This window comes from Petromyzon marinus, chromosome 26, assembly GCF_048934315.1.
Source record: "Petromyzon marinus isolate PM22_M1 ecotype Great Lakes invasive population chromosome 26, UKy_Petmar_22M1.pri1.0, whole genome shotgun sequence".
Lineage (NCBI taxonomy): Eukaryota > Metazoa > Chordata > Hyperoartia > Petromyzontiformes > Petromyzontidae > Petromyzon > Petromyzon marinus.
Window position 1 is genome coordinate 7,774,859 of NC_133692.1, and position 144,179 is coordinate 7,919,037.

General features: G+C 47.8%; 3 protein-coding genes across 10 annotated transcripts in view; 2 read left to right on the top strand and 1 right to left on the bottom strand.

Annotated features, from left to right (window-relative positions):
* Positions 1-58,318: 58,318 nt before the first annotated feature.
* LOC116946231 (complement C1q tumor necrosis factor-related protein 1-like) lies at positions 58,319-114,275 on the bottom strand. 3 transcript variants are annotated; one of them, XM_076069905.1, is made up of 4 exons: positions 103,635-104,164; positions 90,412-90,551; positions 74,317-74,614; positions 58,319-70,818 (listed from the first exon to the last, which is right to left on the bottom strand). In XM_076069905.1, the coding sequence occupies exons 2-4, from the start codon at positions 90,502-90,504 to the stop codon at positions 70,271-70,273; spliced, it is 939 nt and encodes a 312-aa protein (XP_075926020.1). In that variant the 5' UTR covers positions 90,505-90,551; positions 103,635-104,164; the 3' UTR covers positions 58,319-70,270. The 3 variants fall into 3 exon arrangements, with proteins under 3 accessions (XP_075926020.1, XP_075926021.1, XP_032817128.2); XM_076069906.1 differs by lacking the exons at positions 90,412-90,551; positions 103,635-104,164 and adding an exon at positions 113,542-114,275; XM_032961237.2 differs by lacking the exon at positions 90,412-90,551 and having other exon boundaries at positions 103,635-104,153.
* An 8,877-nt stretch (positions 114,276-123,152) lies between these two features.
* On the top strand, positions 123,153-132,907 carry LOC116946232 (G-protein coupled receptor 146-like). 5 transcript variants are annotated; one of them, XM_032961238.2, is made up of 2 exons: positions 123,153-123,842; positions 130,541-132,907. In XM_032961238.2, exons 1-2 carry the CDS (start codon positions 123,839-123,841, stop codon positions 131,737-131,739), a joined length of 1,203 nt encoding a protein of 400 aa, XP_032817129.1. In that variant the 5' UTR covers positions 123,153-123,838; the 3' UTR covers positions 131,740-132,907. The 5 variants fall into 5 exon arrangements, with proteins under 5 accessions (XP_032817129.1, XP_032817131.1, XP_032817130.1 ...); XM_032961240.2 differs by having other exon boundaries at positions 123,153-123,748; XM_032961239.2 differs by having other exon boundaries at positions 123,154-123,754.
* A 7,612-nt stretch (positions 132,908-140,519) lies between these two features.
* LOC116946233 (uncharacterized) overlaps positions 140,520-144,179 on the top strand; it is a 9,007-nt gene continuing 5,347 nt past the window's right edge. Inside the window, exon 1 of one of the 2 annotated variants that reach the window (XM_032961241.2) lies at positions 140,520-142,213. The gene's annotated coding sequence lies outside the window, so the exon portion shown is untranslated. The remainder of the gene's footprint in view (positions 142,214-144,179) is intronic. The other variant, XM_032961242.2, reaches the window with a different exon arrangement.

A 144,179-nucleotide genomic window follows, 5' to 3' on the forward strand; every position in this document is an offset into this window, starting at 1 on the left:
AATAGAATCGGAGACATCTGGGTTGGCAAGTCCAGAGCGCTGCTGACCGTTAACACCGAGATCCTCACGGACAAATCTTTGAAGATTTTGGCATGCGGTTCCAGGAGTCGACACCGCTATCGTCCGGGGTTTTAAATCCAGCCGCCCGTGACGAAACGACACGTGGGTTTATCTCGCGTCTCAATGCGAGCGCGTCTAGTTGGCGTTATCCTGCCGGGTTGACAGAGGCGGGGACGTTTCGAAAAAAAAACGTTTCACTGCCGCGCCGGAAGAACGAGCCAGCGACCTTTTGGTTACTATAAATCGTGCCTGACACGAAAACAAAAAACCCCAACACCATTCATCCGTTTGGACACAGCGCACGCGCTGTGCATTTGCCCTCCCAAAAGAATCGTTGGACCTCATAGGGTGCTCTCGTCTCGTTAAATAAAGGCCTCTGAATTATTACTGTTGCCGACTGGGCCGAGATCATCAACCCCTGTACACTGTGAGAACTGAGTAATGACATTCATTTCCCAGGCACTCGCCGCTGGAAGGAGAAGGTCGGGGAGGTAGGGGGGTTATGTGGGGGGGGGGGGGGGGTGCTTGCCCCCACATTGCAGGGTCATGTGACTCACAGGGTCACACATTGTGGAACCATTAGTCCTTTGTGAACCTTGCTGTTGCTAGCCGCTGCTAGAGTAAAACATTTTTCTCTTCCCCCACTCCTCCCATTTTTCCGGAGACAGAAAAAGTTTCCTACCTAATGAAGAAAGGGACGCACCGAGCGCGACAGAGGCATGCAATCGGATGTTTCAAAATGTCACCTTTCTAATCCGTTTGCCTCTCCAATGTGAACTTTGCGGACGCTTACACGTTGCAGCGCGCACAGCCACTATAAGTATTGGGGGGGTGTCCAGACCCACTCCATCCCCCCCACCACAGCAAACATTTGTAAACACGGTTAAAATAGACGCCCCAACATTTTGTACCAGTGCAGTCTGCCCACTCGCACTCGCACGGCCAACACCGCTGGTGTTGGCCGTGGGTGGGAATCAAACTCAGGTGGTCAGTATATGTATGTTTGCTGAAGCTATTTTGCACCGGAAGTAGCCACCGCGCTAATCGGAAGTGCGGGGTGGGAGAACAAACTGAACACAAAAAAGCTGTTCTAAAGAAATGAGTTCATTAATCCTGATTTAAAAGTGCACAACTCCAGTGGCTTCCTAATATCAGAAGGAAGTGCGTTCCAGACGGCCGCAAAAGCGCATCTGAAAGCACGCGGTGCAGTGACCGTCTTTGTTAGATGCCTAGCCAAAGAGCGGCTGCGAGGATGACGGGAGTGTGCCAACCACTCGTGCAAACAAACCCTTAAATGATCATCAAATCAAATAAACAATAGATAGACTTGTCTGCGTCTCATCAGAATGGTATAGACCATCATCGAATGCCGCTGGACTGCGTGGCGTTCAGGCGAAAGCCCATTGATTGACAACGCCATGGGTGGCCCAGTTCACACTGAGTGGGGTAGAGGCAATTGCGGAGCCAGGATTTTTAGGTAGAGGGGGCAACCCCTCCAGCAATGAAAAATGATAGGAGTTGTTCTGCGTGTGTGGGGCGATGGCGCAGCCATCGATCGAGGGTCGAATTCGAACCGCGTTGTGTGATCGGCATCGCGCCCGCTGAAGTTATGCCTTCAGGGAAGTCGTGGACTCTGTATACGCAACTGCGCACGATTCTGTGAGTCACTTATAACTGCTTTCCGTTACTTATTGCCAATTATGGACTCAGACTATTGTCCTATCATCCCATTGAGTCCCTGGCACGTCATAATATGCGACACAGTGGCAGTGGGGGTCGCAAAATGCCGATTTATTACTAATAAACCCTAATGATGCGATCGAAATTAGGGATTTCAATCGAATCATTGGGGGGACACGTGCCACCCCCCCCCCCACCCACTGGCTCCGGCTCTGCCAGTGGGTAGAGGGACACTCCAGTTCTGCTTGGGTTTGGCAGTTAATATTAGCTTCACGAACAAATATATTGAAATCATTGCGTTTTTTTTATTTTTCTGAGACGAACAAGTCAAATTAAATAAATATAACACTTTATATATATTTTTGACATATTTCACTAGTTTCATAATTGTTATGTGTGTATCATAGCAAATAAATACATACATGTGTACGCATATGTGTATCACGGTTGTCATACACAGGACCAGAAGTCCAAGACGCCATACGGCCAGCAACAAACAGCACTACTAGATGTAAACCAGATTAATGACGCACTTTTTTATCCTCTATTTAAAAGGAAAAGTTGCATTCGTCCTGGAATCCTATAATACATTTATCTAACTTAAATAACAATATGTACATGTTCGGGGTGCGACCTACTTCCCGGAGCGAAACAAACAGTAATGTAGAAAAACAAAGGTAAGTAACATGCTGAGTTCATACTTTCTAAAATCAAACATCGGTGCTATGGAAGCTTGGCGATATAGACGATGGGAGGGAATTCCATCGTGGAGCAGTGCGGAGGAGAGAAACAGAGAGATGGAGGTGGCGTGGTTTCGCCTGGATCAACACACCGTGGATGAATCTGATCGAAGTTCGAGGGAATGGTAACAAAACCCTGTAGCGATATGAGAGTGAAAAGGAGGTGATTGACGGCTGTCGAGCGAATGACCGGAGCGAACTCGCGAGTGCTTGGAACATCGTTCAAACTGACTGTTTTTTGCGCGATTTTCCTTTCATATCAAAGTATGGTCAGCTTGTAAAATGGGTGCTCCAACTCCGCTGCGCGCGCCGAACGAAACTGTTTGCCTCGCGGACGTTCTATGCTCCACGTGAGATCGTCCCAAGAAGCCCTTACGTGGAGGTGGCTCCTTAGCTGGACGCGCGCGTTCGCACGCGTGACTCTCCACGTGGGCGATGCTGACGCCCGTGAGCTCGCAGCGACTGCTACGCGCGACGCTCAATCATCGCGTGGGTTTCCAATTTCCCCCGGGGTAATGCCGATGCACGCCTACGCCCACGACCGCCACCGCCACCATCCATCGGCAAACGCGTCGCCGCTTCTCTCCAACCGACTCGACCGCTGCTGCCTACGTACGCGACGCCCCGACGCAGGCGGTTGCCCTCGAGAAGCGGTCAAGTGGCTGGCTTCTCTCGTCGCCGGTATAAAACAAATAAATGTCTATTATTATTATTATAAATGTTTTGTTTTAATGGCTGTCACCTCTTCCACTGCCTCGGAGCATCGTGCTTTGCTGTCGCTCAGTGTTGTTGGAGTGGTTGTGAGTTGACGGAAGACCTGGGGGGGGGGGGTTGGGGGGGTGAGGGATGGGGGAGTTGGGGGGGCACACGGTGATGTTGGTGCCGTTGGTGGTGGTGATGGAGTTGGCTGGCTTGGGGGCGGGCGTTAGGAATGGGGGGCAGTGGAGAAGAGGATGATATCGGGGGGGGGGGGTGATGAAAAGCAGAGCTTTACTCAAGCTCGCCGTTCGAATGGGAAATTTAAGGGAGACGCATCGAGCCGCTTGAGAGCACGCGGGCTCGCTCCGTCTCGTTTGTTTAGTCGGCGTTCGATTCGGGGAATTTGGTGAATTTCTCTCACAGGCACTCTGAGCGCGGAGAGTGGATGGAGAGTGGGGGGGGGGGAGACGTGTGGCCCTGGTGGATCAGGGGGTTAATAGCTGTGGCGGAGTCCGGGTCCGAATCCGCGTTTCAACCGCCGGTGAGTGAACAGGATTCTCTCGTGCAGCGAGTCGATGGTCTGATTTTGAAACAGGTGGCCAGCCTGCTCAGAGGTCAGAGCGCCGAGCTGGCACAGCCGAGACCCTGGGTTGGCATCCGTGCAGCTCCCACACCACCCACCATCAAATATTTCCCCCACTCAAGAAAAAGTAATGATCTATTTCATATCGTACCGCCGTTCGTGCAAATTGCATCCCACAATCGCGGAGTCGTAACCACGGACGGACAGGCTGGAAGGCAGTCAGGCGGTGAGCCGGCGCAAAACAATTGCTCTGCGGTTATCTGTTAATTAAGATAATTTCAGTCAATTCGTGAGTGTTTACACATGTGGCAGGAAACCGGAGCGGCCGGCGAAAACAAACGCATACCGACGGGGGAGCACTCGATTCCACGCAGATTGGACTGATGACGTCAAGTCCACGACTTTGCTGAACTGCATTCCGCTCGCGAGCCAGGGTATGGCACCTTGGCACACGCGGGAAGGGAGTTTCACAACATTTGTGCCATCCGGCAACCCTCGCCCACTGCTGCCTCCACAGTGCTGGGGGGTTACAGGCGAGCGCCACCACCGCCCTCTCCGTAGCCCGGCAGCTGGGCCCCCTCCTGCACGTGTGGGTTGCCGGTGCAATTGCACCGCCTGCACACGACATCTACGCCGCTGGTCCGGACAAGAGATTGTAAGAAGAAGAAGAAGAAAGCTGGAATTGTAAAGGCATCTCTGCGCTTGCCACTGTTTCGCATGCGGCTCTGTGACAAATCATCTCTCGGCGCCGTTGCCCAGCACAGGGTAGTGCACTGCTCGCTGCGAGCCGTGTCGTTCGTCTCGTGGAACACGACACCGCCGGTGCAATCGGAGTCGGGACAACAAAGCGAGGAGGAACAGAGACGCGGGGAGAAATCATCCGCTGCTGGAAGCCAATCTGTCCACCTCCTCAGCCCGCTCGGCCCTCCCATCTCCCCACAGAACCGCGTGAAACAAGAGGAAGCATTTGCAATTATAGAGCTAAGTGGCTTCCCCTCGAATCAAGTGCGTCTCCTTCTCGGCATCCAACGGACTGTCTGAGCACGACCGCTGTTTTAATTGGCTTCCGTGCTGGGATAATCTTTTCGAATCGTAAATAAATGATGAAACAAAAAAGAGCGATTAAATGTGATACTTTAGGGAGGGTGGGGGTTATTATTATTATTACACACGATTCATCGCTTGAACGATGTGAGTGTGAATGCGTTCATGACATTTCTCCGTCTCTCTGATAGCTCGTGGAATCTTCAACATAAACATAAAAATAAATTTTAAATTTGTGTTGCGGTTATGTTACGGTGTATAACTTTAAATGCGTGTGACTTTAAACCATTTTGTTATTGAAATATGTATTAATTTCATTCGTCTTTGTATTATTCTTTATTTTGTCTTGGCTTAACGCCACTTTCGTGTATTTTATTTGATTTAATTTTGTGTTAGTTACACTCGAATATAATATACCCGAATTGCACTTGGGGAAAATAAATAGATGGATTATTAAATAAATAAATGAATAACCAAATAAATAAAGGCATCACCATGAACGGAGATAGGATTAATCATCTCAGATCTCCCCGATGACGGAGTCAACGCTCAACCAATGTTAATAAACTCCAGCAAGTTATTGAATAACTCGACATAGAATGCTGCCAGGTCATGCTCAAGATCAACGGGAAGCAAATCCAATCGTCACGACAAACAACAGGTTCACGGCACCTCACCTTCGTCAAAAAACACTGTGGACTTAACAGCAGCACATATATTACAGGTGACATTTTATTAGGAAGCTACTGGAGCCATGCACTTCTAAATCTAGATTGAAAACGCATTTCTTTAGAACTGCTTGTTTTGCCTTGAGTTTGTTGTCCTTCCCTCCCGCAAATCCGAATAGCACGGTTGGATACGTACGGTGGTGAAAGAAGTTTAACATACATCCATACATTTCGGGCCATGGTGTTTCTTCATAGCAAATGCAACATATGCTCTGAAAAATTGACAATTCCCAAAATACTCTATGGTTCTTTCGGTAAAGTCACGTAGGTGTAGGTAAAATAAAAATAATAATAATAATATTTGTTTTTCTACCTACGTGACTTTACCGAAAGAACCAAAGAGTATGGTTTCCTGCAGTCACAAAAGCTTCAAATCAAAATTCCCAAAATGTTGCCGATTGTTTTTTTTTCCCTTTCAAGGCCAGAGTGTTTTTGACACGGAACATGTTGCGTTGTTGTTGTTGTTAGCTGTGCTTGTGCACCACTGCCCAAGCAGCAGCAGCATCATCGCAAAATTGATTTTGTTGAAAAATTGTAATAACAGCTCCCCGATATTGTTTTGGGATTGTGCCTTTGCGCTCATGTTAGTTGGTGAAGTAGCTCCAAGCACGTGGAGCGAAACGTCGGACGTCGTGCCGACCGGCCAGCAGCACGACCAGCGAACGCACATCGGAGAGCCTCACGGCACAACCGCGGCAATCTACGTGGCAAAAAAAGAGTAAATCATTGTTGGGGGAGCCAAATCGTAATTATTGAAGGCGGACCAGGATCCACATGGGGAAACAGCGGCGAGTAAGAGCCGTGTGCATCGCTCGAAGAATAAGGATTTGAATCAGTGCGCATTACCTGTTACCTGCCATGGCATGGATTGTAACCTTGGACACTGTAAAAAAAAACATTGTAACAAAAATCATGCAATTGTGCAACAAAGGATCAGGAGATGCATTGCTCGGACCGACACTGACAGACAGAAAGAGGAGCACGTGGATACAAATGAAATATAAAAATGAGTGGAAAACCCCAAGGTGTTAAAGAAAAAAAAAGAGTGAACGGGAAAGAATGACCGCCAACGGACAAAACGAGTGGCAGAATGGCAGCCATAAGGGGTTGTGGCCACGGCATAGGTGGAGCGATTGAATCAGCTCGTTCGCAGGAGGAGCGAGATGGGCTTGTGGTACTGTTGTGATGGTGTGTGGAGAAGCCATCATCCAGCAGTAGATTCGCAAAGGGCCGTACAAATATTATAACTTTTATATTTGTCCTCTCTGCATGTTCACGTTGAGTCTCGGTATTGAGCGCGCGTTGGACGGCTGTGTACAGAAGAGAGAACGTGTCTTGACCGGCTGATAATGATGCATCAATGGACACACGCACGCGTGCACTTGTGAGCTTTGTTTTCCCGGCCACCTCGGCCACCCACCGTGCTCCAAATTGTATATTTCCCAGCAGACTCCAAGATAACATCCTAGCTGTGACATGCGTAAGGAATGTTCGGATTTCCCGACGTACCTTTAACCGTGCGGCCAAATGTAGGCGGCCGTCTCTGACGGTGTGTAACGAGCTAGACGGGAGGTCTGCCCTTAGCCGCCGGTGAAATTAACACTTTCGCTCGTACGCGAGACTCGTCACTTAGTGAGCTGATGATCACAAAGGAAATTCTACTTTGGGGGGGGGGGGACTGTTCACAAAATTCATCCGGAGATAGATTTTGTGTGTGCTATTTTAACGAATGACTCTAAAAGTATTAGGGACAATTTATTTTGAGTTTAAGAGCACACACGCGCGGTGGTTCCTACAGATTAGATCCCTTCCTCTTCAACCGAGATGCGTGGAGGTAAGTGTGCGGGTACGATAAGAAAGATCAGAGTGGTTTGAAGTGAGAACCAGTGTTGAGCAGGGATGGTTTTTGTTGTTGTTGTATGTTGTCCCAACTTTGTTCAGTAATGTCACTTGAATACGTGTTCACTAGTACCATGGACAGCGTAGGAACCGAGAGAACTGGAATGTACGTATGATGCCAATATAACACCACGTTGGCGTTTGCGGTCGTAGTGTATAGCTCTTTATGCGCAACGAAATGCTCCGGCTGTCCGATGTCATTTACCAGCCCTGGCGCGTGTCATTCTGCGCGATGTCCGACTCGTCCACTGCGCGTGCTGCGAGATCCCCAGTTCAGTTGCTGAAGAAGCTGCCGTCACGCGGAGAGAAATGTCGGGCACGGTGCCGAACACGAAACGCGGCAGCACAACCCGACGAAGCCCCGACGGATAGCTACGATGCAAATTCGTCAGCTAGGACATTGGCTGGGGAGACTCTGCAGCACTTGCCAGATGTAGGCACCGGTGTTGGAGCCCCGTGGCCCCGAAGCGGTTAAGCACATGCCGTCGGCAGCATAAACAGGTATTAGTAATTCATGAAGCCAAATGCCGAGCAATTAATCAACCATGGCAAACCTCGGCAGTGAGCGGCGTGGGTGGGTGGGGGGGGAGGTGGTGCAGAGGTTTGGTATGGACGGCGTGTCCTGGTAATAGTGATAGTGGCGGCGGTGGGGCGGATTAGCGGGTCCACCCGGAAGGTCACGAGGGACCACGGGGGGGGGGGGGTCACATGGTTCGGGATATCCCCCTGGCCCGAAGGTGGCTGTGACATGCGGTGTCGCCTTCACTTTGGCCAGACCGCTCCGACTGGCAGCGCCGCGCCACGATTTGAGCAATCGCACCGCCGGTGTATTTAAATTTGTTGCGTTGCAAATGAACGAGGATTTAAATACGAAGGTCGCTGCATCGGCGATCCCCTGGGGTACTTGCCGGCGATGGGATTCTCCTCGGCGGTGACGTGGCGATGAACGCTGCGTGATCCCTGGCGCAAGCGCTTAAGAAAGTGCGTACAATTCCCTCCCCTTCTTCATCACTCGATACCTAGGCCTCTTCCAGAAACGTGGGCCGTGGTGCAGTCGCGCCGCCAGCACGCCCGCTAGCTGCGCGGCTGACTCTCGGTTGACTTCCCGTGGCAATCGCAGGGTTCTGCGCCAGTCGCGTCCCTCTGCCCGTTGATCGTCGCGTCTCTCGGTGTCTCCGCCCCAGACGTGTTTCTTTTTTTAAAACCGTTGGCATCGCGATTGCTGCGGATCGTTCCAACCAGGGAGACGAGCGCGGCTTCGTGCTGGTATGATCTGGGAGACCTGAACTAAACATTGCTCATCACATCACCTTGTCAACTAATTGCTCGAGATGAAAAAGCCAGAATAGAATATTGTCAGAAAGGTCCTCACAGCCTGGTGATTCTCTCACTACCTCGCCACACCCATTGTTTGGCGATTATGAAGACGCGGGCAACGTTTTTTTCGTGTCTATAGTCGCCGTGCATTCAAGGGACATTTGGCAACACTCGTGAATAATGTCGCCCCATAAGTTGCTTCCAGCCGATGGGCGCGCGAACACATTTCATTCAGAGTCTCTGAGCGCTCCTTTCCCAGCGGAACAAATTGCCGATCGTATTGAAACAAACGCCGCTCATCATCCCACGCGGCAGATTTCTTTTTAATTCAATCTTTTTTTCCCGCATTATTAAACAAGAGCCGAATACAGAACACGGCTGACGACGGGGAAGGAGAATACAAACACTTCGTGCGCGAAAAACCCAGGGCCAGGTTTCTTCTAGGTCGGGGCTGGGGAAAATTTACTGTGCTCACTGCCCCGACCACGTCGCGAGCAATGATTGGGAGCGTGGCGGGTTTTTTTTTCATGGGAGTGGAAGATGATCAGAATCAGAATATTAATTTATTCTGGACGAATCCGATGAGCTATAAAGCTCTTTTTCACAGATGTCCAGTACGGGCGGGTCAGAACATTACAACAACAAACAATACAAACACATGATAAAAGTGCAAAGTATGGGAACGGTAAACAATTCATCTTGAAAAATACAAATAAAACACAAATAATTACCAGGGAAAGCCCTCTGAGCCATGAACTAACTTATTTTTTCAGAAGCGACCTGGCCACAAATGATCGTTCAACAGAGTGGCTTATCACTTGTCAATTTATTGCAGCGAAATAATCGAAATGAATGATGAAATGATCGGGGGGGAGGGGGGAGATGATGGGAGGAGGGAGGGGGTAGAGATAATGTACAGTGAGGGAAAAAAGTATTTGATCCCCTGCTGATTTTGTACGTTTGCCCACTGACAAATAAATGATCAGTCTATAATTTTAATGGTAGGTTTATTTGAACAGTGAGAGACAGAATATAAAAAAAAACATCCAGAAAAACGATTGTCAAAAATGTTATAAATTGATTGGCATTTTAATTAGGGAAATAAGTATTTGACCCCATCTCAATCAGAAAGATTTCTGGCTCCCAGGTGTCTTTTATACAGGTAATGAGCTGAGATTAGGAGCACACTCTTAAAGGGAGTGCTCCTAATCTCAGCTTGTTACCAGTATAAAAGACACCTGTCCACAGAAGCAATCAATCAATCAATCATATTCCAAACTCTCCACCATGGCCAAAACCAAAGAGCTCTCCAAGGATGTCAGGGACAAGATTGTAGACCTACACAAGGCTGGAATGGGCTACAAGACCATTGCCAAGGAGCTTGGTGAGAAGATGACAACAGTTGATGCGATTATTCGCAAATGGAAGAAACACAAAAGAACTGTCAATCTCCCTCGGCCTGGGGCTCCATGCAAGATCTCACCTCGTGGAGTTGCAATGATCATGAGAATGGTGAGGAATCAGCCCAGAATACACGGGGGGATCTTGTCAATGAACTCAAGGCAGCTGGGATCATAGTCACCAAGAAAACAATTGGTAACACACTACGCCGTAAAGGACTGAAATCATGCAGCGCCTGCAAGGTCCCCCTGCTCAAGAAAGCACATATACCTGCCCGTCTGAGGTTTGCCAATGAACATCTGAATGATTCAGAGGACAACTGGGTGAAAGTTTTGTGGTCAGATGAGACCAAAATGGAGCTCTTTGGAATCAACTCAACTCGCCGTGTTTGGAGGAGGAGGAATGCTGCCTATGACCCCAAGAACACCATCCCCACCGTCAAACATGGAGGTGGAAACATTATGCTTTGGGGGTGTTTTTCTGCTAAGGGGACAGGACAACTTCACCGCATCCAAGGGACGATGGACGGGGCCATGTACCGTCATATCTTGGGTGAGAACCTCCTTCCCTCAGCCAGGGCATTGAAAATGGGTCGTGGATGGGTATTCCAGCATGACAATGATCCAAAACACACGGCCAAGGCAACAAAGGAGTGGCTCAAGAAGAAGCACATTAAGGTCCTGGAGTGGCCTAGCCAGTCTCCAAACCTTAATCCCAGAGAAAATATGTGGAGGGAGTTGAAGGTTCGAGTTGCAACACGTCAGCCTCGAAACCTTAATGACTTGGAGAAGATTTGCAAAGAGGAGTGGGACAAAATCCCTCCTGAGATGTGTGCAAACCTGGTGGCCAACTACAAGAAACGTCTGACCTCTGTGATTGCCAACAAGGGTTTTTCCACCAAGTACTAAGTCATGCTTTGCAGAGGGGTCAAATACTTATTTCCCTCATTAAAATGCAAATCAATTCATAAAATGTTTGACATTCGTTTTTCTGGATTTTTGTTGTTGTTATTCTGTCTCTCGCCGTTCAAATAAACCTACCATTAAAATTATAGACTGATCATTTCTTTGTCAGTGGGCAAACGTACAAAATCAGCAGGGGATCATATACTTTTTTCCCTCACTGTACCCATCCCAAGCGGAAGTCAAATGGCCACGGTGGCACGGAAAACATCGTGAGCTCGAGCACGTGAACACGCATAATCTGCAGTCTCCAGGGTGTGCAATTCAATTTCGACTCGACGTGCTTCATTCCGTCAGCTCGACGAGAACTCGCTGCAAAAACAAATATATGCGTCTGAAAGTAGGGGGGGCTTGGAGGTCTGACACCCATAGTTTTTTTAAAAACCCGCACTGACGAGCGTGGTGAAGTATGGTCAACAAACAACATCCCCGTGATGGACACGGTGTAGGGAAGATATTCATCCAGTAGTGAATTGATGAGCAGCTGTACATTCTTTATTATTCTATATAGGGTTTCCCCCCCCCCCCCCCGTATACCGTCACAGAGTCTATACATTATCTCGACTGTAGATAGATCCGACACACACCACAGTTGCTGCTGATGATGATGATTAACGGATGCTACTTGTTTTTGACGCTCTCTAAGCACAGTATTTGACTCGCGCATTACTCGCCCTCCCATCGATCGCCTCCTCCACCAAACCCGCACTGACCAGCATGGGGTCATGTATGGTCAAACAATATCCCTCTGAGGGACACGGTGTCGGGCAGACATCCATCAATCACTTAGCCATAGTTTTGTTTGATGCCTTGTGTCAGTAATCTTCATTGCAAGGCCCGTGGGTCAGTGGTGACCCCTGGTGGCCTTTAGTGCGGCCTCTGACGTGCGACTCCCCGGCAAATAACCAAAAGGAAAACACCCCCCCCCCCCCCCATGATCATCGGGCTGCTGTCAAACCCTCCAATGGTTTCGAATGGTGTGACGGCACTCACACTGATGATGTATTCTCGGTGAAAGTGCCCCCCCCCTGAAAATTTGTGAAAAACACTGCCTTATGTGGGTTTTTTCTCGAACAAATACATTTTTTTTAGAAATGTACGATTGTTGATTTCTGGCACATGCCGACCTACACGTGAGAATTCCGTCACTCAGTCTCAATGTCCCGCCCGTGGCAGACGGGATTACTCTCAGGGTGGCATTACAGTTGATGCTGGGTCATTTCTGCACGGCCACGAACATCTTCGCTCGCATAGGAGGCACGTGAAATCGAATCCGAATTGCCGGTCACGCGATATTGCGAATTGTAAATGTTGTACGCCGCCCCCTTCTGTTAACGGCAATTACCGTCTCACATGAATACGTATTAAATTACAAACACTAACCCTTCCACACAGCGCGATGCCAAATTTGCATTTACAGACTTCCGTCCGACCATGTCCGCGTGTCTGGTCAACAGCAATTCTCTTATAAGAAAAGGTGTTACCCTTTCTGGCAATAAAACAGTTTGTGGCAAGGTGTTAAAACACCAAACATAAACCTTTTGCAAGGAATCGTATCTGCATTGACCACACTTCATACTTGTGGTGAACATGCAAACAAAAAACATCCTCTGACAGTATGTGCATTTACATTATGAGACCTCCTTTGCCAGTAACAAGATATAGTAATAGGTTTTACCATTTTAACTGGCACAAAAACTGACACCTTTATTCAAGGCATCATGTTTGCAATAACCATAACACAAGCAGTCAAAATGCAAACAAAAGAGACAACTGATAATAATAATATGCACTGTCCTTGAATTTAATTGGTCCAAAAAAGCTGTCTCGGGTGTGGACCAATCAAATTCAAGGACAGTGCCAATATTATTATCAGAGTTGTCTCTTTTGTTTGCATTTTGACTGCTTATGTTGTGGTTATTGCAAACATGATGCTTTGAATAAAGGTGTCAGTTTTTCTGCCAGTTAAAAGGGTAAAACCTATAACTATAGTATGTGCATTGTCTTTGAAACGGATTAGTCCACACCAGAGACAGCTTTCTTTAGTCTCCATGACGGAGGTCCCATGATGTAGCTGCCCACCCTGAGCTCTCAATGTCCTGATAGTGGCATCGTCTTTGTGCTGTGTACGTCTTTTGGCGTCCTCTGGTCTAACGCTGTTTGAGACGAGGCTCTCAAGAAAGCTGTCTCTGGTGTGGACCAATCAGTTTCAAAGACAATGCATATGCTGTCAGAGCATGTTTTTTTGTTTGCATGTTCAACACAAGTATATGTGGTTAATGCGGATATGATTCCTTGCAAAAGGATTCTGTTTGGTGTTTTAACATCTAAACACAACTGTTTTATTGCCATAAAGGGTCAAACCTATTCTTATATAACACGTAGGCTTTCGCGACCAATATCATCCATAATACAGTTTTTTTGGGTCAGATTGCATTAATGTGTCGTTAAACCCGCCACCACCCGACACAGCCAATTAGGAAGGGTTGTCACGTAAACAAAACATGCCGATTCGTCACTAACGAAACAAGTGGACTTCTCCACAAATCTGGCTGCCGCCTGATGATGTTAGTTGTAGTAACTGGCGAAACGTCGTACTCAGATTGTAAATGTTGTGGCTTGGCTCTCCAACACACCGGTGTGCTGTACTAGTGACGAATTGGCCACGTTCTGTTTATGTAACAACCCTTACTAGTTGGCTGTGTCGGGTGGTGGCGGGTTTAACGACACATTTATATATTTACGCGATCTGACCCAAAACAAAACGTGTGTTACGGACCGATTCTAATATTTTTTACATTGGCAAGGGAGGTCCCAGGAAGCAATTCTCTTGTTCGCGTCTTCCACTCCTCTCTGCTCCACCACCCTTGGTCAGCGCCGTCTCTTCGGGAGCTTCCTTCCCCCCCCCCCCTCTCTCTCTCGCTTCTTGTTCAGTCTGCGCTGTGTGTGTGGTGTGTAACTTCGCCACTCTTCGTGCCAATTGGCGAGGGGTTTGGTTGATCGCACGAATGTCGCGCAACTCCCTGCCCGTGAGCGTCAACGAGCCGCCGTGTACCCCGGCTCGCCAGGAGAAGGCGGTACGGCAAGTGGGCTAATCGGCATCCGTTTACACCTGTACGGGCCCACACTGGAGCGATGGGGTGAGCAAACCTAGTTGCATGCGAACGGAATCCCTTATATGCGGACGTCATCGCACCTATTTGCGTGCAGTAGCGCAATATGTTGATACAATACAGTCGAGATCCTTTACTATTGCCGTTGAAATATAGGCTACGACAAAAAAAGTTAATCTATTCGTTAAAGATCTCGTTCCCCACGCCCCTCAAACCCTGTGCGCTCATGCTCAGTTGGTACGATCCAGATCGAGCTGGGGGAGGTGGGTGAGTGGGGGGGGAGGCGGGGGCATTTTTGAGTCCCGCCAGCAATACTCTCCAATTGCCAGCCACGCATACACACGCACGGCGTATATCACGACACACAAATCGTATCTACAGAGGGAAACAGTGAGTGTGCCCCGCTTAGTTGAGACGCTGTGTAATAGCTGGTGGCCGCCACCTTGTTTGTAGGACTATAGCAGCAGCACAATTAATTGGTAAGGAGACACACACACACATATATATATGTCATGTTTGTTTTTCGTTTCTTCCACGCGCTCACGTTCAAGAGCGGCTATTCTCAAAAAACAATGATGCCAACATATTCTTGGTTCTTTCGGCAAAGTCACGTAGAAGGGAAACAATAATGTGGGTTTCACACCTAACGATGATGATTGCTTGTCTTGCAGTCGAAACGTCGTGATAATTTAATTGTTTTATATATTTTTATTATTTTATTGTTTTATATTTATATTATTTTATTGCTTCCCTTCTACGTGGTGACTTTACCGAAAGAACCAATAATATGAATCCCTGCAGTCACGAAAGCTTTAAATTAAAATGATGCCAAAGTTAACGACGCTGCGCAGGACGCATCTGGCCCGCTCCTGACACCGGTGTCTCACTCGGAGGCGGTGGGGGATGCTCAGAGAGGACCGTGCCAACCTCACAGCCGGTCCACACCTGTTGCCGAGCGGTTGCGCAATGAGTTCGCCGAGCGCTGCAAACAAAAAACAAACTCGACCCTCTCGTCAACATCACCGCGTTTGCCCTTGGGAGGAAAAAACATATTCATACGAGGCGACGTTTCGGGTGAATGGCCCGTCTTCATAGCACATGGACAGGCCAGAGAGACAGAGTGGGTAGCAAGAGATGGAGACTGCCCTTTCCACCGCGAGGACAAAGTGGCTGAAGCAGATCGATGCTTGAGAGTAGAGACCATCTCTGCTGTAAGCAAACAGTTGCGCAACTCGCCGCCAACATGGGTGAGCTCGCGTCCACATCGAAGGGATTCAGTTGCATGCAACGAAGTTGCGTACCCCATCTCGCAAGTGTGGGCTCGGCTAAAGAGGGCATTTTTATATGACGATCATCATCATCGTCATGAGCAGCAGCATTAGTCGTGATCGATCGACTGCCTGATGAACGACTCCCCAATCCGATCTTGCGATGTAATAATCCGACCCACCACTTGCACACGAGCTGATTTCGTTGCTCCAGCTCGTTCCTCCCTCGTTATTCCTGACCATCGCGCCTTCTAACCGTGACGGATTCCTGCCGATGCCCACGCTTTTTTATTTCCGAGTGTGAACGATGTCATTAACCTGTTTTTGTTTTTCTGGGGAGCGGTGGCACACCTGTTAGCGTGCTGCACTACGAACCCGGCGTCCCAAGTTCGATTCATGGACACGGCCAAAACCAGTGACGATTATTTGAACCGATCCAGGGCCTCCGCTAGGTCGACTCAGCCTCAAATGAGTACCTGGTGTGATGCGTAAACATCACCACATGGGAGACAAAGATGGTCGGGCGTGGTGCTGGCCACCCACCCACTCGTGTACCGTGCCGGTCTTCATAGCTGCAACTTGCTCACAGCACTTGCGCCGACAGTCTGTGAAGGCTATACGGGGGATCTTTGTCTTTGTTTTCTGCACGCAATTTCAACTAACCACGCGAATTAAAAAGTCGAACTCCTCTCATCAGCGCTGACATAAGGATCGTTATTCGCAGACCGCGTTATGTTGCGTCTGTTGGAGAGACATCACTGGAAAATGATTACAAGCGCAACACAGCACGTGTCTCTCGGGCAGCTATTGAAGGTTGACCGGATCAGAATGAAAATATAAATAGGTATTTTCTTCTATGTTATGAAGAAGCATCATTGCACGAAACGTCGTCTATTATATCCGTAACCCCATTTAAAGACCACCGCTATTGACGGACGTGCTGAGTTATATACAGAGGTGAGTGAGAGCATGTTGGAGTTCTTTTGGGGGAATTCAATTTTATATAAAAAAGGCAAGATGCCCCCATGTACCTCGAGAAAAGAGCTCTCCATCACAAACAGGCATTCTGGGTGGTTGGGGAACATGCAAATACTGCGGTCGCAGAAGCACATTCTTGGTGAGATGTTTTACTGCCCTGGTGGTTGGGAGAGATGGCACAGGTGGAAAATTATTGCACAGTGACAAAGGGAAATTAGTGAAGGCTGCCCAGGATCAACATGAACATACTGAATAAGGCGAGCAAGAGCAGGTTGGAATTCTCACGAACAAAAATAAATTGAATTTGATCATGAAAGGCAAATGTGCTTGGCAGTGTTATATATGTGCATGCTGTCTGCTATGACGTATCGATAATAATAATAAACATACGTGGGTAACGACAAAGGCTGAAATGTGGACAGAGAAGCATGCTGGGGATTAAAATTGAGACGGAGGAACGCGCGCTCCAGAAAATAAGAGCACATCACAGGAGTCGCTTTCGCTATCAAGGGAAGGCAGCGGCACTTAGGCAGCAGGGACGATGGCCGATGGACGATGCTGGTGACTGCACGGCAGTCAAGAAGAGCGAATAGAGCAGAGAGGATGACAACTGCACGGACGGAGCTGATCAGATCAGCTCGAGAGCAAGAGTGATATGGGCTATGGTATGGCGATAACATGAGGAGGCCCTTCGTTGAACAGTGGGTTGATCAGGGGCGGCCCTAGACTCACTGCCAGGAACCGGCGTCCTTGGCGAACCACGCTATCGGCGCCTCCGCCCACACAGCACAAGGACAGATCTAGGCTGAGGTTTTTGGTAAAAGGAAACATTTTGCCCCGATTTTCCGTTTAATGTTTTTTTCAGCGTATTTCTCCTTCAACAGAGACACAATTACATGTTGACTTTATTATTCGGTTTGTTCGTCCGTCCGTGTATACAACCAATAAATTCTCAGAAATGTTGAGAAATTACTTATATTTCGGATTTAAAGCTTTCGTGACTGCAGGGATTCATCTTCTTGGTTCTTTCGGTAAAGTCACGTAGAAGGGAAATAATAAAATAATAATTTTTTTGCATCATTTCGTGGTGCTAACGTTAAAAAACCGCCACTTTTTTCTAATTTTCTTGCTGTGGTTTTCACACCTGATGATGATTGCTTGTGTTGCAGTCGTCGTGAGAATTTTATAGTTTTATATTTTTATTATTTTATTGTTTCCATTCTACGTGACTTTACCGAAAGAACCAAGAATATGAATCTCTGCAGTCACGAAAGCTTTAAAACAAAAATATAATTGATTATGTTTTAAAAATAAATCATAATTTATTATGTTTTATATACTTATAATTCGTATTCCCCTTGTAAGCGCCCGGGAATTTAAATATCGGCATCTTCGTCATTTGTATTGTATTATTCGTTGTTTTGTGTTTGCATTTGTTGTTGTGTGTTTGTATTTGTCGTTGTGTGTTTGTATTTGTCGTTGTGTGTTTGTATTTGTCGTTGTGTGTTTGTAATTGTTGTTGTGTGTTTGTAATTGTTGTTGTGTATTTGTAATTGTTGTTGTGTGTTTGTATTTGTTGTTGTGTGTTTGTATTTGTTGTTGTGTGTTTGTATTTGTTGTTGTGTGTTTGTATTTGTTGTTGTGGATTTGTATTTGTTGTTGTGTGTTTGTAATTGTTGTTGTGTGTTTGTATTTGTTGTTGTGTGTTTGAATTTGTTGTTGTGTGTTTGTATTTGTCGTTGTGTGTTTGTAGTTGTCGTTGTGTGTTTGTAATTGTTGTTGTGTGTTTGTATTTGTCGTTGTGTGTTTGTAATTGTCGTTGTGTGTTTGTAATTGTTGTTGTGTGTTTGTAATTGTTGTTGTGTATTTGTATTTGTTGTTGTGTGTTTGTAATTGTTGTTGTGTGTTTGTATTTGTCGTTGTGTGTTTGTAATTGTTGTTGTGTGTTTGTATTTGTCGTTGTGTGTTTGTAATTGTCGTTGTGTGTTTGTAATTGTTGTTGTGTATTTGTATTTGTTGTTGTGTGTTTGTAATTGTTGTTGTGTGTTTGTATTTGTTGTTGTGTGTTTGAATTTGTTGTTGTGTGTTTGTATTTGTCGTTGTGTGTTTGTATTTGTCGTTGTGTGTTTGTAATTGTTGTTGTGTGTTTGTATTTGTCGTTGTGTGTTTGTAATTGTCGTTGTGTGTTTGTAATTGTTGTTGTGTGTTTGTAATTGTTGTTGTGTATTTGTATTTGTTGTTGTGTGTTTGTAATTGTTGTTGTGTGTTTGTATTTGTCGTTGTGTGTTTGTAATTGTTGTTGTGTGTTTGTATTTGTCGTTGTGTGTTTGTAATTGTCGTTGTGTGTTTGTAATTGTTGTTGTGTATTTGTATTTGTTGTTGTGTGTTTGTATTTATTTCCTTGAATTTGGCGCCCCACTTCACTTGGCGCCCAAGGCCACCGCCGAGTTCGCCGACTTGAACGGAGCCACCCCTGGGACTGATTGATCACTGCTGATGGTTTTGAGGACTATGATGGTGGTGACAGTGGGTAAATCGTAAACAGCAGTAATTTTAATGAAACCGTTGACATTTATAATGTTTATTTTAAAAGTATTGTGAGTAACTTTAAACATTTAAAAATGTCATTATGATCATTGTAATCCTACTTAATGTCTCGGGCAACCTTGCATACTTGTTTTACATTCGTATGTATGACGGCAATTTTAAATGACCTTGGAACAGATGTGCTTCAATTATGCGTATTATTAAAATTATCTTTTGTTTTTACCTACAATGGAGCCGGTAATGGCGAAACAACTCAATGCTGAAAAATGACACCACCAATTATTCAATTGGCATACACTGCACGTTGCAATCACCGACCTCTCCTGCGACAACTTGGCAAGCACCCTCCTGAAGCACAGTTACGAGACTGAATGAGTCTGTACTGGGTAAACAGATGTGATAAATACGACGGTAACAATGCTAATAATGCAGCCCTGCACTCGCTTGCTCAGGCCGTTAATGGCGAAAGGGCCTTCACTAGATGAAGCTCTAGATAGATCCTCTAGAGGGTATTTGGCATACTCTTCCACGCTGGCGGCCGGACGTCTTGGAAGAGGTGGCAGTAACCACACTTTAGCCCACCACACGCGACCTGCCAGTCGACTGTTCTTATGTCTATGTATGATTCTGGGTGAACAGAGAAGTGCTGGGGGGGAGGGGGGGGAAGAGAGATTTAAAAAACTCGGACCGTTGTTTCAACTTCCGTGACGGGATATCAATCGAATCGGTGACCTCTGGATTGCAAGTCCGGAGTGTTCAACCTTTGCACCGCGACAGCGGTTTGTTGTCCTTCCCCGCACCTCCGATTAGCACGGTTGGCTACGTACGGTGCGAAAGAAGTTCAACGTACATACATACATGTACTCCACTGCATGTATAAGACGCTCATGTGTGAATGCACATATACGTTTTTCATGGAAGGATATTAAAAGAGTCACATTAGTCACGCAGACTTTATATTAATCCCAAATGTTAGGTTTTATGCTGTAATCATATCATAGGGTAATTCGTTTTTAATGGTGTGTTTAGATCATTTACGTGCCTGATACTAAATGTGAAATGATTAATTATTGCTCACATTTCTATTTAAAACTCTCTTTGATCAACTTTAGGAAAATGTTCCAGTATATTCAGGGACCCCCAACGTCGTCATCAGCCAAGTTCATTCCGCTGCTGGATGAGGGTCTCCCACACCACGACGCCACGTCTCTCACGATCCTAACGATGTAAAGATCCACCCAGCAACCCGCACGTGATCTGTGTTCGTCGCTCCATCTCCTCAGAGGACGTCCTACCGGACGTATTCCACTGGCTGCTACACCGTTATTATTTTTGATAATTTGCCTTCATCCAATGTCCTGCCTAGGGCCGCTCTTTTTCTTAACAATTTGACTGACGGCATTAGCCTGCGTGTGTCCACGTTGTCCTCTCGATGTGATTCCCATCATACACCTCTCCGTGTCTCTTTGCGTAGTTGTCAGTTTCTGTTCTACGTTGTTCGTTATTGAGAGTGGACACCGCAGTACAAAGTGCCACCTCCATCTGCGAGCCGGTCCAATATCTCGCAACATCTCGAGTCAACGAAAAATGAAGATTGTTTTCCAGTTCTAACGCAATGTCAGTGGGACGTGTGGAAAGTATTGTTTTTTCATGAATTCGTTTCAGAAATTATACACTGACGTTTGCTGTGTCTGGCTCTGTAAACCGTTTGGCTTTTGCGGCGCGCATCTGCGTGCCTGTATATTGGGCCAGGTGCTATTAGCGGGCAACTATGATGGCCTGCGACAGTGTTTGCTCCAACTCTCTCTTAAAGGCAACACGGGGCATCTATGTCTCTGTATAAGTGGGAATGGTATCAAGGTTAGTCACGCTCTGATCTTGGGATCCAGTGACTGCAGCCGTACCTAACTAACATCGTTGGCGATTATCTCGATCGATGTGTGTTCCGCATCATGCTACGGACCTGGCGTCCTGAGTTCAATTCCCGTTTACGATAAATAACAGTGGCAAATAGCTGAACCAATCACGGGCCTCGCCTAGGTCGACTCAGCCGTAAATTATTTTCAAGCGGATTGTGTAAACGTCAGCACTTGGGTGACACAGAGGCAGTGAGGCGTAGAGTGCTGGCAAGACCACCCCCTCGTGTACCGTACCAACTGAATTCGTAGGTGCTTAATAACAGCACAACGGTCTCGCAAGGGTATGGGGAGGTAGTGGGTGGGTGGGGGGTGACCTTTGTCTTCATAGTCTACATGTCCGAACCAGTTTTCTCTCGTACATTAATAACACCTCCGAAGAGAACGGCATTATTTGCGACACGCTCGTGTTCAATTTGCCGTGGCATGACCAAACTTTATTCTCCCTGTAACGCGCATCACCTCTCGCGTGCGGAAAAAAAACTAAAGTTTGCCTCATTGCCACCGGGGTTATTGACGGATCACTCCGGTCCTGCACGATTCCTTTCGTTAACGCACGCCTGTGTCTCTGCGACACGCGCGTGCGTATCTGTACGTATGAATGTTGAGCCTCTTTCGCGCCGAACGTAGGCAACGACCGTGCTAAAATAGACGCCCCAACATTTTGCACCAGTGCAAGTCGGCGTATGTATGCTCAAGTTATTTTGCACCGGAAGTAGCCAGCGCGCTAATCGGAAGTGCGGGGTGGGACAACAAACTGAACACAAAAAAGCTGTTCTAAAGAAATGAGTTCATTAATCCTGATTTAAAAGTACACAGCTCCCAGTGGCTTCCGAATATCGGAAGGAAGAGCGTTCCAGACGGCCGTAGAAGCGCATCTGCAGTGACCGTCTTTGTTTGATGGCTGGCCAAAAGCCTCTGCGAGGATGACCGGGATTCACGTGATAGTTTATGCCCCTTAACGATATCAGCGAGGTGTTATGGCTCATTCTGTGGCAAGCACCTTGTGTGTAATGAGTGCGACGATATCTGCCACACAGCCGCGAGTCAATCTTCGCACATCATCATCATCAGGACCATCACCGTTATACAATGTGCCCAAAGCCATTTGTTACAGCTCCTTCTTTCAGTCGCTCAGCTGGGTGATGAGAGCCTCTCCGTGCGGTGCGGCTTCGTGGGGGTTATTTCACCACTGGGTGTGCGTCGGTGAACGCGAGGGGCGTATCGACGCGGTGGCGTAGAGGCATAGTCCAACAATGGATTTTTAATTTTTCCTTGGGGAGGGGAGGGTTGGCGGATCACACACGGATGTTGTGAAACTCCCCTCCCGTGGAGTCCCTTCTGCCAGCAGTGTTGGAAGAAAGCAATTGCAGGGATGCACTTTAACCCGCTTGCTTCCATGGGGCCACGTCTCAGATGGACGATTCAATTGGCAGTCTGTCAAAAGCGCATCGCTCGGAGCTCACAGTAATTAGAGGGTTGCCGTGACCTTGCCCACTGCGGGCGCTGCAAGCAGCCGTGAAAATAAACACAAACGCAGAGCCTGCCTCTATTTCGTGAAGGATTTACCGTCACCCGACGAGGTTAATAACTTTGCATAAATCAGGACCACGGCTGGTCAATGCAATCTCTACCCTCCGCATGGCGTATATTTACTAATATGTTTATTTAATATACGTGCATATGTGTGGCATGTGTGCGCACGTGTGCGTCTGCGCGCACACATGTGTGTGTGTATGGGAGGAGGATTGGGGCAGTGGTTAGTGCACTGTTCTACCAACCAGGCGAGCCATAGTTCAATTCCCGCTCATGACCAATAACAGTACTGAATATTTGAACCAGTTCTGGGCCTCGCCTACGTCGACTCAGCCTTAAATGAGTACCTTTTTGTGTTAAAACATGAGTAGTGGGTCGTGGGGTTACATAGATGACCAGGTCTGTTGCTGACCACATCACCCCCATGTGCACCATACCGGTCCTTAACAATACGTTTTCCCAACCGTAAAGTTGCTATACGGAGTAGCTTTGTCTTTGCTGTGTGTGTCACATGGTGTACCAATTATGGGGATACCACGCGCATATTATTTGCTAATATTTTGTATGCGCCAATATGCACGAATCACTCAGGGTTTATTTTGTTTTCGGCTAATGAATGCATTGGCTTTATGATCATAATCGTGCTCAAAGGTCAAGGTCATAGCCAGAGGAGCATTGCGTGACGATGCGTGGAAATTCCACATTCCCTTGTTTACGTCTCTTTCTAATGTCAACCACTTGCTTTTTTTCAACTAAGGGGTGCCACCTGATCATGTGCAGATAGGGCCATTGCTTGAAATGTCACCTGTTTTATATATGTGTGTGTGTGTATGTTCAGGCCACATGGTTACTGATGAATGTGTTGATATATTATTTTTAAACGAGCAAAGTTAATTTTACTAAATTCATAATGATGATGATGATGATGATCAGCTGAGCACCATGATGATTGCATCAATAACGATGATAATCATGAACGTGACAATTGAATTGCTGAACATGATGATCACATGATCATGGCGATGATGATGATGATGATAACAATACATTGATCGTGATGATCGTCAGTTAATTGCTATGACAGTGACATAATTTTATCACAACGATGATGATCGAGATGATGATCAAAATCAATTCATCACCATGAGGCCGAAATCATTGATGACATTGATTTTGACCATGACGATCTTAACGATGATGATCAGTCGGTTGCGGTGATGAGTAAATCATGAAGATGATGCTAACGATGACAATGGTGACGGTGAGTAGTCCGCTGTGGTGATGAGTGGACCACAATGACGGCATCCAACAACCCAACGCACCACACAAGAACCATAATCCCCGTCCATTGGCAGAGAGGGCCCTCTCAAGGTCACCGCTTCATTCGCTGGTGACGGAAAGTGTCTGATGAAGTCCGCACACGCTCGGTGGCACACGGCTAAGCGCCACTCAACGCGGGGGCTCGCCAAACGATTTAACCCACGGACAGCACCTGCTCAGGTTGGCATCGAAGACGCTGACGTGATGACGCACCGAAGCAAATACTCTCCGCGAAGCGACAGACAGAAACACCGCAGCTCCCACGCTACCTCGACCCGCGGATCGTGCGGATCCATTCGAGCGAACAGCAATCCCAGCCGTGGCGAGCGAGGCTGGTGAGGAGGGGGCTGTATTAGCGCTGCATCCGTGGGCACCCCAATTCTAGATTATTTTCACCACTGCAGAGGTGGGAATGTCGGGTAAATTGCCTTTGGAATAGAGAAACAATCGCTGCTGCCCGCCCGCTCGCCCATTCACTCGCGAGCTCGCGGTGCTCATACACACATCCATCGTCAACAACGCGCGGGTGTTGTTGCTGTTGTTGCTGCTGTTGTTGTTGCATTCGCAAATTGATGACGCTCTGCCCATCCTTCTCATAGCTCTCTCAAGCCACTGGCTGTCTTGGCTTGTTGATGGGGTGTTTTCCCTCCAGCTGCAGCAGAGCAGAGGGTCTCAGAAGATGAGCTAGCTTCCCAGTGAGGAATTGACCTTCAAGGAGCTGTTAGGGAATGTATCAAGATTAGAGCGCGTGGAGGGAAAGGCTCTCATCTGAATTCCACAGATTGATCCACAAATGGGACACGCGCATCCATAAGGAAAGAGATAATGTGCAGAAATTGCATGTTTGCTTTGCGAAGCTGGTGAATTCGCATGTTTATATGTGTGTGTGTATGTGGGGAGCAGTGGCGTGGCGGTTAGCGGGCTGCACTATGAACCCAGCGAGTTCAATTCCCGCTCACGGCCAACGCTAGCGACAATTATTTGAACCAGTTCTAGGTCTCCCCTACGTCGACTCGGCCTCAAATGAGTGCCTGGTACGATGTATAAACATCGCCTCTAGGAAGACAAAGACGGGTGGCCGTGGTGCTAGCCGCTCACGCGCTCGTGTATAATTCCGGCCTTAATAGGCGCTCGCGAACAGCCCTTTCCCTATCAGTCTGCCAAAGGCTATATGGGGGGGGGGGGGGGGGGGTATTTGTCTTTGTGTTGTAGCATGGGGAGCTGTTGACTTAGCCTTAAATTGGTCCCTGGTGTGGTTTGAAAACATCAGCAGAGATCTTGGCGACATCCATACCTTGTGGGATGTGCCCAAGAAGAATGGATGTGGACAAATCTAAAGATCCCACGTATGGTCGAAACACACTGTAGGAGCAAGTGCTGTTCGTGAGCACCTATGGAGGCCAGAACGGCACACGCGGGAGTGGGTGGCCAGCACAACGCCCGGCCGCCTTTATCTCCCCCAGTGGCGATGTTTACACACCGCTCCAGGTACTCATTTGAGGCTGAGTCGACCTCGGGGAGGCCCAGGACCGGTTGAGATAATCGTCACTGGTGTTGGCCGTGAGCGCGTGGAAAATCCAACTCCGGTCGCCATGGGGGTTGCAGCACAACGCGCTAACCGCACACAGAGAGGAATACACAAAAAGACAGGCACAGAGAGAGACAGAGAGAGAGACAGAGAGAGATATGGACATGGAGACGTAGTTATTTTGGGATGCTCCTGAAGAAGTTGAAAACTTGTGCACCTCGTGCTTAGACATGCACACACACACACAAGTGTGTACACACTTGTGTGTGTACACACGTGGTGTGCATGCACTCCTGATTACTCTGCACCTCCGATTCCCGACACCTCCGATAAGCACGGTTGGCTCCGTACGGTTCGAACGAAGTTCAGCATACATACAAATGTATGATAGCCGAGATAAATTTACGCAAATTTAAATGTATTTGTGCTATAAAGAAGGGACATTGGCCAACATTTCGCGAATTAAATATGTATACTCTTTAGGTCTTTCGGTCATATATATTCATCTTAAGGTCGCAGTGTTATTGACACGGAACGTGTTGAGCCCTTTTCGTTATCTCTGCCAACGCAGTAGCAGCAGCAGCATCACCAATTCATCCGTTCAATGTAAATCGAGATCCGAACCTGGCCTTGTCTCGCCCAAGGTTGACTCAGCCCAAAATTAGTTGTCGGTGTTTCGTGTCTTAATTGGTTCAGGATAAATGTTTCCACCAAGTGGTCTGCTGGTACGAGCGCCGCATGACTGCACCACCACGCATGCTCCCGACGCACATGTTATATTTCTATTGCCGAACACCCCCACTACAACTGCTTTCGCTGACAAAAGACTTGGTTGAATCAAAATGTCACCACATGCATAGTGCATGTGATTTATACGCAGCCAAAGATAAAGGTCCCCCGCGTTGCCTTGTAGACTCAGGGGACAGGTGCTGTTAGTGAGCACCTATTAAGGCACACAATAGGGGTATAGTGTGGCTAGTTCTACCTGGCTGTGTTTTAGCCGCCCGGCGCTGTCTACTCATTGTTGTGAGTGTCGCTACTGAGCCCTCCTGTGTTGCTGGAGGACAATCACCTTCAACTGCCCACTGTCGCGTTTTTTATAAAATAAAAAAAATACAAAGATCCTCCGTGGAGCTCGCATCGGCTGCTGGGGCAAGTGCAGTTTACGAGCACCGATGAAGGCCGAAATCGAGGGAAATTGTACGGCCAGCTCCACGCCCGACCACCGAAGTCTCCCCAGTGCCGGTATGAACACACAGCACCTGGTCCTGTGTGTACTTGCTCACTCGTCATTAATGTTCACCGGAAATGAAAACTCAACTCGCCGGGTTGATAGCACCGTTTCACTCACCACTACGCCAACGCTCCCCAAGATATAATAGGCACAAGGCAAAGATCGCCCGTATAGCCATAACAACCTTTTGGGGCAAGGGCTTTTTTTTGCGAGCACCGACCGAAAGCCGGCACGGCATATGATGGTGTTGATGGCCAGCACCATGCCAGGGGGCATTTGTCTCGCTACTGGCGATGTTTACTACACACCGCACCAGGTACTCACTTGAGGCTGAGTAGACCTCAAGGAGCCCCAGAACTGGTTCAGGTAATCATCACTGGTGTTGGTGACCGTAAGCAGGAATCGAACTTGGATCGAGCGGTTCATAACGTAGCGCGCTGACCGCCACGCTACCGCTCCCCACACACACACACGCGGACAAGCGCGCGCACACACACAGACACACACACACGCACATAGAAAACAATAAATATATTAAAGCTTCAATTTATAAAATATTAGCTGGTGCTGAGGCAGTGTGGGGATGTCATGGTGTTGACGGGAGTGCCAGGGGCCGCTCTGGTCAATGAATGCATTTTAAAGGCCACGTCAGACGGCAACGGCGGTTTCCCGAAGGACCGCCTCCTCCCCACGCTCCCCGTTCCCCCAGCTCCCCGGTCCCCCAGCTCCCCACGACCGCCGTCGAACACCATCTCCCCGCCTTATTAATGCGCTTGTCTCTGAATTGACAGCGCCGACGTCGTGGCAATTCCGTCCGTTTATGTTTTCCCTTTGCCTCGGGCCCGATTCATCTGCCGTGGTCTTCAGTGTCTCCCATTTTTTCTCGAATTCGCGTCGCATAATTGCATCGCGGTAATAATAATATGACGGTCAGAACGTGCACGCCTTGGTCAATCCACTTGCTCGATGAAGGACTTCTCAAGCCGCGAGTCACGGGGGTTTGTTTGGCCATGCTTCAACACGCTGGTCAGTGTTGGTTGGTGTAACGGGGGTGGTGGGGGGTGGGAGATCAAAGGACCGGATCGGATACCTCTCGCACGGACTCAAACGCAGGTGCCTAGGGTTCATAGCCCAGTGCGCTAACCACTGTGCCACCGCTCCTGCAAAACAAGTTCTGTTTAGCGATCACCAATTAAGTCCTGCGCGGAGAACAAAAGTGTGGCGGCGGTTTGACCGCCTTTGTCTCCCCAGTGCTGTTAGCGAGCACCTATTAAGGTTGACATGGCTACACGAGTGGATCGTGTGGCCAGCATGTTACCTGGCTGTCATCGTCTGTGCCCACGGTTTACACACCGCACCAGGTACACTCTGTTGAGGCTGAGCGTTCCTAGAAGAGGCTTGAGACGAGGTCAAATATTCACCCGTAAAAATGTTGAGCTGTGGCTGGGAATTGGGACTGAGGTTGCCAGGTTCGTAACATAGTCACACAAGACAAATTTCCCCCCATACAGCCTTAACACAATATCGGGGCAAATGCTGTTCGCCAGCACCTAGAACGGGCGTCACAACAGACGAGGAGGGTTGTGTGGCACCACGGTGGCGAGATGTTAGCTACCTGACGCCTGTACATTTGAAGTTTGCATGTTCCCGCCCCCCGTGGTCGCGTAGATTTTTCTCTGATTTCCCCGGGTTTTTCCCTCCACATTCAGCAATATGCGTTTAGAGTAGTTGGCTCCTATGAATTTCAACAAGATAAGCCACGTCGTTGGAGCTATCATTGTGGCCAGGTCGCTTCTGAAAAAGAGCCATATAGCTCAGTGGGCCTTACGTGGTACAATACAAATAGGTGAGTTCTATAGCTTGGTGGCCGGAACCACACCTAGCCGCCTCTGTCTCCCTATTGGCGATGTTTACATACCAGGTACTCGATCCAGGGGAGGGCCCAGGACCGGTTCTGGTGTTGGTCGTGAAACGGGAATAGAACTCAGGTGGCCGGGTTCGGAGAGCAGCGCGCTAACCACTGCACCGCCGCTCCTCGCGCAGTACACACACACACGCGCGCGCACATGTTTGCTAACACACATATTTGCATACACACACACACAGCACACAACCCGAACCCTGCGCATTGGAGAGAGCACACATTTCCATTCATAGGCATGCACTGCTACGCGACGCAATGTCACACTGAAATTCTTACCGTGTCTTAATCAGTCGACACGCCATAAATATGTATGAAAGCCTCGCCGATCGTGTACGCAATTCAATCCGAGAAACTATCGTTCGTTTTTGGTGTCGTTTTTTTGCAGCCTGCTTTTGAACGGATTTGCCTACAAATAACCATCACAGCCGCCGCGTACCACGCACATCTGCAGCTCTGTTGCCAATCCAACTGCTGGAGGAGTCGCTCCCCGCATCGCCCCGGTGGGTTTATTTGGACCATACTTCATATAAGTGTGGGCATAGAAGTGCAGTACAACAATGCATTTTGCGGCACTGACCACTCTGCAGCCCTGCAGAAGCCTTTAGCACCTGTTTCACTTATTGTTGTCAACCACTGGCCAGGCTCATCCCTGCTTAGCTTCCAGATCGGACACATTTCGGCTCATTTAATCACGAGCTATATCAGATCATTTGAAGAGAATTTGCGTAAATAAAAACATCCCATCGGCTCTGTATTATGAGCCTCATGAATCAATATGATTGGATATTAATATGAAAATCGAAACATTTACAATAACTTACACTCATTTATCAATTCACTGCTCAATCAAGGCCTCCCCACCGCGTTTCAATCATGGGGGTTGTTTGACCATACTTCACCACGCTGGTGAAGGGGGAGACCCAGGACCGATTCAAATATCGTTCGCCACTGATGTTAGGCATGGACAGGAATATACCTCAATTTAGCTGTCACAGATGCACTAGGCTGCATTATTATAGGTATAAATGTCATCTACAACTATAATTAATTCTTAGTTCAGTTATTGATGTTGTTATTGATGTTTTGCATATTCGTATATTCTTATTTTCAAGCGCACATTTAAATCCTGCACCGTCATTCCCACCCCCTTCTTCAATCTCGCATGCATGAAGCATCTGGGGAATGCAGCCACGTGTATATCCTTAATGAACCATGATTGCTTAACATTAACACACTTTAAGATGACATTTCTCACAGAAATAGAATAAAAAAGTGAGATTCTAAATTGCGGCCACGTCTTAATATCATGAAGGTAAAGGTGCAGCACTGCATTCACTGCTCCACGCCACTGCTGACCAGAAGTGCCCTCAGCTTCAGAGGCCCTCTAAGAGGGCCCATAAGTTGGCCTACTTCTCCACGCTGACCGAATTATCATGGACAGAAGCGGGAGTGCCCCATCGCCACACGTGAACTGCCGATCGACAAGGCGATATTACCGCACGCTATTAATGACCCCAACGCATTCTGTGGATCGGCCGAGCGCGGCGGCAGCATCACCACGGTGCTGGGTGGCCGGGCGTCCGTGTGAGTGACGGGAAGGTTGTTCGGCAATGAACAACCCCTCCCTAACCGCACGCCGCGTTTACCCGACACGCACATCAACGTCGCAAAGCATTTGGGAGGGTGCCACGACTCTGCAATCGCGGTCACTGCGGGATGATTAATTACAAATCTAAACACTCGCCACCGTTCGCCGTCAGCAACTGCCTCACCACCTTACAACGGAACAAAACAAAACGTGTATATGGAAAGTGTCATGGGGGGGGGGGGGGGCAATGGGTCGAAATGTTAAGGAAGGGGGTCATTTCCTGAAATGCCAAGAGGGTCCATTGCCTGGAAACTTCAAAGAAGACCCTTTGCATGAGACATTAAACGAAAGCTGTCGCCTCGCGTGTCAAAGGGAAGGCGTATTGCCCCAGATGTCAAAGAAGGTATATTGCCTTAAACGTCAAAGGAAGCCCATTTCCTGAAAAAGGCAAAGGGCCATTGCCCTAAATATCAAAGAAAGGCTATGTTGCCTGAAACGTCACACAAATATTCCTTGGCTGAACCTTCAGCCAACTACCGTATTCTGCAGATTGTAAGAAACCATTCCCCCACCACCCCCCCCCCCGTATTTTAAAGGAAACGTTGGTGCTACGTCGTATAATCCGGGTAGTTGTGCGCGTATGTGTGGCAAAATTTATATCATTTAATTGACACCGGCCTCAAGTTTGGGATGCGTCTTACTTTCCAAAGCGTCTTATAATCCGGAGGATACGATATGTCGTTGAATTATGAAGAACCACTGCATGTAGTTAAACCCGAAAAATACATCAGAGAGCCATTTACACAACCACAAAAAAAACAATGCAGTCGAGTTTTTACCGCATACAACGGAAACCCAAACACACTCGAACATCAACTCTGTTTTGAAATAAAATAAATATATTCAGCACATTATGTACTATGAAGATGGGCCATTGCCCGAAAATTCGCCTGTTACGTAATTGTGTTAGACATTAATTATGCGGGTGCATCACTGTCAAATGCAGTGAACCTACAGTGAGGGAAAAAAGTATTTGATTCCCTGCTGATTTTGTACGTTTGACCACTGACAAAGAAATGATCAGTCTATAATTTTAATGGTAGGTTTATTTGAACAGTGAGAGACAGAATAACAACAACAAAATCCAGAAAAACGCATGTCAAAAATGTTATAAATGTATTTGCATTTTAATGAGGGAAATAAGTATTAGACCCCCTCTCAATCAGAAAGATTTCTGCCTCCCAGGTGTCTTTTATACAGGTAACGAGCTGAGATTAGGAGCACACTCTTAAAGGGAGTGCTCCTAATCTCAGCTTGTTACCTGTATAAAAGACACCTGTCCACAGAAGCAATCAATCAATCAGATTCCAAACTCTCCACCATGGCAAAGACCAAAGCGCTCTCCAAGGATGTCAGGGACAAGATTGTAGACCTACACAAGGCTGGAATGGGCTACAAGACCATTGCCAAGCAGCTTGGTGAGAAGGTGACAACAGTCAGTGCGATTATTCGCAAATTGAAGAAACACTAAAGAACTGTCAATCTCCCTCGGCCTGGGGCACCATGCAAGATCTCACCTCGTGGAGTTTCAATGATCATGAGAACGGTGAGGAATCAGCCCAGAACTACACAGGAGGATCTTGTCAATGATCTCAAGGCAGCTGGGACCAGTCACCAAGAAAACAATTGGTAACACACTATGCCGTAAAGGACTGAAATCATGCAGCGCCCGCAAGGTCCCCCTGCTCAAGAAAGCACATATACATGCCCATCTGAAGTTTGCCAATGAACATCTGAATGATTCAGAGGACAACTGGGTGAAAGTGTTGTGGTCAAATGAGACCAAAATGGAGCTCTTTGGCATCAACTCAACTCGCCGTGTTAGAGGAGAAGGAATGCTGCCTATGACCCCAAGAACACCATCCCCACCGTCAAACATGGAGGTGGAAACTTTATGCTTTGGAGGTGTTTTTCTGCTTAGGGGACAGGACAACTTCACCGCATCAAAGGGACGATGGACGGGGCTATGTACCGTCAAATCTTGCGTGAGAACCTCCTTCCCTCAGCCAGGGCATTGAAAATGAATCGTGGATGGATATTCCAGCATGACAATGACCCAAAACACACGGCCAAGGCAACAAAGGAGTGGCTCAAGAAGATGCACATTAAGTTCCTGGAGTGGCCTAGCCAGTCTCCAGATCTTAATCACATAGAAAATATGTGAAGGGAGCTGAAGGTTCGAGTTGCAAAACATCAGCCTCGAAACCTTAATGACTTGGAGAAGATCTGCAAAGAGGAGTGGGACAAAATCCCTCCTGAGATGTGTGCAAACATGGTGGCCAACTACAAGAAACGTCTGACCTCTGTAATTGCCCACAAGGGTTTTGCCACCAAGTACTAAGTCATGTTTTGCAGAGGGGTCAAATACTTATTTCCCTCATTAAAATGCAAATAAATTTATAACATTTTTGACATGCGTTTTTCTGGATTTTGTTGTTGTTATTCTGTCTCTCACTGTTCAAATAAACCTACCATTAAAATGATAGACTGATCATTTCTTTGTCCGTGGGCAAACGTACAAAATCATCAGGGGATAAAATACTTTTTTCCCTTACTGTACACATTTTTGTCATCGTTTAATTACGTACATTAGGCAACGTCCCAGTCAAATAAGTGCCGTTACGTAAGTTTCCCCTACCGCGGTGATAGATCGCTAAGGCTTTCTAATCACACTCCCAAGGTCGGGGCCCATTTCCTCTCTCAGATCTCTTCCCCAGGCCACGCGCACCCAAATGTTGGGTCTCGTTGTCCCCTTGAGCCGAAGTCGAACCAAGGTTGCCCCTTCGATTCCTGACCCCCTCCCCCCCCCAAAAAAAAACCGCAACTCTCTCGCTTTTGGTCAAACAATGCACGGACGCTGCCCGGTCAGGAAATCATAAAAATGCTTTCTGCGCTTAAGCAGTGGGTGAATGAAAGGACAGATGGCATCAGTCAGGGTAAATTAAGGTTACAACCCAGGATGTGTTAAAGGCTTCCGTTTTATTGTAGCCCAGGGTGAGATTCAATGCACAAAAGCGCAGTGCGGAAAGCGAGCGAGAGATTAGGTTGGGGTGGTTCAGGATGCCAGTGGGTTTATAAGCTATTGCCTGTGTTTTTTTTTTTCCCGCGTCCTCTACTTTACAAGGCAGCTAAAGTGCACACGCTTTGAACGCGCACACCGCGTGTGAAAAGACAACACTGTGCGCCTCGGGAAACATCGTGCACTCTCAACAATTCGTGGGCGGATTATGCGGGTTCAGAAATTAATCGCCTTCAGTGAAACGTCGGACGTCGTGCGGAACAACACACGGTAATAACCAGAAAATACCATCAGCGAGCGGCGATATGACACAATACGCAGTGGTGCTGCTGCTGCTGAAGATGATGATGATGATGTTTTACGTTTTCATCAAATAGCCGGCCTGTGGCTCTAATCTGATTATATAACCCGGACTGATATAATCCCTTGCACTCTGCAACGCCAAATAGACAGTAGTGGTGATCACTGCGAGAATAGCTTTGTTATAATTATCTGTGGCTCTGCGTGGCATAGCCCAAAGGTGCCAGGCAGAGGAACGCGCTTACCCGCAGACGCTCAACACTCATCAGCCATCGGCGTCGGTGCAAAATATCAACGGATTTCTACGCGGCGTTTCCAGCCATTGCGTTTGCGCGCACTCTTTTATTTGTTTCTTCTTGACCTTGTGAAGCGCGAGATATTTGAATCGCAGCCGCGATACTACACGGGCCGAAGTCGTTCGCTCCTGCGACGTAGGAGTAGCAAAACACATCTCCACGAACGCTCTCTCTTGAAGCCCTCTCGTCGTGGGCGATCAGACCTCGACATTGGCGTTTAGCTCCCGAACTTATCGCCGCTGCTGCCGTCGCTCGCGAGGCTCGAGTGCAATCGCAGCCACGTAACGTAACATGTACACATATGTGCATTCCAAAGGCAAAGGCGCAGCTCTGCAATAGCTTGCTCACACCACTGCTTTGCTTCTCATTGTTAAGTGTGAGCTGCTTTTATTATTTGTATCGTGCAATTCAAGTTTCAAATCATTATTATCTTCATACTAATTGGCCCTTCCCCCCCCCCACCCACTCACCATCTTAAAATTATGTAGCTTTGCATGCACCTCCCCAGATTTATACAGCGTGTTGAGATGCAGTCGCATGTATTCGCTACATGAACCGAAATTGCAGTTGCAGTAATACAGCATAGAATTACATTTCTCGCGGAAATTAAGCAAAGCAAGAGTCTACGTGAGTAATATTCACATCCCGAAGGTGCAATAATTGCTTGCTGGCGACCACTGCTGTCAGAAGGTCCTCCATTAGAGGGGGAGGATAAATTCTGTTTTGGTCTACTCTTCCAACCTGGCAAGATGTGTTGGACCACGTGATAGAGTACCCACACTTTACCCCATCACACGCAACCTGCCGATTTGACTATCTGTGGTGAACTAATTTTAACTGCTGTGTGGACAGAGGCGGGGCAGGGGGTGGGGTGGATTTAAAAAAAAACTCTACCACGATTTGGTCAAATATTCCAAGAGAGGACAACAGAGCTTGGGGAATATTTTGCGCCGGTTCTGGCTGACTTCCTGCTTGTCTGTGGCTGCCTCCGTGTACGTTGCAAATTCGAAATAAATGTTGAAATGAATCACGTGGCCATATAACAATACATCATTATTATACCGCAGTATTTCCATTCACGTTTCAACTGCCATGCCAGAAGATTGATTCAAACCGGCGACCTTTGGATAGCAGGTCCAGTGTACTGCTAACCATTACACCACCGTGGCAGCTTGCCTTGTGCATAATATACGCGGTGTTAATTAACGTCTCTGAGCTTTGAATAACAGCAGTTACTTTACGCTCCGGCTCACTGAATGCACTGGCGTGTCGGTTTATCACGGTTAAGGGCACAAGCGGCAGGATTAGCGAATGAGCGCAATGCCTTTGAGGTGACGCGTTGCTCGAAGCCAGAAAGAGAGAGAGAGAGTGAGAGTGCCCGCTTCGCTTTGAAAAGATCGTAAAACGTGCGCGTGTCGAGTTGATCGCCAATGCTTTTAGTGTCGCGCGTGCTCCTTGGCCCAATTGGCTTTCTCGAGTGACTTCGTCCAATGAGCCGTGGTTGGTCGATAACACCTCGGGGAAAAAAGAAAAAAAACCGTTACGAGTTATCATCCAGCATGGTGGACCGTGGCCACCACGTGCAGTGTCCACAATGGGTGCAAAGCGTAAAGTGTATACCATAGTTACATACACAGTTATTATGGTTTGATAGCTATATATATAAAAGGGAAATTTGTGAATGTGTCTGTTCAAAATGTTTAGCGTACTTCCCGACATGCAACAAACTTCAAATTTGCCATGTGGGTACTTTCCAGACTGTACACCATGCAATAAATATAAAAATAGACTTTGTATATTTTTTTTGGGGGGGGGGCGGGGGGGCGCAATAATGCATATAGTATTCACGGCAAGTGAGCTGTGACGTCACATCTCTCATGTGACCCGTGTGCGGAAGCGTAACGGAGTGTGCCTGCTTATGTCACTCCCCCCCACCAACCCTCCGGCGGGTAAAGTGAAATACAAATGTGTTGCTGGTCTAAGGCGTTCTTTACCCCAGACACCGAATACTATTTGGACCCGACCCTCAGCTACCCTATGGACTCTCTCACTCGTCTGCCCGGAGCGGGGGTTCAGCCAACACCGCTTCACGACGAGGAGAGAAAGAGAGAGGCCCTCTCCACCGATCCATACCCTGGCTCACCACTACGACCACGCCCCCGTCACGTGGTCCCCCTTAGGCGGCTCCTCCCCCCAGGTCGGCTCCGCCCATGTTCCCGAAAGTGCTCTCATGAAAGCCCCTCGCGTGACCCGTGACGTTACGTCATCCTTGACTGTCAATCCGCCCGCACCTCCTTCTGCTCGCCCCCTCATTGGTTGCTCACAATACTCCTCTACACATAGGTTTAAATTCGGACATTGAATTCAGATCGCAAAGGAAGCGTTTTTGTTGTCACAGATGAATTGTCACAGATGGCTTCAGGGCAAATTCACATACACAGACAAAGATTCCCCGTGTGGCCTTTATAGCCTCTTGGGTTAAGTGTTGTTTGTAATGTAAAGCCCTTAGTCCATCCACGGCTGAATGAAGACCTTCACACGCCCTGTCGGACATTTGGGATTCTTGACCATACTTTACCACGTTGGTCAGTGCAGGGTGATGAAGGGGGTGGCCGATGGACGGGTGCGGATATCAGTCGCTACTGATTTTAGCCGAAGTATGGAATACAACTGTGGCCAACTTAGTTTATAGAGCAGAGTGATAACCACTGTGCCACCGTTCCTTCTGTAAGTGCTGTTCAGCGAGCACCAATTCAGAATCTTTATTTATCCTCAAGGAATCCGATGAGCTATGAAGCTATTTTCACAAATGTCCAGTAGGGGCGGGGTCAGCAAGTTACAGCAACAAACAATACAAACACATCATAGGAGTGCAAAATAAAGAAAAGGTAAACAAGCCACGAATGTAAATATATATAAAAAAATAAAATATATGAGTACAAATTGCATAAGTACTTTTTGCTGATTTTTTCCAATACTAAGTGAGCAGGGCAACAAAAACAACAACAGTCCCAGAACACACAGTCCCTCAATAAAATGGCAAGTTAAAATTGAACGATCGATACATGGCGGAGATCAAAGTTAAAAATCACATGAGTGGTTGTATGCAGCACAAAAACGGATGGTTGGTTGGTGGTGGTGTGACCGCTTTGGTCTCCCCCAGTGCTGCTGTTGACACATCGCACCAGGTACAGGTAGTCCCCGACTTACGATATTTCGATCTTACGATGGCGATATGACAAAATTGTAAAATATTTTTTTTTTATTTCGCGCGGGATGCAAACGCTGCAGCGTACGAGGTACGATACTGTACTTTATTATCGCCATCCTCCTTTTCCGACAACTATGTTAATGTAGCCATCAACAACCTAACATCGTTCAAGTATGCAGACGACGGACAGAATCTTGGTGAGTCCAGTAGATTATGATACGTTACGATACGTTCAATGCATGTATGATACGTAGCTTTAGCGATTTCATTATAGGGTTACCACGATACGATACATACGTTCAATGCATGTTAAAAGTTTTTTTTTTTAGCAGATAGGATTGTTTCCTGAAAAAAAACTTTCTATGAAATTGCAGTTCGTATGGGTAGGCTAAGAATTTACCTTGTTTTTTTTACTTTAAATATTACTGTGCAATACAGTATTGTAATTAATACATACAGTATATAGTCTATACAGTACGGTATTGTAAATTGCTGTGTTTTGCTAAAGTATCACCATTCTTTAAGACTCCTGGGTAGGCTAGGCCATCTTCGACTTACAATATTTTCGACTTACGATGGGGTCGTCGTAACGTATCTCCATCGTAAGTCGGGGACTACCTGCACTCATTTAACGCTGAGTCGACCTCGATCTGTGAGCACCAGCTCAACGGTGTTGGCCGTAGCGGAAATAAAATTAAGGTCACCGGAGTTCATAGCGCCGTGCGTTAACCCATACACGGATATATGCACGCAACACCCACACAAAGACAAATGTCCCCCGTATAGCCTTAAATAACGCGATCTAACCCAAAAACCTGTATTATGAATAATATTGGTCGCGAAAGCCTACGTGTTAAACTTAAAAAAAAAACTGTTGGGGCAAGTGCCGTTAGTGCGCCTCTACGGAGGACGGCACGGCACAAGAAGTGGTGGGTGGACAGCACCACGCCCGGCCGCCTTTGTCTCCCCAGTGGCGATGTTTACACACCGCACCAGGTACTCATTTGAGGCTGAGTCGACCTAGTGGAGGTCCGGGACCGGTACAGATAATCGTCAGTGGTGTTGGCCGTGAGCGAGACACGAACTATGGTCGCCTCAACACACACATTGAGACACACACACTGATACACACACACATACATACGTGCGCGCTCGAAATCATTCGCGTCTGCTTTGCAAGTCATATGAAATTAAGACTTAATAAGAGCCATAATAAGCGAGGCTTTGAAAAAAACATTTGGGGAGCAGCTATTAGCATATTTTAATGAGATCCTGGGACAAAAAATTCCTTTAAAAATTCCAGCCCAGCATGTGGCCACCTTAGTTCAATTATGCAAGCACAAGGAGTGAGCGAGCAGATAGAATAACCAGAGATAACATAACCAGGGACGTGAAGAAGACACTTTACTTGTACCTGTGGGAAACAGTAAAGAAAGTAGGTTTCTAATAGATCTGTGTTGATATACGTTATTACGCATTTATCCCTGGATTTTGTCTGGGTTGTCCAAATAATTTCCACATGTACAGTGAGGAAAAAAGTATTTGATCCCCTGCTGATTTTGTACGTTTGCTCACTGACAAATAAATGATCAGTCTATAATTTTAAAGGTAGGTTTATTTGAACAGTAAGAGACAGAATAACAACAACAAAAAATCCAGAAAAACGAATGTCAAAAATTTTATAAATTGATTTGCATTTTAAATGAGGGAAATGAGTATTTGACCCCTCTGCAAAACATGACTTAGTACTTGGTGGCAAAACCCTTGTTGGCAATCACAGAGGTCAGACGTTTCTTGTAGTTGGCCACCAGGTTTGCACACATCTCAGGAGGGATTTTGTCCCACTCCTCTTTGCAGATCTTCTCCAAGTCATTAAGGTTTCGAGGCTGACGTTTGGCAACTCGAACCTTCAGCTCCCTTCACAGATTTGCTATGGAATTAAGGTCTGGAGACTGGCTAGGCCACTCCAGGACCTTAATGTGCTTCTTCTTGAGTCACTCCTTTGTTGCCTTGGCCGTGTGTTTTGGGTCATTGCCATGCTGGAATACCCATCCACGACCCATTTTCAATGCGCTGGCTGAGAGAAGGAGGTTCTCACCAAAGATTTGACGGTACATGGCCCCGTCCATCGTCCCTTTGATGCGGTGAAGTTGTCCTGTCCCTTTAGCAGAAAAACACCCCCAAAGCATAATGTTTCCACCTCCATGTTTGACGGTGGGGATGGTGTTCTTGGGGCCATAGGCAGCATTTCTCCTCCTCCAAACACGGCGAGTTGAGTTGATGCCAAAGAGCTCCATTTTGGTCTCATCTGACCACAACACTTTCACCCAGTTGTCCTCTGAATCATTCAGATGTTCATTGGCAAACTTCAGACGGGCATGTATATGTGCTTTCTTGAGCAGGGGGACCTTGCGGGCGCTGCAGGATTTCAGTCCTTCATGGCGTAGTGTGTTACCAATGATTTTCTTAGTGACTACGGTCCCAGCTGCCATGAGATCATTGACAAGATCCTCCCGTGTAGTTCTGGGCTGATTCCTCACCGTTCTCATGATCATTGCAACTCCACGAGGTGAGATCTTGCATAGAGCCCCAGACCGAGGGAGATTGACAGTTATTTTGTGTTTCTTCCATTTGCGAATAACCGCACCAACTGTTGTCACCTTCTCACCAAGCTGCTTGGCAATGGTCTTGTAGCCCATTCCAGCCTTGTGTAGGTCTACAATCTTGTCCCTGACATCCTTGGAGAGCTCTTTGGTCTTGGCCATGGTGGAGAGTTTGGAATCTGATTAATTGATTGCTTCTGTGGACGGGTATCTTTTATACAAGTAACAAGCTGAGATTAGGAGCACTCCCTTTAAGAGTGTGCTCCTAATCTCAGCTCGTTACCTGTATAAAAGACACCTCGGAGCCAGAAATCTTTCTGATTGAGAGGGGGTCAAATACTTATTTCCCTCATTAAAATGCAAATCAATTTATAATATTTTTGACATGCGTTTTCTGGATTTTGTTTATGTTATTCTGTCTCTGACTGTTAAAATAAACCTACCATTAAAATTATAAAGTGATCATTTTTTCGTCAGTGGGCAAACGTACTAAATCAGCAGGGGATCAAATACTTTTTTCCCTCACTGTAAACAAGAAAGCCACCATTCTATTCTTGCAGATGGCAATATGTTTAGGAGCTAGAAGCCAATGTCGATGTCTGCTGGCCACGAGAGGGCTTCAGGAGTGTACGTTCGTGTGGTTTTGATATTCCCCCATTGAAGGAGCGCACACTGCAGTGCATTACGATGTGGTCCATAGTTTTCTGTCTCATGGCCACAGTCGCACCACCACTGTGGCCATGTCTCTTTCATTTCCCATTCACGAAGGAGAGGTGCGCATCGGCCTGTTAACGTTCTATTGCGGTTTGCAGGAGGCGCGATGTTTGGGTCCCGAATGAGGTGTTTATTATTAAACCCCTGGACAGGAAATGGCAGTACGCCTACAGCGAATGGGTTGTGAACATATAGTTGCGGACACATTGAGTGTCACCCATTCCCTGTGCGTATGCAAGGGCATGCTCTCGGTATCATACTTTCGTCGCACATGAAGCCAACATTCATGGATGGAATTTCCCAAATGCAGGACTTTCATGAACGAGAATCACGTGACGCTTGAGGATTCATGGGTAAACAGTTGAATAATAAAATTTTGATTTAAAGCTTTCCTAACTGCAGGGATTCATATTCTTGGTTCTTTCGGTAAAGTTACGTAGAAGGGAAACAATAAAATAATAAAAATATAAAACAATAAAATTCTCACGACGTTTCGACTGCAACACAAAAAATCAACATCAGGTGTGAAAACCACAGCAAGAAAATTATAAAAAAGTGGCGGTTTTTCTTTACGTTAGCACCACAGATAGCGATTTGACAGTTTGTTCAGATGGACAAGTCCATCTATGTTCGGAAAAGAGGAGGGGGGAGACGAAAAATAATGGATGCGGTCTGAAATCCACTTTAAGCGTGATCAATCATATTCTTAGCTCTTTCGGTAAAGTCACGTTGAAGGGAAACAATAAAATAATAAAATATATATAAATCAATTAAGACCCGAAATGGTTGATCAAATCCTTCCAATGATTGCTAAGCCAGAATCAAGAGGTTATTTGCAAGCCATCTGGCTACCATGAGAGATTCGTTCATTAGGCTATCCACATATACAAACACAGAGACAATTTCAACCGAGAAGATGGATTCTGGCTTAGCAATCATGATTGCTTGTGTTGCAGTCGAAACGTCGTGAGAATTTTATTGTTTTATATTTTTATTATATTGTTTGCTTTCTACGCGACTTTACCGAAAGAACCAATAATATTTGAATACTTAATTAAACACTGGGCTATTATTATCTTGGGACCCTCAACATTGCATGTCTCTTCTGTCATACAACATTCCTTCATCCTCAAGTGTGATGGTGGAAGCCTAATATCATGAGCCATGCCCAATCCACTTCTAGATGCAGGTATTCAAATTATCACCATCCCACTCAATCTCTTTCGGAATTGACAAATCTAGCAAATCGCTTGATGGAGATGGTTGTAATCACTAGCGAAACGGCGTACTCAAATTGTAAATGTTGTGGGTTTACTAGCCATCGCACCGATGTGCTGAAGTAATAGCTAATTGACACGTTTTATTCACGTGACACAGCTTAACAATTGGCTATGTCGGGTGGTGGTGGGTTAACGACACATTTATATTGACGCGATCTAACCCAAAAACCTTTGTGATTAATATCATTGGTCGCGAAAGCACACGTGTTATATATCACGCCCACTATTATTCTCATTATTATTTTCACAGTCATTACCATGTCCCAGCTTGCATTTGGTTCCAATACCTGATATGACACACGGATCGGACACATGGACACTGGCAAACAAAAATGAAACACAGGCAGAAAAGTGTGCGTAGAGGCACGGAGAGGAATTACACTGAGGAACGAAAACAGGAACACGTGGGTCCTATCGCCGACTCGTCTGAAGCACTTGAACTCTGCTGTGCATTCGTCCAACAACAGTTAGGCAAGGGGCACTGGTCCGTTCACCCTTTATAAATGGCATTGCGCACAGCATTGTGCACCAGGCTATGCCGTGTCGAAGTAAAGCTTAGCGAGGTCAGCCTCATCAATTCACGTCGCGTTTGCAGCTCGTGGGAGCGCGATCCGAGCCTGCCAACTCTCGGGGTCTCCAGACGCTGGAGGGGAGGGGGTGTGGAGGGGGTGGTCAGCGGCTGCGACGCTTGCCTGCACTCGCTGTTCATCACGGTCGAAGTCATTAAGTGCAATCCCCTCCGCTCGTGGCACGATCGGCTTCCAGATGGCTCGTGGCCAGCACGACACACAGACGGCGTGACGGACACACACACACACGGCGTGACGGACACACACACACGGCGTGACGGACACACACACACACGGCGTGATGGACACACACACGGCGTGACGGACACACACACACACACCGTGACGGACACACACACACACACCGTGACGGACACACACACACACGGCGTGACACACACACACGGCGTGACGGACACACACACACACACGGCGTGACACACACACACACGGCGTGACGGACACACACACACACACACGGCGTGACACACACACACACGGCGTGACGGACACACACACACACACGCGCGCACATGAGGACAAAGTGCACCCGAGAGGGTGGCCGAGGTCGGCAGATCGGCCCTAAAATATTACGGCCGGGCAATGTCCCATGACAGGTGTCGTCGATGGGAAGGGAGGGAAGGGAGCGAAGTCGCAGTGGAGGATTTAATTGTTGCGTCGGGTTTCTGTCGCGGTTGCTGCTCTGTCGCTCTCCTCGATGCCTATTCGGGGGGGGGGGGGGGGGGGCTTACCCCGAAGCCGCCCGCACGTGGCGTGAAACCGAAGCTCGTCGGAGTGCAGCAAGACATCTTTGTTGAATTTGTTTTGGCAAGGGGCGGTGAGAAACAGGAACGGATCGAATTATGGAATCTTAGCTAAGGGGCCGTCCATAAATGATGTCACGCACCTAGGGGGGGGGGAGGAGGGTCAGACATTTGTGACGATGGGTGACGAGGGGGGGGGGGGTTAGAAATGTGACGTCACATCAAAATGCGCAACTTTAAATGAATATAGACAACACATTCTACTTAATTAAATAGACTTTAAAAAAAAAATTCTCCTACAACATCAGAGTGCAGCGGCACATTAAATACGCACTGCAATGACAATAGTTTAAAGCGATTTGGAGCATGTTTTTTTTTTGGGGGGGGGGGGAGGCAGAGCTTTGTGACGTCATTTTTGAGGGGGGGTCTGACTTTTTGTGACACCGTATGACGAGGGGGGGGGTCAAAAATCGTACAAAATCGAGTGACGTCATTTATGGACGGCCCCTAACACGATATTTCCCCAGATGTCCTTCATTATGCACAGTATTACCTAAATCTACTGAAATCTCAGGTTCTCTCACATTGTCTTCATCACAACCAATGGCTAATAAACGACAGAATAAGGTAAGAGACATTTCTGGCCTGTGTACAACAGCGGACACATGCTTAAGGGGGTGCTTGAAGACACGGTGAGCTACCTGCAATTATTTTAATTAAACACGGTGGGGAAGGGGGAGGGGGGTGGGGGAGAAAGTGAGGTTGTGATGGGTGGGACACGTGCGCGCGGAGAGGGGCAGCCCAGCGAGGCCCGAGCGAGTCGGACACCGGAGTGGCAGCTAGCGGTCTGGAGATCACGGGGAAGAGCTGAAGCCAGGCGATGGTGGTGTGGCGGTGGTGATTACTATGAGGACTAGTCCTTTGAGATCTGATGTCAACTTCACAACAATTACTATCGATTCGAGCTGTGACACAGCAGTGGTCGTGAGGTGCGGTGGCTTCAACAGCGTGAGGCCACGGCCACGACCTTCTGACCGCGATTTCGAGAGTTTTTGTTCTTACCAGACCAGGGTGGCGGTGTTGATCGCTATCGGTGTGTTGGTGGCTATGGCGGCTCGAGTGCTTGATGTTGGTGTTTGCTGTGGTAGTGATGGGAGGGGTTGTTGGAATAGGAGCGGTGGCGGTGATCATGGTGATGATGGAGGTGGTGGCGGCGGCAACAGTGGTGGTGGTGATGGGGGTTGTGGTGGTGATGGCGAGCGGTGGCGCAGTGGTTAGCGCGCCGCGCTCGGAACCCAGCGACCCGAGTTCGATTCTTGCTCACGGCCAACACCATTGACGATTATCTGAACCGGTCCTGGGCATCCCCTAGGTTGACTTAGCCTCAAATGAGTACCTGATGCGGTGTGTAAACATCGCCACTGGGGAGAAAACGGCGGCCGGGCGTGGTGCTGGCCACCCACCCCCTCCTGTGCCATGCGGGCCTTCATAGGTGCTCGCCAACAGCACTTGCCCCAGCAGTCTGTTCAGGCTATACGGTGGATATTTGTGTTTGGTGGTGATGGTGGTGGCAGGTGCCTGCGAGCCTCGTCAACCGAGGTCCCCAACCACCACTCGCCGCGGGTGGTGGACGCGCCGCCCTGAGTGAAGTCCGCGGGGCGAGGGAGCGAGCGAGCGGGTGGAGAAGAGGGGCGATCGATCGAGCGAGCCGGCGAGCGGGTGGGAGAGCGTGCGTGGATGTGTTCAAGTGATGGAGCCATCTGTCACTGGCGCAAGCATGCGAGAGACGCGCTCCCGGGTCCCTTGAATCACGCGATGCCCGTTCGCCGCCCCATCCTCAAGGAACGACAATGGAGCAGCCAGGATTGAGTTTGTCAAAGTTATGCATTTTGCAGCGTCGCCCCGGTGTAACGTTAATTGGCTAATGTGTTGTTTTTTTATTTTCCAAAATGTGTTTTCCCAGTGTTTACATGTGTTTGCAAACATGGACTGTGAAAGTGTTATCCCCATTTAATGTTTATATTGGATGATTCATTTGGCATTGTTTCCGAATACGTAGACATGTTATGCAAGGGTGCGCTGTGGATATTTTGATTGGACGTTAATTGGCTCGTGTATTTTTAGTTTCCCAGTATTTTAAATGTATCTGCAAGCACACGTGATATAATTTTGCTCTATTTGACGTTAATTAACGAATTAGTCGTACGTTTTTCTACCTCTCTTTTTATTCGTGTTTTGCAAGCATGCGCCACGTGAGCACGAGCCTTCATGAACAAGGTGGGCCGATTTGTGACCTAGTATCAAATGCGGTAATGGGCAAGCATGCGATGCAGTCATTACGGGACACATTACAACATTGTATGACAAGCGCTGGATGGTTAACTACTGTGATGATGACTATAGCGGTAGTGATGATGGTGGAGGAGGTATTGATTACCATGATACTGATGATGAACTTTGTTCACGGAAGTAGTGATCGTCGTGTGCATGGCTGATGTCGATGCAGAGCAACAACTAGAATCCCACATCCAGGTGCTAAAGCCGTGATGTCTCCTTCGTAATTGTGAGTCGTGAATTGCGTCGTCACGCGTTGTGCGGTCTGTTCTGGATGACCACAGTCGCATACTGGAGAGTTTTTACTTGTCAATGTGTCCATCAGGTGTCCGCATCTGCAATGGTTTTTTGAGGATGCAGTTTGGGGTGGGCCACGAGCTTCGTGGATGATCACAACCCAGGAATCCTCTGCGTTGGGTCTTTCACGAGGTGTTTTGGTTGACCTCCATTCACCTTTAAATTTTGATTTAAAGCTTTCGTGACTGCAGTAATTCATATTCTTAGTTTTTTCGGTAAAGTCACGTTGTTGTTTCTCTTCAACGTGACTTTACCGAAAAAACTAAGAATCTCCATTCACCTTTTCAAGCTTCGTCGGGGTTGAACTCGAATTGTTGAAGGTGAAGCGCACGAGTCTAAGGGGGCTTGCGTCACTTCAAGCGATGACAAAGGGACGTCATTGAGGTCCTGATGAATGGGACGACGCCTGTTGCAGTAGTGACAATAACTATGAACACATTCCTGAGTTGATGATGTTGATGATGATGATGATAATGCTCATCATAGTGATGGCCACGGTGATGAGTGCATTATTTATATAGCATTGATTGATGAGAGTACTCACAATGCAGATGTGGCCTTTAATCCATCCTGTGAGAATCCACAGCAAGATTATCGCCCTAAATACTTGCGCGGAGTATCTAATTTAGCCAATGTTGCAGGTACCAAAAACACTTTTCTCTTCGAAGAGAAAAAAACCCAGAAACAATCCGAAAATCAACAACCACAGAATGTTTGTTCATCATCATTTACATCACCATTTGCCCGTTCTACCACCTCGTTAGCAACAAATCAAGTTCGTCACTACTGTACTTCCTCGCTCAATCTCAGTCCCGCCCCGTCCAAATCCCTTTCCCCGCTCGCCTGGCGTTCAGTAATCTTTGCATGTTTGTTGAACGTAGTCAATCGTGGTAATCGGAGGGCCCGGCGAAGGACAAGAGAACTAAACAACAAAAAGCAGTTCTGAAGACATGAGTTTTCAATCGAGATTATTTAAATGTGCATAGCTCCGGTTGCTTCCTAATGCTGGAAGGAAGGGCGTTCCGGACGGCCGCAGAAGCGCATCGGAAAGCGCGCTAGTGCTTTTAGCGAGCACCTATGATGGCCGACAGGGGTGGATAGTGCCACGCCCGACCGCCTTTGTCTCCCTTAGTGACGATATTTACACACCGCACCCTACTCTTGCTTCCTTTCGTGCGTGTCACATCCGTCAGTACACGGACCTGCTCAGACTCATTTTCGTCACGTGTCCAAACTGCGGCACCGAGCCTATGAGCAGTGTGTATAATAATAATATAATGTGTTCTTTAAACAATGATGCTAATTATTATTATAGGTACTGCATTTGGCAGTGGTGAACAAGCGTAGCTAACACAGCCACTCAACATATTCATCAATAACGCTGCCCAAAAGGAAACATTTGTTTTTCTAATTTGTGTTTTATTATAATATTCATGTGCTATGCAGAAGGGCCATTGCCAAAAGTCACCAACTATGTATATTTGTTATGTATTATATATGTTTATATATATTATTCATATGTGATTTTATATATTATAGATGTTTTCCTTCAAGGCCACACAGAGTCACTGACAATTGTATTATTGAGTTTTCACAATCGCAGTTTGCACATATATCGCAGTTTGCCTGCGTTCTACCGATAGTACGAATGTAGTTGTCATTAGTATTATCGGTTTTTACTGTTTTTCTATATAACGTTATTCGTGCTAGAGTTTTTTTGTTGTTGATTTATGACATCTTTTGATAGGGAAGGTGTCTTATAACGGAAATACCATTATCATTTTCTCACAATGTTAATATAATTTAGCTAACCTGGCGAGCCCAGGTGGAACCACGGGGTACACGCATCATCAATTATTCCAAACGAAAACGTCGCATATCGTGGAGGAAGGAAGTGGGGGGGGGGGGCGGCGGAAAGATAAAAAAAACTCTGCTGGTCCAGCAACGTGCTTAACTTGCGATCACAGAGCGTTGCGTTTAATTGAATGAACCCCGAGCATTGGACCCAAGTAACCATTGAAATTACTTCATTTCCCACGGCTCTTTCAAGCAAGCGCGGGTCTCGCACACACACACGCACACGCGCACAGCGCACGCGTGGCATGAATACGCACGCGGCTCGTAAACTCCTTAACTCGCGAAAAAAATGTTTAATCTGGCAAAGCGATAATTATTCGCGTTAAACCAACCCACTGCTGTCAGTTGCCCTTCCTTTAGTGAAGACCTTCAATCAGCCACTGCTATCGCATTAACGTGTCGGAATCTCATCAATATTTTCGATCTCATTAACGTGTGCGTGTGTGTGTGTGTTCCTAAATGGGAAGCGGTAGTGTAGTGGTCAGCGCACTGCACTACGAACCTCGCCGCGATCCCGGATCAATTTCCTCTCAAGGCCAATAACAGTGGCGAAGATTAATTGAACCGGACCTGGGCCCTACCCTAGGTCGACTCAGTTGTAAATGAGTATCTGCTGTTGTGTGTAAACATCAGCACCGTGGAGACAAAGGCGGCCGGGCGTGGTGCTGGCCACTCAACCTCCTCGTTTGCCATGCCGAATTTCGCAAGGTACTCGCTAACAGTGCTTGCCCCAATAGGCTGTTAAAGGCTACACGGGAGATCTTTCTCTTTGCTTTGCCGTTGCGTTCCAAGCTCCTGAAGATGGAGGAATCATATTCCGTGGTATATTACAGTGCCTATTCTTCACGCTTCAACTGCATATATCTCAAAGTAAACCAATTGAATGTTACCGTTTTGACGAATTGTATCGCGTTTATGGCCCGTAGATTAAATCTGAACGCATTGTATATTTATATATGTGTTTAAATCACGTTTGCTGAGCGCGGGCACAATGGCCCAAAGCGTCACACGGACAGCGACAAACAGCAGGATATAAAGTGTAACATTCTAATCTTGCGCATGGCAACATCTTCAGGAGCCAGATGCCAATGTCGAGGTCTGTTTTCCACTAGAGGGCTTCAGCAGAGAGTTTGAGTTGCTCTTACCTGTACCTCCATTGAAGGAGCGAAAACGACAGTGGTGAGGTCTTGATTGACGGGTAGGTGGTTGGGGCGAGGCCCTAAAGAAGGATGTCTCTGGTGTGGACCAATCAGTTTCAAAGACGATGTATATATTATCAGAGCATGTTTTATTTGCATGTTCACCACAAGTATGTGTGGTCAATGGAGACATAATTCCTTGCAAAAAGTTTATATTCTGTGTTTTAACATGTTAACACCTCTTGTATTGCCAGACAGGGTAAAACCTATTATTATTTTTTTCATATTTTTAAACTGGCAAAAAAGGTCAAATTTTGTAGGTGGTTGTCGTTGCCAAGAAAACGTGTAAGCTCCCGTGCAGCTTGTACGTGTCTATGTAGAACTTATTTCGCACCGTACGTAGCCACCCGTGCAATGCGGAGTTTGTATGTCTCTGTGGATATTTCGTGGCAGAATGCTCGCTCGGGAATTGGCGTCGGTTTCAGACTTCCCGTTATGATGCGTATTGCATTAATTAATTTTGCATCCAGCTATGTTGTGTGTACGAGCTCCCGGGCCAGGCTGGAGATCGGTGACTCTGCCAGTGGATTGATCAGTGAGAGGACGGTAGTTCTCAGCGCATCGGCTGAGATGCCCCAAGTCGTCCCTGCGAGTTTCTATTGCAGGGCGATTCTTGATTGGGTAGGTGTAATATATCAGAGTTGATAGGTTATCTTTAGGATATTGACCCAGCTATGCGTGCGCGTGGGTTTTCTCTGAGCAATGTGGTCTCCTTCCACATGCAGAATTTTCAGCCATTCATCTATCCACTGCCGGATGAAGGTAATTCCAAAGCGCATTTAGTTATGACCGTCGTTTGGCCATACGTCACCGCGCTGGTCAGTGTGGGTTGATGAAGAGAGGAGCTGAGCGTGCATCGGGTCAGGTATCACTCTCCGCAGATGTTAGCTATGGCCCTGAATCCAACTCTGGGTTTCCTTGGTTCAAAGAGCAGCGCGCTCAGCAAGACGCCACCGCTCCCACGACACCACGCAAAATGCGCTCCCGTACCGTCTCAAGAATATTAGCAACCGCAACTAAGGCTCCAACTTCTTAATTCCACCTCCACATTTCCCTAGAGGGACATTTCCTGCATCCATCTCAGCGTTCTCATCTCAAGCCCGATATCAGCGGAGCATGGCATCGAGAAATTATCAAGAGAGAGCGCCAGTTGGGAGTGTACGAGTTTATTCTCACACGAATATTCAATCCTGGTATTACAGGTAGTCCCCGACTTACGATGGTCCGACTTACGATACTTTCGACTTACGATGGGGTCGTCGTAACGCATCTCCATCGTAAGTCGGGGACTACCTGGTATTTCCCGCTTGTGACCAAAATCACCGTGAACGCATCCGACCTCGTTAGAACTCGGATCCCAAGCAGGGCTGAGCCTGAAAAAGAGCTTAGATGTACCACCACCATGCATCGCGATGCGTTATTTGCTTCGATTAACGGTTAATGTTATCTACTCCTATGCTCCCGCAATTAACGTTACCCCCACCGTCACCAAGTCACACATGCCGGCGTGTTGAATTTGGGTCAAATAACTGCACACAACCCAGCGAGGTGTGGCAAGGCCTTCATCCAGCAGTGGAATGACAAGCGGGCTGCTGCTTGTTACACTCCACATTATGTAACACTATTTTTGTTCCTGGGTAGTAAGTGTTATTTTCTAATTGCTTATGCCTCAAAAGTATAGAAAATGGCTATTATTCCCCACAAACTTTGCTTTTGTGACCAGGACTTTACGTGAAGGAATGACACAAATGCACACCACGTTTTCTCATTAAATAGGTACATTTCAAAATTTCACTGTCCTGGTCACAAAAGCAAAGTTTGTGGGGAATAATAGCCATTTTCTATACTTTTGAGGCATAAGCAATTATACCCAGGAACAAAATTGATATTTTTGTTACACAGTGTATCAGCATGCAGCCTTGCAGTGCACAATAAGTGAATGACTAACGTGGGGTTATGCGCGGAGCAGTTACCAAGAGCCAATTTCTAAGTGGCAGCTGTTCCCTGCGCAATTCATTCCGGAAATTCACTCGCTATATTATTATTGATTATTACTAATTCTACCTCTTTTTGTTCGTCCTACCACCGCCTCGTATTGACTGTTGGAGAAAGGCAAAGCGGGCTTGCTTGCAGGACACGTCACGGCCACAGTAGAAGGCGCCGATGGTGGCCAGTGGTTAAGACTCAAATCAGGAAGTGGGTGCCAATGGAGGGGACGTGCTGGAGGAGTGAGATGGACACCGCTGCTGCCTAAAACTAAACTAGACACGATGTTTATTTTTACCAGGTAAGGCCCACTGAGCGCTATAGCTTGCTTTTCTTTTTTAAGAAGCGACCTGGTCACAAATGATAGCCCAATTAAGTGGCTTATCGTGTGGAAATGCATAGCGGCCAAATACTCTAAGCGCGTAGTATTTAATGTTTTTTTTTTTTTATCTACGTGACTTTACCGAAAGACTCACAGAGTATGAGTACTCTCAGCGCGCGTTTCTGAATGTGGAGGGGAAATCCGGAGGACCCGGAGAAAAATCCACGTGACCACGGGGAGAACACGCAAACTCGATGAATACAGGCGACAGGATGGGGGATCGAACCCACGACCTCCTTGCATACCAGACGCGGCAGTTAACATCTCGCCTTCGCGGATCCCGTCGGTGGCAGCGTGGGAAGGCATTCATTCAGACTCGGCGTCACTGACAATTGTCGCGAGCTTCTGTTGTTTGCTTCATACGCAGTACACGCATGGCCAATTAGCACGTGTGCGTCTTCCTCAGTGCACATCAGTCCCTAATTAGGGTACTAAATTGACGCATCCCGCGCCTTCAGTCAGACTGGTTGATCTCGTCTCATCAGTCGGCCACGCTTTGCTGTGCTCTCTGTTGTGAGCAGCGATCTTTCTTAGCCATCGTTCACGCTTCATGATTTCCGGCCGTGAATATTTCCGCCACCGGTTTCGTGCAGGTGATTAAAGGTCGTCCAGAGTCCCGTCCGCGTCTCGCCTCCGTTAAACTCACGGACACATCCACCGCTAACATAAATATTTCCCAGGGCTGCTGAGTCGCAACACCCATCGACAAGACGTCTCGATGTGCGATGAGTTGGCATGGACAGGTGGGTGGGTGGGGGGAGATTAGGGGGGAGGCGGGGGAGTTTAGGGGGAGGTTGTGAGTTTGTGGAGGAGGAGGGGAAGAGGAGGTTAGAGGAGAGAGCGGGGTTTGGGGGGGTGGAAGAGGAGGCTGGAGGGGAGGGGGGTTAGGGGGGTTAGCTAACCGCCGACATGCACTTTGTTATTCCCCTCACCGCAGGCGCCCACTATAGGGTTCACATCATCTTTCCTTATCTAATCGTATTTATTTCTGCCGGGAGAGATTCGTCTGAACGAATAGTTTTTTTTTTAATCTCCTGTCTTTTCTCCTCTTCTCAGCCGCTCCGAATTACTTTCTGCCGTGGTGGTAGCTCCACGTGGCCGCTGTTCGCAGCAGCGAGGCGCTCACTGAGTCTTGTCACCGCTTGCCAACTAAGGTTGCAAGCGTTAATGTGGGTCAGCTCCGTCCCGTCCGGCCGTCTGTCTTGTGCGTAACACGGGGTCACCGATAACTCCCGTAAAGATGACCTCAATAGGAATTCAGTTTTAGGGTAGAGGTTGTTTTTGCTTTTTTTTTGGGGGGGGGGGGGGGGGGAGGGGGGACTAAATAGCCGAGAGGAAAACCAGGCAACATTCGTTAAAATGTTTTGCGCGGCATTGATTAGCTCGGGAGGTCACGTTTCACGATCGCTAATTAACTACTCGGGAGGTGGGAAATCATGTTGGAAAGCATTGCGGAAACCATGCGTAGGCGTGATTTTTCTTCTTTTTTCATAGTATACAGTGCGAGTTAATACATCCCGTCGAAGTGTTGCGCACTGCTTCGCGACTTACACCATGAACTCGGCCACCTGAGTTTGATTCGGGGCCACGTCTAACACAAGTGGTGAGCGATATCTGAACCAGTCCTGGGTAACCCCCCCCCCCCCCTTCGATGGATGGTCAAACAACCCCCATGACCCATACAGTGGATTGACGAAGCCCTGTGCGTTCGCACTTGGCACGGTAAACAATCCGTGGTGGTAATCGCAGGACCCATCACCGTAGAGGCAACACGCGACGCCTGTGGCGCCGTCCTCGCATCTCTTACAACGGGAGCAGTGCTGCTGCCAATCGCGCGGCACGTCTGCATTCATTCTACGGGGCCCTTCGCTTTGGTCAGTGGCAGTGTAGTGGCGAGCTCGGCCTAGCATCATCGGTAGGTTGCTCTTAAATATTCTCCATGGGGGGTCCAATCAGGGTGGTCAGCTGCACAGGATGGTCGTGTCTCGACTCACTGTAGCAGGGGTCAGCAACCAAAGAGTCGCTTATTTTATTTTTTCAAATTCGCTGCAAAACTCAATATTTCAAGAGCAGCAATGCACGATTAAAACAGACATTGCGTCAAGAAACAATGTAGGGGTTTCCGGCCCCAACACTCTAATAGCCGCATTGTTGTGGCCGCAGATTGTATAGCAACACTGCATCATTCACTATGTAATCGAGGACATCATGGGTAAAATAAAGTAGAGCCTAAGCAAAACTCCGTTTTTGATGTATCTGCATTCATGAATGGATTATTATCAGCCCCTTTGTTGGATGCTTCCTAGACAGAAAAAAAATCAAGCAACAATTGGTCGAGCAAAACACATTCAGGACCGGTTTTGGCCTTTTCGGTCTCTTCATTTGCTTGCTGAGATAAATACTGCTTTAAAATATTGATATGGAAAGCCAAAAGGCCGATGGACTAAAATATTGACTTAAAGCTTTCGTGACTACAGGAATTCATATTCTTTGGGTCTTTCGGTAAAGTCACGTAGATAGGTTCAAAGAAAATAACAAAAAACAACAAATTTTATTTGAACCTATCTACGTGACTTTACCGAAAGACCCATAGAATAGGGACTAAAATATGTTAATATATATGTATGTGTTTATATATACAGTGTATGTGGAGACAAATAACTGAGTTGTGCTAAAATGTGCTTTTATATAATCGAGGGAGAGGGCAAGCTGGTAAGATTTTCAAATTAAGCTGCACTGGCATGTGGCGCAAAACGTCGGACATCATGCCCGTGGTATAACCCGAACACGCTTGAGCGAGCACAAACGTTTCGTCTCCCGTGTGAGTTGATCAACCTGCCACAGCATCACCTTGCTGGACGGAGTACAAGGCGTGCCAGAAACACTGAATCTACGTTAATGTTCTTTTAATTAAAAAAAACACAGCCGCGGCATTGATGGTGTTGTTGATGGGTGGGTGGTGTTGGCAGGCGGATGGTGGTGGTTGTGGTGGTGGTGGTGTTGTTGGTGGGTGGTGGTGTTGGCGGGTGGGTGGGTTTTGGTGGTGGTAGTGGTGTTGTCGGATGGGTGGTGGTTGTGTTGTTGATGCGTGGCTGGGTGGTGGTGGTGATGGCAGTGGGAGGTTGCGTGTAGGAGTGGAAGGAGCCGGCGTTTGGGGCACGTGTTTCGTCACGTGACGCTATTGCTTTGTGCAACGCGTGCTCTGGCATACAAAGTTCAAATGCTTTTACGATAGCGAGACATTACAACAACGCTTAATATCCTGGTCATCCGCAGGCCTGTGCGCTAAAAAGCCCCTGTTGACACAGCTCATGGGTAGTTTAGCCTTGCATTTATAGCGACCACTTATTTTCTCTTTTTTTTATATCTCGCAGCCCCTAAAGATATGTCTTCTTATCGCCGGGCGGACGCAGAGGGGAGGGGAAGTCCCGCCGCTTCTTTTTTTCACGCGGCTCGTTATTTTAGAACCCATCCCGGTGTTCCAATTAGCATGGAAATGTTATTCAGCAGGAATTTGTCTTTAATTTTTCTTTCCGGGGCGGGGGGTGGGGCTGGCGGGGAGGGGGATTAACTTCAAGGTGCTTTGATATGGGGGGAGAAGTGGGGGAGGGGGCTGTAGTGGGGGAGGGGGGAGGGTATAATACCGAGGAGTAATTGGGTGGAGTCTTATCTGAACTCCGCAGCTGCAAGTGAGACCATCTCATCAGTCAGCGGTGGTCGAGGAGGAAATCTGCAGATACACCTTCGTGTGTGCGTTGGGTATAATACTCCCCGCAGGCAGCCAGTGGCAGAGGCAAAATCAATTGTCACTCGTTCTGTGAACGACGAGAAACCCGGTGGACGGAAAAGACGCGTCCTGACTGGAAACAATGAAGAGGAATAATAAACAGCGCACGTACACACGAGATGACCGCTCGACAGCAAAAGGCACGATCGCGACCATAAGATCTCTCCACTCGCCATGCCTTTGTACGACACTCGACGCCACTGCATTGCGTGTGCACTGCCCGTATATCATGAGACACCACACACGCAGTTTTGACCAGTGTTCTTCACGAAATTTCAGAGGGAGACCACTTTCGCCGATAAGACATCAGTGTGCGAGCCTCCACACATTTGAAACCATTTGGGGTTGACAGCAGCACGCTGATGGGGGTGTTTTCACTCTTTGTGTATAGTCGGGGGGCCGAACGCGAGACGCCGCACAGGAGGCCACTCAGGTTCCGTCAGCGGCCTGTGAGCCATGCAATGAAGAACACTCGTTTAGAGACATCGTTCAGATTGTTTAGGAAAGTAAGGGGCTTGGGCAGGACACGGGGCTAGAAGGAATGCTAACTGATTGTCAAGGATAACGACGGAGGGGCCAGCCAAGGAACAGACGATGTCTCAGACGATGTCCGCCAATTTATAGGAAGCAGTGAAATTAGATCGTGAGTAGGCGCTCGGTGGAGTATTACATCACAGGATCATGAGGGATGGAGGCGGATTGAGGAGGCCTTCATCCAAATGCCACCTTATGGGGCTGGCTCATGGGTTAAAAACACAGCAAGAAATGTTTTTTGCTGTATTTTATTGTTTCCTTTCTACGTGACTTTACCGAAAGAACCAAAAAATATGAATCCCGGCAGTCACGATAGATAAAAAAACTCACCTTGCAGAAACCAAGAGTGACAAAGTTGGACATCGCGTTTATGTTCTTTTATTCATGGTTCTGTTTGGTTACATTATTCCTCCCCCTTGAATACACTGCTCCTGACCGTTACTGCGGTAGGGCAGCTGGTCCAGACGTCCTCGTTTGACCGCTAATGTTCAGGGTGTATGAAGTCGAGCTTGTTACGCGTTACCTGCTGCTTTTTCCACCTCTTTTTAAAATCCGCTTTGTATTCTGGGTTCTCTATTTACAAACAAAAAAATATAAAGTAAAATATATATCATACCAAAATCACTCAGCGTGGGCCGATGTGACTGATTCGATGTGTGTTGAACTTCTTTCGCACCGTACGTATCCGACAGTGCTAATTGGTGCAAGGGAAGAACAACAACAAACTAAACACAAAAAGCACTTCTAAAAAAATGGGGTTTCAATCTAGATGGTTAAAAAAGTGCACAGCGCCAGCGGCTTACTAATATTGGAAGGAAGAGCGTCCCAGACGGCTGCAAAAGCGCATCTAAAAACGCCGTCTTTGTTTGATGGCGAGCCAAAAGCCCCTGCTGCTGCGATGATGATGATGACCGGAGCTCACGTGATGGTTTATGCGCCTTGACGAGTGGCGATGCGCGCGGCTGATGCGGTGATGTGCTCGGAGCTGTAGTTGTGATTCCGAGAGAAAAAGTTCTCAACTCGATCCCCAGTCCATTTGGCCCACGGCGCTCAGCGCCAACGGCTTTGAGGGGAGGCTGCAGTTGTAGCTCTGAAACGTTTTGACTCTGGCTCAGAAATCCCCCAAAATATAAAACTAAAGTGAGAGGAGAGGGAGAGAAAAATATTATGAAGAGCCTTCCAGGACATAAATTACAATATATATTTTAAACGTTCTTACGTATTTGCAACCGGACAGAATCAATAAACCTGGTGTAATAGTATTACTGTAAATACAGATATTCTGTAGTCTCATAGGCATTGGACTCTTTGCCCACTCTGTTTTAAAGGTTATACAGAACTAAAGGGCAGAGCATGAGACGTCCAAATATACATGCTGTTGCACCCGCATACCAAGTAATGTGTTTCATAGTTTCGCGTCGAAATGGGACCCATATCTAACAGAACAGGGTCCTTAACTATAAACGCCTGGTAAAGTTCACGATCATTGCTTCAACAAGCAATCATGGCGACTAACGAGACGCTGAATGGCCAAAAAATGGCCCCGAGTTTGTTTCTGTTGAACCAATGCTGCCAGAAGGTTGTAGTTCCAGAAGGTCGTGTGGCTGATGGGATGCATGAAACGTGCTTGTTTTTTTGTTTGTTACATAGAGTGGCAGATATTTGGAGGGGGGGAGGGGGGGTTCATTTTGTCTACGTAGGTGCCATCGTGGACGATTACAATCGCTTAATTTTTGTTACGTGCTAAGGATGGAGTGGTGGGACAGCGGTTGGAAAACTGTGCTATGAAACTGGTGACCTTGGTTTGATGTTCAGGGCACGGTTAACATCAGTGGCAAACATCCGATCCCTGCCTTGCAACAACCTCCATTGACCGACATGGTGAAGTATGGTTAATCGGCCACTACGACCGACACGGCTTGAGGATTGCCTTCTTTCAGGAGTAAAGTGACTAAGGGCTGTACGCTTCTAAACTATTACCCATGCACAATAACAACATCAATCAATTACTGCCGTTTGTCAAACTACAACTGGATGAACGCCTGCTCACGTGCCATGTCGCCAGGAGGGGCTGTTAGAGTATACTTCACCACGCCTATCAGTAATGGGGAATACAGCACGCTATATAATCAAGGGAGAGAGTGAACTCAGTTCAGTTCCTAAAGAAGCCGCCAGCATGTGAAGCAAAACGTTGGACATCAATGCTGAACAACCCTGGGTATTCGATGAGTGAGGATGTATGCATGTATGTTGAACTTTTTTCGCACCCTACATAGCCAACCTTGTTAATCGGAGGGAAGGGCAATGAACTAAACACAAAAAAAGCAGTTATACAGAAATGGAGTTTCAAATCCGGATGACATAAAAGTGCACAGCTCCAGTGGCTTCCTCATATCGGAAGAGCGTTCCGGACGGCCGCAGAAGCAGCACACCCGAAGGTGCGCGATGCAGTGGTCGTCTTTGTTCGACGGTTATCCCAACGCCTGCCGCAGCCGCCGCCGCCGCCGTGAGAATGACCACCGGAGTGTGCGTGAAGGCCGGCGTTGGCGTGAGTTTAAAGGCGTCGGCGGGGGAGGAAGAGGGGGGGGGGGCACACGGCGCGATTCGCCCCGGGCCCGGAACCGCCCTCCACTACAGACAGCCTGGGTAGGGTCGTTTGTGAACTGCCGCCGTTCCTTCTGCGATGCAGGTTGGAAGCGGGTGCTGGTCACGGTGCTCTCGTGGTGACTCTCGTTCGTAATCGCGTTGGCACGTGGACACCCATTAGCGGCCCGTTAACAAAGCCGAGTTCATTTAAACTACGTGGGCAGGAAATACCACCCGGCCAAAGTAAATAATAGCCACCAACAGGGCTAATGGTGAAAGCCAAGTCAATATTTAACCACAGTAGAAACGAAGAATGGTTTCGAAGTGTTGCAAGAACAATTGACAATCACCTTTGTGTGTTTCAAATGTGCTTCACGTGCTGTGATAAAACCAACTTTGATGCACCACCATCTCGTCGCATCTCGGAAGCAATGCCTGGTTCATACTTGTGTAGTGACTGACTTGTAGACATAAGTTCTTGGAGGCAGTTATTTTATTAAACCGAGCACCTTTTGCACAATACACACTCTACGCTGTTACACACTCTTCTCTCTCTCTCTCTCTCGTTTATACACAACTCTACATAAGTTGCTCGCCTACACACAACGCTAGTCGTCTGACACTGACGGCGCTGAAGCGAGACAGCCAACTACCCTCTAGCAGCGCAATATCAGGTGAAGATGACGGCGACGAAGGCGACGATCTTCAACAGCCGCGCGACGGGGATCCCACTCCAAACGACAGCCCCGAGGTCCCCCCCTCCCGGGGCCCCTCTTATACTGGGGGGCGTGGCCTCGCTCCGCCCCCGGCCACGCCCCCCTTCTGGAACCTACCCGCGGGTTCTCGATTTGTCCCTTCCGTAACCTTTCCCCTAGATCCCTCTCTGGTCTATCACGTGCCCTGATGTCAGTCAGGGCTGCTGTAAGATGCAGATCCCCTTCCCTGTCACCAGCCAGCGCTATGCTGCTAAGTGACCAATTCTCTGTCACTACACATGTGTGAGTCACCAAAAGTGCTTACCAGGTGTTATAGTTGCAGAGCTGCGAGGTGCAGCCAGCAGATGGCTGTGCTGTGTGTCACCTCCCTGCTATGCTTGGTGAGTTTTCCCCGGGTTCTCAAGATCCATCTCAAACTCATGAACGAAGCTGGCCAAACATCCCAACGTGGCACCCCTAAATTAAAAAGTCCTAAGATTCATCAACGCTGCAGGGTAAATAACGAGCAATAGAATTGATTATTGTTGTTAAAATTATGAGTATTAAATGTTATTAATATTATTGTTAATATACATTAATACTAATATTATTATGAATTGTTATTAATAATATTAATACACTCACATTAAGCAAATTTGGTGAAGATTATTTTGGAACAAAGCTACGCAAAATGAACTATAATTACACATCTTACCAGCAACATTCAATTGTAATGCATTGTGTCTGGTATAATGTCAATGTGCTCGGTTTGTCTCAACTAAACCGGTTTGCTGACGTTTAATGCAATTTTTTTTCCCACCAATCGCTTTCCGATTGCGCTCTTGCCACCCTGCTGTCACGGCTTGTAGACAACATCCACTGAGAGCTCCCAAAGCGAGCAGCGCACCACCTTGTGTCAGAGAACAGTCCCAGAAGGTAACGTCGCAGACCTACATCTGAAATATGTATGTTGAACTTCTTTCGCACCATACCGTAGCCAACGGTGCTAATCGGACATGCGGGGGGAAGGACAACAAACTAAACACAAAAATCAGATCTGAAGAAATTAAGTCACTTCAATACAGGCACAGCTTCCATATGGCCCTTCAAAGTGTTTGTCACGTGGCTTCTCTAGTCATCTGCCCAACAGCAGTGTCTTTATTTTCTTGGTTCTTTCGGTAAAGTCGCGTAGAAGGGAAACAATAAAATATAAAAAAAAAATCTTCGTCTCAAACTCCCACCCTGTTCCATCTGGAGCTTTATTTTTTTTTATTTAACTCTTGACCACTGTATCCTGTACCCGCCAAGTAGCCAAGCAGCACGTCTCTGTTTCTGCCGCATCGCAATAATACCTACATTGATAATGCCCCATTCAATCATATAAACCACGTTATTAAAAAAAAGACAAGTACATAAGAGTCACGTAGAAGGGAAACAATAAAATAATAAAAAAAAATTTTTTTAAAAGATCTCCAAAATCTTGAATAAACACAAGATCCAGGTCCGATTCAACACATTACATAAAATCCGTGATCTGGTTCCGTCTGTAAAAGATGTGATTCCGGACATACAGTACCCTGGCGTCTACAAACTAAGTTGCCTCTGTGGTAGTAGTTACATTGGAGAAACCAAACGACATGTCTCGGACCGCATTCGTGAACACAAAGCAGACCTTAAACACGGTAGGACCAACACCTCGGCCGTGGTAGATCGCTGCTATAATTTAGTAGGCTCACATGACATTGACTTCTCCAAGACAGAGGTTCTTTGCAAGCCATCTGGCTACCATGAAAGATTCGTTCATGAGGCTATCCACATATACAAACACAGAGACAATTTCAACCGAGAAGATGGATTATGGCCTAGCAATCATTGGAAGGATTTGATAAACCATTTTGGGTCTTAATTGATTGTTCACGCTTACGGTGGCTTTCAGACCGCATCCATTATTTTCGTCTCCCCCCTCCTTTTTTCCGAACATAGATGGACTCGTCCATCTGAATAAACTGCCAAATCGCTCTCCGTGGTGCTAACGTTAACAAAACTGCCACTTTTTTCAAAATTTATTGCTGTGGTTTTCACACCTGATGATGATTGCTTGTGTTGCAGTCGAAGCGTCGTGAGAATTTTATTGTTTTGTATTTTTATTATTTTATTGTTTCCCTTCTACGTGACTTTACCGAAAGAACCAAGAATATTAATCCCTGCAGTCACGAAAGCTTTAAATCAAAAGTACATAAGAGGTTATTTGTATTGTTGTGCAGTCATCGGTGACCAAGCGAAGACCGTCAGCTCACTAGGCTTGAGAAACCAGTTTCATCAAGCGTGGCTGAAACCCTGACTCGAACCCAGGCTTTCAGCGGTGCCGGCTCAGTGTCTCTGACAGGGGATAAACTCCCTGAACCCAACTGGCCACTAAGAATATCCCAAACGCCTCGGATTTTCATAGCTCAGTGCATACCAATGGGAATTCCTTCCCAATATCTGAATTACAATCCTGCACACATAGGCCTTATTGGAATGTTATTTGATATATCTATGATCATCATCCATGATCAATGCACTGCTGGATGAATGCCTGCACAAGCTGCTGCCACCACTCACGATCCTGTGATGCATAACCAATGGGAGAGGCTCATCCATTGAGTTAGACTTAGAGACGTGAACGTTGACCCACAGAGCTCGTACCATTGTGTTCATCTGCCATCATTCTGCATCGTTAAATTCTTCTCTTTTCTACATTCGAGAAAAAAGGACACTTCGAGATACGTGCCACCAGCTTCAGTCCAACGATGTAACGCCGTAATATTGCAAATATGCGCGGCAGTCAAAGGGTGATGTTACAAGTCCCGGTATAAATCCAGATATTAATCTATCAGAAATAGTTGCGAAGGAACCATTCTGAAAAGTACCGATGTTTACATGTTTGGCGTTCTAATAAATACTGCCATGACCTACCGTTACATATATTGGCGATTTTAACCACTGTGTAACTATTCTCCGGATTATGAGATGCAAATTGTTTTCATATATTTTAAAGCAAAAGGGGTGCGTCTGATAATCCTGCATGAGTGTGTGTGCCTGTGCAGGCGTGCTGCTGGCCACCCATCCCCTTGTGCCGTGCCGGCCTTCAGAGGTGCTCACTAACAGCACTTGCTGCAACAGTCTGTTAAGGCAATACGGGGGATCTTTGTCTTTGTGTGGGTGCGTGACCATAGCTGTATCACTTTATTGACACCAGGCATAGGTCTGCGTGCGTCCAACTTTCTGGAACATCTTTTAATCAGTCGAATGTCGTATACATGTATATATAGTTGTAACACCTTTTACTATAATAGATATTTGATTAAATTGCTACAGAGGAAAATGTCAACAATCGCAAGCTGGCGGAAACAGGGCCAAAATACCACGAGCTTGCAGCGTATGGAGGTGGATGGAGAGGTCCCTCGGGGCATTTAGCGTCCGTTTTAAAATGACCAAGGGGGCTAAAACGATAGCAGCGAGTTTTGAGGTCATCGATTTTCATTCCTCGTGGCTTTTCTTTTGCAGCCAAATCGCATTATTGTCGGGACATCGCCACTCAGGGCATTTAAGGAATAACATTGCCCCCTGTTGGCATGGACCTGCAGGGAACTCACCGTAACTCCAAGTCACAAAAAAAGAGCAAAAGCGATTTCCTGCTCAAATGAGCATGGAGGCAGAGGTCATCTCCTGTCTACAGCCCTGAGCCAGGAGCAGAAATTACACATTTCCCCGATGGGGTCCGGTCTATCCACAGGACAAAAACTATGGAGGTGGGGGGGGGGGGAGGTGTTTGGCTGAGTGAACCCCCCAACTTGCGACCCCGATTGTGGGCCGCACGCTTTAACGCGGAGCCACCTGGCCAGATTCAGTCCAAGGGCCGAATTATCAATGCTGAAAAAAATTACCTGCAAATTACTTGGCAGGGCCCTTCCTGCAAAAAAAATTATCTTGAGACTAATTGAGACGATCTTGGGTACAACATGCGTAATAATCAAATGATGTCGCAATACCACTCCTAAATCGCTCCCTTTGTGAGAAAGCGTTTGACAAAGTCATACATGCAGTCATACCCACATTAAAGTCAGAGGGTTATATTTAAGATTTTTAAATGTGGCGGCTTGGCCTACAATTAGAATGCCGATCACCTGGGATACAAAATAAATTCTACAAGTCCATCGAGTCCATGGCGTCAGCCTGGAAACCAATGAAAATTGGCTCATTTCCAGCTGTGAGAACGATATATCGGTTTCACCTCCAAGTGACAAAACGCAAATCTCGTGGCAGATTGTGGGGGGGGGGGGGGGGATGCGCCCCCTCTTGTGTAAAGGCTAAAAAGGCCCACTTGCTGGGTAATTCTGAAAATCAAAATTTCCGTGAAAATTGTCAGAGAAAAAAAACCACACACACAGGCTACACTTGTCTGCGAGATTTCCCAGTGGGTTCTGTCTCGCGTCTCGTGGCACGGCGCCAATTGCACATTGGGAATAGAAATGGGGAAAATAGCACCTTACAAACCGCACTCAATAAATTACATTTATATTCCAAAACATTACGAACATACAAATAAGCTGACAATTTCGTCTGCCAAACTTGGCGCGTGTTTTTCCCCCCCATGCTATTTCTTTCCAGCTTACGTAAAAAAAAATATATACACACACAGATATATACATATATAATTCGAAATTATGGAAAGGCATTAAGGTGAAGAAGCCACGTAATGGCCAGGTGGCATTACGTGATGTGTTGCACTGAAACCGGGCGATGGCTTTAAGAGCTTTTATAACCTTTCGCTGAAAGACGGACATCTATGCCAACGTTTCTCGCACAGACTGCAAAGAGGCGCCCACCAGCGCTGAAACACCACCAAACCATGCGATGGCGATTCAATTAAATTCCAGGCTATGAAAAAGAAAAATCTCGCTGGAATTCAGATAAGATAATGAGCTTCTTAAAATTGCTGAAATAGTTTTTTGTACTATTTGCTTAATGTTCAGTGCTCCTTCTTTAGTTTGGGAAGGCAAAATTTGCAACGGTATACGTAGATATCGAGGTTATTATAAGCTTTAACAGTATCCGCGTAATGTGCGTGTGTGTAGTTAACTAAATGAGAAGCAGATTTTAAAATGTTGGATTTAAGGGTGGCGGCCTGGTGGAAGTTGGGTAGGAGTTGGGTGTCAGGGTGGCGCAGTGATAACGCACGTGCCTCACAGATAGAACCTACCTGGGTTCGATTCCCAACTCGGGCGCCTTTCTGTGTGGAGTCTGAATGTTTTTATGTTCTGCATGGGTTCCCTCTGGGTTATATTGGCTTTCCTTCCATTGCAAAAAAAACCTGTACAATATAAATGGTATTGTCGAACATTCCCAATGCTGAAAAATCATTTGCAAATTACCTGATTGGGATTACACACAGGAAAATCAGACCCCAACTGCAAAATAACTTGATGTAATAAGCCACTTGAAAAATATTCTTGAGACTCCGATGCTCTCATGGACAAACGTGCTCAACATATTTAGGTTTTTTTGGGTTTTATAATAATTTTGCGATGATTTTTGGATGATTTAGATGAAGTACCCATTTAAATGTATTCGTGCGAACACCTGCGGCATCATCCGATAATCAGATACCGCATGACAGCACCTTTGGCAGTAAACACACGGGGTGAGACTCCGTGTGACGTCACCTCTTCTTGCCATTTTAACGCAGTAGGCTTTCGCGACCAATAACATTCATAACAGGTTTTTTGGGGGGGTTAGATAGTGTAAATATACGAATGTGTCGTTAAACCCGCCACCACCCGACACAGCCAACTAGTAAGGGTTGTTACATAAAGAGAACGTGCCAATTCGCTACTAGTACAGCACGTCGGTGTGTTGGAAAGCCAAGCCACAACATTTACAATCTGAGTACGACGTTTTGCCAGTTATTACAACTAGCTTCCTCAGGCGACTTATATAGAGGCGTAGATGTGGTGACCAAACTTCTGCGCCCTTGAATAAACGTACGTTATCCATGCGCATTATGTGAGCCCATTGGTCTCGTCCTTCCTGTCCATTGTGTTTATTAAAATAGCCGTACCAACGGTAATCCCTATTGAAGTATGGTGGCCTGTATAGGCATGCATTTAAACAATGTATTATTTGATGATTCGCTTCCACGCAGCACTAAATCGGTAGCTATCCGAACGGTTAAAATGATTTTTTATTTCTTTAAATTTCCATATATTCTCTAATTAGTCTTGGCCAGTATTAGCTAGTTTTTCATAAAACTTCAACATTATCAAATTCAATTGCGTGTCCTTGTTGACATGCGTGTTCTGCTACTGCTTACAGTTGTATTTGGGAGTATTCAATATTCCTTTGGTGTTCTTTTAGTCTCGTGCTGATCATTCGTCCTGTTTGCCCAACATAGCATTTGCCACAAGTGCAGTTAATCCTGTACACACCTGTTGATAGCTTCGGTAATACATCTTTAGTACCAGATATTAATTTCTGTATTTTATGTACCGTGCCAAATCTAACTCAGATGTTTTGTTTTTCCAAACATCTGACTAGTTTATCAGTTACTCCTGCAATGTACGGAATTTTGATCGTTTTAATTACTCGGGCAGTTTCAATGCTCGTGTTATTTGATTTAGTTTTGGCATTCAATGCCCTGTTGATTTGTGCATCATTGTAACCGTTCATTTGCATCGCTTCTTTAACATGCTAAATTTCACTTCTGAGACTGTCACCAGGGGTCGGGACTGAACCCACCCATACCTGCGTAGCAGGCGAGGGAGATATCATCTCCTCGCCACCGTGGCGCCCCACAAACAAGAATGCGTGAAACTCACGATTCTTTTTTTCCAAGAGGGTCCTGCTACATTGGCACGTTTAGAATTGTTTCCATAATGGAAACCAGAGCACCTGGAGGAAACACACCATGCATACGAGGGGGTAGTACTCATCGCTCCGCACTTGAATCCATTGCTACACTGCCACTTTCAGGCCACCTGCCAATGCAAGCGTTGCAAAACGTGGAGGCTTCCCTGGCAGTTTCCCATGCAAAGTACTCACCAGGCTGTGAACTGCCTCAGCTTCAGCGAAATGACGAGTCGGTTACAATTTGCAAGTACGCGTATTATTTGTCTTCCAATTTCAACAAAGCATTCGAGAAGCCCTCTTTTTCTGGTAATCCGTTTACATTAATTGGGGACCCGCGACACGCAATGGAAACTTTCGCTGCCAATTATTAAGAACCGCTCTTCCGTTTTGCCTAACCGTCGCCTGCACATTACGCGCCTACGCACCTCGTTGATTTCTGATGCGTCTAGGCCATTACCGCCGGCAAACAATAAAAATCCTCACACGCGCGCGCAGATTACCCATCAAGCCGTTCCCGCCGTAATTGCAACCATCCCAACGCGTCGTACGGGGTTCACGTTTTCACACGCCCGGGCCATGCTCACGTTTTAATATCCACATGTGGCAACGAAACAAAAGATATATTATATTATAAAAACCCATCGCATTCTAACGAGGCGGCGATCTCACGCGCACGCCGTCACGGACCGCAAAGGGGATGCGCTAGCGCAAACAGAACGGCAGCGAGGGAAAACGAAACGAAATTGCCATGCACGAGCACTCCAAGTGAGCGTGAATCGAGCTGTCAAATCACACAGTGGGATGCTGCCGTGCGGCGTAACGGTCCGCACACCGCTGGATTCGCGATCCTAGGGGGGGGGGAGGGTCACCGGTCCGATCCGATCTCCTGGCGCGGCAGGTAGAAGCAAACAGCGGTGCAAGATTTGTAAACGCACCCCTCCCCCCGCCCCCGTCGCCCTCTGTCCACCCAGCACAGCGATCAGCAAACGAAACGACAAGACAACTCAATATTTTAAGAGCCTGCACTGCACGCGAATACGAGATGTCACGAAACAGTCCGTGAGGAGCCGCAGGTTGCCGGCCCCTGGACCCAGCAGTATAAATGGATGCGCCATAATTAGTCGATCGGCAGGTCACGTTTGGCCAGGTGACATCTGGGCTACTCCCACCGCTGCCAAATTAAGTCTGGCCAGTAGTGTAGGAGAAGATTACCCTCTAGAGGTGCCTTCTCGAGAGCTCCCTCCAGTGCACACCCTTCTGCCGGCAATGGCATAAGCAAGCCATTCCAGGGCTGCACCTTTAACCACAATATGTCGAAAAGCAATACTGCAGAAACGAGCTCCCCCAGGGTTATCCCCGGTTGAATAATGAACCAATGTCCTCAAAGGGCAGGAATCAGTATTTGCTTCAGTGGCAGCGCCAGGAGGCAGCAAAGCAAGCAAAAGCTCAGGGGTCCCCTAGCGACTCAAGGGGCCCCGAATAAAAACCGGGGTTGCATTGAATAGTAACTTAAATTTCAAATGCTCTTAAAACATAAAAAGCCGATTAACCCAGTAAAAGTAAATTCATCTCCAACACCTCAATGCCTTGCCTGCATCTCTCTTCTCCCGCTGCATCTCCATTTTGAACACGTTTCTCTTGTATCACGACATCTATATCACTTCCTGTCATCTTACTCAGGTTTCATACATGAGTGGGGGCGGGAGGTAACAATTAGTTATGCATAGAGCTCCCCCCTTCCCCCCATTGGGCTTGCACCGTCACCGGTTTGCACAGCTCCCATCATTGCGTTCGCAAAATGGCATTCCCAGGCGAGTCTAATTTTCCAATTAAATTAGCCGCAAAGCAAGCGTCATCAGCTCGGCAGTTAATCGTGCAATTGGTCACGCGCCATTGGTTAATTTCGCCACCTTTTAATTTGTCCTGAAAATGAATTGCCGTGTCTGAGAATGTTTTCGCCTTCCATCCGCTCAGGGAAACGGTCTCTTGGCGTTGCCGGTCTCGTGGTCCACAATAATTTACGCTGTCGTGGCGCACGCGGGAGGTCACCGTCACTTCACGTTAATAACAAAAGTTAAATCTTTACTTAAAGCTTTTGTGACTGCAGGAATTCATATTCTTGGGTCTTGTTATTTTCTTTGAACCCATCTACGTGACTTTACCGAAAGATTAAAAAATAACAAAAGTTCATTCTGAATGCTTCAGTTGTTACCAAATTCCAGCAACGATTTTATTAGTTACATACTCGATAGAACCTGTTCATCCACAAGAAGGCCGCACACCGTGCTGATGAGGATTGACTGAAAAAAAGCCCAGTCCGAGGTTGTTGTTGCTTTAATCAATGCGACTGGAACATATTAAGACGGTAAATCGAGGCTTACATAGCTGGCGAGTTTAATATTAATTTCATATGGAGATTGAAGAAACCCTCTTTCCTGGTCTGAATCCAATAGTCTTGCTAAGCTGGTTACCCACGCACGAAGCTGGCCGATTGTTTCACATTAATATTGAACCCTCAGAATTCTAACGCTGAGTGAGCCTCGGGCAATTTGGTGGCAGGGCCAGTGCAGTGGTAACACTCGTGCCTCGCAGCAAGAAGAACCTGGGTTCGATTCCCGACTCGGGTGCCTTTATGTGTGGCGTTTGTTCGTTCTATCCCTATTTGGCTTGAGTTTCTTCCTACAGCTTACCTGGTGACTGCCAACATCCCAATGCTTATAGGTTACCTGCAAATGGCTCAATTGGGTCAGCAGAAACATCGCCTCCCACTGGCAAAGAGTCTTTAGACTCAGTGAGGTGTTTCTGGGTAGTAATTCGTTTTTAGAAATATAATTGCTAAATTGGCGCAGAAAAATCATAAAAGGTACCTTAGGCTGGCTCTGTGGGTGTTGCTGCATCAATCGCTGGGTGTGTACGCCACATATTCTGGATATATGCATCAACTGACTAATGTCCTCATATACCGCGCTCGCGTGTCGAGTCTCAAGACGAAACAAATGAACACCGCGGTGATATTTGCTGGATGCTGTGACTCACGCTTTCTCCGTGTGCCATTGACATTCTGCCGACACGCTTCTCTTACAAACGTCGACAGGACCACCCAGTTTCAGTGGCATTTTGCGCTGAGTGTCTTTATTAAACATCGCTGCACCACTGCACCTCCCCGTCATTTTGACAAAATTCATCAATTGTGGAATTCATAAAACAAATTGTCAGATGACGAGGAGGAAATAATTCGTTGGGCACGCCGACACTGAAATCGTATTCGTAATGTGACATGCTCTCTGGGATGCAGAATCAGAATCTTTATTTATCCTGGAGAAATATGACGAGCTATGATGCTCTTTTTCACAGATGTCCAGTTGGGGGGCCAGTCATTGGGATGCACACGCCATAGCAAAAACACCGAAGACAAATATTTCCCAGATAACCTTTAATATAGCTTGTTGGGGCAAGTGCTGTAAGTGAGCACCTATTAAGGCCGCAGGCAAAGCGCATGTCAGGGCGATGTGTCCAGCACCACGCCCGAACGCATTTATTTCTCCAGTGCTGATGTTTTGACACCACACCCCAGGTACACCGGGGTCAGATTTCACCTGCCACTCCGGTGTTTACCGTGGCCGGGAATCAACGTCGGGTCGCTGGGTTCAGAGCGCAGCGTGCGACTCCACCACGCTGCTGCTCCCCGTCCTCACGCGCGCCCAATCGCACGCGTTTTTTTCAATATGAAGGACAGTTAATATAACACGATAATGCCACGTGAAAGAAAAGCACAGCACAGGATGGGGTTTTCGTAAATCTTCGCAGGATAGCTTATAGATCGCTATGCACACCACTCGGAGTGAGTGAGCGGTTCAGTTTCCTCTGCCATCGGGTAATTGATTCAAGGAGTTGACATGTCTGCTGCCTGTTGCGAACTGCACTTTAAAGACCCTCTGACATCATATGCAAGAATTATGCCGCCGTTGGCCTATGGCTTTGCCCAAAAGGAAATGTTACACGCCCGTTCATGGCCCACCTCTGTGAGTGACAATTCCGACATCCCTGGGTGACTAGGATGCGTGGGTGTTCGTGGTTGTAACATACAGCTCTCCGATGTGATTTCGAGTTGCACCGCGTGTTGTTCAGCGGGTGTCCAACGTTCCGCATCCACATGCTGCGAGCTTCTTCAGGAACTGAATTGAGTGGTTTGCTACGCTGTGCTGGTATACCAGAGTAACCGGCGAAACGCCACACACACACACACGCGCGCACGAGAGGACGACACATCAGGGTTTGCACAGATGGCTTCACAAACACGCCATATGTTTAGCATTGACGATCGCACAGTCACTCGTAATCCGAGTTGCATCTTCCCGCTTGAGCCGCGAGTGAGATGGCAGCATAGGTGATGTGCCATCTGCTCCCGGCCAACCTCGCATCCCAACAGTTTCGGGAATTCCACGAATTTCTGCACGATCTGGCTCATCGGTGCAGCTGGGCCGAGCACTCCCTCCTCACTGGCGTGGCTCGCCCAATCATCTCGCTCCTCTCACTCACCGACTCACTCGCTCACTCCCTCACTCCGTCCGTGTGCAACCCAGGTGTCCGTTGATGGTGACGAAAGTGTCCGGCACTGTCACTCGCTCCCTCCCTCGACCCCCTCACTCATTCTCTCAAACATCTCAACCATCGCACTCGCTCGCTTGCTCACATTCGCTTCCCTCACCCGATCCTCTCTCACTCGCTCCCTTAAACTTGCCCGCTTGCTCACCCAAACACCTCATCTCACCGAACTCGCACAACTCCCTGCCTCCCTCACTCGCTCGCTCGTCCGCCCGCTCGCGCGCCCTCCAGCCAGCTCACTCCACTATGGGGTGCACCAGGTATCCGTTGAAGGTGACGTAGGTGTCTGTGCTGTCGCTGTAGACGGCGTTTTCACGCTCGCGCTTGAAGAGTCGCAGCCAGAGCTCGTCGCCCTCGGCGAGCTCCAGCGTGATGCTCTGGCTCTGCATGATGCTGCGGTCGCTCTGCTGCGCGTAGAGCACCACCTGCGGCCGCTCGTTGAGCATCAGGTGCACGTAGGTCTCCTTCGAGTTCCACGTGTGCACGTTGAAGCTCACGAAGTAGAGGCCCGGCACGACGCAGAAGAACTTGCTGGTGAACATGTTGAAGTGGCCGTCCGGGTTGGCGAACTCCATGTCGAAGGACAGCACCGAGAAATAGTCGCCCGAGTGCAGGGCCGTGCGCCGGGCCACCGAGAAGGCCGACGTGAAGACCTTGCAGTCGGCGCCGGGCGAGCCGGGTGAACCGTGCGGGCCTCTGGGGCCCGAGGGCCCGCGCATGCCCATCGCGCCATCCTTGCCCAGGTATCCCGGCGGGCCGTGGTCCCCGCGGGAGCCCCGGTCGCCTGCGTGCGCACGTGACGGGGAGAGATTTTGACGGAGCCTGACGGCGTGGTTGACACCGCCGGCAAATACCGCGTGGCACCGCCGAGGCGGACACCGCGCAGCGTGCCGCGGGGCGGCACGCCGAGCATCGCACGACGCGCGGACACCCGCGTGGCACATCGCACCGACCGCAGACCACGCACACACCGAACGAGGGCTGCCACATCGGCCGCACTCTCCCTACACCGTACCAACACCACACGCCACGTACGACAATCCTCGCCAAACGCACAACACCAAGCCACACACCGAACCCCGCACTCCGAACTCCACACAATGATTGCTGCACGCCACAGACACCGCACGTGCATTGGCATCACCAATGCATGGATGGGCGAACGCCATGCACTACACAGGTGTTATAGGCTGCTGTTGCTGCAGCGGGGTTGTGCTACTGTGTTGTGAGCAACATAGGAGAGGGCAGCAACATCTTTGGTCGTGCTATACCTAAGTGCCACCATACGATGCACAAATGAAAATTTTTAAACGCTCTAATGTGCGACTGTGGTCATCCAGAATAGGCCGTGCAAGGTACAACGACGCAATACCTGAGCCACAAATACGAAGGAGACATCATGGCGATGCACTGCACTGCTCCGGTCACGGTTGACTGGGCCGTACCACCTTAATGTGCAATTGTAGTTGGGAGGGAGGAGGAGGAGGAAATGCCTCCACATTTATGCGCCCAGTCCTTCAGCGACCCATACTGACCAGCTTGAAATATGGTTAGAGTAACCACACCCACCCCATTCGAGCCCCAAGCCTGCACGGCATTGGGGATTCCTTCATCCAGCAGTTGATTTCCGAAAGCTCAGGTAGATGTGCACTGAGCCACATGCTGTGGAGGTTATATTGTGTGATCTGGGCAGATTGTTCCCTTACAAACAAAATAGTAAAACGTATTAAAATATTTAGTGCTTGTGAGCAAACTTATGTGCGTACAAGCTGAATTTCATTCAATCTATGGAGGAGCACATATCTAGCAATGCCGCTTGAAAATATTATCTTTTTGCATTTATTTCTGCCGAGAATAAAACATATTTTTTTTGGCAAATTTGAATTTATTTGCCGAATTGTGAAAAATAAAAATTAAAGTGAGCTGCTATCAGGCACTGGCAGTCAATTAGTTAATTTTGGGTCAGGTCCATTGAGCTGAGAAGCTTTTTATCAATGGCAACCCGGCCAAAAGGGCCAAACACGTGACATGGCAAGGGAGGGTTTACAGGGGCTGCATGGAACAAAAGCAGGGACATTTGATAAACATGATTAAATTATTTAAAAAATACCTACTAGATCTCTGTACAATGAAAATCTAGTGAGCAATTAAAAATAGCATTATGCTAGACACTAGTGAGAGTAACTGACATTTTAACATGGTATTCATAACAGCAAGAATTACAATTTTCATTGACCTATTTGAATTAACAGCACGAACAAAAATGACAATGTCAAGTTCCCTGTCACCAATGGCTTTTTCTAACGGCATTCACAGGGTTTGGCAGCAGTAACCATAAAAGCAAAGCCCTGAAAGCAGACAGAGATAGTCGTGGTCACAATATTGAGAGCAGCGACCAATTTATTCCAGAGGTTTGGGTGCCGCAATTGAGAAGATCATTGACCCATTTTGAAAATGAGCTTCTTAGCTCAATGGGCTTCACTCGGGAAGCGAACTTCTGATTTCAAATAATAAATTGCCCTTATAAAGCGCCTTTCTACAAGGTACCCAGAGTGTACATCTCAAAAGTCAGGAAGTAAATAATTGGCCAAGGGGAGCAAAAAATACGAAGTATAGCAGTTACTTGTAGAGTAAGTCACATGACCGGATCTTGAATGGAAATGCAACATAAAATCCCGCCATTCACAATCCACCAATATTTGGAAGCCCCCCCATGCCATGTCGATCATGGGGTTTTTTTATATCATATTTCACCAAACTGGTCATTGCGGGTTGATGAAGATGGGAAGGCACGACCGATTCTGATCTAGATTGCCTTTGATGTTACCCATGGCCCGAAATAAAAATGGGGTTTGCCAGGTTCCATAGTGCAGCGCATCAACAACTGTGCCACAAAAATATCACTTACCATATTCTCCTTATTCTAAGACACACTTTTTTCGTATAAAAACTGAATGGTGTGTGAGACCAGATTAGCTTCGCTTTATTAAAAGCTGCCACAGGTTTGAGGTGCGTTTTACTTTCTAGAGCACCGTATAAATGGGCACCACAGTGGTGAGCTGTTATCTGCCTCGCCTGGTATACAGGGGGTCGTGGGTTCGATCCCGACCCTGCAGCCTGTATATTTGTAGATTTCGTGTTCTCCCTGCGGTCGTGTGGATTTTAGAAACAACATGCATTTAGATTTTTTTGGCTGCTAGAAATGTCCACATGATATCATTTGTGGCCAGGTCTCCACTGAAAAAAAGCGAATAGCTCAGTGGGCTTTACCTGGTAAATAGAAAATCATTTAATAGTTTAAATAGATTAAATTGGTAGAACACGGTATATGCCATAGACTTAGCAGCAGCAATGCGCGTGCACAGCCGACATCTGCCAAGGTCCCACGGCAGATGACAAAAAGACAAAGATCCCCCGTATAGCCTTAGCAGACTGCAGGGGCAAGTGCTGTTAGCGAGCACCTATAAAGGCCGGCACGGCACACGAGTGGGTCGGTGGCCAACACCACGCCCGGCCGCCTTTGTCTCCCTAGTGGTGATGTTTACACATCGCACCAGGAACTCATTTGAGGCTGAGTCGACCTAGGGGAGGCCCAGGACCGGTTCAGATAATCGTCACTGGTGTTGTCGCTCCCCACACGGGAGATGAAGTCACACTTTCACCTGCGTCGAATTCATGATTCGCAGCCTACAGGACTGCACTACAAAAAAAAATCTCACGCATTTTTGGTGTCAAACATAAAAAAAAAAATTTAAGACAGCTATGAGGGCCGATTGCAGTACATTTACAAGAGGTGAGTTTGTGGGTTTGCTCATGTAAACACTCATTAATTATCCGATAGAGCTTGGGGTGGAATTGGGAACACATCCACCTTGTTAATGTGTGTTGAGTTGGCGAGAGTGCAGCCTGAAGGCTGAGGGAATACACCACAGCCGAAGGTTATCACGAAAAAACAAAACCCTTCCCACTTTGGAGTCGCATCACGTTGAGACGAGACTTCTTATTTCTGCGGGCGCTTTAAATGAATTAACGCATCGCTCTGTGTGCAGATGTCGATAGTAGCATTGTAACAAAATTCGTACGAGATAAATAATTCAGTTTTAACTACTCCCTCATCATCATCACCATCTATTTTCCCAAACGCCTGCTACCATGTTTTAACTCGATAAATGTCAGCTCCAATTGGGCTGTACTATAATCCGTGGCAACTCAACAGCAGCAACAGCAGGAACAGCAGGAACAGCAGGAGCAAACAGCAGCGGCAACAGCAGCTAGCGTTCACCTTTGAGGATGGAGATCGCGACCTGCGGTGCTGCTGCTGTTGTCTGGGTTTGATGGAGGCCGTCACCGTGGCGAGGCGGCCACCTCGGGGAGTCGCAACACCTCACACATGCATCCTCAACCCCTCGCACGCCCTTGCCTCCCCGCACCCCGGCGCTCCCCTTTCTCTCTGCGCCCTCACTCCTTCCTCCAGCTCCGTCCTCCGCCGAGGGGGCCCCCAGCACCCTTGGCGCCGGCAGCACCAGTGCCAGGAAGATGGCCGCCCAGTGGGCCCAGGCTATCACCATGGTAACGTGCGCCTGGTGATGGAAAAAGAGACAGTTGAATTTGTCGTAACATTGCTTCACACGAACGGGCACCTCCTTCGTATCATGTACGAAGGTGTTGAGTTTCATGTTTCACGTGTTAATTTTTCTCGTGCAACACCGCCGACACAGAATCACCAAATAATTTGACTTTGAATTTGGCTGCCGAGCACAGGCCCAAAATGTAAAGTAGCTAACAATAACCAGCACTCTTGAAGCTGTAATACCGTTCTTGATAATAAAGATTGTTGAACTTGGTGTAAAAGAGACGATGAGAGAGAATTCCTAAGTGGAGCGCTGTGAGGGAAGAGGCAGAAAGAGAAGCGGTGTGACCTGTAGTGTAGTGAGTGGGTGAGCGAGTGGGTGGGTCAGTGAGTAGGTGAGTCAGTGAGTGTTCAGTCAGTCTTTTCTCGAGACACCCTAGCTGCTACCGTAGGTGCACACTAGGTGCTTTCCATCTTGCACCTGGTGAGTCGGTACTTCCAGCGGCTGTCAACGCCGAACCCCGGGCGGCGGTTAACTAACCCGGCAAACTCAGTATCTGAGTTGGGTCGGTGAAACCCTTGGTGGAGGAAATACCATCAGGACGTCTTCTCTGACCACCCACTGCATCCAGCATCATCTCTAGCCGTCTAGACATCGTCTTGCCACTGGATACAGATGAGTTTGGACTAGAGAGCGAGGCCGAAGCTGCGCAACTGTCCCTCACTTGAATCCAATTAAAAGCGCAAGTCATGACACCATCATCAGGTCGAACAAAGAATATCAAACATACACCACTTAATATGGGTGCTTGGAATGTGCGCACACTTTTGGACACAGCTGGACCAAACAGACCTGGGAAACGTACGGCTCTTGTAGGCACATAACTTGCCAGATACAAAATGTACATTGCCGCCCGAAGTGAGACCCGGCTAGCTGATACGGGACAGATTGCAGAAGATGAATCTGGTTTACACCTTTTGGAGTGGGCGTGGAAAAGAGGAGAGACGTCACACTGGTGTTGGTTTTGCAGTAAAATCTAACCAGGCCAACCAACTGTCAAGCTTATCCCAGACCATTTGATGACCCTGAAGCTCCATCTACCAGGCAAAAAGCAGGTCACCTGTGCACCAACCATGACTAACTCTTATTAGGTCAAAAACAAGTTCTAAACTGACCTGGAGACTGCACTTGCTGCTATACCCAGCAAAGATAAACTCATTATTCTCGGCGACTTCAATGCCAGAGTTGGAACTTACCATCAGTCATGGAATGGGATCATAGGTGCATATATTATTGGCAAATGCAACAACAATGGCCTTTTGCTAAGGACATGTAATATGCATGACCGACTGATCACAAACACTTTCTTCCAACTGCCAAACCGCAACAAAATATCATGGATGCACCCACAGTCAAAACATTGGCACTTGATTGACTATGTCATTGTCTCGAGGAGAGACAGGCATGACATCCAAGGTCATATGCGGTGCAGAATGCTGGACAGATCACATTCTCATTATCTCCAATCTCAACATCCAAATAAAACCTCCCAGACGTCCACAAGGCAAAACATTTTCTAAGCGACTCAACATCTCTCGGCTAAAACAGGACAGCATCCAGCAGAACTTTGCTGAAGCCCCAGACCACCGCTTGGAGTCCCTAAGCCTTGACTCTGAAGATGCTGAGGCATATTGGACAGCTCTCAGAAATCTGCTGCACTCAACAGTGCTTTAAACAGTTGTTGCTGTCACACGCAAACACCAAGACTGATTCGACGAAAATCAGTAGGAGATTCAGGCACTCATCGTCTGCACAGAGCCTACCTGAATGATAACAGTTCAGAGTTCCAAGAAAGCAGAGGAGATACAATCATATGCCAACAGCAACAACACAAAGCGTTTCTACGATGCACTCAAGTCAGTTTATGGCCCACAAACCTCAGGAACCTCAGATGGAACCACACTGCTCACAGAGAAAGACACTTCAACTCAGTCCTCCATCAGCCTCCATCCATAAATGAAGATGTGATCAATAGGCTGCTTCAAGTTGAAACGAAACTGTCACTTGCAGATCCACCCACTCTGGAGGAAACCAAAAAGGCAATCAGTCTCCTCTCATCTGGAAAAGCTCCGGGAGCTGACGCCATCCCAGCGAAAGTCTTAAAGGCAGGAGGGCCTCGTTTGGTTGAGAAGCTAACCAACCTCTTCCAGTCATTATGGAGACAATACACTATCCCTCAGGAGTTCAAGGGTGCCTCAATTATCCACCTCTGCAAGAGGAAGGGCAATCGCCAAGCCTGTGACAATCATATAGGTATATCCTTGCTGTCAATTGCGGGAATTTTTTTTGCAAGAATCCTCCTAAATCGTCTAACGGAAGGCCTGCTGCCCGAAAGCCAGTGTAGCTTCAGAAAAAAAAACGTGAAACCACTGACATGGTGTTTGCAGCCCGACAACTGCAATAAAAATGCCAAGAGCAAAACTCCGACCTGTACCTCACCTTTGTCGACATGAGAAAGGCTTTCGACACCAACATTAGCCGCGAGGGCCTCTGGAAGATCATAGCAAAGGTTGGATGCCCAGACAAATGTATCACCATGATGTGGCAGTTGCATGATGGCATGAAGGCAAGTATGTAAGATCACCAAGAGTCCTCTGAACAGCTTTCAGTCACAAATGGAGTGACGCAAGGCTGTGTTCTAGCAATAACCCAGTTCAGCATGATGTTCTCCGCCATGCTGCTAAATGCTTTCCCAAATGACCACACTGGGATCCACTTCACCTACCGCTTTGATGGGGGGCTGTTTAACATGTGGAGGATGCAAGCCAAACCAAAGGTGGAGGAGGTGTCTATTCACAACCTTTTGTTTGCATATGACTGCACTCTAGCTGCTGGTTCAAATTCCGACCTGCAGACGCTCATGGACCAGTTCTCAGCTGCCTACGACAACTTCGGCCTCACAATCAATACAATGAAGACTGAAGTTATGTACCAACCTGCCCCCGGTAATCCTTACGTGGACCCAACCATCCCTGTGAAAGGTCAGAAACTGTCAGCCTCTAGACAAGTTCACCTACCTTGGTAGCACTCTGTCACGTGCTGTTCACATTGATCATGAAATCAGGATTGCCAAGGCTAGTGCAGCCTTTGGCCGTCTGCGAGATTCAGTGTGGGAAAGGACAGGCATCAAGCTGGCCACTAAACTGAAGGTTTACGAGGCAGTCATACTACCAACTCTTACATATGGCTGCGAAACCTGGACAGTATACCAACGCCATGCTGTTTGAGGAAGCTCCTCAGGATTAAGTGGCAGGACAGAATCCCAAACACTGAAGTCCTCTGCCATGCTGACATGCTGAGCATTACCGCGCACCTTTTGAAAGCACAGCTCAGATGGGCCGGCCATGTGACAAGAATGCATGACACTCGTTTTCCCGAAGCAGATCTTTTTTGGAGAGCTGAATAATGGGAAGCGAGCACAAGGTGGACCAATGAAAGGCTTCAAGGACAGCCTGAAGGCCTCCCTCAAGAGCTTTAACAGAGATCAAAAGTCATGGGAAAGCCTTGCTCAAGATCATCCGACCTGGCGAAATCTCATCTGGGATGGCGCTACCACCTCTGAAACCAACAGGACCAAACTTTCATGGTGAAGAGACAACAGTGCAAGACCCATATCAAGAGACCCGTCCCCCAGCAGGCCGCTACAATCATATCATATCCAGTCTGCCACAGAGTGTTGCGGGTTCAGATTGGCCACTTCAGCCATCTGTGCTCTCATCGTACCCCAGACTCATCCCAATGAAGTGTGTCATGGTCATCATCAACCTTTGATGGACAAATAAGGAAGGAGTGAGTGGGTAAGTAAGTTAGTGGGTGAGTGAGTGGGCTGATACGTGGGCGTGGAAAGGGTTTCTGAGGTATGGAGGAGGAGGCGCAAGGCTGTGGATGGCTCTGAACGCGAGGGCGAGGATCTGGGTGCCCATACGCTCTTGCGATGGGAAGCCAGTGAAGTGAGGCCAAGCACTTGGGGTGATGGGGAAGATTACGATTTACAAACTTGCTTGTGACCGACGGCGGGTGGGGGTCTCACGAATGCTAGCGGCGCTCACAACATCCAACGGGCAGCAAAATGAAAAAGGGGCGAGCGGAAAATGAATGTGAAATGTTGCACAGCCTCGATTGGCAAAGAGATGAGGGCCGATAGCAGCCACATTGTACGTAGAGTGTGCAGAAGGTAGAGGTATTATGGCTTGTGAAAGCGCTCATTAATTATAAAAGAGCAAATTAATTAATGTTATGCATAAAAAAGGCTCAGTTGTTTCAGACTCAAATTACACGGTATCCACATGCTATTCATAACCTTCAGACAACTGTTGGAAATTCGACATTAATATGGTTGAGGAAAATTGCTCCAAGGACTACCGCAATGCCAAACCTTTATGTATTTTAACAATACTATAATTTATCAACTCAGATTAATAAGCCTCGATGAGTCTCAAGACTCATTAGAATCAGTTAGGAAAAATTACGTGCACCGGTGTAATGCTTTTCAACATACATTTCTGTCCATAATCAATAATAGAGGTTTTTGGGTTATGTCGCGTAAATATATAAATGTGTCGTTAAACCCGCCACCACCCAACACAGCCAACTATTAAGGGTTGTCACGTAAACAGAACATGCCAATTCGTCACTAGTACAGCACTAACCGGTGCGTTGAAGAGCCAAGCCACAACATTTACAATCCGAGTACGACGTTTCGCCAGTAATTACAACTAGCTTCATACATTTTTGTATTCGGAAATACATTGAAATGCCAGCATGGTATGGAAGTCGTCGGAGAGTTGTCAGGGCAAAATTATGTTTGCATGTATACAAATAGCCCTCATGTCATGGTTTGTGTCTCCCAAGTTTTGACCAACCCATTAATCAATCTGGCTGGTTTTAATTTGGGGTAAGTTCCGAATAGCCAGATAACTTTTCATACGAATGTTTGGCTCACAAGCGACAGTTGCAGGCGAATGGACAGAGCGAAGGCATAGATGCGTTCAACCCGAGTGAGAAAACATGAGAAAGAAGCCCACGCTGACCAATCGTGTCAGAGGTTCACCCAGAGTGGCTGCTTTCAAATCAAGGCTTCACGCCTATTTCTATGACTTCGCCTTGTGATTTTATTTTGGCATCTCACGATCAATTTATGTTTTCATCTTCTCGTTTTCCCTTCTCTTTGTGTATTTATCTTATTTTATGAGTGTTTGTGCAGCATGTGTGAATGTTTGCTTTATATTAACTCGAGTGAAGCAGTCTTGAACCCATTGGTATGAAATACACTCTATAAAGATTATCATGATTTTTACTTTATATGCTGCTGTAATATTATTTAGCACACACACGCACGTATTAATGATCCTAATTAAATTTTTGGCTTCGGCCACGTGGTAGTAAGTATATTTATTCCTAAATTTCCGTTATTAGGGTCAAGACTGTTACATGGACAATGTGTTGATCAAATTCCGACCTATAAAGTATCTCCTCCCTCGTGCATTGACTCTTTTCACGACCCAGTACGACATCAACACGCAACGAAGCCTCGCTCATACCGGATTGATCTTCAACAGGTAGTGAAATCGGGAAATCGAGTGAACTCGGAGAATCAACATATATCAGTTGTGAGATAAATAAGCTAGGGCAGTCTCAGGCACCATTGTGATTCCTGGGATTTTAGTGTTAATAGCCAAGGTTCGCAGAGTCAGAACACCATGATTATTGTAGATTTGAAGCTTTCGTGACTGCAAGGATTCATACTCTTTGGTTTTATTCGGTGAAGTCACGTAGGTAAAACAAATTAAAATGAAATAAAATAAACAATTAAAACGCGACGTTTCGGAGGCAACGCAAGCTTCCGTCTTCAGGTGGGACCAGTCACAGCCAAAATCGCTGCACCAAGTGGCGAGGCTCTGGGAACCTAGCGCTTAAATACGGGTTAAGGTAGGGGGGGGGGGGTGGGAGGGGCCATGTAGGGGGACTTTAGTGGGGTACGGAGCTGAGTTAATCCGTCTTTTGTTGTGTGGAGGGTGCGGGAGATGGGTCACTGTGTGTGTGCGGGGATGAGTTAATCCGTCTTTTGTTGTGTAGAGGGTGCGGGGGATGGGTCACTGTGTGTGTGCAATATAAACGGAAAGAGGCTCTGGCAGGCTGTGCTGTAAGGGGAGGCAGTAGAAAAAAGGAAAATCGAAAAGTTCGGAAATAATGTTTGGTATACCATTGCTTGAAATTGCTGTTAGAAATTAGTTAGCGTTTGGTATGATTTAAAACGTCTCTTCAGTGGTTGCTTAATTTGAAACCATCCTCTCGGTTGAAGTAATGCCTGTGTTTGTATTTGTTGTGTAGAGGGTGCGGGGGATGGGTGACTGTGTGTGTGCAGGACTGAGTTAATCCGTCTTGTGTTGTGTAGAGGGAGCGGGGGATGGGTCGCTGTGTGTGTGCGGGGATGAGTTAATCTGTCTTTTGTTGTGTGGATGGTGCGGGAGATGGGTCACTGTGTGTGTACAATATAAACGGAAAGAGTATCGGCCAGGATGTGCTGTAAGGGAGCAGTAGAAAAAAGGAAAATAGAAAAGTTCGGAAAGAATGTTTGGTATACCACTGCTTGAAATTGCTGTTAGAAATTAGTTAGCGTTTGGTATGATTCAAAACGTCTTTCCAGTGGTTTCTTAATTTGAAACCATCCTCTCGGTTGAAATTATGCCTGTGTTTGTATATCTGAATGGCTTCGTGGACAAATCTTTGGTGATAACCTGTAGGTTTACAAAGAACCTTGGTATCGGAAAGGACAATCTCATGATCACCCACAGCGTTGTAACAGTGATCAGGCACAGCAGATGAATTCGTTCTGCCGTGTTTCAAATCTGATTTATGCTCGCTAATTCGGTCAGAGATATGTCGTTTCGTCTCCCCGATATAACAATCACCACAGGTAGAGGTCAATTTGTAAACTCCGGGGTACTGTAAGTCAGGGATGACATCCTTTAATTTGTTTTACCTACGTGACTTTACCGAATAAAACCAACGAGTATGAATCCTTGCAGTCATGAAAGCTTCAAATCTAGAATTAACAACTTCTACGTGGAAGATTTTCACCTATCTGTTAGAGCTTTTAACAGACAATGAGACAAGAAGTCACAGCTCATCGAGACGCTGACCTTCCTCAAAAGATGCCGCGACCAGAAGGTAATACCCATCGCTTTCACTCTCACATCTGCCGCTGTATCTTCACCGAACTCTAAACAGATTCTGTTTAAGGCTAGTCCATCATTAATCTCAGAGAGGATTAGGTTACTCCGATTTGAACTCGACTGTTTAGACAGGACTCTCCTACAATCTCATTTAATGTTAACACAAAAAATGACACCTTATGATTGGAACCACGTTGATAACATGACTGCTACCTCTGCTCATTCACTGTCAGTCAAATGCAAGGCTAACCTAATTGCTAAATTCAACCGCCTATCAAAGAAAAACCCAGTTCCACAGATCACAAAACTAGACGTTAACAAAATTGTTATCAATCAGAGTAGCACCCCGATTTCGAACAATCTGAAAACAGTATTGGCTAAAGGACTAAATTTCGCTGTCACCCCAAAACATATACCAGTAGATGATATCATTTCTCAGGTCGATGTAGCCCTCAAAGGTATAGGGCACATCCAAGCAGACGTAGCGAGAGCTGAAATAGCCACTATTATTAAGAGTGCTAAGAAACCCGTTAGCAACATTAGCAAAGGTGAACGCTCTGAACTCAGGAAATTAAAAGAGAGGAATGACATAGTCATCCTCTCAGCCGACAAGGGCAATGCCACTGTAATTATGGATAAAAACTCATACAATAAAATTCAGGACCTACTCAGTGATGGGAGTTACTCAAAAAATAAAAATGACCCTACTAACAGCCTAACGATTAAAACCAACAAGATCATCACAAATTCGACCTCCCTAATCGAACCAACTAAACTTCCCTCCCTAAAACCCTCCACTGCAAGACCTCCTAGATTTTATGGTCGTCCCAAGATCCACAAAGAAGGTACCCCACTACGACCCATCGTGTCCACGATCAACTCCCCTACCTACAAACTAGCCCATTTTCTGTCAGATACTCTGCTACCTTTTACTGGCAAAACCACCTCAGCAGTACTTAACTCATCCCAATTGGTCTCTATGGTCAAAGACATTGTACTGGCCCCTGACGATATCCTCGTCAGCTTCGATGTGGTCTCTTTGTTCACCAAGGTCCCAGTAGCTGACACCATTAAAATAATTGAGGATCTGGTCCAACATGGACTAAACCCTGAAGTACCTGCGCTGGTTAGGCACTGCCTCACCAACACCTACTTTACTTGGAATGGTACCTTTTACAAGCAAAATGAGGGTACTCCCATGGGTTCTCCCTTGTCACCAGTGATAGCCAATGTTTTCACGGAGAAATTTGAATCGGACGCCATCCAGACATCCACCCTCAGTCCTTCCCTGTGGAAGAGATATGTGGATGACACTTTCGTCATTTGGCCACATGGCCTCCCAGCTCTGAACCTTTTCCTGCAGCACATCAATTCCAGACACCCTTCCATCAGATTCACCATGTAAATAGAGAAAGATGGCAAGCTTCCATTCTTGGATGTTCTGTTTGAGAGGAGGTCTGATGGCTCGTTGGGACATTCTGTTTACAGAAAGCCCACCCAAACAGATTCCTACTTGAAACCGGTTTCCCACCACCACCCGGCTCAAATGAACTCTAACATCAAAACGTTACACCATAGGGCTCATTGCATTTCAGACCAACACCACTTGACCAGTGAATTAAAATTGGTACGGCTGGCCCTTAGGAGGAACAGATACTCTGACCGTACCATCCGCCAAGCTGTTTCTCCTACCATACAGAAACAATCACCTGATACTCCGATAAAAACCATCACACTACCTTACATAGCAGGCGTTACTAAAAAGATTTCCAAAATTGTAAACAAACACAAGATCCAAGTCCGGTTCAATACAGTACACAAAATAAGTGATCTGATCCCATCCGTAAAGGATGTCATCCCTGACTTACAGTACCCCGGAGTTTACAAATTGAGCTGTACCTGTGGTGATTGTTATATCGGGGAGACAAAACGACATATCTCTGACCGAATTCGCGAGCATAAATCAGATTTGAAACACGGCAGAACGAATTCATCTGCTGTGCCTGATCACTGTTACAACGCTGTGGGTGATCATGAGATTGTCTTTTCCGATACCAAGGTTCTTTGTAAACCTACAGGTTATCACCAAAGATTTGTCCACGAAGCCATTCAGATATACAAACACAGGCATAATTTCAATCGAGAGGATGGTTTCAAATTAAGCAACCACTGGAAAGACGTTTTGAATCATAGCAAACGCTAACTAATTTCTAACAGCAATTTCAAGCAGTGGTATATCATACATTCTTTCCGAACTTTTCTATTTTCCTTTTTTCTACTGCTCCCTTACAGCACATCCTGGCCGATACTCTTTCTGTTTATAATGCACACACACAGTGACCCATATCCCGCACCCTCCACACAACAAAAGACGGATTAACTCATCCCCGCACACACACAGCGACCCATCCCCCGCTCCCTCTACACAACAAAACCAAACACAGGCATTTCTTCAACCGAGAGGATGGTTTCAAATTAAGCAACCACTGGAGAGACATTTTAAATCATACCAAACGCTAACTAATTTCTAACAGCAATTGCAAGCAGTGGTATACCAAACATATTATACTTGTAGGAACGAAGTTGTAAACTGAGTGTACCAGCCTGCAATAGATTAATGCGTCCATCCGTCCGTCCCCTTTCAATACTTTAACGAAGTGAAATCTCGTGCTGTTGGGTGTAAAAACATTCCAATGTTCCTACCAGCCCACCCTGCAAGGACCTGTTTTCCTTTTTTCTACTGCCTCCCGTTACAGCACAGCCTGGCAGAGCCTCTTTCCGTTTCTATTGCACACACACAGTGACCCATCCCCCGCACCCTCCACACAACAAAAGACTGATTAACTCAGCTCCGTACCCCACTAAAGTCCCCTCCATGCCCCCCCCCCTACCTTAACCTGTATTTAAGCGCTAGGTTCTCAGAGCCTCGCCACTTGGTGCAGCGATTTTGGCTGTGACTGGTCCTGCCTGAAGATGGAAGCTTGCGTTGCCTCCGAAACGTCGTGTTTTAATTGTTTATTTTATTTCATTTTAAGTTTTTTACCTACGTGACTTTACCGAATAAAACCAAAGAGTATGAACCATGATTATTATTCGTATGGTTCAATATTTCTGCCCGAGGCTTCCAGAGACAACGTTGAGAGTGGCTCAGCCGCAGGCAATCACCTGCTAAACAGACGCAGTGTCACAAATAGTTGTTGCGCACGTCCATCCCTTCCCCCTGCTTTGAGAACAAGTGGTGAATATTTTATATCCCTTAATGTGCCTCTATGTACACCGTCATCGCCGTCATTAGATACGATCATTCCACGGCTGGATGAAGGCCTCCCCAACCCGCCACCATCTCTCACAGTCCCGTCATGACATCGTGTCTAAGTCAAGTGTATTTTTGGAAAGCAAAAAAATGTATGTAGTTCATATAAACAATGAAGGTGCTTAAGAATTCTAAGGCGACATTACTGCCAGAACAATGCCATTTATATGCAGCACAAAGTCGCCGACAGCATGCAAATCCTGTTAATAACACCCCCGATATTCACCGTTGCACGCTATTTGTATTACCTGCGTGATTGTTCAAATCAATCTGGATGCGTTCACGTCGTACGTACTTTTTCATATTTACTCTGAAGAAAAGGCAACATTTATTTCGTCAAACACACCAATGAACTGCTAAGCTAAGCCGCAGGGATCTAATGTATTTTGAAAGTAATTTAATAGCAAAAAATAATAATGCGTTTTCAGCTAACTGTCAAACACGTGCATGACGAGGGCCTTACCAGTGCTGTTCGTCAAGGGGGGTTGTTTACCCATACTTCACCACGGTTCATCAGTGCGCCGGGTTGGCAAACGTTGGGGACCAGGAACAGACTCAGACTGCACTTTCCACCACTGACGTTACAGCCAAGTCACCAGGCATCGGAGCGCAGTGCTGCTAACTCTCCGCCACTTCTCCAAGTGCCGTTTAGCGAGCGCCTATCAAAATCTTGGACGCCGAACGAGCGGGATGGTGGTGACCTGGCCGCCCCTTATCTCCCCCAGCGCTGGTGTTCACACACGACCACCGAGAACTTGTTTAAGGCCCGGGGGTACTTGAGTCCGTGGCGAGGCAAAGCACCGGATCAAGGCATGGCACTCCACCGTCGCCGACCGTGGCTGTGGAATCGAACTCAGGTCCCCGGAATGCGCAGCGCACCGGCTAATAGTCGCGCTGCTGCTGGTTACCTGCCCCCCCCCCCCCCCACCAATTGGTTTTCAAAAGTAATTAATTAAAGTAGTCAATTAAAACAACCTCACTGAACACAGAGATCATCACCGCACGTCCTTGTTCCTTATTTACACCACACAAGCGCGTGGAGTGAATGAGAAGGGGGGCGGGTTCAAATAGTTTGTCTTTGCTGCCTCCGAGCGAGGGGACCATCTGTATCCAAAGGCTGCTGCATCTGTGCGGCGCGTTCATTGCCGTCGCGATCGTACCAGTGGTGGATTTTCTATTGGTGCTACAGCTCCCACCCCCCCGGGCAGGAAGCTAAACACTCCCCGCACCTCCGATAAGCACGGTTGGCTTCGTACGGTGCGAAATAAGTTCAACGTACCTGCGTGCGTACTACGGTCACGGAAATGCTCAAAGTTAGATGTGTGACACTCACGAACAACTCGAGGGTGCAAGATGGGCGAGAGAAGGAAGGAAAGGGTTCGGGTTAATCAGCTCATCTGTGCAGGGCACTTTGAGCGTTATCCCCTTGCATGCGTGAGTCTTCTGTGGTACTCCAGATTCCTGCCACAGGGAAATACTCATTTTATGGAATTGGCCCAACGTCCCAGTGTAGCCGGATCCTCTCTCTCTCTCTCTCTCCGACTTGTTTTCATATTGTACAACGTGTTGTTCGGCACGGTGTCCAACGTTTCGCACTGCATACGGGGAGCTTCGTCAGGAACTGGGTTGAGAAGCCCCCAGCATGTGGTACGGAACATCGAACATCGTGCTCAATGACGCGCGGCACAACCACAAGTCCAGTCCGAGAGCCGTACAGCACCGCCACAACAGAACCTACGCAGAGCACCCAGCAGCACGGCCCCGCTGGAAAAAAAAAGGCCTCGTGACTCCGCCAGGCTTCTCTCGTGAACAAAGATGTAGCTGCATTATTACGTTTTGGAAGTTCAAGCTCCAGGCTGCCCTTTGTTTAAAAAAAAAAGAAACGCAGCAAATTACAAAGCAAGAGATTTTTTAATTCAATAAAGCTAACCTCAGCCGTAACTCATGCGTGTCTTTTTCTGCGCTCCTCCGAGCGCTTGGAAGAGATACCGGGAGATCCTCCTGTGCTCGACTGTGCTGGTAGCGCTTAACCCACGATCTCTCAACTCACAATCTTAAGGCCACGGGTTAAATCGCCTGCCCGGGGTTGACTCGCCTCGTCTCCCGTCATTAAATCTGTTGAGTAGCTCCGGAACACATCCGAATATCAACAAACGCCCCCAGACTGCTTTTGGCTTGTGTACGGTACAACCGCAGCGTCAATATGAATACCGCACCCTGTTACTTTGCCAGTTGCCACCAGCGAGCCAGAACTTCTGCACATAAATGCAACAGAAATATGCTTTCCACATGTAGGTGGAACAGCACCACACCCGTTGTCAATCCACTACTGGACTCGGGCCTGCCAGAGTTTCCACTTCTTCCATAGACCAGACCTGCATATATTTCTCGGTCAGCTTAGACCTCTATCAAAACAGTGCAGTACACTGTACTGTACTGCAATAAACTGCAACTCAATGACCACCAGGTCAGTGCAGCGGTGTCATTTTTGCTGCGCTACCACCTGCTGAAAACGTAACCCCGCAGCAGCCTGCAACGGCAGGGACACGTGGCGACTGTGGAGAGGCGGGGAGAGAGGGCGGTTAGTACCCACCCCTGCCCCCTGGCTTGGAAGCACAATGTTTTTGCCAATCAAAAACTGTAAAAAAAACTTTTCTTTTGTTACCAGGTAAGGCCCACTGAGCTATATAGCTCTTTTTTTCAGAAGCTACCTGGCCACAAATGATAACTCAACGAAGTGGCTTATTACGTGGACAATTTATCGTAGCCAAATAGTCTAAACGCATGTTTCTAAATGTGGAGGGAAAGACCAGAGGTCCAGGAGAAAAATCCACGTGACCACGGGGCAGAACATGCAAACTCCAAATATACAGCATCGAACCCACGACCTCCTGCATACCAGGCGAGGTAGTTAACATCTCCTAGCCACCGCGGCGCCCAATGAGATCCCGCAGCTATGGCTTTGCAGCCCCCACACCGAGATCCGTGGATCTGCACAGGTCGCAAGGGTGCGTGTACCGCGAAGATGGTGCCCAAGGGGTTGACAAGACAGGAAGAAGAAACATTATTCTAAACATACTCTTTGGGTCTTTCGGTAAAGTCACGTAGGTAGAAAAATAATAGATCACGAGGTTTCGATCGCAACGCGAGCTATTTTTCTCGCTGCGGTTGCGATCGAAACGTCGCGATCTATTATTTTGTTCTACCCACGTGACTTTACCGAAAGAACCAAGGAGTGTCGATTCCTGCAGTCACGAAAGCGACAAATCAATAATTCTAAACAATTTGTTTTACGTGGGAAGGCCCACTAAGGACAATAGCAACAACCACAACCTCGGGAGCCTTATGGTGCCATGAATGAAAGCAAACGGCCAGACAGCAGAGACAGCAGTGTCAGCTTACTATACCATGTGGGTCAGATTGTAGATTTTATTCATCTTCCGTAAAATTAAACGCACGTGTGATGGGAGGCGGCTTTCTGAGCACGTGTCTGAGTTCGATTCCACGACTAACATCAGTGGCGAGTGGTATCTAAAGCGGTCCTGCGCCTTCTCTCGGTCGGCTCAGTATTAAACGATCACCTGGTGCGATGTGTAAACAGCACCACCGCCTGCCATGCCAGCACGAACCTTCGTAGGTGTTCGTGAACCACACTTGCACAACAGTCTATACAGCTGGAAGGGGATCTTTGTCTTTATAGTGCTGGGCAGTAGTGCAGCGGATTGTGCAGTGGTAGAGCAAGCAGTGTCTGACCCTGTCGCAGTCCTCCGCTAGGTTGACTCAGCATTAATTAATTGCGTTATGCAGTGTGTAAACATGTGTGGGGCTGGGCACAGCATATCTCGTGCACCATGCCGGTTGTCATAATCGGTGCTCATGAACCATCCCTGCTCAATTCGTCTGTATAGCTAAACAGGGGGCGTTTGTGAGTGTGTATGTGCGTAAATTGAATGCAGTGGTTCGCGGTGCACTGCGTGTGAGTAGATGTTGGAAGGGGTGGGACAGTGGTCCAGCACGTAACACTGTATGGTACAATTCCAGAAATCTCAGTTTGATTCCCAGCCACGGGCAACATCCAAAGAAAAGTGAAAAATATATATTAGAGTGAATGCTGGTGGGGGAGGGGGGGGGGAAATGTTACATTTTATAATCTGAGGAATGTGGTAATGATAGAAGGCTCTGTGTGATGGCAATAAAGTTATTCAAGCCTAGTCACACTTATAATTGTGGACGTGGCTGTGGTGGCAATAGGGTCCACATGTCGATGGAATGGTTTTGCACACTGGAATTGCAACCCAGAGGCCACCGCTTCCACGTTCTGATGCTTCAGTTGAAACAGCACGGCAAGCTCCTGAATTACCTTCTCATTGTCCGGCCAGCAGTATAAATGGGCGCAACCACAGCTACGTTGATTGGCAGGCCATTTGTGGTAGGGTAAAGTTTGTGGTAGGGTAAAATGTGGCAAGTACGCAAGAAGTGGACCAAGTTAACTCCCTAGATGGGTATGGGTTGGAGGGGGGACAGAATGTGTATTTATAATCCTGAGAATATGATGATTGACTCATCATATTCTCCAAATCGGTATGGGATATAGTCTTGCCCCCTTGCACGTGTGCTCCAGTTTCCTCCCACGTGTAAACATTGATGAATTTACCAAAAAAACATCTCAATATATAGAGGACCGCAGAGCTTGGGCAATTGCTTGTGCTGAATTCACTACTTGGTGGCCACTGCCTTCCCGCTTGTCTGTGGTTTCTCCTCGCGCCTCTGTCTCTCGGCGAGAGCGAGCAAGTCCCGTGCTGTGGCAGCGCGGTGTTACAAGTTCACTATTTTATTATTATTATTATTTACTGTTGCAACGCAGAGCTGTGCAGGTACTGAGTGGGTGGCACACACTGTGATCAATGTTTTGCACGTGTCAAATATTTCCGGTGGGATACAAAGTCATTCATTTTGGGAAACGACACCGTTTGCGTAAAAAAAACAAAACTAATGAGAATGTCATCGTGTAATATTAAAATGTCTCTGGCATGAAACAAACATGAAATATTACTCATTATTGACTGACAATTGTATTCAATGAAAACGTTTCAAAAACGGTGGATGGCACCTAGCAGCCATCTGAAATGTCGCAAGGGAACGGGGACAACTGCCCCCCCCCCTCCCCCCCCCATACTCCTCCTCCTCCTCCTCTCCTCCCCCTCTGAGTGCACTTCTGAGTACTGCGCGCACAGAGTGCAGGAGTACGCGGTACGTACAAAAGGTAGGAGAGATGGGATACAGCGGTGGCGGTGCTGCCAGCGGCGTTCACGCCGTGGCGAATCCTCGCCGCCCCTCCCAGCGCACCGCATCTTGGCGATCGCACTCCAGCAGCGTGCGGGACTTTCAACCGCGAGTCCTCGTGGAACAAAAATCAACTCGTGGGTAGACTTCAGTAATTGCAGGCTGGCGCTGGCTCTCCTCTCTGTGTGGGTGAGGCAGAGATAATTACATCTCCAACTTGTAGTGTGCTGCATGGCATTCGCTCACACTCAGAGTGAAGAACCACAGACAAGCGGGAAGTTACACCCTCCTTCACTAGCAGACGTCAAATTGGGCTTGCAAGAATCTATCGCAGACCATCTAATTTGTGTTATTGTACGCATACAATTAATACATACACAATTGTTACACACACAATTTGTACGCACACAATTGTATCATCCTGATGTCACATTTAGGCGAATAGAACGAGCCGAACTGCATCGAGCAAGATATTAAATAGCCGTTAAACGATATCAGAATCTAAATATTTATTATAATCAATCATCAAATTACGTCAACTGCCATGCCAGGATATCAGGTCGAACTGATGACTTCTGGATTGCAAATCCATTGTGCTCACCATTACACCACGGCCCTCACCGAAAGGTTTCCCTGAAGTCTTAGAATTCAAATCTTCCCGGCTCACTGCGAGTCCTTCACTCTCTCGCTTTTCATCTTCCTCTCTCTGAAGCCTCCTAAAAGCCTCTTAGCTTAAAACATTGGCTTCCTGCTCTCACGCGAAAAATACCATAGCTGAGACCACGTCCAGTTTGAACACGAGAGTGTGTGTGTTGCGTTGATCTTTGTTTTTTATGTTTAAAACAAACTGGTGCAGGATTTTTAGTATCCCCCAGCGAGCCCGACAAACCCCCTAACCCCACCAACATCACCCAGCTGCCAACACCGACCATCAGCCGTCCTCTATTTGAGGCTCAAGGTCTATTGATGAAAAACGAGACAGGCGATGAAAGCATGGAGGGGCGGGGGGGGGAACACAATTATCACATTGCACACAAGCGTAAGGCGACTTTTGCAAGAACAAGAAGAATCCGTGAACAATGCGATGCGGCTTCCCAACGTCCTCGCAAAACGCGTGTCAAATTAATATTCTTCATCGCACTTGGTGTAGTGGCGGGTGGTGAGATTCATAACTTAGAATAAATTGGTATTCGCCAATAGGCCAATATACATATTTAGACAGCTCCTGCAGTTCCCTACATTGCGTCTATTGATTGCTGTTATGAATCACGCGTTGCCTTTTGAGCAGTGTGTATAAAACGCCACACGGCTGCCTGCTTGGCACCGTAGTTTAGCAACTTGACGTGAATCGGTGATGACAATTGCTGACACGAACGTATAATTGGCCTTTAATCACGGTGATTGTGGTACCTTCGTGTGAGATATCTTCTAATAGCCATGATCAATCCACTGCTGGATGAAGGCCACCCCCATGCAATTGGCGGATCCTGGGAATTCCGCGACAAGACAGGAGAAGCAACGCAGAAGTGCCGGAGAGAACGTTGCGATTAAGTGGTGCATTTGACGGGGAAAGAACGGCTGCTCTGGGTGAGACACACGGTGCCACAGGTAGGGGGCAGGGCCGGTTACCGGCACCGTCATTGGAGTGGTCCCCACAAATCTGGCTAACCGATGGGAAGAGCTCAAAACGGATGGCAGGACACTGTTCGGGCAAAATCTTGTTGACGTCACAAACCTTACTAATTGGCTGTGTCGGGTGGTGGTGGTGGTGGTGGGTTAACGACGGGTTTATATTGACGCGATCTAGCAAAAAAAAACCCTTGATATGGATAATATTGGTCGCGAAAGTCGAATATGTGTCGAACCGATCTTGGACGTTGCGAGAAGTGGTTGCACCAGTTGGCTTTGGCCGTGGTGCCACCTCAATTGAATTGACTCCAACGAGCATGCGTCCCAGTTCGTGCCGAGACTGTGAGGACTTTAATCTCACACTCTCCTCTGGCCACTCCTTCGAAGGCTTCGTAAGATGCACGGCTCACAGCTGTTTTGTTGTGCATTCAAGGGAACATTGCAAAAAAAAAAGCATGCGTCTATTTAATGGTGTGAACACTTTCTCACCCATTAATTAGCCTATTTTATTTCATTAACGCGTGTGAAATGTTAATCCATTAATTATTTCGCGCATCACGAGAATTAAATGGCACTTGGAAATGTATTTATACCTCCAAAAAAATAACGAGCAACCACGCTCAATGCTGCGGCTTTTAAGCATTCTGTGCGTCGTGAAACTCATAACAACGCAATAAGGTTTTCTTTCATTAACACGGAATTAATTTCCCACTACGTGCAATTAATTTTGTTTATTAATTATCGGCCTCGTCCCTTTTAATATGTTAATAGTGTGTCATGTGGCATTATGCTTTCCATTCTGTGATCCACATTTGCATAATCCCAATGTCACAATTAATCCTGAACGCCGTCTCTCTCCGTTGCCCATTGTCACTCTCATTTTCCGCCGCGATGTAGCATTTGCGCTGGATATCACCTTTATTTTCAATATTGGAATATGTTTTTCCTCCCCCACGCAACAAAATGTTATGCCCACTGCGCTATTGGCACCATGTCATGAGATGATGAATCCCTTCGAAAATCTTGCAGCGCCGTGCAGACCCAGTGGGTCGGATATTTTTTGCTTCTAAGAACTTTTGCACAAACCTTCAAACGGACTGCTTTCATCACAAACTCAGTCCAAGTGGGGGGTCGCATGTTCCCGCACACTTTCAAATTGGTATTTTTTTTCTGATCTCAGAAACAAAAACACAGCCAAATAAAGTGAAATGGTCAATAGAACACGATTTTTTGTGTGCACTCGTTGGTGACTTGGCTGAGACCATCGACTCGCCACAATTGAGAAGCTGCTGAAATCAAAAGAAACAAACGCTGGACCACCGCGGCACCACCTCCATGCTCTGAAACCCCTGGGCCAACACTTGGTTGTATGACAGCATCGTGTTCCAAATTTGCCAAATTTGAAAATGTTCCCTCCTTACTTGACCTAACTGGGAAAAAAACCACAGAGGGACACCATCCCCTGCCGGCAGGACTCTACCGTGTGTCAAACAAAACGGTGACGTCAAAAGGGACGCGTGGGCCGCTAGTTTGCTTTTAAAAAATAGCGTTCAATTCACCCTGCGATCTGCATTTCGACCGAAGCCAGCTGCAGAAACTTAGGTATGTTGAGAACTCCTGAATAAATCCTGAGCCACCAACGCCCCAACTGCTTTTTGGCTTGGGTACGGTATTTACCAGCCTAAATATAAACACTATACCCTTTTACTTTGTCAGGTGCCACCAGCGAACCAGACCCTTCTGCCTTCAAATGCGTTGGAAATGTGTTTTCCACATGTAAGTGTAACAGGCCTTCCTTTGTCAATCCACTGCTGGACAAGACCCTGCCAGAGTTTCCACCACTTCCATAATGTAGTCCAGTCCCGTACATATTTCTCAGTCAGCATCGGCGAAAGCACCGTCGCGGCAGTCTTGCGCTATGAGAATCGTAGGAACGTGAAATGTACTTAATTATTGTTGTTATTTGGGCTGGTCTACAGCAGCAGCGGACAACTCTTTTTTTGCATGAACAAACAGAGTGAGCTGCTCTTCCATTTAGCTCACTGTGCGTGGAGCGAAACGTCGGACACCGTGCCGAACCACGGAGGCTACAACCGGAAAACGCATCGGTGAGAGTCACAAGTGAAGCTGGTGAAGTTCCGGCTCTGAGAATTAAAACAAAAATCACTTTGACGACGACTTGGCAAAACTTTTCCTCTGCAGCAGGGCATGTGAGATAGTGCTCCCCGAACATCGTGTGTGGCTAAAATAAAAGGGCCACTTGAAGGAATGTCCGAAGAAGTTTCGCGATATCTCCTTCTAGGGTCTGTTCTCTAATACCGCGCCACGTCGTGTTCGGAATGGACACTTCGGTCTCACGCCAACAGCGCAACGCGAATAAAATTGTGGAATAAAAACGCTTTGCTTAAAAAAAGACAAATGCTCACTCAGCCCGCTCGCTCTCTCGCTCTCTCTCGTCTCTTTCTTTGCCGAGCGCTCTCGGAGTCATAAACCGCGTGCGGCGAATGGTTCCGTCACCGAGCCCGATGAGCATTTGTGCTCCCATTGGGAAATTACCGCCAGGGATGAGCGATCGCGGCTATAACCGCTCGCTTGCGTGCGGCAGAGGTTAACAGCCCGTGCCTCGGCGCACTGCGTTCATGTTGACAGCACACGCAAGCGTGCAGAACCCCAGTAAGTGTGTCTCCGCACTGGCTGTCGAATTCGCCCATTGAATATTGAAAGGTGAAGATCTGCAACCGCTTGCTCGCACGACACTGCCGGTGGAAGGGCTTCCGCTAAATGCGGCTTTAGCGAGCACCTCTAGCGGGGTGTTTGGCCTGCTCTTCCATGCTGGCCAGACGGCTTGGAGGAGGAGGTGGGAGCACCCACAAATTACGTCACCACGCGCGGCCTGCCGGTCGACTGACTTAGCTGCAGCGTACAGATCTGTACCGCTGCGCGGTGGACAGACGGCGTGGGGGATGATCGGGAAAACGTTCCCGTTGCTTCAGCTGCCATGCCTGGATGGAGACCCGACACCGGAGTTGCTCGGACTGCAAGCGCGGTGTGGTGACGATTATGCCGTGGCAGAGCAGTGTCGTAATTTGTTTTCCCTTTTTCGAAATGTTAATAATTATAGCCGGGTCCTTCGCCGGAGACGAGCGGCAATTTGCGGCATAGTCACCCACGGCACACCCCCCCACCCCCTCCAACTCACCCTTCAGTGCCTTAATGAAAAGGCGCCTTCCAATTTAGATGAAAGCGCGCCAGAATGGATTACCGCGGTTCATTTGGCCGCTTAATTCTCCGCGGGTTGCGCCTCATGAGCAGTTAGCGAGAGTGACCCCGAGCAGAGTGGACGTGGAATATAACGCAAAGAACTCCCAGACGGCGGTGGATCAAATAAAACTGATAAAGACAATTACGGGACAACGTGGCTTCATCATCATCATCATGATCTGCCTCATTATCACCATGAGACATCGTCTATCCACTGCTGGGTGAAAGATGCCGTTGCCATACGTCTCACGGTCCTGCGATGCCACAGTTCACCTCACTCCCGTGCATGGACACCTGGAGCTAGAATCGTTGATTAATCATTTACAGCCCTGTGTCAATCCACTGCTGGATAAAGGCATTCTCGTGCTGTGTCCTGCACGGCGGCTTGACAGATTGACCATATTTCACCCCACTGGTTATTGATGTGCTATAAATAAGGTTCCTATGTCGAAAACATCGCCTGTTATGTATTTTATTTTCGGATTGTATTTTCGTTTAAACGCATCCCTATTGACGAGTGCGTTGAGTGTTTTGGTAACTGCGGGTTGGTGAAGGGTGGGTGGGGTGCCAGGAATGGTCCAGATAGCACTCACCACTGTTGTAAGACGTCGCCTGAATTGAACAGCGCTCGCCTGGTTCATAATCACGACTCCACACTGGCAGTTCTTACAAGGCATCTAAATAGGAATGCATCTGAATGTAAACCAGAGCCGCATTCGTCATTAACACTGCCTCATAACTCACATATATACATACATGCACGATGAATATGCAAACATTTCTACAAATTAGCAACTCAGTTTCTCGCAAGAAATTCAGTAATCAAGAAGCCACTGTGACCAGGGGCCATAGCAGCAACGTGTACCAAAAATGTCTACCTACTAAATCATGTATGCGGCAAATAAGCGCGAATTGCTTAATGACCACATCAAGAAACGTTAACCCTCCAACCTACAAGTCCAGTGGGGTCTGGTCTGGACCCATGGGCTATGCAGGCTGGCATTTACTCTTCACAGTAACCCAAGCGAAGGGCAGCCTGGGAGATCATTAGTAGCAGAGAACCCCAGCCAGGAGGAGAGCCACAGTTAATCGATTCATCAACTGGAATCGAGTCTCACGCTCGGCAAAATATAAGCAATTAATATTCCGCAATAACAGCCGGTTATGCAGATAAATTAATGCGAATTATATGCAAAACGATCAAACGATTGATGCATATATAAACAACCCGTTATCCGTGTACAATTCAGTTCCTGAAGAAACTCCATTGCACGTGGAGCAGAACGTCGGACATCGTGCCAAACAACAGCAGCACGAGGTAACTGCCAGAAAATCTATCGAAGGGCTGTGCACCAGCACAACCATGAAGATACTAGAGAAGATATACAGTGCAGGCTAACGTTACATTTACAACAGCGGCATAGGTGGAGTGTGATTGGCAATGTGACCTCGTGCGCAGAATGAAGTTCAACTCCCAATATTTTCCCAACCACTTTGAAGCCAAGGGCCTTGGGCCCCTCTGACAAATGTGTACCCCGACGCAATTGCACCGCCTGCACACTCACGCGGTAGCTTCCGCACCTGATTTAACAGCTGAGGTTGTGGAGAAAAATAAATCTAAATACACTGTGGACGAGACCAAAACAAAAGAGAGAACTCTACTCGTGGGACAACAGCAGGCTTCCCACAATGTGGTACCAATTTTAGTGACCCCCCCCTCCCCCAGACAGGTGATGGTCTAAATTCACCCCTGGTCTGGCTACTGACAACAATGCTTGTTCATCGTATCACCCCCCCAACCCGGGGAAAATCCGAACACGTACAGTGATATCGAAGGACACTTTCTGAAAACTGGTTTGGAGATATAAAGACATGAGCATGAAGTGCTGGACAATATACTGTTATAGCCATCCAAGATGCACTGTAGACACAGTTAGAATGAAACCAAGCAATGATAATGAACAACAGGGTATGAAGGGAGGGCTGTACCATGGGGCTAGAGATAAACCAAGCCAAATCAGTGGACAAGAAGCGCTCTCAACAAAGGGAACGAATCTTGATTTGAAGCGTTCGTGACTGCAGGAATTAATCTTTGGTTCTTTCGGTAAAGTCACGTAGAAAGAAATAAAAAAATAAAATAAATAATAGCTCACCAAGCTCGGAGAGAGACACATATACAGAGAGAGAGACAAACAACACAGAGTTGTTTCTCTCTCTCTCTCTGTGTCTCTCTCTCTGTGTGTGTCTCTAAGTTTTTCTTCCGCTTAAACAAAGCACCGGCCAACACCACAAAAATTTCCCGTTTGTGAACCCCAGATGGACAAACAGCAACATCTGAGAGCGAGATCGCCAAGACTGCCAGGGATTTCTACTCACGACTTTTCGCCGCCGAAACCATACACGACGGGGCTGTCCGGGAGCTACTGGACGGGGGCCCTACCTTAGAAGTCCCCGAGCGGATCGTCTGGACAGCCCCGTCACCCTGCAGGAGCTCCACACCGCTGTGAAAGGGCTCGCAGCTGGTAAAGCCCCGGGGATTGACGGCCTGCCGGTTGAGTTGTATGCGGCCTTCTGGGATGAGCTTGGCCCTCCACTACTACAATTGTTGACGGAGAGCCTGCAGAAGGGTGAACTCCCACAGAGCTGCAGGAGAGCGGTGGTCTCCCTGCTACCCAAGAAGGGGGACCTGCACCTCGTCGTCGAGAACTGGCGACCCGTGTCCCTCTTTGTGCGCTGACTACAAAATCTTCTCCAAGGTGCTGGCAAACCGTCTCAAGACAGTGCTGGGTCAGCTGATCCTGCCGGAACAGTCGCATTGCATCCTCGGACGGTGCATATACGACAACATCGGTACGGTCAGAGACGTAATCTCCCTTGCACAAGCACACAACATGGACTTAGGCCTCCTCTTCTTAGATCAGGAGAAGGCCTTAGACACAGGGTAAGCCATGAGTACCTGGATAAACTCCTAACGATGCTCGGCTTCGGCCAGGCCTTCATCTGGCACGTTAGGCTCCTGTACTCGGGGGCACATCCAGCCTCTTGAAGATAAACCAGCGGCTCGACGCCCCTTTCCCTGTGACGAGGGGGGTCAGACAGTGATGCCCTTTCTAGGGGCTGCTGTACACCCTGTCCATTGAGCCACTGCTACGCCACCTGAGACGAAATCTGTCTGGCCTCAAAGTCCCGGGACCTAGAACGCAGTCATCAAGCTCTCGGCTTACGCAGACGACGACGTGATGCGTCGTCCTCAACGACGCTCGTGACGCCTCCGCGCTCTGCCAGGCGGTTGCAGTGTACGAGAGGGCCTCCTCCACCAGGGTCACCTGGCCCAAGTGCGAGGCCCCCTCTGTGTTTAGGGCCGCGAGGCGGCGTTCGCTCTGTGCTCCTCCCAGGAGGAGTCATTGATGGGACAATGGAGTCAAGTACCTGGGGGTTTACCTGGGGAAACCACGTGACGTCGCTCTGAACAACTGGACCGAGCTGGCCGATACAATCGAGGCTAAATTACTGACATGGGCACCACGCCTCGCTCCGCAGATGTCATTCAGGGGCCGAGTGCTCGTCGCTAATACCCTGGCTGCATCCGTGCTGTGGCACAAGACCAAGACCCTCCACCCTCCTGCTTGGCTACTCACCAGAGTCAACTGCTCATTCGCGCACTTCGTCTGGCATGGAAAGCACCGGCTCAGGCCGGGCGTTCTCTGCCTGCCGGTGGGCGAGGGCGGCCAGGGGCTGGTGGACATTGCCGCCAGGGTCATGAGTTTCAGGATCATGGCAGTTAGGCGGCTGCTGTACGACCAGGAGGAGCTACCCTGGAAGTCGCCGGCCCTCGCCCTGCTGAGGAATGCAGGGGGGTACCTGGGGTACGGAAAGGAGCTCTTCCTGATAGACCTGAGCCTGGTCGACTACACGAGGCTGCCAGGTTATCACCAGAGCCTCTTGGACATGTGGTGGAGCTTCGAATGGAGCAGAACGCGCGCGCCCTACGACCTCGCGCAGTTCCTGAACGAGCCCTTGTTCTGCAACGGCCAGGGGATCAGAGGAGAGAGGACCCTGGCTCAACGCCTCACATCAGCAGAGCTGCAGACAGTCTTCCACCTCGTGCAGGCCCACCAGCCCAAGTGGAAGACCGCAGCTGAGATCGCCAACACCGCAGGGCTCCGCTCCACGCTCGCTGGGGAGAAGCTGCTGCAGGACGTTGCTCCGCGTCATGAAGGAGCTGCGCCTGAAGCTGGAGGCACTGGGGGATGGTGGCGGCCCTCCCTCCTCTTTCCCGGAGTTGTGCTTCTCTTGCGCACAGCCCCCTGGCCACAGCGACTCCGGCAGGCTACTGAAGCTCCGAGGCTGCAGGAACGTGCCACTCAAGAGTGCCCCAAACACAGCGCTCTACACGTGGCTGTGTCAAAGCGATGCATTGCCGGGACCTGGCCGACCTACCGGACACAAAATGGAGACGCCATTTCTCTCCCCTCATTGCGGCCGCCCCTCAGTGGAAACAAATGTACAAGTCTCCCGTAGTCAAACGCTGCGGTGACCTCCAGTGGAGGTTGGCACACCGCACATTGCCATCTGCCGTGTGGCTCAGCCGAATCTCGCCAGGGGTAACAGACTTGTGCATTTCATGCGGTGCCAGGGAGGATCTGCCCCGCCAGTACTTACACTGCCAGCGGCTCAAACCAATGTTCTGCCTTTTGGGGGACATCTTCAGGAAACTGGGGGTACCCTTCTACAACAGCAGCTTCGTATATGGGGTGCCTTACCTGGCTAACAAGTGTCATAACCTCGCCAACTTCGCCTGTGCTCAGGCGAAGTTGGCGGTGTACAGAACGAGAAAAAAGATGCTGCAAGGTGACACTGACGGCTGCTCTGTGCTGCTTCCAGTGTTCAGGGGCCTGCTTAAGGCGCGGCTCCAGCTGGAGCACGCATACCACACACGTGTCGGTGATGTGCACGTCTTCTTCGAACACTGGGGAGCCAGACAAGCCCTCTGTACCAGCGTGGACGTCTCTCTCTCTGTGTTTGTCTCTGTGTGTGTGTGTCTCTCTCTCTCTGTATACGTGTCTCTCTCCGAGCTTGGTGAGCTATTATGTATTTATTTATTTCTACGTGACTTTACGGAAAGAACCAAAGAGTAAAGAGAACGAATTGGGGAGAGAAGTGGAAAATATAGCAGAGTATGAATATCGTTACCTCTAGCAAATATTGAAAGAGGACCGGAGTGAATATGATTCAAAGGACAGCAAAAGCAGTGCTATCGAAAAACTTACGTAGGTAAAAAATAAAACAACAAAAATCACTACGTTTCGGCCACAACACAAGCGGTGATTTTTTGTTGTTTTATTTTTTACCTACGTGACTTTAACCGAATAGAACCAAAGAGTATGGATCCTTGCAGTCACGAAAGCTTTAAATCTAGAATCGAAAAACTTGGTCACGAAGAGCAACAAACCCGATGTACCCCGAAAGAGAAAGTTTTTAGTCCCTACCTGCTATGATGTATGGAAAAGAAAAAGTGGATGTTTAGTGACAAAGATAATTGAACTACATCTCGCAATGCGTGTGACGAAGCGTACGGAGGCGTGCACGTGGAATAACACCGCGAGACGGAGATAAGCGACATGTGGGTCAGGTAAACGAACGCAAGCCAGAGGCGTTCGTGACTGTTAAAGGAAACACGTGGACTTGGACCTGGGCAAAAAAAAAGGCGATTCTGCATGGGTGGCGGTGTGCAGGCACGAACAAGGAAGACTCTGTGCATTTTTAATAATGGCCGGCGAGAACTGAGGAAGGGCCATGGCCCGAAACGTCGCTCATTATAGATGACCTGACTCTTTTGGGCAAGAGTCATGGTTAGAAGCGGAGCTGAATCTCTCTCCCGATATCTTTTGGAACGCTGGTCGTCTGGTTTTCAAGAGGGGCTTATCTGGCCTAAGGCACTACCACGAGAGTACAAGTGACACCTATTCATAATGACCCGATATCTATGTGCCCTCTATTCCTATCATTTTGTGGACCAAAATGATGATCACGAGGTCAAAACAAGATGAGAGGGATGTGGCGTGAAACAGACAAAAGATCAGGAGCATAGTTCCAGACTGTGTCCACTGATAAATAAACGTCGGTGGTGATGAATTAATGGCAAAAATGGGCAAGACTGGCGATGGAATGGCAACTGCTGTTGCCTGGCCGTGGGCCCTCTGATAGCTGTCCCTGCAGTTGTTTGGTAGACTGTACGTACCATGAGCGGGATGGCACTGTGTATTCTGGAGAATGAGTCAAACAAAGTAAAATCTGAAGGCAAATAAATCATGTTCCGAGGTTGCCTAGAGCTTCCCGCATATCCTCGGCGTTAAAATTTAAAAGGGACACCACGATCTGCATGCGAGGTCTCTTGCTTATGCAGCTCATTGTTTATCGTGACAGCATCAATTCTAGCGTATTATCTTTGCTCACGAGATGGCTTCGCTATTTAACCCCGAGGTTGCCGTGGTCGTTTTTTTTTCAAAAACCCTGATAGAGAAAATGGCTTGTCGAAATTGCCAAATAATTCGTTCATAAGTAATGTACTACTTCTCTAAAATTTTCTGCTCAAAATAATGGAATGTTAATTGAATTTCATTGCATAAGTTTTTTTTGAATTGTTAATAATTCGCCGCCTCTAATTGACTTCCCGATACGGGAGATTACACACTCTAAGCATGTATCAATAGAATGCTCCATTCAGTGGGCAGTGCAATTTTAGATAACACATTCAGCCAACGCATAATTGTAAACGCTACTCGCTCTCATAGGGCTTTCGGCCAGTTTGGCTGCCACGCTCTGATGTGATTGGCCATTACGATACACCTAGTCTGCCTCATTTTGTAGTTAGTATTGGCACAGTGTATGGTCGCCCACAAAAACTCTATCCAGGCTCAAACATGCTTAGTTTCCAAGTTCTCTCTCTCTCTCTCTAATACGTCTGTATGTTGAACTTCTTTCGCATCGTACGTAGCCAACAGTGCTAATCGGAGGTGCGGCGCGAGAACAACAAACTAAACAAAAAATCAGTTCTAAAGTAATTCGTTTTTAATCTAAGCGCATAGCTATAGTGGCTTCCTAATATCGGAAGAAGGAGCGTCCCCAAAGGCTGTAGAAGGGCATCTAAAAGCGCACGATGCGGGGTGGCCAAATTTGTTCGATGTACAGCCATCGCATTTTGCTCCTCTCTCTTTCTTTGGAATAAACCTTCCTCTGTCTCACCCCGCCCTCCCCCCTGCCCCTTCGCCCTGCTTGTTTATTCCGCAATGAATGGTGGCGCCTCTAGTGGCGGCATGGAGTCACGTGTTACCCTTGACGCAAGATGCGAATCGACAAAATATCGCTCGTTTGTTAATCGTTACACGCCTAATACAACGTTCGAACGACAGGCGCTGAAATGCTCTTTGATACCGTGTTCTCTGAATTATAAAACGCCTCGGAATGTAAGACGTAGCATCGAAGTTGTGCCAAGTGTCAAGAAAGTGGCACGTATCTGGTTACAAGCACACGCACACACAATTACCAGATTATAAGACGCACCCCTAATCTTTTGCTTTCGAACACAGGAAAGAAATGCGTCTTATAATCCGGATATTACGGAAATACCAATAAGTCATTAATTAAATTGGTCAAATATTCCAATGGAGCAGGACCCTCTGGCAAAGGAGTCTCGAGACTCGGTGAAGCTTCCCCTGGATAAACAACATTTCATTTGTAAATCACCAGCTTTAAAATTCGCCTTCACTTACGCGTTCAGCATTACAGACAAATTTACAAATGTACAAAGCTCCCCTGTAAAGTCTACACAGGCAGTGACGGGCAAGTGCCGACAGCGAGCACCTATGACGGCCGTAACTGCGCACGTGGTGGTGGTAGCGTCGCCTGCACAACGTCCAGTTGCCTTTGTATCCACGGTGCTGGTACACATATTAAGGTTAAGTTGACCTATGAGAGGCCCAGAACTGGTTCAGATACTCGTTACTGATGTTTTCCGTAAGGTGACAAGCAAACACATTTTACACATACAGACACACGATATCTAAGTAATTGTCATAGTTATAACATAAATACAATTCTGAGAAGCGGGTAATTACGCCACTAATACTTAACGCCTTGGTGGATACAATTTTTGGCCAATTTGCCACAATTACCCGCGACAATTCATTTAAAGTTGATTATGTAAATTAGCCCACTCGTATAACAGCCACGGATAACATTTCTACAATTCGCTCCAAATGTGTTTAGGAGCACACACGCGCACTTATAATAAACGTAAATGTCTTACCCGCTGAGCGCGCTTAAATGGATTCCATCCGATGTCTATCAATTACCAAAAAAAAACACAATTATCGGGAAAATATTTAAAATAAGCACTTTCTAGCTGGCCGATTGTAGATACGGATAAAAAAAAAATGAATACGGTTCGGCTAGCTTTGCTACTCATTCACTCCTACCCCACTCTCCTCCTCCAAACATATCTCGTTCCTCCTCCCGCGACGTGTCTCGCCAAAGCTCGAACACTAAGTCGACCCGACCTCACTGGTTCGCCCGCGGCTGCAACGCGAGACCCAGCTCCGAAGCCGTTGGGATGAGAGTTCGGAGTGTCGCACGTTGGCAGGGCAAATCCGTGCCACCCAGAATTCGCAACTCGGCTTTTAAAATGTTGTCACTTTCTCCAGACTTTCCCTAAACAAAAGCAACCGAAAAAAAACACTCACAGCTCTCTTCCTCTTCTCGGTTTCCACCGCCCCCCCCCCCTTGGCTGAAAGTCACTTCGGCCCATCTGGAGCACAGAAGGAATGCTGCGGATTTTTTTTTACTTCTGGTACAGTTGTGGGGGAAGAGGAGGAGGGGGAATTTCTGGCGGTGAATGTTGCGGTTGGGGGGGGGGGGCAGACAGAAGTTTATATAAGTCCGCACGTCATGTCCACGTGGCTGGCTGCATGGAACGTGCACAACCCAGCTTTGTCGATCCACTGCTGGATGAGGGCCTGTACCTACCCACCCCATGCAATGTGTCTGTGTGTGTGTGTGTTTGTGCTATGTGGGTTAGTTGTAGCGCGCTGCGGCGACGAACCCGGCGACCCGAGTTCTATTCCCGCTCACAGCCAAAACCAGTGACAATTATCGGAACCGGCCCTGGGCCTCCGCTAGGTGGACTCAGCCTCAAATTAGTACCTGCTGCGATGTGTAAATATCGCCACTGGGGAAACAAAGGCGGTAGGGCGTTGTGCTGGCCACCCACCCTCTCGTGTACCGTTGGGGCCTTCATAGGTGCTACTCGTTAACAGCACTTGGCCCAACAGTCTTTTAAGGCTATATGGGGGGTCTCTGTCTTAGTTGATCGTACATACTGCGGTTGAGTAGGTGAGGCCCCTCTACACTTGCTTTGGTTGATGATGATACGAATATCAATTACAGTCCATTTTCAATCCACCGCTGGATTAAGAACTCCCCACGCCGTGTTGGCCAGCGAGATAGTTTTGACCATACTTCACCACCACGGGTTATTGACGGATCGGTGAGTGGTTGGTTCGGGGGAGTATTATGTAGGGTCTGGATCAGCGTTCTTCAATGCAAGGCCCGCGGAACACTGGCGGCTCCTGGTGGCCTTTAGTGCGGCTCTTAACGTGCAGCCCCCCGACAACACAGCCCCCCCATAATGCTGTCAAACCCAATGGTTTAAAATGCGTGGCAGCCCCTCAGACGGATGATGTCTTATCGGCGAAAGTGCCTCACCCTCCTCTGAAAATTCGCGAAAAACGCTGGTCTAGATGTGTTTTTTTGTACATCAAGTTTGCTCGACTTTCACGTCAGTAACATCATCGGCAGACTCACGGAGTGAGAACCGATGTGGCCCATGGGTCTCTCTCGCGATGCTTACCCGGGTCACCGCGTGACGACATCGCAATGGATCTCATAACAAAGCACGCAGAGCCACGGGGGGAGGGGGGGCACGGCGGCGATCGTACAGATCACGTGCCACCAGTCACAGCAGTGAAAGACAAATCTCAACAACGTTGTCATCCACCATCATCATCAAGTCAACGACGTCACCACAGCGTCCTTGCTTAGATGAGCATCGAGGCTCTGCTCATCTGCTGTGTACAGCCCTGGGCGAGTGATGCGATGTCCACATTCCTATGACGGGGGCGAGGCTATCCTTAAGGCAACCAAAGTTACTTCCCCACAGAGAGGTACCAAAGTTATCGACCCCCCCCCACCCAAGGAATAATGTAAACTATCAGCACACCCCCCACCCAAGGAATTATGTAAACTATCAGCACATCATTATCAGCCACGATCAATTACTGAATACATTTCAACCACTCTCAATCCACTGCTGGATGAAAACCCCCCCACCCCCCATTGTTTTATCACCCATAGAGAGTTTTTATTAACCATATTTCATCCAGCTGGTCAGTGTGGGTTGCTGAAGAGGTGGGGGATGGCGAGAGATCAGGACTGATATAATTTGCCTCTGATGCTAGCCGTGGCCAGAAATTGAAATCGGGACGCCAGGTGAATCGTGGAAAGTGCTAAGCACCGCACAGCGCCGCTCTGTTGCATGGCCCCATGCACGGTTGGAAGGACACTGAGAGACAGGCAGAGGAACACAACGCAAACTGTTTCGTAAAGTAAGTGGGCTTTGGTAGGATACATCATGGCTAGAAGGGGTGATGGCCGACGAACAAGAGTGGCGCATACGAGTTAGATTCCTGGCCGTGGAAAATGTTAGCGGCAAGTGATATCTGAACCGGCCCAGCGTAAAAAAAACACCCGTTGCACCAATATCCATTGATCGCCGGTGTGATGTATGGTCAAACTACCCACGTGACCAACATAGCATGGGGAGGGCTTCATGCAGAAATGGATTGACTAGGGTCTGTGAAATATCAGTATTTCCGCTTTGTGAAGTTAAATTCCTTTTGTTTAGCTGGCACTGCGAAGTGATGTTTTGCCAAATTTCACCCGAATTTATATAACCATCTTCCATTATAACCTTGGGCATGATAGCCTGTGCCTATAGCCACGAAAGAATGAACCTATTGTCTGAGTGGTGCCGAGATGTGTACATTTATCGATGAGCATTGATTTTTAACGCTCACAATCTGTACCATCGGATCGACACGTTTAAGAAGATAAGTTTTATAAAGCCATGTATTGCATGTAATGACTGTAATCCCTGCAGCCACTAGAGCAGTGGTTCTTAACCTTTTTCTGCAGCCTGCACCCCTTTTGTTCTCAGAAAGGGCATCTCGCACCCCAGCGGGAACGTGCACCCCAGGTTAAGAGCCACTGCACTATAGGCTGCTACACCCATGACAATGTATCGAATTGTCAGCAAAGAGAGAGGCAGGGGGAGGGGGGCATCCATAAACTTATATTGAAGTTAAGTCGCGTAGGTAAAAAATAAATAAAATTTAATAAAATAAAACAAAAATTAAAACAACTAAATTGTTTTATTTTATTTAACTTTTACCTACGTGACTTTACCGAAAGAACCAAAGAGTATGGATCATTGCAGTCACGAAAACTTCAAATCTAGAATTATATTGAAGTTACAGACTGTGATGGAGACCCGTAGACTTTTACATAGCCTTATATAAAGTCGCATACTTACATAGAATCCGGCGACTTACATTGAACTTACACTTACACATAACCCAGAGACTTACATGGAGACCTATATACACACACACAAAGAGACCCATACACTTACATAGGATGTGTAGACTTACACAGAACCTAAAGACTTACGCAGAGACCCAATACACAGAACTAACATATGATCTGTATAAGCACAATAAATTCTCAGACTTACATAGAACCCATGAAGCCAAACTTCTGTGTCTGTTTTAAATCAGACATCAAACCCCGGCTCATTATTGAGGAATGTTCAAACCGACCACGTTTTATGAGCAGGGCATGTGCGCTGTGTAAGCGAACGCAGTAGCCCAACTACTCCGTAATAACCAGCAGTGGGCTGGGCCGCGTTGTAAATGTCACGATACAATACGATAGAAAAAAAATCACGATTTGACAATTATCGCGATATCAGTTTTTCTGTAACTTTGCAATTGTATTTCGCATTTGTCTAGATTGTTTGTGTGCACGATGCTTCAAGCAAATGCAGGGCTGCCCCTATACCTTCATATAGTTTTACAAAGAGGCGTCTTTTTTTTTTAAGCGCCGCAATGACGCGAGCGTGGCGTGGTCCATCGAGTGACGGTCGCACACACAGCTTCATTGAATTTCGGAAAAAAAATTAATATAAAAAGTACATCCCGAGCCAGGGCTTTTATATATAAAATGTAGACAACAGCAGTGGATTGACCAAGGGTGACAGTAAAAATATTTTACAGTTGTTCTTAAAGAAGATCTGGCAACTATTTTTTTTTATGAACGGTACACGGGAGTTGTGGGTAGCCAGCATCATACCCGACCGCCTTTGTTTCCCTAATGGCGATGTTTACACACCGCACCAGGAACCCATTTGAAGCAGAGCTGCTCCAAAAACACACGAAAAAGACCCCCCGTATAGCCTTAACAGATTGTTGGGGCAAATGCTGTTAGCGAGCACTAATGAAGGCCGGCACGGCACAAGAGGGGATGTGGGTGGCCAGCATCGTGCCCAGCCGCCTTTGTCTCCCTAGTGGCAATGTTAATACATCGCACCTAGGCTGAGTCGACCTAGGGGAGGCCCAAGACCGGTTCAGATAATCATCCCTGGTATTGGCCGGGAGCGGGAATCGAACTCGGGTCGCCGGGTTCGTACCGCTACACTACCGCTCCCCACACACACACACAGGCAAGCACACCTAAGGGTTATGAGATGCATCCCTAACTTTAGCTTTAGAATACAAACGGAGAAAGGAGCATCATAATATGGAAATTACGGTAACAATTCTACATTTAATTCCGCATAACATTTTAATTCTTCATTACAATGTCCAGCCATCTGTCGATCCAGAAGGCCTTTAACCCAGCAGTAGATTGACAAAATGGCTTGGGTACAAGTAGGATTAGCATGGTACTGAGCATCGCTTTGCAATATCAATTCACATTAAGATTAAGTTAATTTATTACACTATTTACATTCCAGAAACCCGTTGGCTCCCCGTGTCTTGGTTCGGTCCACGTGTTACGTAACTCGACTCTTGAGTCTGTTTCGCACAGCGAATTCAATGGATTGGGAAGGTCAGGGAGGTCTCTTGATCAATAACAATAACCCTGAGACAATCTTAAGAGATGATGGTTATCAGGACCGAAGCATACGGCAGTTCACCACCACACAGCATGTGACCAGGCATCTCGAGATCCAATACTGAGACTAACTCACGAGGTTCACAATCAGACATTGCAAAATATTTAAGACGTACAGTATCTTATCTTATTTTATATCAGTAGAGCGCCCTTACTCAAGGTTCTTAAAATAGTTTTGCAGACGGTGACAGAGTAGAATGATTTTAGATGGCAGGGGCGTGCAAGTGCTGTGGAATGAGTAACTGCTCTAGAAAGAGGGTGTTTAGGGATCACACAAGGGTAGGGGGGGGGGTAATGGGTGGAGGGGCGAGAGGAGAGAAGAGGAAGAGAATGGGCAATGGAGAAGATGTGGGGCATGCTTTATACACAACTCATGCCTCTCAATGTAATCGATCCAAGCAGAGAACACGTGGATTAGAGAACACGCGCAGGTCAAATACCCAATCTATACATCTAAATCAGCTCAAGCTTCCCGTAAATCACGTGACTTATGTGTGGCGACCCGAAATCTGAATTCCCTTGCTTGCTCCTTCCTTCTCTCTCCCTCCCTCTCTCCCTAATCATCCTCTCATCCCTACATCCTGGCCCGCTCATTCCTTCCCTCCCGTCCCTGCTCCCCTTCCTGCCTGGTGCTCATCATTCTCTCCTTCCGCTGCTCATCTTGAGGCGTGCACTCCCCTTTTTTCCGTCTCGGGGATATCCTGTCCCGGCATCCATCCACTTCACCGCTCTGCTTACCCCACTGTCTGCTGCCCTTTTGCTCAACTGACTCTTCCCGTGGCGTGGTTGCCAGGGGCACGACACGTTATTACAACCTTTAAGCAGCATATTGCAATGTTCTGAATCTGAGTCATCTTAAGTCGCAACCCTGTTTTCGTCCCCTCGATGTCTCGTAGGATGTTGGTGGATAGTCTGCTGGTCCTCTTGATGTGCCCAAAGGACTGCAGTTGTCGCCATTTGACGGCGGCTAGGAGTCAATCTGTTTGTCCTGATTGGATGTTAAGGGTGCTCCGTATTATAATCGCCGATTAGAGAAGATATGCAGATCAAATTCATAACTTCCCCTGTTAAGCAAGATAAGTGGGCTTGCGCAGGACAACTCGTGGCTAGAATGGCTGACGGTCGATGGTCAAGGATAGTGATGGAACAGAAGGCGTCGATAGAGGACGTCCACCGAAGAGCAATGGAGCGATGAAATCAGCTCGCCTTCAGGTCATGTTAGTATGTTGAACTTCTTTCGCACCGTACGTAGCCAGACGCGCTAATCGGAGGTGCGGGGGAAGGACAACATACTAAAGGTGGCGTCAACTCGAGGAGGCCTTCATCCAGCAGTGGATTGACCATGGCTGACGATGATAAAGTTTGCCATGCACGGTCCTTTGAACAGATCAAAAGTTAAGTGATTTGTTGCTCAGATGAGCATTAAACTATTGGCGCTCATTTCCTGTTTGCAGCCCTGACCGAGTGGTAAGAATTCCACATTCCTATGTTGGGCGGACGAGTTTTTTACCGACGGACAACTACCATTAACTCGTCTGTAAAGTGGTACCTATATCAAAGAACGTGGAGGGATTATGTGCTGAGTTAACTCCAACCTGGATTTGAACTTGCAGGCTTCCAATTGCATGCTGCTCACTCTACTGCCGAGCCACTTGACCGGTATAGCATTGTACTACACAACCATATTATTATTGTGAATCTGGCTACAGAGGGGTGGGTAGGTGGGCTGGGTAGGGGGGTTTGCAGGGGAGGTTGGGTAGCGGGGGTGAGCAGAGCACAGGGAAGGCTCAGGTGATGGAGTGGATTTATCGTGAGTTTTACATTTTCACATCTAAAATATTTCCCTGGACTCGTCAGTGTTGCGGATCAAGCCCGTGATTGATTAGAACACAGGATCTCAGCAGTACCAGCTCAGTGCTTTTGACATGCGGGGCCAGATTAAGTTTGAGGGGGGCCCAGGCCTGTACAGTTTTGGGGGGCTGCTGTTTCTACATTCAGTTACTTCATTTGACTTTTTCAACACAACACCAACGCCTGATAGCAAACATTCCACTGCTATATTTCTCCTCTATTTCAACGCTAAGGTATTAAATGTGATATACGAATTACAAAGCTCAATCAAAGTTAAAGAGAACAAAACTATTAAAATATTGTTGCGTACCAAGTAGTAATTCACACACCACATTGTCTATACATCATAACTTGGACCATTATTGACATGCAATTATACATACGTTTATATTTACTGGAGGGACACTTCCAATCAGAGGTCCTGGGTGCAGATATATTATGGGGTCTTAGGGGGGGGGGGGGGGGTTGGCAATGGGGGTGATTGCCAGACATCATCCCTTGAGATTTCGAAAATTGGTATTTCACTAATATTTACAATGGGAAAACACACGTTGCAATGTGTTTTATATTTTGATGCAGTTATTCACGTGAGGTCCCTTTTGCAAACGATATAAATATCTGCGCCCCCCCCCCCCCCCGGAAGGTTTCTAGAGCCGCCTGTGGCTGCAGACCCTGAAGCTTTGGCGTTAATGTGACCCCGCCGTGTGTACGTTGAACTTCTTTCGCACCGTACGTAGCCGACCGTGCTAATCGGAGATGCGGGGGTGTTAACCCTCTGAGCCGCCTGGTCACGTGGACACGCCACGGAATTGCAGTTTGAGGGACTCAGGTCCCCGGAGTGAAGAAGTGCAAGCGATTTAGCAATCTTCGCGGCACCCAGTCAAGGTCAAAGGCACACCCGGGATCGCCGTGTTCCGACTCACGAATTTCCCATCTCTCACGGCCTCACACCTACCGCACCCCGCAGGACGAATAAGTCAGCAAGAAGACGATGGCCGAGTTCCATAAAATCACTCGCGATTGTGTCAGCGCTCCCGCCAGCACCTTTGAGAGATGCGTATGAACGAACCGTTACGTGTTTTGAAGTAGTTGTTGGGTTTTTGGGGGGCTTCTTTCACTCACCCCTCAATCACAGAAGTATCACGCGGCCTCCCCCTGTCTTTGCACGCAAATGACATGTGTACACAGGGGAGTCTGGCAAAAGTGAACGTGTCGAGGCTGTCATGAGCTTATGACAGCAGTGGTTGTTTTTTTTTAATTCACTGTTCACAATAACTTGGAAATGTTTGAACCATGTTCCAAAAGTGAATTCTAACTTTGCGGGAATTATCTCTCACATTGTACAATCGGATTACAACATCGCACCGGGGTTGCATTGAAGTTTCGAAACTAAAAGTTCTTAATAAGCTTTGGGATTCCCAACTTAGCGTGACTTTGATTCTGAAATGTGTTAAATTATTACTACCGTTATATAAAGCGAATCGTCAATCCCGTGGCGCAGGAATACCTCCCCGTGGGAGGTTATTTTACCATGCTTCACTACACTGATCAGTGTGGGTTGAAGGATCGATGCAGAACTTGGTCTGATACGAATCGCCGCTGATGTTAATTGTGGCCGGGCTGCTTTCGGCCAAGCGCTTTCTCATTCCCCACGTCACACTGTGTCAGTCGTGCGTGAGACTGGTGTGAGCGTACTTCACCACGCTGGTCGGTGTGGGTTGATGAAGGGAGGGAGCCCAGCATCGGTTCAGATGCAACTCACCGCTCCTGGTTCGCCATGGTGCGGAATCGAACTCGGATCGGTAGGTGTCTAGTCCAGTGCCCTAACTGCTGCGCCACGGCTCCATCCCTCTTACTAGTGATTATTAGGAATATAGTTATGCTTGTTTATGCAAGAAACCTTCACAGAGTCTGATTACTCTTTTTTCACGAGGGCTATGCCAAGTTTTTTTTACAGGATGGGGCGATGTTTTCTGCTATGTAAAATCGAAATGTAATAATTTGCGGGCATTTTTTGTATTTGTCAAGTTTGGACCATGACGTCAGCACACAATGGCTTACTCTTGCGAATGGCGTCAGGGGATCTATACATATATAAATAAATGAGTGAATGACCGACAAACATCAGCAATTACCACGTGGGTAGGTAAGATATGCCATCTCACAGACGTTGCATCACATGCGATGTAAAACCATCTCATTTTCACCCACTGAGCTCCTAGACTTTCTAGGAGGTAGAAATGCAATGTCTCCTTCATTTTCTTGTCTTCCCAAGTAAAACATCAACATGTATTTTTTACATAACCTGTCGACCCTATGGCCTTCTGCTAGTGCACAACTTCAGCAGCCTACTTTATATTTGAGACGAGACACAGATATACGTATGAAAGAAATATATTATAATCCACTTGCGTGATCATTATTATTTTGTTTCAAGTATCCTTTTATAATTGTGCGTTGACCTAGAACCCGTGTCTAAGAGAGAGGGTCCTTGCCCATGCCATTTGGCAGTTCTCCAGCATTTATTCGAGCAGACCTGACTGTTGATGAGACACTGGATGTCCAAAAACTGTCCTTGTGCCTTGCCCGTCTTCAAACAATTCTACTGAAATGAGGCACTCTCAGAAGGCCTTGTGGTTGATGGGATGCGCAAAAAGAAAGTTTATTTGTCACGCGGAGAGCCATATGCTGATTGTGTTATGTAATGTCATCCACAACGACGCTAATGGTTACAGACGGAGGCAACACAGCTGCCTTTGGGAGGGGGGGGGGCTTGGGTTTTTGTTGCCAGCCCCTCACCGTTGGCCCTTGCCGCTCAAGGCACGGAGTTCATCTGCACGTCACTGAATGCGGCTTATTGTGACCACAGCACTACAAAATCAACGGTACGGACAGAAGAGGACATTTCGCCTCCTCTTTGCACAGTAGCCTTGAGCCGTTCGGCGTGTGAGTGCGGTAATGTTGAGCGCGTTATTGAACTGAACGCGCGGGGAGTCCCAAATAGAGTGCAGCGGGTTTAACAGTCTCTCGGTTTTTTTACGATAATCGTCATATCGTGAAATTTGATATCGTACCTTGAACGATGATGTCGCAGCACGCGCAAACAGTCCGTGAGCCGAGACCCAGGGGTTGGCAAGCCTGCGGAGCCGCATGTGGCTCTATAAGGACCACTTCTTGGCGTTATTCGCGTGCATTGCGGCTCTTGAAATAGAGGGGTTTTTTTAATACAGAATTTGTAAAAAAAAGATATAGGCTCGCTATGTTATTTTGGTTATCGACCCCTGCCGTAGACGGTACCACGTTCTAACATCTCGCTGTGGCCAATACCAGTCAGTGGAAAAATGTGATCATCATTTAAAACGAGAGGGTGGTAATCAAGTCCAGTAACTCGCTCTCATTGGCCATATACATCGAGACATCGGTGATCCTAAAGCGGTACCAAGAAAATACCCGCGCCTCCGATTAGCACGGTTGGCTACGTACGGTGCGAGAGATATTCAGCATTAAGTACGTACGTAGCCCGAGTGCGCCCGTTCTCGTCAGATCTCGGAAGCTAAGCAGGGTGTTTGAGCCTGGGCCGTGCTCTGATGGGCGATAATCACGCACAGCAGGTCGCTAAAGGCCGCAGCGGGAGCTACGTAGTGGGCAGCAGGTGGCAGTGCAGCACACAAAATAAACAGATTGTTGTACAGTCCTACACTCTCACGGATACACGCTCTCTCCACCTTCACCTGCACAGACAAGTGAGCTGACGTATAGTCAAACAAAGCGTAGATGCAAAATGTACGTTTTGGTTTATATGATGCGACTTAAAACGCCAAACCGTAGACCACTTAACTTTGTATTGCGCCAAATATACTGCGGATTTGAAGGCGCTGGATGGGTGTGTTGCATATATAGGCCTTTTTCCATTTTTTGATATTAATGATTTTGCCAATATTTTTTTTTACTATAAACACTCGCGGGGTCGCTGGGAGCACAAACAAACGGACCCCCCCCACCCCCCCCTTTCGAGCAGCTGTCTTGTCACTCTCGCAAAGATAATGACACCCTCCCCTCCCACAAACGGAAAGGGTCAGTCATAAAGTTAAATTAAAAACACACACACGCCCCCCCCCCGGACGAAGGATAACAAACAGGCGTTTCGTTTTGGTAAACTTTTTCATGCTTCTTCTAACAAATGGTAAAAATTCCAAAACTTAGCGACCAAAGATGAAGCTAACATTATCGATCCTCACAGTCACTCCAATTAAAAACCAGGCTACAATCTACATCAGTTATGAATTCAATACTAATGTTATTTTCACCTTTAATAATTTTCTACACGACCTGACCGAAGCATCAGGAAGAATTCTGGCAGTCAGGGTTATTCCTAAGCCAAAACGAATTCTCTAACCTCGGGATATCAGATAATAACAAAAACTCGAGAACAAACAGCACAACCCCAGGATACAGGCGGTGGAACGAAAATTAATAAACCCTAATAAATACGTGGTGATGATAATGTTAAATCACAAATCTGGGGAAACATAAACCAAATAATAATTATGCAGTATTAAACCTGGGGGGCCAGCCAGAAGAGATGAGGCGAGGTGGGTCGATCACGTGACCAAGATAAATGTATCCCAGAGAGAAAGAGAGCCTCCCGGCCGCCTTTGTCTTCCAGCAGCACGTGATAGAATTTGCATACGCATGCAGAGGGCATATCCTCTTAAAAATAAAAATCAAACACCACGATGGAAACACTACTGCAGCATACCTTGAGTCACGTACAGAATCATAACTACAAGTGGTACGGTATCAAGCTATGAGGTAAAATAAATGTTTAACTTCAAAAGCCTCAACACACCCTTAGTGCGAGGCAAAAGACTGTCACACCGGGAGGGAAGAGCAGGGGGGAGAGGACTCGACCGGACATGGGGCACCCCCCTCCTTCCAGATTAATTAGTGCAGAGGGTGAGAAAGAAGGACGCACTCGGGGGCAATCTGGAGCATCTGTTTCCTTTTGATGGCGGTGTTGTATATGTGGGTTATGATGGCTTGAGGAAGGCGACAGGGAACCATGCCTTGATGAAACTCATATTACCTCAATAAATATGACACACACACACACGGACATACGTACAACCCCCCCCCCGCAACACAGAGCGAGATCAAAGAAAGTTCCAGTCCTTTGTGAGAAGGCGAGCCAGAGGAAGAAATTTGGGCATAAAAAGAGAGACAGAACCACACAATCACAGCTACCAGCGGCAGAAAACGGCGACCACCAGCAACCGAAGATGGCCAGCTACCGAAGATAACAGCCAGCCACCGACGCAGGAGATCACCACCGACACAGAAGAAGCTTGCCACAGAAGAAGACTCGGCAACTCATCCAGGATGGCGAGGCTCGCTGAGTAGCGACATGCTACGCAGTGCGAATTCAGCGCCATCAGAAGAAGTATCGCTCGAAAATCATTCCTCTCTGGGCATCGACTCACAAGAGCCACTGCAGTTCGAGCTAAGCTGACGAGAATTCCAGCATCATCCGCGAGAGAGGGCTGAAAGCTCGTTCGTTGCCATCAACGAACGAAAACATCGTTCATCGCCAGAGAGCCGGAGCCGGAGAGGGCACGCAGTCGCGCTGCCAACGCCACCGAGCACGGGTGCCGGCGGCTTGCCAGCGCACGAGCGACCGAGCATCTCCAGGACGGGCATCGTGCCGACGCAGCTCATGATCCAGCGGCGGAGAGAACCGTCAGCTAACGTCAGACACGCCGAGCGAGAGAGGGAACCAGCCATCGTTCGTGTACCCTCCCGCACACTCACAAACCCACGACGCTCCCGGCGTCCAACGCACCAACACATAAGAGGACTAATTATAAAAGTGCATGAACCATCAGCTGGCTGTGAAGGCATCGCGGCTCATCGAGTGATAAGAATACGTCGTTTATAAGCATTCATTTTTTTCTTCTTATTTTGTTATACGTGATTTTACTTCTAATGGCATAAATTACCAATAGATTCATCGATACAAACGAAACTTTTGAAACCTTCGTCACGAATCTACATGCTCACAGAGAGAATATTGTGTTAAACCTGATTCTTTATCATGTAATCTTGTCCACGAATTAATTAAAGCTTAGCCAAAGATGAGAATCTCCCTTAGGAGAGCACGCACCCCGTCGCACACTATATTCCAAGACATTTCGTTAATTATATAACCTTGCCAATGAATCTATTGACGTATACTTTTGCCTTTGGAGTATAATAATTTGCTTTTATTGCCTTTCGTATGAATATCGTTGCATGCCTGTTTTAAAGACTCTCCCTATCACCAACTAAGCTTGTGTTACGCGGTGGAATTAATCATGTGCGGTTGCCAAAGTGAAACAACGCAATCATTGATGGTTAAATGTACTGCTCACTGAGGGAAATTTCTCCGATGGTACCGGGGACAATTTCAAGCATAAGAATTCGCATATTAGAGTGTTAAGGTTTTGTTTAGAAATTAAAACTGCTTAACACAGAAGTGTCTGAGTGTTTCTTTCCTAAGTTCATGCGTAATAATCTTATTTATAAGAACTGTATCCTGCGTTGAGATTTCAATTTGGAGACCTGACATAAACACACTAATGCATAATCAGTAAATGTTAAAGTGAGAATAATTGCATTATACTGATTGATAATACAAACCTAGACAATGAAGCCGAGCTTAATCTAGCATACTTACAGCACACCTGCATAACTTCATACAATTAATTGTATTATCCCGATTGATAATACTACCCTCGACAGTGAGGCAGGGCCTTATTATCTTAACATCTTGCGTTAGCATAATCGCACGCATTCGCATAAATTAATACGATTATATCTCTAATTAGCATAATTTATGCGCATACTTGCATAAAGTAGCATAATTTCGGACAATTACGAATTTTTAAAAAATTTCATTACATTTTTATTATTTTCATTAAATTTTCATACCCAACATATACAACAGGTGATCGGGTGAGCGAGTGGGTGGTAGAATGAGTGGGTGTATCTGCAGTTCACCAACTCTGAGACAAAGTAATTGAACGGCTAAATCACCGTCGGAAATCATCACTGTGATTTTTGGCCAAAATGTTTTGGGGGGGGGGGGCGAGGGTCTCTTGGCCATGCCTACACATATTGGGGGTTTCCGGACCCACAGTGGCCGTGCCCCATTGGGCGACTGGTTATCACCACGCACAGGAGCTTGATGGATAATTCCAAGGCTCAAGAGTCAGTGGCAGAACCGCCCAGCAACTATGCTATCGACACTCATGAATGGAGCAAGAAGGAGCGGAGACAGATTTGGGGAAGAAGAAGACAGCAGATCTTGAAGGCAGCGAGGCATTGAGGCACCACGAGTAAATGAGCCCCAACGGTCGCGAAGACCACGGCATCGAAGAAGACGTTTTGCTGGTACATAAACATTTAAATTTCAACAACAGAGCAAAACAAATACTCTCAAATTTCTGGGCCGGTGGGGTAGATTCCACATTTCTATGACGTGGGCAAGTTTATCCATAGGAAAACCACCGTTCACTTTTCAATAAGGCGGAAGTCATGTTATCGACCCTGGATAGCTGATGGGCTGAGTTAAATCCCGGCCAGGACAAACTTCCAAGTGCGAGCCATTGACTCGATTACCACTGAGCCACCTGGCAATATGTACATCGCCACCCATCCCATGCAGAGTGCATGGCAGGAGTACGCGCTACGTACGATAGGTGGGACAGGGGGAAAAAGTGCTGCCAGCGGCGTTCACGCCGTAGCTAATCCTCGCCGTCCCCCCTAGTGCACCGCATCTTCGCGAGCACACTCCAGCGGAGGGAATCTCAACGTAAGTTTTCGTGACACAAAATCAACTCGTGAGTAGATTTCAGCAATAGTTTTTGTTGTTGTCCTTCCCCCGCACCCCCTATTGGCACGGCTGGCTACGTGCGATGCGAAAGAAGTTCAACATACACAGGTACATTTCAGGCTGGCGCTAACTTCCTCTCTGTTTGGGTTAGGCAGAGATACGATGCATCGAGGTGGCTGTTTAACTGTGGGGTGGTGTATGAAGGTAAAGGCGCAGGCCTAAATTTACTTGCTCATGCCAACTTACAACCCTTTCACCGCAACATTTGCGCCAGGGCCTATTGTTAACACTGACCACAGGGCATTAGCATGTATTCATGCAAGACAACGGCATGGTGCTATACAGGGCACACAACAACAACTACAACAGTCACAACGCTGGACTAAACCGATCTGAAGTTCCAATTCTTATTTTACAACTGGTCATTCGTAGAATTAACACTTGCCAAAGTTAGCTCAACATTGACCATTGTGGTCACTATCATTAATCGTTAAAACGGGCCTTAGACGCTCTATCTGGATGAATTTTACCCCAAGTTTACCTGCAAAGGAGACATTAGTCTCAAAGGGCTCTCATCCGCTTTTAACAAAAGGACCTGAATGTGTATTGTGGATGTATTTACAAGCGACATATCTACGTGTCTGTCTCGCCCGTGCGCGTGCGTTGTGCCGCTTATAAACGACGCCTGGAGCTGCCTCCCTTAGGACTACCACCGGAGCTTTACCGGCCGCAGTGAAGTGGGTGGTTTACCTTTCATTGGCGCTTTCAAGATTAATATCGACGTCATCACGGCCAAGGTCGATGGTGCCACCGAACATCCTCGCCAACGAGTTCTGCCCTCCGCCAGATCCCCGAGCCACTGCGGGGCAATAAACACCACAGTGACCTCCAAGTTGTGCCCTCAATGTAGCCCTCCGATTTGCACGGGTCGGCTACGTACGGTGCGAACGAAGTTCAACAAGCATGCATATTGTAGTGTAATAGCGCGGCCTGTTGTCCAGCAACGGCAACTGCGGTGGACGAGAAGTACGCACGCCGGTGAGCACTTACACGGGTGTGTCGGCAGGGCGGAGGGACTGGGGTCAAGGGTCACAGAGACCCTGCCTGGAAGCCCCTGGAACCCGCTAGTGGGTTCGAGAAGGGAGGCGCGGCCAGGGCGGAGCCAGGCCGCGCCGAGTAGGATAAAAGCAGCGGAGAGCTCGTGGCTGCTGGTTCTAGGAAGTGGACTCGTCTCGTCGTCACCGTCATCTTCGCCGCCTTAGTCGCTGCCGTCTTCACTCGGTAATTGCGCGGCCGGATAGTTGTTGGCTGTCTCGTTCGACGGCGACAGTGTAACACGGTCAGGGTTGTGTGTAGGCTAGGCTATTCGACTTGGGGGATGCGAGGGCGAACCTGTGAACCTGAGGGTGTCAAATAAAGAAAGTGCCTCAAGAATCCTGTTGACACTACACAAACATCCCGCCATCTACAGTAGCGGCTCTTAGGTCTTAGAACCTATTGGGTAAGGCTATGTTGTCGTCACTAAGGTCACGAAAATTGTGAAGTTAAACGAAGTCGGTGCACATGTTTTAAAGAGCTGCGGAAATGTAGTTACTTGGGCGCTTCCCCTGTTTCCTTTCAAGAACGTCGCAAGTAACCAGCTGAAAACCCATATCGGTATGTGGGGGCATTGCCCCCACCGAATTATTCGTTGACTTTTACACGATTATTTCTTTTTTACGTTTGTTTTCTATTTCAGTAGGAGCCCGGCACAGAGCAAAAACCGCGATTATCCGCGAATTATTAACCGGGAATTTTGTTTCAAATGACCGTGCCAAAATCGTAGTCTTTCAGGCGGGCTCCCCACTCACTCGTGTGGGGAGTTCTCTCTAAACACCAGAGATGCCCACGCACATCAGCAGGCTCATGATTATGGAATTGATCGCAACAGCGGGGAACTTGGCCGTTGCGTTGGACAGCAACACACACGCATTCGACAAAAACCGATATTCGCCGTTCCACCGTTTTCGTGAGAGCCTGTCTTGATGAGGCAGTTGCAAGAATTTAGTGAATGCACAGCGCCACCTCGTGGCTTGCTCCAGGACTAAACGAATTACTTGGTGAAGCTGCGTCGGCAGGTTGTGTTGCACAAGCGATGTACAACAGTAACAAAAAAAACTCGACACGGCCGTCAATAACACCGTTGCATTAGAGGTTAAAAATATATATATAATAGGCGACGTTGCAAGCAATTACCCTGAATTGCATAGGGGACTGTTCCATGGTTTGTAGGATTGTACAGTGCCGTACAGGACTTGTTTTTTGGAAACTGCAGTATTTGGAAATTGTTATCTCTGGGCCGCACCCGCCGCCTCACCCACGCAGCTTCTGGCTTCTCACAAGCAGATAAAACTCAAAACATCAAACAGATGGCAGCGTTTCATAACACAGGACTCAATGCACTATTTAGCGTGAAGACTGCGAATGTGCCTGAATCTCAATTTAAAAACAAAAAACTCTAACTCAACACAAGTGCAGTCTCCAATCCTTGTGAACTCTATCCCTCTGGACTCTTGGACTCTCTGTGTACGCGTTACTAAGAAAGGCCACTGCCCGAAACGTTATACAGTTTTACTTTTAAGGCCAGTTTTGAATAACGTTTAATATCAACACTCGTATAATGTACGCGCACAGCACTTTGTGATTCACAATATGTATTTATGCTGGAGGAATATTTATTTATACTGGAGGAATATTTATTTATACTGGAGGAATCCACTGCTGGATGAGAGCCTCCCCACGCCGGGCAGTTTGACCAAACTTCACCAACACCGGCCATGAGTGGACCTTGGTAAAGGTGGAATGTAGACCCAGGGAATGCTTCGGGAATCGCGCGCCACTGATGTAAGTCGTGCGCGAGAGTCCAATGAACGCGGTGTTCTTCATTGCAAGGCCCCGCGGGGCCACTGGCGGTCCCCTGGTGGCCTTTAGTGCGGCCCCTGACGTGCGCCCCCCCCCCCCCCCGATAATACACAAATGGTCTTCATGGTGGTACCCCAGGGTACCAAATAATAAAAAATGGCCGAGGCAATGAAATATTTTATTTCTGGGACACTATTTTTCCCAGGACGTGTTACTTAACTCCGCGACTGGGCTACCAATCAATCCCGACATCAGTGCCACACTCCGCGATGTCGAAACGCAGCGAGGACGATTGTGCCAAAACCCTGAACGCTCGTACGCACCGTAGTGGTGGTGCATCGTGGGTACAGCTCGTCGAGATGAGTCGATTGGCGCGTCGTCGACCATCAACAGACTCAAAATGACTGCATCACGAACATTATTGCTGGGTACCGCCATAAGGTTAAAATAGTGACAACACCCCGATCATCATCATTATCATCATCGTGCTGTCAAACGCGCAATGGTTTGTGAAGAACATTGAATCAATGTCTCAATTAATTCACAACCTCTCTCACCCCCCCCCCCCCCCCCAACATTATCATGCCATGTTGGGCGATACGTACAAATGTAAGCGTTTAACTTCGGCTCTCACAAATAGGCACGATGCACAGAGCATCCATTATCCGTCTTATAGGTGTGCCGGTCACGGTGGGGGCATTGACCATACTTCACCAGGCCCGGTCAGTGCGGGTTAGTGAAGGGAAAACATCATGTCTCGCCTATCTATATATATGTACCACCGTGTGTTGATCTTCTTTCCCACCGTACGCAGGTCGACACAGCACTCGATCCTCTTGAATTCGCCCTGTCAGGGGTCACCCACCGAGGAGACGGAGCGATTGTTAAATCAGCTCACGTGCAGGTGCCGGATGAATGATTGTGATGTCAACTTGAGGAAGCCTTCATCCAGCAGTGAATTGATCGTGGCTGACGACGAAAACGGAACATGGTGAAATATATTGCAGTGTACACAAGCGCCCTGACCGCTTTCATCCGGCACTGGCACGAAGGGCCGTACAAATGCAACTCCTGTCCCGTATGTTTTTTTATCTCGATATGAGAAGAACATAAATCTGACCATTTGCCAGTGCAGTACCGCGAATTGTGGCCCCGTTATTTATTCCTGTAAATAAATATTTGGTTAATTCCCAATTATTCTCACCACCGCCGTTTCGACGAGGCCACACGGCCGCTCGACTCGCGCTTGCAAAACTTAACACGTCAACAACTTGCAGCAATTTCACCATCGTGAGTCACGCTCTATCCAATGCTCGATGAAGGCATGCCCCTCTCGGTCCCGCGATGCCACACTTAAGCTATCTAATCTCACTCCTGCACGTGAAGTTAACTAATCGTGGGAGTCGTGTCTCGCTCACTATGCGTTCCCTCCTTTGGCTGACAGCCCGCCATCACCAGTCTGACCCATCGGCCAGCCACCCCTTCTAGTGCTGTCTCCTGCCAATTAAGCCCACTTGATAGGGGAATGTTAACTACTTCGCCTGGTGTACAGGCTGTCGTGGGTTTCATCTCGGCCCTGACACCTGTTTATTTGGAGTTGGCGTGTCTCTCTCCCAGTGGTGGCGTAGATTTTTATCGGGGTCCTCAAGTTTTCTCCCTCTACACTTAGAATCAACAACACGTGTTTAGAGAGCATTTGACTGCTATACATTTACACACGATGAACCACTTCGTTGATCTTTCATTTATGGCCGGGTCGCTTCTCAATAAGAACTATACGGCTCAGTGGGCCTTACCTGGTAATATTAAAAAAAACGAATTTAGTTTTGTTTTAAAAAAGAACAGTTTATACGGTAAAGGTGCAGCGAAGAGATGTTTCTCTCTCCCAAGCACTGGCGGAAGGGACTGGCACTCGAGGCAGCTGCAGTATTTGCTCCAATCTTCTGATAAACACGCGCAAACACTGTGGGCCCATTTACATTGCACTGCTGGCTGGCAGTGTAAGAAAGCTGCGTCGTTGTTTAATTGTCATCGCTGAGAGATCGAATTGAACCGGTGAGTTCTCTGCGTCTAACCTGAACACCTCTTGCATTAACAGTTTATAATGAATCACCATTTCGTTGGGTTTTACCGTCCTCCAAGTTTCAAGTTGTCCGTATTCTTTACGCAACGCGTCCGACATTTCTATTCATCGACATGTCGACGAATCGATGCATCATCCCCCACCCACGCCTTCGAATAAGCGGCGACGACGTTCGTGGCCACATTTTCCCCCAACCCCCGGGGTACTTGCAGATGTACATATTTGAGGCTGAGTCGACTTAGACTAAGGCGCATGCCAGGCCAAGGGCGATGTCCCAACACGACAGGCCAAATTGCCAAATCGTTTCCGTGAAGCGTATCTTCGCCCCTTCCTGATACAGAAGCCACTCACTGACCACCTCCCACTCACACAAAGAACCACCACCACCGACCACCCATCTCCGAACGGCTAACGAGCTGGTCGTCGAGTAAGCGTGAGTGTCTTGCGTGCGCGCACAATCACGACCAATCAATATTCGAACCGGTGCTGGGCATCCCCTAGGTCGACTCAGCCTTAAATGAGTAAGTGTGCGATCCTGGTACGGTTTAGTAGACATCAGCGTTGGGGAGACAAAGGAGGCCTGGCGTGGTGCTGGCAACACCCATCCCATTGTGTGCCCTGCCGGCCTTCATAGGCGCTCGCTAACCCTGTTGTTGTCCTGTTGTTGTTGTTTTGCATCGATTGCTTACTGGATTGGGGGGTGTGCCAGCCAAGGCATGGGACGGGTCTGATGGAGCAGTGGTTCTCAACCGGGGGCATTGTTCCAGGTGGTACGTGAGGCGATTTACAAATGCGTCAAATTATATAATCTGCAATGAGAGTGGCATTGGTGAATAATCGCGTATGAATCCGCCAATATGAAATAACGATGATAACATTTTAATCCTTATGGTAACCTGTAAAGATGTAAAATACATTTCTACAAACTCATTGATCGTTAACGATGTTGGTTTCCAAGAGCAACCAGCGGCACGCATGCAGAGAGTCTGTTGATTATTTTTGGTGTTCGCTTGCTTAAACCATAGAATAGATGTTCACTATTCGTGCATTCATTTCTCAGAAACCGTGTTGGGTCAAGCAAGGGAGTACTCATTTGAAGCTAATTTCAACAGGGGGCGGTGTACAGTAGCCAAACAATGATAAGAACCACTGCCTGAACATAATTAGAACCATTGCCTGAGCATATATAGAGCGTACTGTACTTGGAATTGAATTTGCACAGTGGTCAAGGCGCAGACCTGCAATAATTAGCTCACGCCACTGCTGGAGGAAGGACCTCCGCTCGAGGGAGCTCAATGTCAAGAGGATAAACTGGTGCGTGGAAAACGATTCCATGCACACGTCTTGAGTGTAGTCACAGTACGAGTGACCGGTCGGATAGTCGCTCATGGTTACGATCATCATGAGTGATCGTACGTGCATGGGATAGGGTCAGTGAAGGGCTAATATCAGTGGCTTGATGACGGGTTAATGTTAGGGTCAGCGAGAGGGCTACGGTAATTGGAAGGGCTAGTGCTAGTTAGTGGTTGACTAGGTAGGATGTGGGTTATTGGAAGGGCTAGTACTAGTGGCTGGTTGACTAGGTAGGTTGTGGGTCATTGGAAGGGTTAGTACTAGTGGCTTAGTGGCTGGTTGACTAGGTAGGATGTGGGTCATTGGAAGGGCTAGTACTAGTGGCTGGTTGACTAGTTAGGATGTGTGTAATTGGAAGGGTTAGTACTAGTGGCTGGTTGACTAGTTAGGATGTGGGTCATTGGAAGGGCTCGTACTAGTGGCTGGTTGACTAGGTAGGATGTGGGTAATTGGAAGGGCTAGTACTAGTGGCTGGTTGACTAGGTAGGATTTGGGTCATGGGAAGGGTTAGTACTAGTGGCTGGTTGACTAGGTAGGGTTTGGGTCATTGGGAGGGTTAGTACTAGTGACTGGTTGACGAGTTAGGATTTCGGTCATTGGATGGGCTAGTACTAGTGGCTGGTGTACTAGTTAGGATGTGGGTCATTGGAAGGGCTCGTACTAGTGGCTGGTGTACTAGTTAGGATGTGGGTCATTGGAAGGGCTAGTACTAGTGGCTGGTTGACTAGGTAGGATGTGGGTAATTGGAAGGGCCCGTACTAGTGGCTGATTGACTAGGTAGGATGTGGGTCATTGGAAGGGTAAGTACTAGTGACTAGTTGACTAGCTAAGGTTTGGGTCATTGGGAGGGTTAGTACTAGTGGCTGGTTGACTAGTTAGGATGTGGGTCATTGGAAGGGTTAGTACTAGTGACTGGTTGACTAGGTAGGGTTTGGGTCATTGGAAGGGCTAGTACTAGTGGTTGTTCACTAGTTAGGGGTTGGATCATTGGAAGGGCTAGTACTAGTGGTTGTTCACTAGTTAGGGGTTGGATCATTGGAAGGGCTAGTACTAGTGGCTGGTTGACTAGTTCGGAAATGGGGTCAGTGAGAGGGCTGGTACTGGTGGCTGGTTGGTCAAGTTTTGGCCAAGTGTTTGCCTTAGATAGCTCGCCCCGCTCGCCAATTCTCCGACGTTAAAAGACGGTGGGGTATTATCCACGTCAACTACACAGGCGGACTGAGAGATCCCAGCGTGTCGCCGGCGTTTAGACGACGCGTGACCACCATCACCACACCGAGCGCGCTATAGCCACGTGGCCACTGGCAAGGAAAGCCCCCCCCAACCCGCAAAGGTCGAAAGTGCAAGTCTCCTACGAGAATTCACTCGAATCGCTCTGGCCACTCTTTCTCTCTCCCCTATGCAGAAGGGTCATTGCCCGAAACGTCGCCTATTTTATGTTTTTGTTGCAATTTAGAGCAGTGGTGTTGTCGACGGTTGCCTTGTGGAGGGGTTTTGTGTCTGATTTTTTTGTGCAACACTGCCATCGCTGCAGCGGTAGCAGCAGGAGCGCGAACCACGAACGATATTTGTGTATAATTGCTATTCACTCGTGGCGTGCCGCCACAACCACAAATCATCGGCCCCGATCAATCCGCTTTCACAAACGTACGTACATACACACCTATGTACACACACAAGTGCACACAGAATATAGACCCCCGTCGTATAGCCATTAATTTACTGTTATCGGGCAATTGCTGTTGACCTAGGGGGAGTCCCACAACCGGTTCAGATATTTGCCACTGTTATGTTGTCGTGAGCGGGAATTGAACGAGGGCTGTTTCGGGTTTGCGGCGTGGTGGGTTAGCCCCTACCCTACCGCTCACGAACAAAGACACACACGTACACACGCGTGAACAGACACACCTAAGCGTACACACACACACCTAAACGTACACACACAACAATCGCCATTCGCGGTGACGTCACCACGGCGCTTGTGCCAGGCTATGTGCACGTTGAGGCCACGTGAAGTGTCGAACGCCAGCTGGCAGGTCACGGGGCAGACCCAGGTGCCACGGGTCGGATGACTGGCCGATGACCACCTGTGCCCCCTACTGTGCCAACTTGTTGCTTTAGCCACCCGGCGCTCCGCTCATTGTTGTGAGCGTCGCTCCTCCGCCCTCGGTTGTTGTTGGAGGGCGACTGCCTCTAACTGTCCAGTAGCAGCGTCCTTCACGAGCCTCCTCCACAGAGGCCGATCTTGACACCGCTGGTACCAGGGACGTGTGGTCAGGGGAGGCAGGGGAGGCAGAGCCTCAGCTGTCATACTCCAATGAAAATAGCTGTTACGAAAAGTAAAAAAAAAGAATAAAATAAAATAAATATTAAGATTTTTCCATTGATCTGTGTTATAAATGTAATTTCTGTACGATTCCAATCATTTTTATCGTCAAAATCGCCAAATTTGCGGAGCTCCGCTGAAAATATTGGAAAAGACGAGAGGTGAGGCAGCGACGAGCTCAGCCTCCCCTCTGATTGCGCAACCCCTCAGTAACTGGATGGAGCGCGGGCAATAATCGCATGCCTGTTACTATCTCAGTATGTCACCAATGTAATGTTTGTAGACCCCTTCATTTCATGTCCTCGCCTATCATACTCCAGGTAACTTATTTCACGTACGTGTATAAAGATATTTTGGCTCGCTGATCTCGTCATTAAACTGCAATGAAAAAGCACCATGGGAGGCAGCTATCAGATCTGCCTCACCGAGGGGGGCGTGTCTAACACGCCCCCCTTAGTGAGGCCACGCCCCCTCCGTGAGGCCACGCCCCCCTCAGTGTGTGAATCTGGCTCTGACACTAGCCAGTGCCTCCCCAGCCATTGACCTCACCGCACGTCACTGGCTGGCACCAGTTATCGGCAAGTCTGCTCAGCTCCACATCCTCTTGTACCACATCACTCCATCTCTTCTCCAGCCCGTGCCGCGCCCGTTTAACCCCCTCACACACACAGGCGTGCAGGGCGTGACACTTTTGCAGGCGACGGGTGCGGACGGACTTCGGTGATAAAGAGAAAGATAATGAACTTCAGACGGATTATCGAGAATGGCCACACACTCTCACATACTCACACAAACAGCAAAGACAACGAGCCCCCTTATAGCCTCAACAGACGTTTGGGACAAGTGTTGTTAGCCAGCACAGGAAAACAAGGCGGTGGGTGGCGAGCACTTCGCCAGACCACCTTTGTCTACCTCGTGGGGACTTTTACGACATACTGCACCAGGTTACTTATCTAAGGCTGAGTTGACCTAGGGGAGGCCCGGGACCGGTTCGGATAATCGTCACTGGCGTTGGCCGTGAGCGAGAATCGAACTCGGGTAGTTGGGTTCCTGGCGCAGCGCGCTAACCGCTGCACAACCGCTCCCCAAAGATCATCTACTCACGTACTCAGACACACGATCATACGCACACACACACACCAGCTGTAGTGAGGGGCTTTCACAGCTGAGAAGCTGTGCGCAAGGATTCCGCACGCTGTAACTAATCCACACCCCACCACCACGCCTACTACGGGAAGGCAATTGATCCGATCGTTTCATTTCTTATGCTTGCGGAATTCGCTCAGCATCAAGGTAAGACTATCACGTTTTTGTTTGGCTATACACACACAGTATATATACTGACCAGCGTGGTGAGGTATGGCCAAACAAGCCCTGGGACCGACATGGCATTGTGGAGACCTTCATTCAGCAGTAGCTTGGCCATGGGCTGTATATTCTAATAAAACTGATTATTATTATTATTATTGAATAGTTGTCGACATAATAAACAAGGAGTGGAGCAGTGGCGCAGTGGTGAGCGCACCGCAACACAAACCCAATGGCCTGAGTTTCATTCCCGGTCATGGCTAACATCAGTGGCGATCGATATCTTCAATCGATCTTGCCCCCCCTCCCCCACCATCACCAATCGGCACTGACCGTGGTGAAGTATGGTCCAATAATCCACACGTGGGCTGGGAGGACCTTTATCCAGAAGCGGGTTGACAAAGCGCTGAAGGGTTTTATTGTTCACGTTATACGTGCACACGTGTGTGTGCTTAGCGGTGGGGTGTTGATCAAGAAACACACTGCGTCACACCCCGTACAGCTGACTTCGAATCCGAAAAGTGAACGTTGCCAAAGCGTCATTGTTTTATGCACCAGTTGGTAAACCTTCAGCCCTGCAATTTCTTGCTTAGGGCCTCCACTCGAGGACACTCTAGAGACCTATATTGTATTTGGCCTACTCCTCCACGCTGACCAGATGTCTTGGAGGAGGTGGGAGTAACCACGCTTGACCTCACCACACGCGACATGCCCATCAATTAACTGTGGTCTACCCGTTTATACAACTGATAATTGAACTGTCACGCCGGGAGATCGAGAGGAAGGAATTCCCCTAGGCCTGTGGACCTCCCCACTTCAAGCCGAGTAACATCACCTCGTGTCCGAGAAAGGCCCGTGGAAGATTTACATCACAGAACTATTACTGTGGTCCCTGCAGTTACCTTTCATGCACACTAGGGTGCGGTGCACATTCTCGCACGCTATGCTATACAGGTGTTCGTCACGTGGCATTCAATCCGAATATTTATTCGTCCTATGCTGAATTAAGTGAAAACAAATCATTTAATCAGATGGGTTGGTGTGCAGTCATTGATGACGACTGAGCTGAGACTCATCAGCTAAGTATATTGGAGAAGCTAATTTAATCAGGAGTGGCTGAAACCCGGATTCGAACCAACGTCGCAACAGGGAACGTCTCTTATTCATAGCAAAACAATGAACAAGGGCAATTGCCCGAAACGTCAATACTTACATATATTTTTTTCCTCTTTAAGGCAGTGTTATTAACGAATGTTTTAAGTATTGTTAATAGGTAATATGATTTTGTTTTAAAGCTTTAGTGACAGCAGGGATTCATATTAATCTTTGTTTTTTTTCGGTAAAGTCGCTTAGAAATAAGAAAAATAAAATTACATGTGACTTTACCGAAAAAATCTAAGATTAATTCCTGCAGTCACGAAAGCACCAAATCGAGTTTGGGATTCATATTCTTAGTTCTTTCGGTAAAGTCACGTAGAAGGGAAACAATAAAATAATAACTTTATTGTTTTATATTTTTATTATTTTATTGTTTCCCTTCTACGTGACTTTACCAAAAGAACCAAGAATAGGTAATATGTATATTTGTCCCGTTGTAAATAGAAGAAAAAAACGCTTTGCCTAAGCGAAAATAGCCGATGCTAGCGTGCAGCCACTCGATGTCAACAGTCACGATGTGGCGGTTATGGGTAATGTCTTCAATCATTGCTGAAACTCAGTGAGTCCACAGCGACAGGGGGCCAGAGGACGAGGCCTAAAACCCCGTTACGTGACTCGTACAACGTCGTTTCATCAAGGAGTACTGTCGTTTAAGTGACAGAGAGATTATTCCAATCTTTAGCACGGCCGACACCTGCTTGTAGGCTTGTAAGTTGACAACCCACACTTTTATTAAAATCACGGTCGCTGGCCACAAGCCAAAACGCAAAGCGGCCAGCAAACAACCAGCACAACTGAGCACGTAATAGATGAGAGTTAATACGTTCCTTGAATTGTGGCCTGAGGTGTGGTGAGTGGATTAGTGAGTGAGCGTGGTTATTGTGACCTGCAGTGTGGTGGTGATTGGAAACAGTGTGGCTGAGACGAAACAGTCAGACTGGTAAAACCGAGTCCTCAACACGGCTGGAGTTCATGACAACAACAGTAACCATGCTGTTAACATGCAAGCGGTACACATACATAGACAGCGGCCCCTCTCTCTGCGAACTACCGCTGTCTCCCCCCACCCCCAAGGGGTCAAGATGTGGGACTGCGTCCCCGACCCGTGGCACGAGGAGGCCCTGGGCAACGCGTGCACCCTGGCCACACGTGACTTCACTCTCATGCGCAGCGGGCGACTCCTCCGCGATGCCTCGTGCGCCTTGGACCATCGTCAGGGCGAGGTCGTCCTCGCCATCATCTGCTCCATCTTCCTGGCCACGCTGGTGCCTCCCTTGCTGCTCCTCAATCTCGGCGTGGCCGCCGTGAACCTGTGCGGTGGACGCCGCGCCCTCGCCGCCATCGGCGGGGGCGCCTCAACTCCTCCTCCTCCTCCTCCTGCTCCTCATCCCCGGAGCGCCGCGGCTCGCCAACCGTCCGCGGTGGACGTGTACGTGACGAGCGCCGCGCTGGCCAACGCCCTGCAGCTGAGCGTGGCTCTGGCGCACCTCACGGGGCTGACGCACGACGGGCCGGACGCGACGGACGGCGGTGCCTCCGAGCGCGACCCGCCCGTCGCGCACGGCTGCGCCGTGGCCTACGTCCTCTTCCACGTGTCGGCGCTGGCGAGCGCCTACTCGGTGACCCTGCTGGCCTTCGACGCGTACCTGGAGGCGGCGCTACCGGCGGGCTCGCGCCCGCCGCTCGTGGACGCGCGCAGCGCCCCGCACGTGTGCGCCTTCCTGTGGGGCGGCTCGTGCCTGGCCGCGTTCCCCGCCGCGCTGCAGATCGGCTGCTCCCGGCGCGGGCAGCTCGACTGCGTGGCGCTCGGCGTGCGGGAGCTCGCCGACGTCTCGCTCGTCGTCACGGGCTTCGTCGTGCCGGTCGCGGGGTCGTGCGTGAGCGCGTGGTGCGCCGCGCGTCTCCTGTCACGCGGCGGCGGCGGCGGCGGCATCGACATTAACATTGACCACGACGACCGGGAAGCGCAGAGAGGCGCGCTGCGCATGGCGCTCGTGGCGGTGCCCGTCCACTTCTCGCTGTGGGCCCCGTTCTACGCCACCGTCGGGGCCGGCGTGTTCGCCGCCGTGAGGAGGAGGCCCTCGTTCCGCCTGCTCAAGGCGCTGGCACAGATGCTCGCGTACGCGCCCCCGTGCGTGGCGCCGTGCGTGTACGCGCGCATGTGCCGTGGAGTGGCGGAGCGCGCAAGGCTCGTGAGGGCCGTGCTCGGGTCGCGGTGCGGGAGGCGACGCTACACCAGGCACTCGTCGCTGCCCCTGACAGAGGCCGTATAGGTGCGGGGGCGTGCGTGCGTGCGTGCGTGCGTGTGTGTGTGTATGTACGTACGTGTGTGTGTGTGTGTGTATTTGGCACCAGCGTCTGCCCCGTGACCTGCCAGCGGGCGTTCGACAGTTCACGTGGCCTCAACGTGCACATAGCCTGGCACAAGCGCCGTGGTGACGTCACCCCCACTTAGTGGCGATTGTTGTTGTGTGTGTTTGTATGCACGCGCGTGTGTGTGTTCTGTGAGCGAGCGAAGCGCTGGGCAGCTAAAATGCAGCGAGTTGGCACAGGCTGGTCATCTCAGTCAGTCGACCCATGGCACCCGGGTCTGTCTCGTGACCACCTGCTTACCTGCTTAACAGGAAGCCTTCCACACGTGGCCTCAAAGTGCACCTAGCCTGGTGACGTCACCGCCACTTCGTGGCAACTGGCGGCTGTTATTGTCGTGCGTGTACGCTTGTACCGGTGTGTGTGGCGTAGTGGCGACCGCACTGTGCTAAGAACCCTGTTACCCGAGTTCGATTCCAGGCCACGTCTGAAAGTGCCGTGTGTTATCAGAACAGGGCGGGGACCATCCCTAGGTTGACCCAGCCATGAACGATTACCAATCGGGCGTGGCTGTGGCCACACCATTCCCCTCGTGCGCCGTGATGGCCTGCATAAGGGGTCTACAATAGCACTTGGCACACTAATCTGCCAAGGCCTCCGTGGGGGTTCTTTGTCTTTTGTGCGGCCGCTACAGGTGAATCATTGCTTCGCATGATCGTGGGAGGCAGCGGTGACTCATGGAGGTATTCATAATATCCTGATATTGTCTCGTGACCTCCCACCAGTGAGCCGTGGACACTTGACGTAGCTGCAAAGTGCACTTAGCTTGGACGCAAGCGCTGTGGTGATGTCACCGTCAATTAGCGGCTGTCGATAGTTGTCGTATAGGTGTGCGCATCTCTGTACGCGTGCGCAGGGTCCAACTGTGGCGCAGTGGGAAACAAAATGATGCGCGTGACTTTATTTTTCCTTCCCAGCCACGGTGCGATTGTGCGTCTGGATACAACCACGAACATTCCCGTTGCTGCGCTGTAACGCAATGTACATTTCAGAGGTTTGACAATGTATGTCGTTAAGTTATTGAATTAGTTCTGCTTCTGTGATCTTTATTAAACGATTGCTCAAAACCCACAGGGGAGGCAGCTGTCTCATTCCTCCGCGTCTTTTGATTTCGAGCGGAATTGCTGCTAGTGTCGGAAATGAGAAGAGTTCCCATTCGGTCTCGAATGGTTTGTTCATCAAGTGAAGTACCAATAATGACGACTAATTTAATTACAGCAGCTTTTGCTTCTGCATTAATGATTCATACTATTTATTGAATTATTCGCTTTAGACCAGACAAGTGGACACCTCGTAAGAACCGCTGACGAACGATGGACAACAAAACTTAGTCCAGAGCTGATCTCGAGAGAAGTCAAAGAAGCAGATTATTATTATTACATTTACTTTCTTACCCTGGGGAAAAAAAGCCACACTGGTCGTATTAGCCATAACAGAGTTTTTTTGGATTTTAAGCTTTCGTGACTGCAGGAATCCATACTCTCTGGTTCTTTCGGTAAAGTCACCTAGGTATAAAATAAAAATAAATCACGACGTTTCGATTGCAACACAAGCAACCATCATCAGGTGGGAAAACCACAGCAAGAAAATGTTTTTGCTGAAGTATTATTATTAATCTAAGTTTTCTTGTTGTTGTTGTTGTTTGACTTGCATCCCACTGGGATTTTTTTGCACACAGCGTTGGTGTACGGTGCTTTTTTTCAGGAATATTTTGCTGTTTTTTTTCATGGATTTTCTGTTTGCACAGTCACACATAATCACTTTAAGATGTTTTTCTTGTTCGTGTTTTTGTTTGTTGTTTGCACCCGATTCAAGAGCCGAATGGCTCACAGGGCTATACCAAAATAAATCAACTGAAAACTGAAAATATATCCCCCTCCCTTACCCCTCCCCCCTCTCTTACCACGGCATCTCTGTCCCACTTCAGAAAAAACAATTATTGCTGTCGTTTTCCCACCTGATGATGATTGCTTGTGTTGCAATCGGAACGTCGTGATTTATTTTTATTTATACCTACGTGACTTTACCGAAAGAACCAGAGAGTATGGGTTTTTGGGTTAGATCGCGTAAATATATGTGTCCTTAAACCCGCCACCACCCGACACAGCCAATTAGTAAGGTTTGTCACGTAAACAGAACATGCCAATTCGTTACTAGTAAAGTACACCGGTGTGTTTGTGTGTTGTACTAGTTTACGTAACAAACCTTACTAATTGGCTGTGTCGGGTGTTGTCAGGTTTAACGACATTTATATTTACGCGATGTAACTCAATAACCTCTATTAAGAATATCGGTGGCGAAAGCCTACGTGTTAAACAGATTGTATTAGGTTTATTAGGTTTTATTTTGGCACAGGTAAAACCTTGTTGGGCAATAAATCCCCATTTTCGATGGGGACCTGATTACTCCGATAAGCACGGTTGGCAACGTACGGTGCGAAAAAAACCCGCCACATTCTGTGCAAAACAAATGCGTAAACAAAAGAAAATAAACTGTGTGCCCGGTTAAATAAGGTCGTGCATCAACGTGGCACGCATTACAAGGCTAACAACGCATCGCACACGACAACAACAAACCGGGTCCTCCTGGAGAACCCGGAGGAAACCCCATTCAGAACAACAGGAGAACACACTAACTCCACAGGCAAGCAATGCCTCAATCGGTAATCGAACGAGGGCCTTGATGTGAGGCTGCAAGTGCTATCACTGCGCCACCACCGTGCCGCCCAGATCGCACGGCGAGACGGAGCCGCTAAGACACAGGGTCCAACTTTGCCAGCAGTGCGACGTTGCAGGCTACGATGTGGGCAGCAGCAGGCAGGCGCAGCAAAATCCACAGTGCTGTGCTTCTATGCCCCCTCCCCCCCCCATGGGTTGACAAGAGGCCGGATCGCGTGAAAGCAAGAGTCTGTATCTGGACTGCAAGCGCAGCCCGATTGCGCAATTGCTGGCAACCGCTTTTCAGTGGCGGTCCACGCATGTGAGCGATTCACGACTCGGTTTGCGCAACTGATGGCTCAAGTGTTAACCCGGCTTCACACCGATTGAATTCGCTCATGTGGTTATCAATGGACTACACCAACTATTCACATCACTCATTTAACACGTGTCAGATTTCCCGACCAATACAATTCATAATAGATGTTTTTTTTGTCAGATCACGTAAGTAAAAAATATGTGTCGCAAACCCTCCTCCCACCCGGCACAGCCAATTGATAACATTGTCACGTGAACAAACGCGCCAATGTATTATCGCATCGGGCGTTGGAGAGCAATCCACACACGTGTTACAAATGGGGTACAACATTTAACACATCAGTCAGTAGTACCCAATGGGAGTTAGAGCAACCATCCATCGCCCCCTTCTGCGAAATCTTAGCAAGAGCCTCAGTGAGGCTTTCCTGAGTAAACCAGCGTGATCAGTGCAGAGATTCTGCCAACAGGGGGCGATGTTTAGCCTCGGTCTCAATGCTAAGCGTAATAAAAGTCAATGTGCCCAGAATATTTATGTATTTAGGTGCCGTCCATAAATGACGTCACGCACCTGGTGGGGGTGGGGTCAGACATTTGTGACGATGTGTGACGAGGGGGGGGTGGGGTTTGAGAAATGTGACGTCACATCAAAATGCGCAACTTTAAATAAATATAGACAACTTGTTCTACTTAATTAAATAGACTTTTTGATAAATGTTTTCTCCTACAACATTAGAGTGCAGCGGCACGTTAAATACGCACTACAATGACAATAGGTTAAAGCGATTTGAAGCTTTTTTTGGGGGGGGGAGTGGGGGGACAGAGCTTTGTGACATCATATTTGAGGGGGGTCTGACTTCTTGTGACGCCGTGTGACGAGGGGGGGGGGGGGTAAAAAATCGTCCAAAATCGCGTGACATCATTTATGGACGGCCCCTTATGTATGGATGTGTAATTTCTTTCGCACCGTACGTAGCCAACCGTGCTAATCGGAGGCGCGGGTATTTTCTTGGTACCGCTTTAGGATAACACGCGATGTCTCGATGTATATGGCCAATGAGAGCGAGTTACTGGACTTGATTACCACCCTCTCGTTTTAAATGATGATCACATTTTCCACTGACTGGTATTGGCCACAGCGAGATGTTAGAACGTGGTACCGTCTACGGCAGGGGTTGATAACCAAAATAACATAGCGAGTCTATATATATTTTTTTTTACAAATTCTGTATTTAAAAAAAACCTCTATTTCAAGAGCCACAATGCACGCGAATAACGCCAAGAAGTGGTCCTTATAGAGCCACATGCGGCTCCGCAGGCTTGCCAACCCCTGGGTCTCGGCTCATGGACTGTTTGCACGTGCTCCGACATCATCGTTCAAGCTACGATATCAAATTTCACGATATGACGATTATCGCGATATCAGTTTATCTATTTTCCTAGTACGAAAAGACGAAATGACCATCATCATCACGGGGGGGGGGGAGAATATAAGTTGTGAAGCAGATAAGCGGCATATACGTACTGTACCTCTATCTTCATATATATCTGTTCCTACACATTCCAAAATAAAAAAAAATATTGTATTCACTTCCCATCAACCACATGGCCTTCCGCGAGTGAATAATGTCAGCTGCATTGATTGAGTACAAGCAACATTCTTGCACCGATTTCGACAATCATTGCCTCATCAGCAGAGTCAGGCTCGCGTTGAACCAATGGCGGCCAACTGCCCGATGTAATAGGCAAGAGGGGACAGATATCTGCAGGAGGAATATTCTACTGCGGTTCGCTCAACGGAGTCTGAGAAATCTTTATAAAATAAATACATGTCCGACGATCGTTATGACGTCATAAAGCCCATGCCCTCAAATGCTGGACTCCGAAATGCGTTTTACGAAGCGCTCAATTCGTGGACAATAGCTATATATTCCATCCGCAACTTACAAAAATGTCGACTTTGTTCATGCATAATGTCAGAAAATGAAATAAAATCTGAAATAATTAAAAATGTATTACCAACTGTAATCGCGGTACAAGTATACTTTTGAAAACCGCGGACTATGCGACATACGATATCATATGACAGATGTATCGAGGTGTCGCCATATCGTGGCGACCCTTAAAGCATTGTGGGATGCAACAACGCATCGATTCATCAAAAGACATCGATTCTCAAGCGAATAAACGTCTTCATCACAATCATCATTGCCATCAGCCAAGTCGACCTCCATCCACTGCTGGATGAAGGTCGTCCCGACGCCACCTTCACCCTCCTGCCTTGCGATGCCGCAGTGCATTATTTTTTTCCTCTCTCTCTCTCTCCAGCGTCAAAGCTGTTTGTGTTGCTCCATCTCATCAGCAGTTGTCCTCTAGGACGCAATTATCTCCCCTGCCATTCGGTCGCCCGGCTCATCCATCAGCCATCATCATTACTTCCTGGGACCTCTATTGCCAGTATATCAAAATATACAATTAGGTTTTACCCTTTCTGGCACCCCGAGCTCTCGATGTCCTGATAGTGGCGTTGTCTTTGTGCTGTTCGCCTTTTGGCGTCCTCTGGTCTCACACCGTTTTAGACGAGGCTCTAAAGAAAGCTGTCTCTGGTGTGGACAAATCAGTTTCAAAGACAATGCATCATACATTAACACAGCATGTTTTTGTTTGCATGTTCACCACAAGTATTGTGGCTAATGCAGATACGATTCCTTGCAAAAGGTTTTAGTTTGGTGTTTTAACATCTTAACACCTGCTTTATTGCCATGGGTAAAACTTATTCTTATATCATTATTACCCTCCACGCACTCCCCTACCGCTCCCCTCTCATCTCGCTCTATTCCCCTCCGCGCACTCTCCTACCCCTCTCTTCTCACTCTACTCCCTCCCACAAACTCTCCAATGCAGCACGCCAGCACCCACCGCTTTCTATCGGGGTCTCCGCCAACCGTTGCTCAGAGAGGGAGGTCACTCATTCTTCGCTGATATCCGCAATCTGTGCTATCGATGCAATGCCCCTTGTTCAAGTTCATCCTGCCAACATCCTCCTTGTGTCCCTCCTGCGTGTGCCTGAGACTGCCTCTTTTTGACTCGTGCATAAATACGCGCTCTCCTTTCCGAGATGCGGTCGTATTCGGACGCCACTCGAAATCCGCATTTTTTTATAATTTAATTGCTCTCACTTTCTGTGCACTGCCCGACTTTGGAAACTCTTTATTTTTCACCACCGTCGCTATAACCTCGCTCAACGCAATGACGCGGCTGGCCCTTGTCCGCTGCTCCCTATTGCCCGTGCACACACAGTTTGCCGGCTGAATTTTTGTCGCGGAATTTTTTTGGCCTGTGCCTCGCCAAATTCGATGCGTAACAACAACAAAATCAATACAATTCTAGATTTATTCTAAAATAATACAATTCAATAGCGTCACCATCTTCATCGTCACCACCACCACCACCACCGCCACCATCATATCGTCAACACAATCGCACTGTCAGCGCCATATCTCCGCTCAACACGTGTTTCGCGTGGCCCGTCAACTCGCGCCCACATTCATCGTCACACATACTGTACTTACGCATAGCCGATTCGTGCATTCATCATTGCAGATGTTTTATTAGCCTAGCGGTGGATTGAAAATGGCTGTAAACACACTCAATAATCTTCATCATTGCGAGCAGCCACGAGCAGCTATGATCAATCCACTGCTAGATTGAGAGCCCCCCCCCACCCACCAATACGCTGCCATGTCTCACGGTCCCAGGATGGAATAATCCACCCAGCACTAACTACACACAAGCTGATTTCATCGCTCCATCTACACGGTGGGCAGGATGACGTGGTCCCGTTTGGTAGAGCAGCAAGGCTCTCAGTCGTCAAGCCTGAGTTCACGTCCTTGCCACGATGGACTCAGTGACATCATCATCGCCATCAACCATCATCACCGTTCCTCCGACATCGCTAACGTGAGCACCGTCTGGCAAATAACGAAATCACTGACTCAAGAAAGCCTCACTGAGGCTCAAGACTCTTCTTGTTCAAGAGGGTCTTGCCACATTGGGATGTTAGACCAATTCAAGAAGGTGGAGTAGCCGGAGAAAACCTGCCACGCATGTTCAGGGAAAACACTAAAAGTTCTGCACAGATGGATTCAATCATTCGTTCCTGTAAAGTGCTGCTACGTTCTGGCTTCTGTGCTACCCAGAAGGTTGGGAATTTTACAAATATTTTCGTGATCCACCAACCCTTGCGTCCACGCCCAGATAGAGCAGCCTGCTCCGTCTAGCACGCACGACTCATCAGTAGCTGCCCTGTGAATAGGTCTCCACTGGCTCCCGTCATAGTAACGTGGAATCGCATGCAGATGTAGAATTACGTGCAGGCGTGAGCGCCATGCACTCCGACATCATTCTGATCCACACAATTAAAGAAACAGAGGGAGGTGCAGCTGGGAATTACACTGAGAGACAGGAAGAGGAACACGCGAATCAGAGAACAGGCCCATATCAGTTTGACTGTCGAGGAAAGCAAGTGGGTTCGTGCAGGACACCGCATGGCTGTGTGTGGATGTTGAACTTCGTTCGCACCGTACGTAGCCAACCGTGCTCATCGGAGGTGCGGGAAACAGCATCAGGGCGCGAACGACGCGTGAGAGACGACGTTCCCCGCCGAGATGGAGCGTTGAGACAATGAGCTCGCGTTCACCAGCGAGATGGATTGCTGCATCGCGACACCGTGCGGGGAAGCGGGTGGGGGGAGGGGCAACGGCTTGGGGTGACCTGCATCGAACAGTGGATGTAGCTAAGCTAATAATTATACAGCACTGATGTCAAGACCATCGATACTGAGTGGCTCGTGCCAGTTCGAATGTTTCACATTTGCTGATTGTGCGTTGACAGCGGTGCACAAGCACAATTATTAAAAACTTAACGTATTAGTCAATAATTATTGCCTAAAAAGGAAAATATATATAATAGGTGATGTTTTGGGAAATGGTCCTTCTTCAGAACACAACATAACCAATTTGGGTGCACATGTTAAGTGCAACAATTATATGTGCAATGAAAAAATGGGTCATTGCCCAAAACGTCGCCTATTGTATGTGTTTTTGTTGTATTTTAAGGCAGTGTTGTTGTTCCAGTCGGGCTGGAAAGCTGAAATTCGGCCCACAGTCGAATGCATATTTTCCTTAAAACCTGAACAATCCGATAAACAAAATAATCGATTCCGTATCCACAGCAATTACCACTGGGAGGCTGATTGGGTTCACTCGTAGGGCAGCCAGGGCAAGCATATAGCTCTGCGTTTGCTTCTAATTCTCTCGCTAAACACAAAACAAAACACACGACGATCCCTGGCATCGCTCAAGCGAGCAAATCGCCTCCCGTGGATGGTGACGCTATCGCAAAGGGAAACGGATTGACGTCCGCTACCGGCCACTGGTATAATTCAACCGTCGGGTTTTGGACGGCGTGATGTATCTTGTCCCGGATATAACGGGGCTTTGGGAGATAGCTACGTCACTGAAAAACATTGAAAACGCAATTTAAATATATCACAGCAAACGCTGATGAATTGAGCTGTCTCCACGCTGCACAGAGATGACAGGGGCCAGGTATTCCCGGTTTAGTGTTATACTCTACAGTAACGGCGCATTTAACTATTTAAGCTAAACTAAACTATAGGAATAGGTTTTACGCTTTTAACTGGCACAAAAACTGACACCTTTATTCAAGGCATCATGTTTGCAATAACCACAACACAAGCAGTCAAAATGCAAACAAAAAAGACAACTCTGATAATGATATGCACTGTCCTTGAATTTGATTGGTCCACACCCGAGACGGCTTTCTTTAGAGCCTAGTCTCCACTGGTGTTGGACCAAAAGACGCCAAAAGGCGTACAACTCAACAACAGCGTACTATCAGAGCAAAACAGCGTACTATTTTTGTGCCAGTTAAAAGAGTAAAACCTATTCCTATATCTTGTTACTGGCAAAGGAGGTCTCATAATGCAAACTATTACTTATTTTTAATGTACCAGGTAAGGCCGACTGAGCTACACAGCTCTTCTGCAGAAGCGATCTGGCCACAAATGATAGTCCAATGAAGTGGCTCATCATGTGGAAAATGTATAGCAGCCAAATACTCTCAGCGCACGTTTCTAATTGTGGAGGGAAAAACGGAGGACCCGGAGAAACATCCACGTGACCACGGGGAGAACATGCAAACTGCAAATATACAACAGGCGGCAGAGTTGGCATCGAACCCGCGACCTCCTGTATATCGGGCGAGGTAGTTAACATCTCGCCACCGTGAACCGCATTGTTCTGGAATTGTCTTGTCCGTTTCTGTGATTTGAACGGTGTGTTTTTTTCCATATTTTTACATCGCATTTAAAAATATATCTTTTTTTCATAACATAACAAACAATTACCACGCAACAATACGAACTGTAAATGGACATTTTTTTGTTTGTTTTACAATTGAAATAACGTTTAAAAAAAATTTCGCACATATATCCCGGGACACCCTGGTGTATCTCGGTATTTCGAGGACACACTGGAAATGGTTACACCGGCGGTGAGTGAGTTGATGATTTAAAACTCATTTCATTAGAACTGATTTTTTTTCCGTCTAGTTTGTTGTCCTTATAACCGTGCGCAATAAGTTCAGCAAAACAAACATTACATGCGGGAGTCCGTATGGGCAGGCGTGCGCCCAAGTGTCGAGTTGGTACGGTCGAGGCTCGCGCGGAGTCGATCGCGCGTGCTTCCGTCTCCCCACGGCGAGGAAACCACGAGGGAGACCACGGGCTCGCGTGGGGCGCGAGATAAAGTCAGCCGTGCAGCCTACGCGCACGCGTAACAAAGACAAAGTTCCCCCGAATAGCCCACACATCGGCTGTCGGGGCAAGTGCCGTTAGCGAGCACCGAAAGAAAGGCCGTAACGGCACACGACTGGATGGCGTGGATAACACCACGCCCGGCCACCTTTGTCTCCCCAATTCTGACGTTGACACACGGCGCCCGATACTCATTTTAAGTCTACGGTGTTGGCCGTGAGCGTAAATGAAACTTGGGTGGCCGCGTTAATAACGCAGAGTGGCTAACCACTACACGACCGTTCCCCACTCACATGCAGGGATATAGCCTGCACACACACGCGAACACACACACGCGCACAGCCACACAGCCTACACATGCATGCGTGAATACGCACACAGGAACACAGGAACACACACACACACGTACAGACACGTAGACGCGTACACACATACACTCACGGGGATCCGCACACACTGTAAAGACTCATGAGTCCGATGCGAGTGTGGACACCCATAACGCGTGAGTCTCGGGACCTTTCGACGTTACAGTTGTCACCGGAACACTCCCTGTTGACAGCTACATAGGTGCGATGTCTAATTCACTATTTGTGTCCGTGTGTATATGTGCGGGTGTGTGTGTGTGTATATAAGCGGTGTCTGGGGGAGCAGTAGTGTAGCGGTTCGCGAACCCGACGACCCTCGTACGATTCCCGCTCACGGCCAATAACAGTGGCGGATTATTTGAACCGGTCGCGGTTCTGGGCCTACCCTAGGTCGGCTCGGCCTTAAATGAGTACCTGGTGCTATGTTTAAATATCAGCACTGGGGCGACAAAGGCGGACGGGAGTGGTTCTGGCCACACCAGCAGCACTTGCTTGTCTCCTCGTCTATTGAGAGCTATACGGGGGACCTTTGTATGCGTAATTGAATTACGGTAGTCATTAGTTAACTCGTACGTTGTGCCGTGATAATAATAATAATATACCCGGTGTGTTCTACGTATCACTGTCATATTTGACGTCTCGTGTAAGCCAGGCAAGGTCATTTGTTGATGGGATCGAATCGATACGCCCTGGCTGCTGAATATACCACGCTCTCATCAGCGGTGCCACGCGGTGCTGATGAAGCTCGTGAGGTTGAAACCGGTGGGCCAGGGTTGGTGCAGTTAATGCTGACGTGCCTGGGAACATCATGTATAAAACAATGATCCAGAAGCACCCATATATATAGGCCGATGGGAGTGAGTGTCCCTTTATTTTAACCCTGCTTGTTTATTATTGGAATTTGTGATGCCCGACTGTAACGGGTATCGCACTGGAAGTCGCCGGTTCGATTCGATATATCTGTGCCACCCAGCAGTACACATGGATGAACCGGTCAGTCGATCGGCATGTCGTGTGTGGTGGGGTAAACTGTGGGTACCCTCCCTGTGTGGTGGGGTAAGCTGTGGGTACCCTCCCGACAGGGCCTCTCTGGATCTCCCTTTAGTGGAGGCCCTTTCGCCAGCAGTGGCGTGAGCGAACAATTGCAGGGCTGAGCCGTCTTTATGTATGCATGTAAAATCTGTATTGCATATAAAATCTAAGAACATAAATGACCATGTATATTTTTGTAAGTGTAATAATATATCAATATACCTGTACAATTTGAATGTATATTTTTTACAACGCTTGTGTGTGTTTACAAAATCTATATTTAAAAAAATGTGAATGTATTTGCCAATTCTCACGATGACAGGGTATAAATGTAACCGTTGGGCTAATGACGCAAGTGAGATAGCGAACAAAGCAAAAGAAACAAGGCAGACAGAACAAACTAGACGAAACAAATCGATAGAATCAAATTGTGACAATGACTCAAATAGCATTGCGAGAGCGTATGTGTAAATTGTTACTTAACTGTAAATTAAACGCTTAGCTATATTTTTTTATTGCAACCACTCTGCGTAGACCAGTCACTAGCGGAAGCACAACCACCTGAACCGAATAGTTTAGCAAGGATATCCTCGCTGAGACTCAACACCATCTTTCAGGTGAGTCCAGCGATTGTGATGTCTGGCCAATTCAATATTTTTTTGTGTTTGGCCTCGTGTGGGAGAATATTCGGAGAAACCTCGGAGAAAACCCCAGATTAAAACCCTGAGAAATCCCAGAGAAAATCCCGGCGAAAAACCCGGAGAAAAACCCGGAGAAAACCCCCCACGCATGAATGGTGGGCAGTGACACGGCCCAGCGGTAGCGCGTTCACCGTTCGTTTCAGAGCATCATGGTTCGAATCCAGCAGCAACCCTGGTCACTACTGCGGGTGTAATAACTACAATGATACCACGCGCCGTCTGCGTCACAGTGGACGGTAAGGATCGCGTGGCGTCATTCGCAGGAGTACACCATTGTTTGCCGGCGTCAGGATCCAAAATGACGCCGCAAATAACTCAGTTGGGATTACACACATAGCGGCAATCATGAACCCCCCCACCCAACTGCCAGACTGATTCGCCAGCTTACTCTTGCAAATGAGACCCATCTTGGTCTCTTGAGTTCTCACCCTGGTT

What these genes read in the sequence shown, in the direction of transcription:
- LOC116946231 (XM_076069905.1), bottom strand. Translation starts at nt 90,504, where the DNA reads ATGCGGTGCGCTGGGAGGGGCGGCGAGGATTCGCCACGGCGTGAACGC. An exon ending in TCCCATCTCTCCTACCTTTT is followed by an intron (nt 74,615 to 90,411) that starts GTACGTACCGCG and finishes TTCCATCACCAG; the next exon opens with GCGCACGTTACCATGGTGAT. An exon ending in CGCGATCTCCATCCTCAAAG is followed by an intron (nt 70,819 to 74,316) that starts GTGAACGCTAGC and finishes GTGCGCACGCAG; the next exon opens with GCGACCGGGGCTCCCGCGGG.
- LOC116946232 (XM_076069907.1), top strand. Translation starts at nt 124,052, where the DNA reads ATGGAGCAGTGGTTCTCAACCGGGGGCATTGTTCCAGGTG. An exon ending in CGGGGGCATTGTTCCAGGTG is followed by an intron (nt 124,092 to 130,540) that starts GTACGTGAGGCG and finishes CCCACCCCCAAG; the next exon opens with GGGTCAAGATGTGGGACTGC.